Below are 141,198 nucleotides of genomic sequence, written 5' to 3' on the forward strand. Positions count from 1 at the left end.
TGTTTATAAGGATGTTGGAGGTACTCGCCACTTGATTCCCATCAGGTTCTTTTAGTATGATGTCCACACTTTCATCAATATGGTGGATGATAGTAATGTTCTGGGAAGTGTCAAGAAGGTCATAGGGAGGGCTGGAGTGATAGTACAGCAGATAAGGTGCTTGTCTTGCTTGCAGCTATCCTGGATTTGATCCCCAAAACCCCATATAGACCCTGATAAGAGTGATCTCTGAGTGTAAAGCCAGGAGTAATCACTGAGTACCGGTGTGACCCAATAACAAAACAGAAAAAAATATCACAAGGACATTGGACAGAGCAAAGAACAGAAAATACACCCATCCCTGGGGTACCATAGAAGATATGTACTGCTAGCTGTGTTGTGTGAAGGCAAGTGGCTTTCATTCTACTTTTTGAGGGGGAGTCAAATAATGTACTCTCCAGACCAAGGATCACACAGGAAGGACCACAGGATAGTGTGGTCTACTTATCCAAAGAGGCACATCTAGATGTACAGACATATCTGGATCAAACACCTGGTAAGGTTTCCAGTAAGCAGCCCCCTACCATATATCAGGATCCGTCTTTTTTTTTCTAGACCCTATTGTTGAATTAAAAGAGCCTATGATGCGCCAACTACCCTCTTACTCTTAAGTCTTGATACTGGAGTTAATTTCTTCAACTACTTCAGCAATACTGCTGATTTACTATCTTGGTTGAGTGCCTCCATGTTTTCCACCGAGTGGGTCCCAGTCTTTAGGTTCTTCTGGTTGTCAAAGCTATACATATGTATATCGGGGATCCAGGGAAATGAGTGGGTCCCCAGATCCATTAGAACATTGGTCTAGGATTCCATTTATTGCTTGGTTTCAGTAAGTCTCCTCTCGAACAAGAAACTCAGGACAGCATTCAGTTTTCTAATACTAATACAAGCTCAGATCCTGCGTCAACACTTCAAGAAAATGGTAAGTAGTTCCCTTCTGACACAGTTTCCTTACAAATGGCTTTAGGTACTCTTGGGTAGAACTGGAACATAATTTCATCATAATTTTATTTTTAATTGTTCTTTGCTTTGGGGGGCCACATTCAGAAGTGCTTGGGCTTATTCTTGGCTCTATCCACCTTCTGGTGGGTCTCAGGGGACACTATGGGATGCTAGAGGTTGAACTTACGTTTGGTCACATGCAAAGCAAACACTCTATGGGCAATATTATCTCTCCAGGTCCGAGTAACATAATTTTCATATGTGATTCTGGTGGCTCTATAAGGTCTTCCAAAAGCATACCAGATTTCCCTTCATGCTAATCTCTGGATTTGGGAAATAAATCAGATTTAGAATTGGGTATGAAACTTTGTTGTGTGATAGCTAATAGGTTTACCTTCTGTTTCTGTGCTTTATATTTTTAAGTTATTTTTGCATTGACTCCTCATATAAAATATTTTTCTCTGTCCTGAAGACACAACGGCCTGTAACTCATCATACATCTCTTCAGATATGACATGCCAGACATTACCTGACCTCCCTTCCCATACTAATAATGATTGTTTCCACCTCGTCTGTGGCATTCTAGTACCTCATCATCTTCACTGAAACTCAGGGAATCCAGTTCCATAGTGGTATTCCAAGCCATAAAAATCAATGAACAGAGGAGATCCTCCTATGAAGACTTCAAAATTTGCAATATCCCTGTTAGCTTTTGTCTTGGTGAAGGCATTTCACCTATGGAATTTGGCTCACCCAAGGAATAAAGCAGTGTGCTAAGTTTTCTAGGATCACCCAGTAATTCTTCCATACAGCTTTCCAAACATTGAGTCCTTCCTCAACACTATACCCCCAAAATTGCAGCATCTCTGGCTCATTTGTCATAAGCTATTGCCATATTCAAGTTCAAAGTACCCTTTCCACAGAGTATTAGGATCAATTTCTAATGTCCTACAACATTGAATCCCTGGTGCAAGGGCATACTACCATATCAGAAAATTCTTCCAAGTCATACCCCCTGGGTTAGTCTCTCTACCTTTTCTTGAGCATCCATGGTCTTTACTTCCAGAAGCAAAATCTCACTTCCAGACTCAGAATCTATTGAGATATCTATCCAGTGATCATCCTGCTTCTGTGTGAAGTCCTTCTCTTCTTTGGCAGAAAGAAACAGGATGCCCACTTGGAAGATGATTCTGGAGATTGCAATCATTCAAGATTCAAGCACTTTGTACCCAGGTACCCCCAGCCCTGGTCTCAGTCACCCACTGTTTTCCTATCAAGACCTTGTCATAGAAAACTCTCGAGTCTGTCATCAATCTTCTTGCAGTTACCTGGTCTTCCAACTTGATGTTGGTCCTAATTTTCATCATAACCCGTCCCACTACTGCACGAGATATGGGATTCCTTTAAATGTTTAGATAGAGTCTCTCTAGCTTCCACGAGGTATTCTGAATTGATGGTTGTCTGACTCAAGTCTGTAATTTTCTTTATTGCAAGTTTCTCAGTATGAAAAATCAGACGCTCTCCAATTCTTATGATTACCACGGGCACCGTGTTGTTCTGGTACTCCAATTGCCACACGCCACATGCTTCTCAGGTGTGTGTGTGTATGTGAGTGACAGTAATGGTGCCGCTACTGCTTGTCAGGGATCAATCACCTCTTTCTCCCTGGAATTGGGGTGCTTATTATCATTGGACTAGTAAGAGCTCCAGCTCACACCCTATCCTCTAGATTTCGAAGACCTTTCCTGATGCCAACTCTCTAGTCCCCAGAAAAGCAGAGCAAGAGACAAAAGTCTACATACAAGTATCTTTACTGGTAAATATGACCCAGAGACAAGGAGGGGGAGATTGAGGGGAGGAACTGAGAAATAAGGAAGGAGAAGGAACCCAAGTGAGGAGAAACTGTTTAACGATGGGACTGGCTGCTTGATGCCATAGAGTAGCTCCAGAAGACTGGGTAGGGCACAGAAGCATGACGTAGAGAGATAGGAGAGCAGGGAAGCTGCTTGCCTTGCACACAGTCAACCCAGGTTCGATCATTGCTACCACATATGCTCCTCTAAGTACCTCTGTAGTGATCCTCAATTGCAGAGTCAGGAGTAAGCACTGAAAACAGCTGGGTGTGGTGCCTACCCACCCCCCCAAAAAAGAGTTACCTGCACGAACTGTATTGAGCCACACACAGCAAAAGCTATATTTGGTCTTGATCAACATGTGTTTGAACTGGACAGATTTTCTAGACAATGTGGACGTACAGTCTCCATATGTATAGCACCTTAAATAAATGCATTTTCTTTTCCTTGTGATTTCTGCAATAACATTTCTCTTCTCTAGTTGACTTAACTTACAAAAAGGAATAACAAGTATGGAATACACAAAACATACAAAACGTGGTAATAAACTCGTTAGGAAGCCTCCTGATTAATAATAGCAAGGTGGTAGTAACTGTGTTTTGGGAGAATCAAAGCAGATCTTCAGCTTCACAGTGGAGAAGGAGGCACAGTGACCAATGACCCTATCCTTTTCAAGAGACAACTGCAGTTCCTTCAGGGGTGGCAAGAATAAAAGACGTGAAGACTGCTCCCATTTTTCTTGTTTGGTGTTTGGTTTTGTTGTTTGGTTTGGTTTGGTTTTTTTGACAACACATGGTGATGCTCAGGGCTTACTCCTGACTCAGGGATCACTCCTATCAGGCTCAGGGGTCATGTAGGGTGCCAGGGATCAACCCTGGTTCTGTCACAGACAAGGCAAGTGCCCGACCTGCTGCACTATTGCTCTGTCCCAGGTTTTTGGTTTTAGGTTTGGGTGTCATACTCTGCAGGGCTTACTTTTGGTTCTGTGCTCAGGAATTACTCCTGGTAGGATTTGAGGGACCCTATGAGGGACCCGAGACCAAATCTGGGTCTGCAGCAAGGCAAGTACCTTACCCTCTGTACTATTTCTCATTTAGCAGCTCTTTCTTCCAAGAGTCTAGTGGTGCTGGAATTGTGTGCTCAGAAATGCTTGGGAGAGAGAGGCCTACTTAGCACTCCTCATGCTGGTGGCTGGAGGCCAGGCTTGGAAAAGAGGCTGGAGCATCACAAGAGCCTGGTGATGGGTGGGCCTAGGCCAGGTGGCCACCAGTCCACTGATCCAGAGACTTCTGAATTCCTCCTCCTTGAGCACAGAGTCCACAAGTGCCCAAGCTGAGGGACAGGGGACCACAAGGAAGATACTGGAATCCAGAGCAAGGTACGAAAGAAGGGGAGTCCATGGGGAGCAGAAGAGAGGGGGGATCTGAGCAGGGCCAGGAAGGGCATTCCACCTTGAGTCCCATCTACCCCATCTGGAACTGTGGCGTTAGCGGAAGGAGGTTTCTGGAGAGTTCTTTGGGAGCCAGTGAGTAGGAGCTGTGGCAGCGGGAAACAGCATGGGTTGCCACGCTGGAAGCTTTCAGCAATGGCTTTCGATTTGCTCCATCGCACAGTCCCAGGGAACCACAACTGAAAATCAATCCTCGCTAATAAATGGCCGGGCAATGTTACCCTGGCAAAATAGCCCTTTCATTAGCAGGAACAGGGGCGGAGTGGGGCGTGCGAGGACTTGGTGTGGAGTTGCGCAGTGGACAGCTTGGGCTGGGAGGTAAAGCTCAGCTCACGGTCAGGGGGAGAGTCCCGAGGCCGCCAGCCCACAGCGGCATCAGGACTGTGGCAGCTCCTCGCGGCGTCTGAGCCCACAAAGGAGTTTTAAGTTGGCTCTTCAGAAAGCAGGCACCCACCTGTGGCTGGGACTTCACACCCAGGGTCAGGGGGCACTATGGCTAACCTCTTTTCCCTGCCACCGCCACCCCGAGAGATCATAGATCCGTCCCGGCCGGGCCGCTGCCACCAGTGTGTGTGGACTCCATTCTTCAAACCGTTTGCTCTGCGCCCGACGCCACGCCACGCCACGCCACGCCACACCGGCGCACAGAGACGAGATGGGAATTTGGCTCCACAAAAGGCTCTGATTTGGCCCCCTCTGAATCTCCCTTCTCTGAACAGCAAAGACGTTCAGCCCACTCTCCTCCTCCTGGCAGAAGCCCAGTACCGTCATTTCCCACCTAGTGCCACCTTGGAAACGTTTTGGGCAGCCTCCCAAGGGCAAAACACAGCTGTGGGCCTGAGACCTCTAATGGTCGGGGAGGGGTTGGGGGGCACAGAGCGGTGCAGAGGTGCCTGGCAAAGGGGTTCTCAGGTGGCAAAAGATCTTCTGGCCTCGCTTGCCTCCAAGCTCATAAGAGCTCAAGGCTCACTGTGAAGAGGTCTTGGGTGACTTATTCAGTGTCCCTCCTCAGGGCTATCCCTGTTGGCACACTCACATGACCACTCTGAGGTCGCAGCTTCCAGTTCCAGTGTCAGACAGGACCGGTTGTTCACTTCCCTGCTAGATCGTGGGTGGAGAACTGACTGCGCAGCCCGGAGGCAGCACCTGGTCACCTCTCCCGTGTCCCCTGGAGCAGGCCTGAACCAGGAGCCCCATGCCCTGCCTCCGCAGCCAGAGATCTTAGCACTGCCACCTCCCCAAATCTGGCATGACTGGATTGGGGGGGGGAGCAACAGTGCGCTGTGGGTGGGTTCCTGGGCACTCTTAGGGACTAGAGAGGTGGCATCTGGCCAGGTCCTGCCGCTGGGCTCAGAGGCAGGCTTTGCCCAAGCAAAGACCACAGCAGTGGTGCTGGTGACCAAAGCTGACGTGCCTCTAGCCAAATTGTAGCTCCCATCAGACACGAACACCCTGAATCCTCTATCCCTCCCCACCCCACCAACCCCCGCTCCACACACACTATCTGTGTAGATGAGGCTGGCAACCCGGTTAGCACCATTTTCTTTTTTTTTAATTTTTATTAGTGAAACACCAAAGGTACAGTTGTAGACTTACAAATTTTTGTGCTTGGGTTTCAGTTATACAATGATCGAATACCCATCCCTCCACCAGTGCCCATTCTCCACCACCACTGATCCCAGTATCGCTCCCAAGCACCATTTTCTTTTTAAAAAAATTTATTGAAGCACTGTGAGATACACTTACAAAGCCTTCATGTTTGAGTTTCAGTCAGACAATGATCAAACACTCATCTCTCCGCCAATGCACATTTTCCACCACCAATGTCCCCAATATCCCACCCCCATCCTATCCCTCCCCCTGCCTCTATGGCAGACAATTTTGCCCATACTCTCTACTTTTGGGCATTATGGTTTGCAGTACAGATACTGAGATAGCCCCATTTTCTAGATGAGAAAATAGAGACCCGGAGAGGGCGAGTAGGGAAGTAGTCAGGCCTGCCTGGGAGTCAGGCCAATGACGATCTCCTGAGTTTAGCAAGGGCCTGAGTCATCACTGCAGAGTCACTTCTTGCAGATTGCTCTGTCAGGTATCTGTGTGTCACACCTGTCAGCCTCCAGGACAATAACTCGTCTCAAATGATGGCTGTGAGGTGCTTTGTCCATGGCCCAGGCCCACACTCTGCCTGCAGTCAGAGAGAGGGAAAGCTTTACATGCAGTTGTCTGGGGACTCCAGGCACACAGGCTCTGCAGCCACCTGTTCTGGGAAGACACAGCTAGAGCTGGGCTGCCCAGGCCTGTGGGGTGGCCTGGGAGCTGCAGTTACAAGTGGGGGGAACAAAGATGGTAGGAGTGAGTCGAGGAGGAGGAGCCCGCAAAGGCACAGAACCCAGATCTGCAGCTTCAGGGAAGGGCCGCGGTGGTCAGGAACATGGGGAACAGTGTGCACACGTCACAGAGGTGCGAAAGAACAAGGTGTTCGGGAACAGCTAGGGGGTCACTGTGTCTGCCACGTGAGCTTCCTCTGGAGAACAAACCTGGAGAACAGAGGATTATCTCAGGCCTTGGAAACAAATGGAACTGACCCTGTTATGGCTCACGCTTTTCTGGGACCCAGGATCCCAAGATCATGAATGGGGGTGTCTATCTTCCCCCTAACCCACTGTATTACTTAGGGTGTAGGAGATAAAAAAAAAAAACAGAACCTTTATAGATGGATAGACCAAGAGGAAGATAAATTCAGAGACACATAGAAAGAAAGTGAAGAAAAGATAAGAGAAAGAGGAAAGGAAGGAAAGAAGGAAGGAAGGGAGGGAGGAAGGGAGGGAGGGAGGGAGGGAGAGGAAAGGAGGGAAGGAGGGAAGCAAGGAAGCAAGGAAGAAGGGAAGGAAGGAAGGAAGGAAGGAAGGAAGGAAGGAAGGAGGGAGGGAGGGAGGGAGGGAGGGAGGGAGGGAAGGAGGGAAGGAGGGAAGGAGGGAAGGAAGGAGGGATGGGGGAGGGAAGGAAGGACGGAGGGAAGGAGGAAGGAAATAAGGTAGGAAGGAAGGAAGGAAGGAAGGAAGGAAGGAAGGAAGGAAGGAAGGGAAGGGAAGGGAAGGGAAGGGAAGATGGAGGGATGGAAGGAAGGAAGGAGGAAAGAAGGGAAGGAATGAGGGAGGGAGGGAGGGAGGGAGGGTGGGAGGGAAGGAGAAAAGAAGGAAGGAAAGAAGGAAGGAAGGAAGGAAGGAAGGAAGGGAGGGAAGGAGGGAGGGAGGAAGGAAGGAAGGGAAGAAGGAGGGAAGGAGGGAAGGAGGAAAGAAGGGAAGGGAGGGAGAGAGGGAGGGAGGGAGGGAAGAAAGGAGAGATGGAGGGAGGGAAAGAAGGAGGGAGGGAAGGAAAGAAGGAAAGAAGGAAGGAAGGAAGGAAGGAAGGGAGGAAGGGAGGGAGGGAGGGAGGGAGGGAGAAAGGAAGGAAGGAAGGAAGGAAGGAAGGAAGGAAGGAAGGGAGGGAGGGAGGGAGAAAGGGAGGGAGGGAGGATGGGAGGAAGGAAGGAAGGAAGGAAGGAAGGAAGGGAGGGAGGGAGGGAGGAAGGAAGGGAGGGAGGGAGGGAGGGAGGAAGGAAGGAAGGAAGGAAGGAAGGAAGGAAGGAAGGAAGGGAGGGAGGGAGGGAGGGAGAGAGGGAGGAGGGAGGAGGGAGGAGGGAGGAGGGAGGGACGGAGGGAGAAAGGAAGGCAGGCAGGCCAAACAAATTTGGGAATGTCTGAGATATGGACCGATGATCAGTAGGTGAATGGTGGGCAAAAAGGTAGGTAGGTAAATGCTAGAGAGATGACCCATACATAGACCACTGCGGGTGGATCAATGGAGATCTGAGTTCATTAGAGGAGTTGGCTCACACGGTCTGATGCCAAGAGGTCCCACTGTCAGCAGTCTGCATGCTGAAGAGCCAGCAAAGCCAGTAGGATCATTCAGACCAAGCCCAGTGACTTCAGAATCAGGGAAGTGCTGGTGTACAGAAGTTCCAGAGTCTGAAGGGTTATAAGCCAAGACACTGATGAGGCAACCCCACTCAAGGGGAGCAGGAGAATGGGCCTGGTTTCCTGCCTCCTATCCTGGCACTGCTTGTGTCCCCCACGCCAGGTGAACCTCCTTACTCAGTCTATGATTCAAATGTCATCTCTCCTACAAAATCCCAATGGATGTCCCAGAGATAAGGGTGACCTAACTCTCTGGACCCCCACTCCCGTCAAGTAGACACACAGAACTAACCATCACACCCAGAACTATATAGTTGGAAGCAGCAAACCTCTTCTCCACTTCACAGGGCCACGAGAGTCAACTTATTCTACTCTGGGGAGGCTCACCCATCTCTGCCTTGGATGACATGTGGGTTAGATTTTGTAGGAAGGGATGGTGTTGGAATGGATTACTACTTTGGGGGATGTTGGGTTGAACTAAAGGGACTGGCCATGGTGCAGTTCTGTGCTTTCATCTCCCTTCAGGGGACTTGGTTGGGGCACCCCAAGAGGACGAGGAAAGATGGGGGGATTTGAAAGTAGAGATTTTTCCCGAGGGCAGCAGGGAGCCATGGAAATATTCATATAGGAGGAAAACGAGGTGAGATCTGGATTCTCGAATTTCCTCTAGTGCCTGTAGAGGAAGATGCATTTGGATGGGACACGGTGGCAGATGAAGAGACTATTTGGGCCATGTTGCTGGCACCTTGCCAAAATGGATGGCTGCCTACTGTAAAAAGAATAGTAATAGTAGTTGTCAGTTAACTTATTTATACAACAGCCAACGCGAACTGATCATTTACACCATGCTGGATTCTTTATAAAGATATCTATGTCTTTATAAAGAATATATATATATATATATATATATAATATAGGGGGCAGTCCTGGCAGTGCTTATGTGCCACCATAGCTATACCCAGTATTTGTTTGTGGCTGGGGAATATGATCCAAGACTCTGTGACCCACAGCCCCGGGCCCCTGGATCATTATACTGAACACTCCAGCAGCCCAACAGGGGCACCCGTTCTGTGCACGCTTCGCATGCTAGGAAACTCAGTAAGCAGCGGGCCTGGATTTGCCCCCTCGCCTGGTTCTGACACATACCTTCGTGCAGCGACCCGTAGGGAGGCATTAGACAACCTGTAACAGGCAGCACATCGTAGCCCAGTTCTGCGGTCTGCAAATGCGGCAGACCTTTCTCCTGAGCTGGTGCCAGATGGAGAGCCAGTGACATTCAAGTGTTACCTCTCTCCTGGCTTATGATCTATGTGTTCATTGGATGCTAGCCAGGCTGTTGAGTTCCAAACATTCAAAGTTTGGTTGTGCCACCAAAGAGCTGTGTGATCTGAGACAAGTTGCTGGACCTCTCTGGGTCCCGCCTGAGTGAACTGAGACGTGCCTTCTTTTTTTTTAGTTTTTTTTTTATTAGTGAAACACCATGAGGTACAGTTATAGACTTAAAAATTTTTGTGCTTGGGTTTCAGCACAAAATTCAGCCGTTATACAATGATCAAGTACCCATCCCTCCACCAGCGCCCGTCCTCCACCACCACGGGTCCCAGCATCCCTCCCACCTCCCATCCCCCCATCCCACCCTGCCTCTGTGGCAGGGCATTCCCTTTTGTTCTCTCTCTCCTTTTGGGTCCTGTGGCTTGCAAGAGGCATTGAGTGGCAGTCATGTTTGGTCTATAGTCTACTTTCAGCATGCTTCTCCCATCCTGGGAGGATCCTCCCAACACCCTTTATTTGGTGCTCCCTTCTCTATCCGAGCTTCCTTTTCCCCTAGCACGAGACATGCCTTCTTTTGAGGCTTCTCTGAGCTCAGGCATGTGCGGCGTGGGGCCTGGCACACAGTAGGTGTGGCCTGAGCTTTAGCTGCTTTGATTGTGAATATGAGGGTGATTTTTTCTTTGGGGTGGGGGAAGGGGGAGGGCCACAGGAACATAGAGGTACTCAGGGCTTATTCCTGGCTCTGTGCTCAGGGATCAAGTCTGGAGGTACTCAGGGCTAGGAAGCTCTGGATGTAGCTGGGGTCAGCGATGTGCAAGGCAAGTGCCCTGATCACCATACTAGCTCTCTTGCCGACAGTGTGATTTTCTAACCCAGAAAGGGGAGCGTATCGTCTGAGTTTCTCAGGACGCTTGTCTGAATGTGGGCTGATTCCCTGGTGTTAGGTCATATTAACCTTCTAAACGGCACTAGTGCCGGAGCAGCCATAGCTGGCTGGTTGCTAGGACAGCCACGGGCCGTGGTTTTTCTGTTGTCGGTTTTTTAATCACAAAATTGCAAATGGTCTGAAGGGTCTTAGAACAGTGGATGGTGCCTCTTCCCATGTGGGGCCTGAGTCGTGCCTGTGCTGTTGGAAAAAATGTCTTTGCATGAAGAGTAATAATTAGCAAGCCATCTGCATACTTTTTTCTATATAAAAGCTTTGACGATGTCTTTCAGTTGTATGGATGGCACAAGAGGGAAAGTGGCAGCCATCTGGATTTACGTTAATTTCTTAAATTATTTATCTATCTCTGTTTAAACAACCATTGCCCCCCTTATCTCTGCTTTCGTGCCATTACCTATGGCATCTGGAAAGTGGCCTAGATGGGAAGCAAGGAACTGAGATGGGAGGGGGGAATTGACTTGGAGCCACAGTTTTCTGGTTTCATGGTGAAATCGATGCCAGCCATTCTACAGCACCTTAATTAACTGCTCGCTTGCTAATGAGGGCTTTTTTCTTAAAGGTCCCTATTTTTCACATCAGCGAAGTCGCCAGGAAATTACAATCAATATTTTAACAATTTCCCATTTGTTTCCATTGTGAGTCTTAAATATGCTCACCACCATGGGAGAAAATGAAACCAGCTGAAGAACACGGTGAAGGGAAATAATTCAACCTGTTTCCCAGCAACTCTTGAACCCCTGCCACACAGGGAAATGCCACGTGTTCTCACTAGGTGCCCCATCCGGCTCCTTATATGATACAGATTTGCTTTTCTGCAGGACACGCCAAAGAACTCAGCAGCTACCTGACTGTTTGGTTTGGGAGCCACACACACCCGGCCATGCTCAGGGTTCTGCATGCAGGAATTACTTGCAGCCGTGCTCGGGGGAACCTATGGGAGCTGGGTATCGAACCCTAGTGGGTTGCGTACAAGGCAAATGCCCTCCCACTGTACTGTTTCTCCGGCCCCTCAGCATCTGCCTTTCCTTCAGCTTCCTGTGATTTTCAGCGCCCACCTCTCACCTTTGGGGGTGCGCAGAACAATCCTTACAGATGATAACATCTTGGATGGAGGACCAGAGGCGTGTCACACAGAGCCGAGTGGGACTGCTCTGACTCCAGTGCCACCAGGCAGGCCAGAAAGGTACCGCACTGACCGTCATCTTACTGATGCCTCCTGGGAGGCTCAGGGCTGCTGCCTGGAGGGAGGTGGGGGTGCAGGCACCCCCCTGGCTCTACTGCTTTCAGTGCACAGGTCCACATGCGCGTCCACGGCTCTGGCCTGACCTGTATCCGGTTCCCTTGGGCTGTGACCTTCAGCCAGCAGTAGGCAGGAAACCCAGCTCAGGATGCTCCAAGAGGAGTCCAAATCCTCCGGGAACCCAGGGGCTCAGACTCGCCCACAAAGTGTGATGCCTGGCTGTGGGGGGTGGGGAGGGGGACAACTTTCTGCCGGCTCTGCGCAGTGGGAGAACACGAAGATGAGAGACCCAACGTGGAGCCCGACCACGTTCAGCATGGCCTTCCCGCTGAGTCTGGATTCTGCCGTCTAGAGGACTCCGAGAACCCCTTCTCCAAGTCCAGGCAAGCAACAGGGAAAGGGGGCCACAGAGACTCGCAGAGTAGGGGCGCACTGTATGTGAAGGGATGCTCATCAGGCTGCCTAGAGCATGGGGCTTGGGAGACCAGCCCCAAGGCTGGTGGGGTTTGGTCCGAGGGCTGATATTCCAGGCAGGGGAAGCGCATGAGCCTTGGTGGGGAGCCGGGAAGACCAGAAAGGTTTGGAGTCTGATCCACAGCCCTGCCTGGCAGCGGCCCAAGGGCCAGGGTGACTGGCAGAACGAGGAAATGAATCTGGAAAAGGAGGTTTGGGAGTTTGAGCCACAGCAATAGGGAACCATGGAAATCTTTGGAGCCAGGGGCTAAGAAGGCATGCAATCACTGGACGTGTTTCTCCTTTGCAGCCAGCAGGCCAGTGCTCCGGGGCCCGCAGGCACATTGCACACACAGTTCCCGGGCTGCCAAGTTTCACCCCCATGGTGACCACATGGACCTTGGGAACTGTGCATGGATCCAGGGATGATGGAAGGATGCTGCTCTTCGACGCAAAGGCACTCAGGGCTCACACACGTCCTGGCATGGGTTCCCAGGAGCCCCACAGCCCAGTCCCACCCATTCCTGGCAGGATTTCAGCCATGGGGTAGGAGATTCCCACGAGCAGTGCGGACCAGCCTCCGGTCCCTGTGGGTTTCTTTTCCTCACCAGGACTTGTCTTGCTAAGCACTAGTGGCAGACAAAAGCAGCACCCCTGGAGGTCCAACGGCTTCCACCTCTGCCTCCCCTTAGCCTCTCTGAGCTTCCAGTGCCCTTATCCGGAAAATGGGCTCAGCCTTGCCCTCCCTTCCATGGGACACGGGGGTCTGCAGGCAAAGCACTCAGGACAGAGAGATTCTTCTTGCCCAAGACTTGACTCCGACTTGGGAGTGACCCACGTCTCGGCGACGATCCACTCCGAGGCAAGAAAACTCCCACATCGCCTTGATCTCTCATCTCTTCTCGCCCTTTCTCCACCAGCCTTGCAGGACCGGAGCTGACCAGCACCTAGAGCCTCTTCTGTGAACAAAGAACCATTTGCATTAGATAAATCATTATTGAATCAAACAACACAGTTCCAAAGTTGTTCATGACTGGGTTTCAGTCATACACGGTTCCAACACCAGCCGCCACCACCAATGTTCCCAGTTTCTGTCCTGTCCCTCCCTGGCCCGCCCCCAGAGCCTGTCTCTATGGCAGACACTAGTCTTGTCTCTTCTTTTCCTTCCAGGCACTGAGGTTTGCAAGGCTGTTACTGAAAGGGTACCCTGCCTATCACTTCCCCTTCTTCTCCTTTCACTGTATGCCGTCCCCTACTGTGCCCATTGGGGACATGGAGTTCTTTTGTTGTTGTTGTTTGTTTTAGTCTTTGAGCCACAACCAGCCGTGCTCAGGATTTACTCCTGGCTGGCAGGCTGGGGGAACCCTATGGAATGCCAGGGATTGAACCCTCGTTGGCCACGTGCAAGGCAGGCCCCCTACGGGCTGTACCTTTGTTCTGGCCTGCCACAGTGCTCTTGACAAAGCTCTCTGCCAGACCCCAAGCCATGCTCACCTTTGTCCAGGTCTCAGGAACCTCCTTCAGATGTAATGGCAGCTCTGGGCTCCCTCCCCACGTGGACCCAGCCATCTCTAGAAGGTAAACCAAGGCTCATGGATAACCTGCAGATGCTCTGTGCAAAGCACAGGCAGGCATCCCATCATTGCGTCCCTCTGCGGATGTTCACCTATGAAGGCTGGCTAGTGTGGAGGGGAGGGCAAAGCGAAAACAAAGTAGAGAGGGGATACGAGGTGGCTGAGAGGGATGAGGGACTCTGGAAAGTGACCCTGGGTGGCCAGGTGACATTTGTGTTCCCAAGTCTTCCCAAACAAATGAGTGGATAAACGGTGGTAAATGTGCACAATATACAGTGGAATACTACCTAGCTATATAAAAGAGAAAAATCATGTAATTTTCCCCTGCACGGAGGGAGTTAAGAGAGCAGCATGGCGAGTGAAGTCAGCCAAAAAGAGAGAGAAAGAGAGAGAGGGCTATCCCCGCCGAGTGGGACTTGAAAACCCACATAGAAAAACAATAAATGGTCAAAAGCAACAGACTCCGAACTGCTCTACAGAATTTCGCTTACCAGGGCAGGGAGACTTTGGAAGTGGGATGGGCATGGGGAGGGGGAACTGAGAGGGGCCCCAGAGACAATGGTGAAGGAAAACGGGGCACTGTGGTCAAGCGGTCAAGCGTCTGGGGTCTGAATATTGCATATCTAAAATCCTACCGCTGTGAGAATGGTCAGATTGCTAATCAAGGTTGCTAAAATAAAATTGAAAAATAAATGGGGGAGGGAGGAGTGGAAGAAAAGGAGAGAGAGAGAGAGAGAGAGAGAGAGAGAGAGAGAGAGAGAGCTGGTGGGTCTCTGGGAAAGTACCATGGGGGGGGAGGCTTTGCACAGGGTCTGAGAACCAGTGAGCCTGGAATGCAGGGGGTCAGATCAGAGCCTCCCGGGAGGGTGAGGTGGAAGTTTCTGGAAGAAGTGTTTTCCAGGTGATCCAGAGCTCAGTTCTGTCTGGGCTCAGTTCTATTCTGGCGGGGCAGCGGGACACTGGGATGGGGGCTGGGAAAGGCACCCTCCCCCTACACACACACACACACACACACACACACACACTGCAATAGCGGGGGGGGGGACTAGAGGGGAGCGGGGGTGTCTGGGAACCTCATCTTCCACCCCCGTGACCATGACCACGCACTTGGAGAGAACCGTTCAGAAAACACTGGGAGAGGCTCAAGGAACAGGGCGTCCCCGGACGGGCTTCGTTGAATCCTATTCCTTCCCGTGACAGTCGGTTCTCTCCGTGGAGTTGGGGGGAGCGGCGCTCACGCACCCCCACCCGCTCGCCCCCACTCCACCCCCCCCCCCCGTCTTGTACGAGCCAGAGCCGGGTCAGGCACCCAGCGCCGCCCGCTTCGTCGGGAAGAAGGTAAGAACTGTCCCCCGTGCGAGCCCCTGTGGCGGCTGCCAGCCGTTTCGCGAGCGCCCAGGTGGAATCCTTCCCTTACTGTCGCCACCGCGTGCACGGCCGTGCCCCCCGGCCGGGCAGGAAGCCACCACTTGCGCCTGCGGTGGGGCCCGCCGCTAGGGAACCTGGGGGACCCGCCGGGTGGCTAGCGCGCGGCTCTGCGTCACCTACGCAGCCCACGAAAGGACCCGCCGATTCCCCGCCGGGGCCCGCGCGCTGTTCGCGGGCAGGGCGCGTGGGCGTGGAGGGAAGGAGGGGCCGGGTGGGCGGCGAACCCACCCCTTTCTGGCTGGCCCCGCGCCGGGCCAAGTGCCACCAGATGTGCGGGTGACAGGTCGCTCCTCGGAGGTGCGGGAAGGAGCCGGGGGAGGGGGGGCGGGGAGGGGGGGGGAGCGACAGAGCCGACTCTCGGGCGGTGGCGGGCGAGGCTGCTGTCGGATCGGACGCAGCCTCCGCGCACCGAGCTCCGCCGCGGCCACCGCCTCCCGGTACCTCCAGGTTAAGGAAGCGGGCTCCGACGGGCGGGAATCCTTCCGCCGGCGCCCACCGCTAGGGGTGGGGGGAGGGGAGCCGCCGGCCGCGGCGCCAGGTCAGAGGGCAGACGGCGCGCTCAGCGGGGCTCCCAGGAACCCAGGTTCCTGCTGAAGCCGCAGGTGTCTGCCCCAGGATTACCCCGGACAGAGACCGCCAGAGCCGCCCCGTTTGGGTAAGGCTTCGGAGGCCGGGGGGAACGGGGGGGGACGGGGACCGGGGCCGGTGCTGAGGAGGGCCGGGAGGGTTAACCGGAGTCGCGGGGGTGTGGGGGGGGCGCCTTGGCCGGCAGCCAAGGCCACCCGGCCAACCGCACCGCCAGGGGCCGCAGGCCCTCGGGAAGGGGAGTGGGAGGGGCGGGCGTGGGGGGAGGGGAAGCTAGACGAGAGGGGGCGGGGCCTTGCTGCTGCCGCCACCTGGGCGCACGACTCCGACGGTTGTTACATCAGGTCGCGTGTCTGTCCTGGGCAGAGCCAGTCTGCGAGCAGACGCCTCTGCAGCGGGACAGGCGCTCCCCTCCCCCCTCGCCGCGCCCCGAAGGTGAGCACCGTGGCGGGGAGGGTGGGAAACCCGCGCGCTCTTGGGTGGGCTCCGGAGCGAAGCCGGGAGGGGGGCGTGTTGCCGGGGCGCGGAGGCGCGGAGGCTCGGGAGCTCGGCACCCCGCTTTCGAGTCCCGTAACGGTTGGCCGGGCGCTCCCTGGCTCTCGCCTTCGCATCCCTGCGCTGGCGGACCCCCGCCCTCGCCCCAACCCGCTTCTCTCTGTGGCGCAGACGCTCCGTCGTTTGCACGAGGTGAGTGCGGGTGGCGCCGGCCTCCGGCCTCCCCACCCCGAGCGTCGGTGTCTGGCGTTGCGCACTCGCCGGGTCACCCTTGCTGAGTGCTGGTCCTCCTGCTCTCCGTGGCTCCGGGGTGCGCTCCTGCCCAGACGCGGGAAGTCTACCTGCGCGTGGGGCTTGCCCGAGCGCCGCGGAACCCCCCTCCCCCCCCCAACGGCCCGGACCGAGCTCCGTCTGCGGCCCTCGGCCGAGTTCCAGCCACTCGAGACCCCCGGAGGGGGGTGGGCACTGACGCGGTTGTCGCCTGTTCCCGCAGCGCACCGTCTAAGCGAGCCACCTGCCGCGGAGGACGCCGACCGTCTGGGACCGGGCGCCCGAACGACCGAGGTAAGTGCACCCGCGTCTCCGGCCGCCTCGCCGCCCCTTCCCGGGACTCCCCGCCCCCCCCCCCACTCGAGCCCACCGACGAAGCGAGGCGACCCCTCGGCAGCCCACCCACGGCCGCGTTCCCTCCGCGACCGGGCGAGGAACGGCGTGCTAAGGCCCCCGAGGGCGGCGGCCCCGTTTCGGCGAGCCCGGCGGCGGCGACGCCACTCGGCGTTTCGGGGGGCCGCGGGCCGGCGGGGTCGCGGGCCGGGCGGCGCGGCTTCCCCTTTAAGGCTGCAGCCGCTCGTCGCCGTGAGTGTGAGGGTGTGTGAGTGTGCGGCGTGCGTGTCTCCTCCTCCCCGAGTGACACAGCAGTGAGAAATGCCTATCAGTAACTTAAACCCCCGAAACTCCACCTTCCGGGCGCGCGGCGCGGAGCCGGTGGTGGGAATGGAGCGAGCAGATTGAGGCCGCCACTGCAGCGCCGCCGCCGGCATGAACTTGGCCGCGAGCTGAAGCGCCCGGCGGCGGGGCGGGCGGGGGGGGGGGCGCCCCGCAGGGGCACCGGCCACTCGCCAGGGGGGTGATCTGCGAGCCGGGCCGGGTCACTCGGCGGGCGCCCGAGGCCAGGCTGCCCGCTCCCGCTGCCGCCCGCCCCTCGGGCACTGCCCCCGCCGCCGCCAGATCTCCGCAGCACGGTAAGGCTGAAGGCGGGCACGAGCGGCTCTGCCGGCCGGGGCGGGGTGGGGGTGCTGCTCTCGGCTCACTTGTGCTCCCCACTTGTGGCCCCCTAAGGAGAGGAGCCGAGGCCCAGGGCTGCGGAATGCCAGGGGACCCCAAAGTTTGCTCCCGGCGCCTGGCCCACCTGGCGCGGCGCGCGGCCGCCCCCCCCCCCCTTCTCTCTCTCTCTTGCTCTCTCCCTCTCTCGGACCGGCCCGGCCCGGCTGAGCGCTAGCCAGCGTCGCCTGGGACTGCGGCCTCTGCCTGCGCCCCGGCGTCCCCAGGGCGTCTGGGATCCGGCGGCGGCTGCCAGGGAGAAGGAGAGGGATGGCAGAGGGGCGCGAGCCCTGCAGGCTCCCAGGAGCTTCTCACTTCGTTCCGACGTCCCCCCCCTCCCCCGCCCCCTTGCCCGCTTGCAGCCCGGATGCCACCGGCGACGCTGCCTTCGCCTGCGGGCTCCCGGCGCTCGGACCGGTCGGCTGTGGGCGCTGGGAGCAGGATCCCGCGCTCCCCCACCCCCAAACTCACACCCCTACACCCCGACTGGGTTTGCAGCCGCCGTGCCGGAGTGTGGAGTGTGCGCGCGCCGAACCCGCCGCCTTGCGCTCCCTCCCCTGCCAAAATCCTCTGGAGAGCGGCCCTGGGCAGAGCTGGCGGCTCGAGGCCGGCCCGGCTGGGCTCCCGGCTGGCCGGAGCTCTCGCACCCCCCGCGCTCCCTGCTCCCAGGCCCGGGGCGGCGGCAGAGCCCGGCGCCGGCCGGGGCGGGCGGGAAGCCCCCCGGAGCGCCGCCAAATACTTTTCGCGGCCAGTTGGCCGGGCCGCCCGGCCCCGTCCTGGATGCGATGTGTCCGACCCGAAGCCGCGCTCGCCGTGAGCTGGCCACCCCGGCCGGGTGTTCGAGCCGTGCTGAAACGCGGAGCGAGCAGGCACCAATAGGGTTAGCCTGCCAGCCAACTGGCCTCAAGTCGCCCGAACGCGAGCAAACAGCCGCACCTCGGGCCGGGAGCAGCGCCCCGCCACGCGCCTGCAGCTGGGTGCGGCCGAGCGGGGGCACCCGGGTGGGGGTGTGCATGTGTGCCGGCGGGCCGGGGGAGTACGGGCTGGCCGCGGGACTCGGGGAGCAGGCGGTCCACTTGCTGGGAGAGGCCGGCCCTTGTTGTTCGGCCGCAGGAGGCATCCCCTCTGGGGCGCCGTCCCAAGGCGGTCATGCTGTGCCGTGTGCGGGTAGCCAACCGAGGCTGCCTCCCGGACATTGTCTCGGGCCCGGGGAACCAGAGGCGGCCACGGAACAAAGACGCAAAGTCTCCCCCCCACCTCGGGCCCCTGCAATTTGCAAAGAGTTGGCTGGGAAGAGGGCCCGGGTCTCCCGGGGGAGGCAGCCCCCCACGGGAGGGAATCGCGCCGGCCCCGACCCAGGGGGAACCGTGTTCCCCAGCGGCGGCGGCGGCGACTTGGAGGGGGGGCGACATCGCCGCGACACGGCCCCACCCGGGAGCCGGCGCCGATCGCCGCCCGCGTACCCGTGGGCCGGGCGGGGCGGACCCACGTCCGCGGGGGGCTTCGCTGCCGCCGCCGCCGCGCGGGGCTCCGGGAGGCCGCGCCGCTTCTTCCTTCACCCCACCTCTTGTCTTTCGAGATCCCCCCCTCCTTCCCACCCCCGCCGCCGCCGCCAACAATCCGCTTTATAAAAAGCCCCTTTGTTTCCCTGGAGGCTGGAGAGAGGGAAGGGGAACGGGACCAGAGGCAGGGGGCGGGGGCGGCTGCCTTCCAGGGGCTTCGAGCCGCTCAGCCGCTCGGGACAGGAGGGCAAGTGGAGGCGGTGGGGGAGGGGGGACCGCTTGGAAGGCTCGGCGGGAGCCCTGGAAGGAGCGGGGACCCCCGGGCGCCCCCGGCCGGCCGCCCCGCCTGCGGGAGATGGGCACCCGGGACAGCCAGCAGCTGGGCGGGCGCGGAGGCCGAGCGGGCTCCCGCGCGCGGGGTGGGCAGCGGCCGGGCGCGGCTGCGCTCGCGGGGCGCGGGCCTAGGGGGCGCCCTTTCCTCGGTTTCGCTTTGCAGCCCGTGTCCCCCCTCGCCACGGCTCTCACGGCGGCCGTTGCGCCCCGCGGCGGGGCTGAGGTCGCCGGGCGGCGACCCCCGCCTCTCTCGGCCACCGCGGTGGCTAGCGCCTCCGTCCTTCCCGCGCCCACCGGCCCCCCTCCCGCTGCCCCCCTCCAGACGCAGAAGGCGGCTCCGTGCCCTTCCACCGCACCCCTGCAAACATGCACACACACGCGCACACACACACGCGCGCGCGCGCGCACACGCACACAAGCTCACACGCACACGGCCTCGAAAGCGCCGGGGGCCCCTTTGTTCCGAGGCACCTGGGTGCAGCCCCGCGGGGACCACGAGAGCACCTCGGAGCAGAGCACGGACCCGCCTCTCGGACGCGATCGCGCGCCCGGCACTTTCGACGCCCGGGGCCGCGGGTGGGAGTTGACGGGACAGGGGGGCTGTCGCCGGCCCCTTGCCGGACACCTGCGCGGTCCCCAGCCCAACCGGGAGAACCCGGGCTCGCCCCGAGGAAAGCCAAACGCCGGCGGTGCGGTGCAAGTCACCTGTCGATCGGGCCCCCCTGCCCCACCCCCCGGGGGCCGCTTTCCGGCCGGTAAAGTTTGTTGGGAAAGGGGCTACTTTGGCAGGGAAAAAAAATTGACAAATAAGGAGAAGTGGGCGGGTCCCAAACTCGGCCCAAGCCGGGCGGTCGGGAGCGCAGATTCCTCCCCGGCCCCGGCCGCCTCCGCCCCCTCTTCTCATCCACTCCCTTGGCGACATTTTATTTGTGTCTTTTGGAATATCTTCACCCTGCTCCATCCCCCTCTCATCTCTCGGGGTCACTCGTAAGTGCGGGTCGAACGTTAGCTCTCTGGTCTTCGGAAAATAGAAGGCGAAGCGTTAACTACCGCTCACCCCCCCCCCCCCGCCCCGCCCCACACGCATCCCAAGTGCATCTAAAACCACAAAAAAGTACTCAAAGGGTAAACCACGGGCTCTACCTTCTCCTCCCCCCTTTTGTGCTTCCCTTCTGGAGCAAGATCATTGGAAAATAAAGCTGCTGATGTGCGAGATGGAACATATGGTGCCTCCATAAGAGAGAAGCTGAAATGGCCTTGAACCTGCCGGACAGACCAGCTGTTTGCTGCCAGCCGGAGCAGCTAATCAGCTTCTTCCCCTTAAAGTAACAGCCCTCTTTTCTCCTGATGACCGCTTTGCATATTAAACAGGATGTTCTCCAGAGGACAAAGTGATGCGCTCCCCTATTGCTTTGTGTTTTGGTGATTCTCCAGGCTGCCTTTGGCACCTCTGCGCGCCTGGGTCCAGTGTGTGAGTGGCTTTCCGTCAACTCGGAGGTCAGAATGTGCTCCAAGTGGAACTTGGGAAGGAGGAGACAGGAAAAGGGAAAGAAAGAGAGGGACTGAGAAATTCCCAGTGCTTGGAAGGAAATCTCTTGTTTTGTTTCTATTGACTTGAAAAACTAGCCATCCTTTCCCCCACCTCCCACACCCCCCCATACACACCCCTGTAAAATATCACAAAGAGCTACTGCTCTTCCTTTTAAGATCGCCTCAAAATCCATCCTCTTCTCTCTGGGACCATTTGCAGTTTTCCTCCAGTACATTGTGTTTGGAGTGGGGGGGGGACAGTTTGGCGTTGGAAGAAGGCTCGAGGAGATACAAGGAAATTCCATGTTAGGAAATCATTACCAAAGGGTGATTTCGTCTGTTTTCCTGCCACTGACGCTGACAGTGACACAGATGTGTGGGTTGCAAGAGGAACGTCATTGAAATTTTAAACTCAACCAGGAAGTAGCCTGTTGCTTTGGGGTGTGTGTGTGGTGGGGGGGGGGGCTTCATTTTCACTGCATCTCCAGGGAGATTTCCTCTGGTCCAGGGGTTTGCTCAGGACTGGGTTTTTTTTTTCTAAGTGTGGCTGATGTGTTTACTCTCATTTTCTCTCTATTAAGTTAATCATCCAGAAGTTTCAAATGCACCTGTCAGTAGATCATCTCTAAGAAATTCAACTGCAGTGTAGGCAATGGAAATTGTAGGGAGTGGTCAGTCCTCTGAGAATAGTTTAACTACTCGCTTTCTTCTTAAAGGGACTTTCTTGCAGAGCAAACTTTTGTTGCAAAAAAAAATCTGTTGTTCTTATTTTTTTTTTTTGTCTGCAGTGGTGCATTGGAGAAATAATTAGCTGAGAAACTGGGAAAGCAGTGTTCTAGAAAACACTCCCCACTGATTAGCAGAGTGAGGCGTGGGGAGTGTACCCTCCCTCCTTGCTCCTCCCCCACGCCATTGCTTGGGTAGTAGAGGCTGGAGGACCACCCAGAGGGTGCCCCTCCTGTGAAGCACCCCAGTCCAGTGACCTCGGGGCCTGTTGAAAATAGGTCTTCTAAGCATCGGTGGGTTTATAGAGCAAGTCCAAAACACTCTGAAATTCGATTGGCGGATTGCCAGAGGATGCCTCTACTAGAGAGATTTGCTGCTTTGCAGTTATTTATTTTGCAAAGGTTTCAAGGACCCAAAAGGCCTTCCGCCTGCATTTGTGCCCCCTTGAGTATGAGCTCTGAAGTCGCTATCGAACCTTTTCTTTTCTTCGAGTCCAGTGGGTGGTTTTTTAAAAATCCCATTTCCAACTTTGAGGACACGGCAGCCAGGCAGGACTCTGCCACTGTCCTCCTTGATGTTCATATTGATTTTTTTAAACGAATGGGTGGGGGGGCACTATGAAGAAGGACCTTTTATCCTCTGAGCTCTTTGGCAATTATCTTGCTGCCATAAATGTTGATACACATATAATGGATGTAACTAGAAAATCTCCTTATCCAAGCAGAAACGGCTGAGTGTTTGTGGGATCAGATAGAATGCTGAGTGTAAATAGACTAACCCAGATGTGACTGCAGAGGGGACCGATTCCCATCACGCTCCTCACGAGACCACTGAGGCACCACCAGCAGAGAGGCATCTCGGAGCTCAATGGAAGCTCAATGGAAGGGCTCGGATTGTTTTAAGCCTTTGGCCCTTCAGCCAAGCAAGGATGTTATGAGGAGGAGGAGGAGAGCATAAACCTGCAGGCACCAACCCACTGATTTTTTTTTCTTGGGGGAATGACGAGTGCTGGACTTTGAAACCAAGACTGCCTATGGGCGACTGAGCTCTGCTCCTGGGCTTGATTGTAAAGGTGTAGGTCATTGTTTGTCATTGGGCTGCAGATGTGTCACAGGAGGAAGGGGCCCCTCAGAGCAGTCGGGAGGCTTGTCCTGGGTTCCCTGGAGATGCAGGAGAACTTTATTTACTCTTTACTCGTATTTGCACAGTCCCTTGGTCCTGCTTCCAAATGAGCAGCTCGGGGCTGCAGTTTTGGCCAAGGGAGAGGTTCACTGTCCCTTGCTTGCTTCTCAGAGTTCCCAGAGCTACCTCGATTTCCTTCAGGCCTCCACCCTCTCCTAAAAGCCACACTCTTTTTTTTTCTTAAATTTTTATTAGCGAAAAACCATGAGGTGCAGTTGTAGACTTACAAATTTTTGTGCTTGGGTTTCAGTTATAGAATGATCGAGTACCCATCCCTCCACCAGTGCCCATTCTCCACCACCATGGATCCCAGTATCCCTCCCACCCCCATCCCCCCCCCATCCACTCTGCCTCTGTGGCAGGCCATTCCTTTTGTTCTCTCTCTCCTTTTGGGTGCTGTGGTTTGCAAAAGAGGCATTGAGTGGCAATCATGTTCAGTCTATAGTCTACTTTCAGCATGCATCTCCCATCCTGGGAGGATCCTCCCAATACCCTTTATTTGGTGCTCCCTTCTCTATCTGAGCTGCCTTTTCCCCTAGCTAGTACGGCTGGCCTCCAAGCCATGGAGTAAACCTCCTGGTACTTATATCTCGACTATTCTTGGGTGTTAGTCTCCTATTTTGTTATAAAAGTCGCACTCTTAATAAGTCTCAAGCCAATCAGATCTCTCACAACGCACCTCCCCCCTCCAAAGTTCCAGAGCAAGGCAGGATTGGGGGCTCCCTGGAGTACAGTTTTAGACGTGACCTTGGTGGAAAGACCGTTACAAAGCCTGCGAGGACTTTGCTTGCTCAAAGGGGTCCCTCTGAGCCTCCCTGGAACCTACCTCCAATAGGCCTGTAGACCTCTGGGAAGGGGCCAGGCCCTTTGAGCTAAGCTCACCGATGGCGTCCAGCCAGAAGGGTGCAGTGGTGAGCCCTCAGCCCTTTCTTGGGTGAAGGGGCACTTGGGATCTTCGAAAGTAAAGCCACGTGGTTTGCAGGATGCCAAGTCCTCTGCTCGAATGTCCTGAGCCCTCACACCTGGTTCGAGCCCACAGCTGGGAGAAGTGTGTCGATCTGTCTAGCTCAGATGTGGAGGACTCAAAGCTTGGGGAGCAAAACCTTAGAGTTTTACAGGCAAGGAAAGCAGTGTCCAGAGAAGAGCCCCAGCTCTCCTGGGGCGTGGGTGGGCATAGTGAAGGGACCCCGACCGAGACAGCAGGGCCTCTTGCTCTGTCTCGGTCAGGGTCTCCGTCGGAAGGTCTCTTGGGCAACAATGCCCTGGGCACAGAGCCTTCCCTTGGGGGAGAGCCAGTCCCTGGAGAGGAAGTGCAGTGTGTGTGGGGGGACCCTTTTTTGTTGTTGTTGTTTAATTAGGACCTTTTCCTTTTTAATTCAGATCATTTTGAAAAACACTGGCAGGTTTTTTTTTTAATCTTCTGGTTGTTTTTTTGTTTGTTGGGTGGCCACACCCAGCGGTGGTGCTTAGGGCTCACTCCTGACTCTGCACTCAGGGCTCACTGCTGCTAGGCTTGGGGGAACAGAGCGGGTGCCAGGGATCCAACCCCCATCAGCTGCGTGCAAGACAGTACCCTACCCAATGCTACCCACTGTAGCATTGCTCCAGCCCTGACATTTTCTCTTCTGTACCTTGGACATTTTTTTTTATAAAACGAAAGAAATCCACAGGAGGTGCACAGAGATTTGCTGTGACCACCGGCATCTTTATATCCTCATTTCTCCGGACCACACCCATGAGGTTTTCTGTTCCCTGCTGTGAAGGACAGTGGGCTGGAGGGCAGAGGATGAGGTCAGTAGTAGATACTCAGCTTTTTTTGTTCATTTGTTTTTGGGCCTCATTCAGCGGCTTCCTGCTAGCTCTGCCCGCAGGGATCACTACTGAGGGTCTCAGGGGACCATATGCAGTGCCAGGAATCGAACCCAGGTTAGCCATGTACAAGGTAAGTGCCCTACCGGCTATCCTCCAGCCCCTAGGTACTCAGCTTTTTTAAGTCAAATGAAAACCTGTCAGTTTTCTTGTTTTGAATTCTCCGGATTTTTTATTTTTCATTCCTTTATCATCAGTTTGCAATATTAGGGAATGGCAGGGATATAGTCTTAGCTCTCTATGTGTTAATGTCCCCACTCCCATCTCCAAATACACCCCCCCTGCTGTTTGTGCCCGCCCCTTTCGTTTTCAGAGTCTAGGAGTTAATTTAGCAGTGTTTTGACAGGCCGGCTGGCTTTAGTTATTCATATTCCACACAGGAGTGAAACCATCTGATAATTGTCTTTCCCTTCTGGACTGATTTCACTGAGCATAACTTCCTCGGGTCCCATCCATTTTGTCCCAAAGGGCACAGTGTCAGAACTATTTGTTTAAAATATACTAAACCAAGTGAAACTGCAGCGAACAGGGAGCGGTGAGCAGAGAAGAAACGGGTTGAAATGGGGGCAGGGGATCAAGAGGTCCAAATTTCCAGTTAGATGAGACGGAAGTCTCCAGCCTGGGCAAGAGAGGCCATGGCAGAACATTGCCCATTGGGGGAAAGAGGCTGAGCACAGATGGGAAATGGACTTTCTCTGGTGGCCAGTTTGCACTGTGCACATACATGTCCAATCCTTGGGTTGCACACCTGAAATTAACATGGTGCGTCCATTTCCAGTGGCACTCAGCTCCCTGGGGAGTGGTCGGAGTGACCCCAGTGCCGTAGACTCTGCCTTGCTGGTGTGCATGCACCCTGCTTAGCATTGCAGTGGGTGCTGGGGGGCATACTGGGTCCCGACTGGGGGGGTCTGGGAGGAGGTGAAGATGGTGGCTGCAAGTTCATGATCAGGCTGGAGTGTGCCCCCTTTTGTTCTCAAGCTGGGGAGCTTGGCTGGCCAGTCCCTTGGAGGGGGCTTTCCTGGGTGGGCTCTGCTGGCGGCTGCGGGGTTGTTTGGGTTGGGTTCCTAATGAGATCTCGGTGTTAATATCTGCTTCTGGAAGTTCCAGCGCGGACCTCGGAATTTTAAGTGGGACAGTCGTTTTCGGTGCCGTTGCCAATGTCACATGCTTTGCGTGTCTAATTCTGAAAGACTGGCGTGCATTATGCTAGGTTTGGGGAGGAGGGCACGGCGTTTCTAAGCCGCTTGTCTGTCAAGGATTAATTTAACCTCTAATTACTACATTTTCTTCGCAGTTTGCTGCGCGAACATGTTGTAACAAAAGCTCAAAGAAGTATGCCATTTGATTTCGTCGCCACTCTCAAATTAATTTCAGGGAGAGGGAGTCAGATGTGACCCACTTGGTGTTAAAATAATGGTGCTGACATTCGCATGAAAGTGAACAACCGCCTGTTTCTCGTGTTCCCTCGGGGCAGGAGTAGAGAGCATTGTTGTGCTCCTGGCAGCCCCAGCCTCCCAGTGAGCCCTGGGACCCTGAAGGCGTGCCACGGGACTCAGCCCCACACCACACCGCCCCACGTGGCCCCACATGCTACCTGTGGAGCATGACGAACGCCCGTCCGGTCCGTGCCATTAGTAGGGTGGGTGGCGGGAAAGATTCTCCTCACCTGTGTCCAGGTGAGCCGGTGTCCAATGGGAGCAATGATGGAGCGTTGGTGAAACCCCGGCACTCATCTGCTGGGAAGCGTCCTGGCCTCCTCGCGAGTGCCTGGGCAGCCCTCCAAATCCCTGTCCTCCCCAAATGCAGTGGATTTGGGGGCCAAGGGCCCATTGCTGCGCGGGGGTAACCGGGAGACTGAGGTTACAGACCCTACACGTGGTTGGTTTCCTGCTTCCTGGAAAGAGCCAGGAGGAATGAGAGTGGCCAGCCCTTCTGCTGAGGGAATGCGCGTCCTTTGCCCTCACGTGCCCACGCACCCCGATCTCTGAGCGTCTCTGGGGGTGAGGTCAGAAGAAAGCACTCCATCCGTGTCCTGCCTTTGGGCTTGGTTCTTGACGGAACGCAGAGTGCAGGGAGTTGAGGTTCCGTTCGGCCGCTGTCCATTTCCCAGACCCTAGACCCAGAACCTAGACCTGCCCTGACCCAGGCCCGGGCACCAGCTTCTGCCCTCTCAGCCTTCCCCAGGGTGGTAAGGGCATTTTCAGGTTCCTGCTGGAAACCCGTTTAGGGGTTGAGAGGAGCGAGAGCGCATGCCCGGCGGGAGTCAGGGTGCTTAGCCCGAAGGAAGGGACCGCTGCGCTCCACTCCACAGCCCTCCACTGCCCACAGCCAACCCTGGCAAGGTAGAGGCTCCTCAGGGGAAGGCCAGGAAGGCGATCAGGGCAATCACGGATGGGCAACCTGGGGTCTGAGATGGACCAGTGCTTGCCCAAGGGCGCATAACTAGCCAGGAGCGCCTGGAGGGCACAGGTGAGTGTCTGGACAGACCCCAGGCCTCTGCTGGGCCTGTCTGCCCACCCAGCAGTGCGGCCCCTCCTTGCAGTAGTGGCTGTTCACTTCTCAAAGCGCAGGAGTCCTGTCACTGCATTAAACTGGCCAAAGGTGCCCCAGGCCCTCTAAGCCCTGGGGGCGGTATCAGGCCTGGAAAATCCTTTGTTTTTGTTTTTTTTTTTTTGGTTTTGTTGTTGTTGTTGTTTTCAGTTTGGGGCTCACTCCTGGCAGTGCCCCAGGAAGCCCGTTGACCCCTGGGGGGTTGGCCCCAGGTAGGTGGCCTCCCTCTCCTCTTCGTCTGTTGCTTCTCCCCACCCCCCTCCAGTTGGCAGCTTTGGGAAAGGGACCTTTGCTGGGAACCGGCCTGTCATCTCCTTGAGAGTGACAACAGGTGTGGTTTGCTCCAAACTGTCTTGCAAACAGCTAGAAGTGACCCTTCCCACCCTTCCTTCCTTTTGTGAACCCAGCTAGATTTGCCAGGGCCAGGTAAGTGGGGGGCACGCTGGCAGCCAGGATAGGGCACCGAGTCATCACCCACAGTGCGCCCACAGTCTGTCGCCATTAAGCTAGAGGGAAGAACTCGAATATTTCAAGTTCTTGATATCACTCCAGCTCTGTCAGTACACATCCATGGGTCTCTTGAGTCGCTTCAGGAACCGGGCAATGGAAAATCCTGATTGTACTTTTTTTTCCCCTGAAATGAGCAGAGATGAGATGTTTTGTTTTCCTTTGGTAGGCGGGACTGCGAGACTTTAAGTCGAAGGGCTGGAGAAGTTGGGATGGCAACCAAAAGAGCTGACGGTCTTTCTGTAGAGTGGAAGTGGAGAGCCCTAACAGCCCTTTAGGGGCATGTACTGCGTCTGCTGGGAGCTGAGCCGCTCTGGGATGCAGTTCTGGCCCTGGGTCCGCCACACACTCAGACTGGCCCAGAGGATGCAGCCAGGCCTCCAGCTTAGGACAGCCCCGTGGTCAGCAGAACACAGGGCTGAGCGAGTTTTGGTTTGTAGCTATCATATAGGACCTTATCAAAAAGGAATTTTGTCCCCCATCCCTGCCAACATCCAAGAGTTCTCAAACTAAAGTAAATATTTAATTTCCTTGGTCTTGTCCCAATGCCTAATTTAAAAGAAAACAGACTTTTTGTAATGATGGGGGTGGTCCTCGGAGGCTTGTTATTTGACATTCACTAGTGGGCTTTTGAGGCGCATTGACAGCAGCTCTGCTCAGAAGCCAAGCCTGAATTTTGACTTGAAATGTTTGAGAACACCAGTTACCATCGCCTGCATACTGATTCGCCTCCTTTGTCTCTGCAAGACGCATCCGTCAACTCAGAGCACTTTTTACGGATTTCCCTGTGGGTCTCCGCTCTTTGCTCTGTACGCTTTGTCCCTGGAGGTGTAGTTGATCACTTCTTCTGCGCTGTTTTCATTTAATTTTTAAATTGGCATAAATTCAGGCTCAAGAAAACATTGCGAGAACAATATAAATCACTTCTGAGTACCTTTCCCCCGGATTCCCCGAATGTTAACTCTTTATCACTTTTGAAAGAAATCTAATGCCTCTACTCTCCGCTCTGCACACATTCTTCCTCTGCCAAACTGTGTGAGAATCAATGGTGGACCAACTAGGCACAATGCTCCTTTATCCCTAAATAGTTGAATGTTTATTTTCTGAAAACGAGGTCTTCTCTAGCATAAACACAGGATATTGACCAAAAATTAGGAAGTCAGCAATTGGTACCGGTTCAACCTCCACATTTTAATCTAAAGGCGTTCTTTAGGTTTTTTGCTCAGTGTTCCCCAAATGCCCTTTCCAGAAAATGAAAATTTGGGGTCATTCAGAGCAGTTGGTCATTAATGTGTCTTACTTCTGCTTTAATCTGGAACAATTATTCAGCCAGTCTTTGGATTTCATAACATTGATATTTGTGGAGCTCTGGCCAGCTGTATTGTAGAATGTCCCTCACTTGGGGTTTGTTGATGTTTCCTCAATGAGATTCAGGTTCTGCACACTCGGCAGAAAGACCACTGGGGTGATGCCGTGTCCTCTGTTCCTGCTGTCAGGAAGCACATGATGTCAGTATGTCTCATTGCTGGTGATGTCAACCTTGATCACTTGGTTAATGTGGTGTCTGCCAAATTTTTTTCACTGCCAAGTTACTATGTTCCCTTTGTAATTAGTAAATGCCTTATGGGAATATATTTTGAAGATATGTTAATATCCTGTTACTCTGAAAACTTTCACTCACTACTTGCGCATCTATTGAGGATCCTTGCCTGAGGCAAGTTTATGATGCTGGTTGCCAAATAATGAGTTTCCAATTCCATCATCTTTTCTGTATTTATTATTTGGCTTTCTACTGGAAGGTTCCCCCTCCCTCTTCACTTATATATTTATTCGCACCATTTGAACGCATGGATTATTATTTTAATTCAGTGAGTTTTAATTCTTGGCTGTAATTATTTTGATACTCAAATTGCCCCAGGTTTGGCCAGTGGGGGCTCCTTTAATGCTGGCTCATCTGTCTTTTGGACATGTCCCTAATCATTCTCTGAGCAGGGCTTTAGTTTCTGGCACAGCAAGACGGTCCAGGTTTATCTTGCACAGTTCGGCCCTGTCCCGAAAATCAGGACATTTTTCTAAGAAGCGCTATCTTCCTTTAGTGGAGAACGGTATTTGGGGGAGAAACTGGCATTTGGAAAAGGAAGTGATAGGCTTATTCTTACAAGAGTCATTGCTATTGGACTCCCCAGCCTACAAATCCAGGAGTGACTGAACGGAGTCATCTGCATTGCTTTGCATTATTTTATTAATTCATAATATTGTGATAAACTTTCTACCTATCTATGTGTCTATACACCAGGAATTTACACTGGCTCCTCTAAATTTCCATGTGACACCAAAGTACATCCCATCTCTCCTCTCTCTGCATTTGGATCTCCTTTCTATGACAGTATGAAGTCATTCTGCTATTATCCACAGCACACAACTCATTTGTTGAATCCTAGAACACACAGAAAGCAGCTTCACAATTGCTAACCCATGACTACTCTTTGGATAGAAATCTTTTTTAACAGCAGTACAATACTTAGAATCCGTATTGTCTTGAGCCTAAGAGTATATTATCCAATGACTGTATTTAAAAAATTAGCCATGGCTACTTCTCCGCCCGCTTGTGTTCCCAGCCTGGTCATTTGAATATGGTCCGGTTCACTAGTTTCCATTTAGATTCCTTTTGGGGGTTTTTGTTTCTCCATTTTTGTTCATTTTAATTCTTTCCTTTGAGCCTGTGAAATAATAATTCCGAAAATGAGAGCTGTGCAGAGAGCAACACCTCCCATTACGTCTGTTCTTTGCATTTCATTCCATTCATCTTCTCCAAGTAACCAACCTCATTAGTTTTCTGCGTTTCTTTTTGCACAAATGAGCAGACAATTGTGTCTCTTTACTCCTTTCAGGCTTAGAGGAAGGGTCACTTACTAGAGATTCTCTTTGGGGCATTGGATTCTCATTTGCCAGTACATTCTAGCAAATCCTAGCAATCGTGGAGCACTTTCTCACTCTTTTATATAACAGCTGCATCATCTGTGGATGATCTAGCGAACTGCCCTCCTAGGTATGAACCAGGAGTTTATTGAAAGTATTTTGCAGTTGCAGTTAGTGCTGCAGGAAGCAGCTAATGCCTAAATGTCATTGTGTTAGTGCCTAAATGTCATCCTGTCATTTGAGGGTCACTTTCAGGGTTTGTTTCTGGAAGTGGAATTGCTGGGCCAAAAAGTAAACACACAGGTTGTTCGCTTGCGCTTTTCAAGTTTTCCTCCCGAAGGATACCATTTTTGCATCCATATTAGCAATGGAAAGTGTCGTTTTCCTTAAAGCCTCAGCAATAGAGCACTTGCTATGGACATCTTTTGAGATGCTTTCCAGCCTTTCCCAGTTGTGTGTGAGTGAGCTGTTCACGTCTTATCTCCCTTGTTCTATTCGGTTTGGGCCATTTTTTCTTAATATTAAGAGTGTCTATCGATAAAGGATACTAGCTTTTAAGTCTGTGATATAAGTTACATTCATTTCTCCCAGTTCGCCAGTTGTTTTCAATGCCTTTTTTTGCTTTTTTGGGTCACACCTGGCGATGCACAGGGGTTCCTCCTGGCTCTGCACTCAGGAGTTACTCTTGGAGGTGCTCAGGGGACCATATGGGATGCTGGGAATCGAACCCGGGTCAGTCGCTTGCAAGGCAAATGCCCTACCCGCTATGCTATCTCTCCAGCCCCAGCCGTTGGTTATTTTTACCAGGTAAAACATTTTTCTGCAGTGTAGCATTGTTTGCATCTCCATTTTTGAATCACATAAATATATTCCTTAAAGAAGAATTCACCCAGTTTCCTCCCTGTATTTGTATGGGTTAATATTTTACACTTAAGACTCGTAGCCCATTTGGTATTTGTCCTTTGGGATGATATAAGTATGTACTTTACTTTGCCTGTTTTCAAATGACTGCTCAAGTATCATAGTCCAATTTTTTAAAATGCCCATCTTTGTCCTAGTGATTTGAAATATCTCCTTTATCACGTATTCAATTTCCGCAAATACTTGGATCTATTTCTAGGTGTAGACTTCATTTCCATTGGGGGCGATGTGTCTTTTTCCTCCGGTACCATGCAGTGTTAAGGAGAACATTTGTATGATTTTATTATTTATTTATTTATTTATGTGTTTCTATTTTTTTGGTCTAGGGACCACACCCGCGATGCTTCGGGGCTATTCTTGGTCCTATGCTCAGGAGTGACTCCTGGTGGTGCTCACCAGAGTGGTATCAGGAATTCAAGCCAAGGTCTCTGTAGCCACAGCTGCGTACAGGCGAGCGTCTCATATCCCGTACTGTCACTCCAGCTGTATGTCTTTTAAAAACTTGAAAGATTTTTTTTATGTCATTGTGGGTTCATATATAGTTACAGGAAATGAGACAAAGTGCCTGTGCCCCTGTCACTCCCCTTCCCAGAAAGGTGAAATCTTCCATAGCGAGAGTAGAGTCTTGTAGCCAAGACACTGAAACTGAGACCATCCATGGCCTTGACTTGGAGTTGGCTGGTTTCACATGCACTTATTCTGTGTGGCTGAGCGTGCTTGTGTGTGTGTGTGTGTGTGTGTGTATTTACTTCAAAGTATTTACTTTTTTTTTTTTTTTTTGCTATTTGGGTCACACCCGGTGATGCTCAGGGGTTCCTCCTGGCTTTGCACTCCAGAATTATTCCTGGAGGTGCTCAGGGGACCATATGGGATGCTGCGAATCGAACCTGGGTCGGCCATGTGCAAGGCAAACTCCCTACCCGCTGTGTTATCACTCCAGCCCCTCAGAGTATTTACTTTCAAGCAAATACATGATTATATGTGTGTATACATACATATCCATGTGACTACTACCATGGTAAATATATATCACTACCATGAAGCAAATGTATTTACTTCAAATATTATTTATTTGAAGTAAATATACATGCATATATCCATGTGACCACTATCATGGTCCAGATGTAGAGCAATACCAACACATGGGGTAACTTCACAATGCCTTTTCATAGTCCACCTTGCTTCTACTCTGTTCCTGCTCCAAGACCTCAAATTTCAGCAACTACTCATCTTTTCTTATTTCGGGGAGGTTTAGGGATCACACCCGGTGCTGCTCAGTGGTTTCTCCTGGCTCTGCACTCAGGAATCACTCCTGGCAGTGGCTTGGGGGTCTATATGGGACGCCAGAGATGGAACCTGGGTCGGCTGCATGCAAGGCAAACATCTTACCTGCTATACTATCGCTCCAGCCCCCTCATTTTCTTATTTTATCATCATTTAAGGTATGTTATCTGCACAGACTTATTAGTCCTACCCTATGAGACCTGCTTTACCTGGTTGGGCCTTTTTACACACACACACACACACACACACACACACACACACACAGAGTATGACTCTCCATAGTTGGGCTGCAGAGACAGTACAGAGGTTAAGGCTCTTGCTTTGCTGGCTTGAACCTTGGAACCATATAGATGCCCAAATCATCACCAGGATAAAACCCTGAGGATTGCTGGACATGGCCCCCAAGCAAACAAAATCTCAGTGCAGCGTCCATCATCCTGAGAGGTGTGTGTTGATGGCTAGGTGTTGTTTTTCGTTGTATTTCTCTCATGCTTCACCACAACAATAAAAATATGTTTCTCCTTTCTCTATTTGAATTCCCATCTGTATCTTTGCTTCCATGAAGCTTGTTCATGACTTTGGCCCATTTACTAATTGAGCTGTTTGCAGTGTTTTTGTTTTTTCTACGGAGCGCTGGGAATTCTTCATGTATTTAATGTGCCGGGCACTGTCCGATAGGTAATTTGAACATCTTCTCTCCCGTCTGTAGCTTGCCTTTTCATCCTCTTACCAGGATCATTTGTCGAAAGCTTCTTTCATGGCCAATCCTTTGGTTGTCAAGTCTCTGAACTCATCAAGGACTGTGTCCTGCGGATTCTCTCCTTTCCTTTGTTCTTTTGTTTTTCAGTTTTGCAGTTGCATATTTTACATGGAAGATGTTGATCTATTTTGAGTTCCTTTCTGCAGAAGGTGTAAAGTTTGAGATTGGATTTGTTTGCTTTGCCCAGGATGTCCAATTGCTCTAACTCTCCTTCCTCTGTAAATTGGCTTTTATACCAATTGTCTACAATTAGTGAGGCTATTTGTGGGGCTCGATTCCTGCTCCATTGATCTATGTAACTGTTCTTTTGCTAGCATCACACTGTCCTGATTAATGGGACAAATAAATAGTCATACCAGGTAGAGTGATTTCTCCCATCATACTCTTGCTTTTTAAAATTGTTTTTGCACTCAGTCTTCCTTAACCCTTCCTTTTGCATTTTGTTTTGTTTTTGGGTCACATCCGGGGGTGATCAGTGTTTACTTCTGGCTCTGTGCTCAGGATTCACGACTGGTGGGGTTTGGGGTCCATATGTGGGTCGGGAATCGAACCTGGTTGGCCACATGCAGAGCAAGTACCCTTCCCTATGTACTAGTGCTCTGGTACCCCTTGACACATTTGAGAATAAGCTTTTCTATGTCTACAACAAACCTTACTGGAATTTTTGAAGGAATTCTGTTACAACTCAGAGTCTGGCACGCTACCTGTGATGTATTCGATATGCCAAACACAGTAACAACAAATCTCACAATGGAGATGTTACTGGGCCCGCTCGAGCAAATGGATGAACAACGGGAGGACCGTGACCTGTTACAACTATAGAAAATTTGAGGAGAGTTGAGGTAGGTACCATAATCGGTCTTCTAGTGAACAAATGGTATATGTCTCTTTATTTGTTTAGGTCTTTACTTTTTTCATAAGCATGTTGTCATTTGGGGATCATTTTTTGTTTGGGGGCCACACTTGGTGGTGCTCAGGGCTTACTTCTGGGTCTGCTCAGGGATCACTCTCGCAGACTGAAGAGATATGGGGGAGACAGTGGTTGAACTCCGGTTGGTCATATGCAAGGCAAGAACCCTACCCGCTGTAGTAGCCCTCTGATCCTCATTTTTGGATCTTATTTTGCGTAGATCCTAGGTAGTGCATTTTCTTTGGAGCAGTTGTAAATGGAATTGTTTTTAAAAACAACTTTATTGCTATCATTCATATTCCATTAAAATCCATTTTGAATTGTTCAATTTTGAGTGTTTGTAGTATATTTACAGTTTTGCAGCTATCCCCAATATTTTAATTACATACAATTTTAGTAAGCCCCACCGCAAACTACATACCTATTTATCCCTATGCCCCTCTTCTCTTGATCCTCAGTTTTGTGCACTCATCAGTATCTTTTTAAGCTCTGTCAATTTGTAGGTTCTGAAAAATTACTATAAATGAAATCCTAAATAGATAGCTTTTTTTTTTTGCTTTTTGGGTCACACCTGGCAATGCACAGGGGTTAATCCTGGCTCTGCACTCAGGAGTTACTCCTGGCAGTGCTCAGGGGACCATATGGAATGCGGGGAATCGAACCTGGGTCGGCCGCGTGCAAGGCAAACGCCCTACCTGCTGTACTATCTCTCCAGCCCAATAGATAGCTTTTGTGACTGATGTTTTCAAACAATATTTTCAGGTTCTAATGATGTCTATTGATGTTAAATGTATTATTTCTTCGTTCCTTTTTACTGCCAATTAATATTCCATGTATGAATATTTGCTCAAGCGGGCTCAGTAACATCTCCATTGGAGACTTTGTTGTTACTGTGTCTGGCATATCGAATACTCTCGGTAGCTTGCCGGGCTCTCCGAGAGGGGCGGAGGAATCGAACTCGGGTCGGCCATGTTGGCCGTTTGTCAGGCGAACACCCTACCGCTTTATCATTCACCGGTTGATAGAAATTTGGGTTGTAACCACTTTTGCTCTTATAAATAGTGCTGCTCTGAAAATTCATGTACATGAGTTTGTACAGACATAATATCCATTTCTTTTGTGTATATACCCATGTGAAATTTCTACCTCTATGTTTAACATTTTGAGGATTTCCAAATAGTGTTTACACAGGATTTGTACCATTTTACAATCTTACTGACAAGGTGCAAGGTTTCCAAGATCTCCGTGTCTTCAACAGCACGTAATTTTCTGTCTTTTATTTTAACTTGCACTGCGGAATAGCTCTTTATGTATTTATTGGTCACTTTCATATCTTTCTTGATGAAATGTTTATTGCAATGTCTTGCCCATTTTTCAATTGAACTGTCTTCTGATTGTTGAACCACATATATATATATATATATATATATATATATATATATATATATGCTGGAGCGATAGCACAGCAGGTAGGGCTTTTGCCTTGCATGCAACCAACATGGCCGACCTGGGTTCAATTCCTCCGCCCCTCTCGGAGAGCCCAGCAAGCTACCGAGAGTATCTGACCCGCACGGCAAAGCCTGGCAAGCTACCCGTGACGTATTGGATATGCCAAACACAGTAACAACAAAGTCTCACAATGGAGACGTTACTGGGCCCGCTCGAGCAAATCAATGAACAACGGGGGGACCGTGACCATGTGTTTCCTAATATATTCAGGATGCTGAACTCTTGTCCGGGTTTAATGTGAATTAAAATTTTGAGAGGTGTCCCAGTGATGGTTAGGGACCCAGGGACCACTGTTAGTAATGCTTCCACTCAGTCATAGAGAGTTCCTGGGACCTTGTGGTGCTCTGGGCCCTGAGAGGCACCCAGGAGTTGCTGAGTGGAGCCATGTGGGACTGAGGATCGAATTTAGTGGCCTTGTCCAGAAAAGGCATGCTCAGCACACATTTGAACTACCTCCCTGGCCCCTAGCATTTTCCTACTGTCTGGACAGTATTGGACAGTATTATTTTTAGCACAAAGTTTCAACTTTGAGGAAATCTTAAATTATCTGTTGTCGTTTTTCAGTCTACCTGTTTTTATGCCCAGTTCAAGATCACAAAGCGTTACTCCTGTTTCCTCTATGATTTTGGTGGTTTAAACTTTTCCATTTAGGTTTTTCTTACGTTTTTGAGTTCCATTTTTGTACAGAGTGGAATAGATCCAACAGCAATTTTTTTTTTGTTTCTTGGGGTCACATCTGGCACAGCTCAGGGGTTACTCCGAGCTCTGTGCTCAGGTATTACTCCTGGCGGTGCTTGGGGTGCCATGTGGGACACCGGGAATTGAACTTGGGTTGGCTGTGTGCAAGGCAAACATCCTATCCACTGTATTATCGCTCCAGCCCCTTAACACCATCCTTTTGTATGTGGTATCTGGTTGACTCAGTACCATTTGGTGAAACTACCTGTTTTCTGTCTTGGTACTTTTGTCAAAAAGCAGTTGAACACAAATGTAAGATTTAGTTCACAAATCACAAATCATCCTGTTATTCGTCGATTGCCTTGAGCAGGCCCCAGTAACGTCTCCTTCATCCTAGCCCTGAGATTATATTCAAGGCTCTTTAGGAGAATGAGACCCATCCTTGTTACTGGTATTTGGCATATTGGGTATGCCATGGGGAGTTTGCCAGACTCTGCCGTGTGGGCAGGCTACATTCGGTAGCCTGCCAGTTTGTCCAAAGTAGGAATAAGATATCATAATAAGATGACATTCGCGGCCGCGCGGTTCTGGGAGCTGGTTTTTATAGTCTCTGAGTCGTGGCCGTTGATGGGATTACACGGTGCCAGGGGGCCAGTTGGTGGGTGTGACCCCCGCCTACTGGAATTTGGAGGATCTGGGTGGAGGATGCTCGGCCCCAATCCGGAACCCGCGTGGCTTTGTCCCTCTGCCGGTACCTTCAGGTGTGCGGAGAGTGGTCTCAGCATGGTGGTGTCTGGTCCTGGAGGTCTTCGGCTGCCGGAGCCCTGGTCAGGGCGGGGAGGAAAGCTCAACCCGCTCCCCTCCAACGGGCCCCAGCGAGGACAGCCAGGCGCGGGGGCAGGAGACTGCACTCCTTAGTTCATGACTCTCATTTTTATGCCATTAGTCTATACATAGCTGTACTTTAAACCAGTTTAGAATTTTTATCATTTCAATTTGTTTCCATGTCTCGTTAACATATGAAAGTATGATTGGATTTTGTGTGTTGATGCTGCAGTCCTACTAAAGTAAAAGTAAGTAAAGGCCCTCCCGTTGTTCATCAATTTGCTCGAGTGGGCCCAGTAACGTCTCCATTGGAGATTTTGTTGTTACTGTGTTTAGCATATCGAATACATCACGGGTGGCTTGCCAGGCTCTGCCGTGTGGGCGAGAGACTCTCGGTAGCTTGCCGGGATCTCCAAGAGGGGCGGAGGAATCGAACTCGGGTCGGTCATGTTGGCTGCGTGCAAGGCAAACGCCCTACCACTGTGCTATCGCTCCTAGGGGTCTTTTTTATTATCAGTTTTCTGGGCTTTTCCATGTAGTCATGTCATCTGCAGATAGGTACAGCTGTACCTCCTTCTTCTGTAGTGTTTAAATTTCTTTCTTTCTTGCCTTAATATACTAGCTAGAACCACAATCACTTTTTTGAATTGCAGTGATGAGCAGACATCTTTGCCTTGTGTTTGACCTTAGAAGAAAAACATTTGCTCTTTCACCATTAAATATAAAGTTAGCTGTGGAATATTTTGTAGAGTTGTTTGTCAAGTCAACGAAGTTCCCTTTATGCCTCGGTTTATAACAATTTGTATTTATCCTGAAGGAGTGTTACGGAGGTTGAATAATTTATACATTAATTGATGTAATAGGGTGGGTTTTATTATCATTATAACCTATTAATATTGTGGATGTAGTGGATTAATTTCCAAAAGATGAAATAATCTGGCAGTCCTTGGATAAACCCCACTTGGTCACTGGGTATTTTTTTCTCATACTCCTGCATTTGATTTGATAATGGCTTGTTAATTTTTGACAATTTAGTTTCATCAAAGATAGTGGTTTACCATTTAATTACTTTACTATGTCTGGTTTTGGTAGCTGAGTCATAAAATGAACTGCAAAGTTTTTCTGACTTCTGTTTTCCAAAAGAGGTGGTATAAATATGGTATTAAGTCTTTAAATATCTGGTAAGGTTCTCCCATCAAATCAGCCTAGCTCTGGAGATATTTTTGAGAATTTTCGACTCCTTCCATAGCAGTAGGTGGCTTGAGTTATATATGTCATATTATGTGAGATTTCATGATTATTTAACTATTTCTCACTGGGTTTTTTTTGCATCTATATTCATGATAGGTTTAGACTCTCATTTTCTTTTTTTCTCCTTTCATACGGTTTTCATATCAGGGTATCAACCTCATAAAAGGAATCACAGAGTGTTCTCGCTTCTCATTTTCTGGAAGAGAATTGTAGAATCCGTATTAATTTTTTAATGTTTGGTAGATTTTTTTCCCCAATGAAGCCATCTGTGTCTAGAGTTAGGGGGAGATAGTGGGTTTTAAATTATTAATTCACTTTCCTTGATAGTGATAGGGCTACTCAAATAATCTATTTTTGGTAGTTTGTGCTTTGCAAGGAATTGGTTCATTTCATCTAAATTGTCAGATTTATGTGTATGAAGCTTTTCGTAATATTCCTTTATTATCCTTTTGATGTCTGCCCAGGCTGTAAGTGATATCTCCTGCTTCATTTCTGACATCAGTAATTTGTGTCTTTTCTATTTCTTTTCAGTTTTACTAGAGGTCAATTTTACTGATCTTTTCGAGGAAAAACAAAAGCAGCTTTTTGTTTCATTGATTTTTTTCTCTATTGTTTTTCTGTTTCCAATTTCACTACTTATCTTTATCATTTTTGTGTGTTTGGAGGGCCACAACTGGCGATGCTCAGGGTTTACTCCTGGCCCTGCATTCAGGTATCACTCGCAGCAGGGCTTTCGGGTCAGATGGGGTGCCAAGGGTTGAACCCCCATTCGTTGCACCCAAGGCAATTGCCCTACCCACTGTACTCTCCAACCACTGTCTTTATCATCTTTATTAATCTTTCATTTATTTGCATCTATTTCCCTGTTGTGATGACTGGGGGTCACACTTGCTTGTTTCTGTGATGCTTTTGCCCTGCCGTGGATTTTTTTTTCACTGATCAGAACCATATTGAAAGGGGGGAAGCTGACCCCCTTCACCCTCCCTCCCTTCAGGGCCCCAGCAGAGTGGTCCCAGGCTCAAGCACTCCCTTGTGTGAAGGTTGAGGTGAGCGAAGGCCAGTGGCACTTACCCTACATTGTCCTGAGTTTCATGTGTCCACACCAGAGTGGGCAGTGAGTTAAGGCTGCGCTGGCTCTGAGTTCCAACTTGACCCCTGGCCATGGGCGAAGCTTAAAGCCCTGGGTGACGTTCAACCATTGTCAGCCTGCTGTGGTCTTATTTTGCACGCCCCCCCCCCAGGTTTTTGAGATACATAATCTTAGATTCTTGATTTGGCTTAGATGCTAACTTGACCTTTCCTCTTTTCTACTGTCTGCATTTTCCCTTCTGCACAACGCTTATCTGTATTCTACACAAGCTCCTAAGTTGTGTTTTAATTTTCATTCAGTTCAGTGCATTTTAAAGTTTCCTCTGGGGTTTCCTTTTGGGCCTATGGATTATTTAGAAGTGTGATGTTTAATTTCTAAGTGTGTGAAGATTTTTCTGATTTTTTTTTTTGGTTATTGATTTCTAGTTTGGTTTCTTTGTGATTTAAGAACTTACTCCATGTGATTTCAATTGTTTTACATTTGTGGAGGTGTATTTGGGGGTTTAGGACATGCTCTATCTTGGTATAAGTTCCCCAGGCACTGAAAACTAATGCATAATCTGCAGTTACTGGGTGAAATGTTTTAGAAATGTCATCCAGATCCTGTTAGTTGATGAGATATTGTTGAGAACTTCTTCGTTGACCCTGACTCTGGTTATGTGGATTGCTGCAAATAGGGTGTTAAACTTATCAACTATAAAGTGATTTGATACGTTTCCTTTTAGCTCAGTTTTTGCTTCATGTGCTTTGAGATTCTGTCACTTGGTGTATACACATTAAAGATCATTGTGTCTTTTTTACTGAATCGATTGTTTTATGACTATTTAATGTTCATCTCCAGTAGTTTGTTTTGCTCTGAATTCCATTTTAGGATGGTAATGCAAACACTGCTACTTTTTTTTTAATTACTGTTTGCGGGATATGTCTTTTTCTATCTTTTTACTTCCAACCTAGCTATGCTGTTGTATTTGGAGTATCTTGTGGATAGAATGTAGATGAGCCATTTAGAAAATGCAATCTGCCAATCTTTGTCTTTTCATTGGTATGTTTATACCGTATAAAAGTAAGGCAACTATTTGTATGTTCCAGCTTAAGTGTGCTTTTTTTGTTTGTTTTCTGTTCTCATCTTCTGATTTGAGTCCCAGTTTTTTTCCTTCCTTTACTTTTTACATTTCAACCCATTCCGTATGGATTTCATAGGTTTATGTAAGATTCCATTTTAATTAGATTTTAATTTTTAGCATATAACAAAGTATGCATTTCTTAATGGGTCCCTCGTAACCATTAGTGATAATACACATAATTTATTTATTACCATCTATAGTGTACATTTTGTCCCTTCAAGGAAAACATAAAAATTTTACTTCCATCTTGAGATCATTATCTTCCCTACTTTTTTTTTTCTTTTTGGGTCACACCCGGCGATGCTCAGGGGTTACTCCTGGCTCATGCACTCAGGAATTGCCCCTGGCGGTGCTCAGGGGACCATATGGGGTGCTGGGAATTGAACCTGTGTCGGTCATGTTGGCTGCGTGCAAGGCAAACGCCCTACCCGCTGTGCTATTGCTCCAGCCCCAATCTTCCCTACTTTTGAACTATAATACTCTTAAGCATTTCTTCTATATACACTATGTATTAGATGAGAGGATGCTAATTTTTGTTTCATCCATCAATGTAATTTAAGAAATATGTGATAAAACCTTACTGTACTTATTATTTTGAATTTTTGGGAAAACTTTCTTTTACGAAATTACAGGTATTTCTAATGCTATCATTTCTTTTTTGCTTAGAGAAATTCCTGCGACTGTTCTTTAATTAATGGGATCATAGCAATGACATCTCTTAGTTTTCTTTCATCTAAGAATTTCTTGATATCACCTTCATTTCTGAAGGATATTTTTGTCAGATATATAATTTGGAGTTGACAGTTCTTTTCTTTCAGCACTTGAAAAAATGTTCTGTGACTTCCTTCAGTACCCAGTATAACTGAGGCAACATTCCTTGTCATTTGAATTGATACTTTTCTATAAGTAATATGTCATTATTATCTGATAGCTCTCAAGATTTTTTCTTTGTCTTTCCTTTTCGTTTTCTTTTATGAACCATACTGGCAATGTTCAGGGCTTGCCCCTGGCTCTGGTCTCAGGGATCACTCCAAGAGGAGTCGGGGGATTATGTGGGGTGCTGTGATCACATTCCAGGTCAGCTGTGTGCAAGGCTAGTGTCCTACCTATCACATTATCTCTCCAGCCCTGTGTCTTTGGCTTCCAAAAGTTTAATTATGGGGTGTCTTGCAATGGATTTATTTGGCTTTTGTCTGTTTGGTATTATCTCAATTCCTGAGTATGGAATTAGAAAAAGTACTTTAAGAAAAGAGTTTTCAAAAGATTGAAAGTAATAAGTACAGTAAGTTTTGTCACAGGTTTCTTAAATTACATTGATGATGAAACAAAAGAATCTAACATCCTCTCATCTAATACTTAGTGTGTATAGAGGAAATGGTTGGGACAATTGTAGTTCAATATCAAGATGGAAGTAAAACTTTTGTGTTTTACTTGAAGGGACAAGTATGCAATGTTGATGGCAATAAATAACTTATTACTACCATTCATGGTGTTGAGGCAAAACATTGAGAGATGCATATATTGTTAGATGAAAAGAATTGGATTAATTAAAATGGAGCCTTACTATGGTTTTGCTCAGTTTTGAAAAATTGCAGCTATTATCTTTGACTAATATTTCACTCTCATTTCTTCTTCTGGTTCTCCAATGATACAAATGTTGGATCTTCAGTTTGTTGTTGCAGAGGTTCCTGAAGGCTCCCTCCTCTTTCTTTCCTGCCTCCTCCTCCTCCTCCTCTTGAAAATTTTCAGTTCTTTTTTCTTTTTTGAGGTGAGAGTAGTCCACACCTAGTAGTGCTTAGGGCTTACTCCTAGCTCTGTGCTCAGCTATCACTCCTGGCAGGCTCGGGGGACCATATGGAGTGCCGGGGACTGAACCTAGGTGTGCTGTGAGCAAGACCAGCACCTTACCCACTGTACTGTGGATTCATCCCCTCGGTTTATTGTATGTCTGTTGTTCAGATTGGTTCTCATTGCCACACAACTGATTTTCCCATGCAGAAAGTTATATTTTTTCAACTCTATAATCAGTGCTTTTCGAGGGGGATGACCACAACTAGCCAGGCTCAGACATTGCTTCTGGCTCAGTGCTCAGAGGGGAGTTGCTCGCTGCAGTGCTCAGATGATCATGCATAACTAAAGATCAAACCTGGGGTGAAAGCATGCAAAACATTTGCTCCAAACCCTTGAGCTATGTCAGTGGTCTGTCATTTGGTTCCTTTTACAGCTTGTTTCTTTGCTGACATTTTCTATTTTGTTAATGTTTTGAGAGTATTTGCAGTTGCTTGTTGAACAGTTTTATTATGAACAGTTTTATGACTGCTTTAAAATCCTCGGGAACTGGGAGATGATAGGTGCACATCCTTCCTCTGAGAAGGAGCTAATATCCAAAATATTCCTGGGGTCACACAGCGGTTCTCAAGGGTTACTCCTGGCTCTGCACTCAGGGGTCACTCCTAGTGGTGCTTGGAGGGCCACCTCGAGTACCGGGGATCGAACCTGGCTCGGCCTCATGCAAGGCAAGTGCCCTACCCACTGTACTATCTCTCTGACCACCTAATATACAAAATATTGAAAGAACACATACAATGCAACAACAGAAGTAGACAACTTAATAAAAATATAGTTTAAAGACCAGAATAAACACTCCTAAAAACAAAACAGATGGTACACAGATCTGTTAAAGTGTTCAGCATCACTTAGTATCAGGGGACTGGACAGCACCACCACACTGAGATATTACTATTCACACCTCTAAGAGTGGCTTATATGAAAAAGACGGGAAGCAACAAGTGTTGGCAAGGAAGTGGAGGAAAAGAGAATTCTCATTCACTATTGGGAATATAAATTTGTGGAATTTCTATGGAAAATAGTATACAGAGTTATTTTTAAAGATAAAAGTGGAAGTTCGACACAGTCCGCTCCTTGACATTTATCTGAAGGATATGAAAACACTAACGCAAAAGAATAGTTCACGCCCATGTTGAAGTAGCACCACGTGCAGTAGCCAAAACATGAACTCAACCTCAATGCCCATCAACAGATGGCAGGATAAAGAGGCTGTGAGATAATGACACACACTTTATAATCATGTTGTGAGATATAACATGTATGAGTGGTTTTTACTCTCTCCTAAGGTATTTTGCATATTAGAAGACATCGGATGGTACTCATGCGAACTTTTTAAGCAGGCAGTCCTCCCGTCAGCATAGAAAATGAATGACCCAGATAGAGAAGGGAGCACCAAATAAAGGATGTTTGGAGGATCCTCCCAGGAGGGGAGATGCATGTAGAAAGTAGACTATGGACTGAACATGTTTGCCACTCAATGCCTCTTTTGCAGACCACAACACCCAAAAGGAGAGAGAGAACACAGGGGATTGCCCTGCCACAGAGGCGGGGGGGATGGGGGGATGGGGGTGGGAGGGATATTATCCATGGTGGTGGAAAATGGGCACTGGTGGAGGGATGGGTATCTGATCATTGTATAATTGAAACCAAAGCACAAAAAATTGTAAATCTACAACTTTAAAAAAAATAAAATAAAATAAAGGGAAAAAAAAAAAGAAAATGAATGACAGAGAGTTCAGCAGTTTCGATCCCCAGCATCCTATATGGTCCCCTGAGCCCACCAGGGGTGATTCCTGAGCACTACCAAGAGTGGCCCCCAAACAGCAGTCGAAAGAGCTAGAATGTGAAGGCACGTGATGATATACGTTTATTTGCTGCCTGTGTTATGTGAGCATCACCGTGGCCAAAGTAGAGAGCTGACTGCTACAGCCTTACTGCTGATGGATGGGCTGGAAGTTCAGCTCGACAGCCCTGCGGACCCTTTCCTGGGGAAATTCGTGGGGCACTGACTCGCCTGGCGTTGCTGCCTGAGCGGAGATCCAGTCAGCTTGCCTCCTTGGCTCTGCCTGGGAGAGGATGTGGAGACCTGACCCACAGAATCTCCCTGTTTCTGGTGGAGAGGTGGAATGTCAGCTCCCCGCTGGGCTGCACAGACACTGGGCCCAGTGGGAGGTCGAGCCCTGCCTCACTGTGCAAGCGTGTGCTCATAGCAGCGCATGCAGGTGAAGTGGAGTGCTGCCTGCCCCAACTGCCATGCCCTCGTGGAGCCTCTTTAATGCCAGTTGGAGGCAGAGGTGGACACTCAGCTCTGCTCAGGCCCTCGCTGGTGGGGAAATTGGGAGCCTGGGGATGAATCCACGCAGCACTGCTTCCTTGAAGTCCGGTGGCACCTTCACTTCTGGTCTGGGCTTGTATGGCCACAGCATGGGCCTGCCTTTCTGTTAGCGTTGACTGGAGGAGGGCAGGGAGGGCTGTTTTTAAAAGACTTCTGTCTCTTGGGGCTGGAGCGATAGCACAGCGGGTAGGGTGTTTGCCTTGCACGTGGCCAACCCGGGTTCGATTCCCAGCATCCCATATGGTCCCCTGAGCACCGCCAGGAGTAATTCCTGAGTGCAGAACCAGGACTAACACCCCAGTGCATTTCCGGGTGTGACCCAAAAAGCAAAAAATAATTTAATTAAAAATAGGTAAAGGTAAAGGTAAAGGCCCTCCCGTTGATCGTCGATTTGCTCGAGCGGGCCCAGTAACGTCTCCATTGGAGACTTTGTTGTTACTGTGTCTGGCATATCGAATACTCTCGGTAGCTTGCCGGGCTCTCCGAGAGGGGCGGAGGAATCGAACTCGGGTTGGCCATGTTGGCCGCGTGTAAGGCGAACGCCCTACCCGCTGTGCTATCGCTCCAGCCCTAATTAAAAATAAAAATAAATAAAAGACTTCTGTCTCGTGACCGAGATCTACGTTACTGTTGTATGTCACCAAATCTTACAGTAATATCTCTCTAGCTCTAGATATCACTGTTACTGTCCTCCTGTTCATCGATTTGCTCGAGCGGGCCAAGTAACGTCTCCATTGGAGACTTCTTGTTACTGTGTTTGGCATGTTGAATATGTCACGGGTAGCTTGCCAGGCTCTGCTGCGAGGGCGAGATACTCTCGGTAGCTTGCCTGGCTCTCCGAGAGGGGCGGAGGAATCGAACTCGGGTTGGCCATGTTGGCTGTGTGCAAGGCAAACGCCCTACCGCTGTACTATCGCTCCAGCCCAACTCTAGATATACAGAACCAATTTGGTAATTAGAAGGAGGTTGCTAACATGACAAATATAAAACATGTTGCTTGGGGGCCAGGTAGCAGGTGGGAGATGGAAGGACTTTGAGGACAGTGTTAGGAAAAAGATTAAAGAGCATTGAAAATATTATTAGCTGATCTGTGATGGCCCTCAGGGTTACTGTCAGTGAGAACTTAAAGGACAGAAAGAAAATATTATTGAAAGTTAGAGAGAAAGGGATCCTTGGAAAAATAATGTAACTGTTTTCCTTTGTGGAAGCTAGAAAACATACCTAATGAAATGCAGTGCATGATTTAACTAGGGAGATTTCTAGGCAGAAATATTGAAGTTGTCACCTGGTTCCTTCTAATTAATTTTGATCAAATGAGAGAAAAAACGGTGCTTTAAAGTTATTTTTAGTGTACATTTAGTGAAATTGAAAGGAACTGTAAATTGCCAGGTCTTGCTGAGTTAAAAAAAAATATTCATATCTTTTGGAAAAAGTCTGCTGGCATTGAGGTTACCTTTCTCAGAGACCCTTTGCCTAGAGAAGACTGTTGTGGAAGCTGTTCGGATTTTCTTTCTTGTGTCTTCGGCCTGTGCCTGTTGTTGGTTCCAGGTGGGAGACGGTCCAGCTTCCTGCCCGTGGCATGTGTCAGTCAGGAATGCTGAGGAGAGCCTTCTGCTTGTTATGCGATCCCAGGCTTTGCTTGTTTGTCTCTGCCATTCACTTTCTTTTTCAGTTTCTCCTGGGGTTACAGGACACACTGCATGCGATGTATCCTGGTCGTTGCTTGCGAGTCCGGTACTGGGTGCAGTCACGTGACTTGGGTGGGGTGCAAGGTTTGGAGTTCGAGGAGGGAGAATCTGGGGAGAACGGGACGGCTTCTTCTCGGTGGGAACCAGAAGTGCTCTATAATAGGTTTTCTTGCCTCTTGTCTGTTTATTTTTTTCCCTATGAAATTTAGTAGCAACTTGCCTAGCAGCCTTTCCCAGCTTGTTGGTATTTTTTTATGAGCATCCATTTGATATGTATAAATGAAGGTGGAGGGAATTGACATCTTTAAGAGCTGAGTCATCCTAGTCAAGTGCAAAGAGCACCTTTCCCTTTGTTCACTCTACCTCCCAGGCTTCCTCCAGGGCTTGCCCTTTCTTTCACAGTGGCTTTGTGTGGGCTGACTATGTTTTTCCCTAAGGCTGGGGCTCTCTTCCTGACATCCCCACTGTGTGTGTGAGCTGGAAGTCCAGTCCAACCTGCCACCTGAGCTCTGGACCCAGCCTTTGACCAGCGACTCCAGCTCTCGGCCTGTGCTGGACCCTTTCCCTTCTTCTCCAGTGCCCTACACTGAAGTGGAACTTGCCTGCTCCGCCTGTTACTGTCCCTCACCAGTTCAGGGGTCTTTTCGGTGGTAATTCCCTGTCGTCATGTGGACAGTCACTAGTCTAGCCACACCTCTGATGCCTAAGTTCCCTAGTCACGGTGTCTCTCCATGGTGTGCTTTCCTGGCATCTGCCTGATTCGACATTTTTAGGGACAGGAAGCTTACTCCCTTATGTGGCAATCCATTTTATTCTGGGCCTGTTATATATAGATATGTATAGATTTACATTTTACATATCACACATATATGTGTATATATATATATATCACTTCACATTCATATATAATCCCACTGAGTGATAAGTACTCACAAATAACTCCAGTTCGTCACCCCCTTTCCAAAGTCATCATCCTCCAACCCATGACCCTTGCCTTGGCTTTTTCACATCTCTGTAAAGGTCAGACTTCTTTCTCTAAAATCCAGTGCATTTTCTGGGCTTACCCTGCCTTCCTCTGCCATGTCATCTCCAAATCTTCCCAAGGGGTTGGGGAGAGTCAGAGGCGGGAGGAAAGGAATGGAGCAGTAGAAAGAGGATGGAGGGGAGGTGGGAAGGAGAGGGAAGAAGGAACAGAGGATGAAGGAGAGGAGAGGAGGAAGAGAGGGAGAGGATGAGAGGGCAAGGAGAGAGCAGAGGAAGGGGGAGGAAGAAGAGCAGGAAGAGAGGAGGAGGTGCACCGCAGGGAGCGAGACTTATGTCGCTCTCCTAAGCCCATAGCAACCGCCTCGTGGTGATCTCGTCTAGCAGTCGAGACGGAACTGGCAGCCTGCGCCTGTGCAGTAGGGAGCCCGTCAGCGATCAGCACGGTCAGGCGCGCTGCATGTCCACTCGCTGAGTAATGCCCGGCCACCATCTCTGCTTCCCTGACAGCATTGTGGCACACATCGGCTGCCATGGGGAGCTTCCAAGGCTGACGACAGCCCTGCCTTCTTATGCCCTCGCCCTGGACGCTGCTGCCGTGTAAAGGGCTGCTGCTTGCCACTCTGTATACATGCATATAGATATGTATAGATTCACATTTTACATATATATGTGTGTATGCTTGTTTGTGAGTACACACACACACATATGTATATATATATATATATATATATATATATATATATATCTTCAGTTTTGTTTCTTTCAGGATTTTCACTCTCGTAGGCCTGTTCTGTATATCCCACATGGTCTTTCCCTCCCTGAGTCCCATTCACTCACGGGGGGCCCTCTCACATGTCACTTCTGGAAAGTTCTCTTGGGAGCTTTCGGCATGAATTCTGCATTGGAATTCATCCACCGAGATATCTGAGCACCAAGGCTGATATAGAATGCTCTGTTGGAGCTCAGTACCAAGGCAGGTTCCTATCCTCACCTGCCCCCAAGCCCTTCCATTCTGGTGCCAGTGCGTTTGGAGGCAGGTCTTAGGCCTCTCACTGAGCTCAGAGCCCATGGCCCCTCAGAGGAAGTTCGCTGGACTGGATGAAAGGGTCCAGAGCATATGCTATTTGGGCCCAAGGAGGTGGTTCTGGGGTCATTGGAAATTAAGATGCAATCCCAGGGGGCAGAGGATAGGGCATCATCTATGCAGTTAGGACTTTGCTTGGGCCTTGCGGTGGTGAGTTTGAGAACATCAAGGCTCCAGAGCGTTACTGTTAAGACAGAGGAAGGCTGGCAGGCATGGAGGAATGTCTGCCCAGAGAGTGTGACGTTGCCCATAGTTCTGTATCAGAGTTACCATCAGACCCGTCTTGGAAAGAAGTCTCCGTGGCGGAGAGGCCTCTTTGGAAGGCAGTGGCCGGAGGCAACTGAGGAGGAGTTCCTGAGGAGGAGGCCGCAGCAGGAGCCCACGGGAAAGATGGTGAGAGTAAACCAGCCAGTGGAAAGAGGCAACTCTCAGATTCTCAATACCAGAATCAACAGATGGTTCCAACTGCATAGATGGGCCTGACTGGCACCCCAGTCCTGCTAAGAGGTGCCTTAGAACTGGATAGAAGCAGAGGGAGCTCCGAAGGGCTGTGGGAGGTGTTCACCTCAGAGACCTCCATGGTGATGTATGGTGAACTGTGCGCCCCTCCCATGAGAAGATAGGTTGAAGTCCTCCCTCATAATGCCGAGAACCTGCACATGTGAATTTGGGAACAAGGGTCTTTACAGATGTGGTGGAGATGAGGCCATGTTAGTGGGTCCCAGCCTAGCGTGAAGAAGGAAAGTTAAGAGACACAGGGACGGGTTGGCCGTGTGAAGATGGAAGCAATGGAATGATGTGTTTCCAACCTGTGTTGGGGCATAAGTGATCTGCTGCACAGTGGACAGATTTCAGAACCCGTTTCATTCATTCTGAAGAATATGCTACTATGATTCTGCAGCATCATCAGAGTCCAGATCATGACTAGTCAGGTGTCACTCAACACCAGGAACATATTCTAAGAAATGCATCTGGCCCTGACCCCTATCCTTGTATGAATGTCAAGAAGGTCATTTCCAGTCTGCTCTGCACCTTGGCCAGATATCTACTGGGGTCACAGTCATTACAGGGACTCCATCGTTCAGTGAGGCAGAACATCATTCCGTGACACAATGCCATACAGCCATCACCCCTTGGGTTTCCTCTGACCCCTTGATAATCCCTCCCTCTTGCTTCTTTCCACCACTCTGGCCAACCTTGATGTATTTTCTGTCAGTCCCAAGTTGTTTGCATTTTCTAGAGTTCCGTATGAATGGAATCCTATTATAAGCGCTTCCTGTAATTTGTCATAGTGACTGGCATCTAGTTCTGTTATGGTACATACCTATTGTCCAACCCTCCGTATTGCTGACTGTAGTTTACTGTATGAATTATGCCGCCATTTACTTATTCATTCACCTCTTGATATGGGCACTAGGCTGGTTTCCGGTTTGGGAAGACTATTAATACAGTCACTGCCAGCCTAAGAATACAAGTGTGTTTGTGCGCACCTCTTCTTTCATTGGCTTATAGGTTACAGACCCAGGAGAATGATTGGCTCAAAACCTCTGTGTTGAGGTTTTTGGCTTTCTTTTGTGATTTGTTTGGGGGAGGGGTTGGGTCAGATCCTGTGGTGTTCAGGGCTTACTCCTGGCTCTGTGCTCAAGAATCATCACTCCTCGTGGGGCTCCAGGGAACCTATGTGGTGCCAGGAATTCAAACTGGAGTCCGCTGTGTGCAAGGGAGCGCCTTAACCCCTGTACTATATTTCTAACCCATGTGTTGAGTTTTTACGAATTTCACAAACTTATTTTTTTTTTCAACTTAGTTGATAAGATTACATTCTCCACTGGTGTGATTTAAAAAAAAAAAAAACATAACTTTCTATGGGGTTGGTAGGGCTTTGTGGTTTCGCTATGTTCCACAGCAAATTAGTCATCAGGCTGGATCCAGAAATAACCTGTGGTCTAGTCCGGGGGCTGTATTATGAAACAAGATTGAATGTGGGGGACAGAAGCACATTGGAAATGGGGGAGTGTCTGGAAGCATCAAGCTGACCCTCCTGAATAAAGCCTGCAGAGTGTGGGTAGTTGAGGGGACAGAGGGGATGGCCCAGTGCTCAGAACCCTTCCCCTGGCAGCCTGCAACGGAAATGGAAAATCTCTGGAGACTGAATGTGCTGTTTTGCTGAACACCCAGTTCCAGGCCCTGGAACCCGTCTGTAAGGCCATGTTGCTGCCTGGCTCTGGGAGGCCACTCCAGGCCGAAATCTTGGAATAAGCCAGAAAGAAAAGGTGGTTTTGTGATACTTGGTTTCTAGTCCGAGTGATTGCTGTTTGGTACCCCGCTTCTCTCTCCTGTGACTGGACCGTCCCACACCGTCTCCAAGTCCCCTGCTGAGCAAAAGCCTTGGTTCTGGCTATTCCCCTGTGGGGCCAGAGGGTGACGGGGCCGCGAGTTTGCTGGACTCAGAGCCAGGAACAGTGGGGCTTGCTCCCCTTCCCGGGCCTCCGCTTTCCCATGGACAGGATGTGGTGTCCCCCAGTCCTCTCACTCCGAGGACGAACCGAAAGCCAGCTCGGGCCTCTCGTCCATGCACTTGTGTTGCACAAGGGAAACAGTTGTGCTCCATTTCTCTGGACTGCGGACGGAGTACTGGGTGCCAACTGTGCACCTACCCGGCCCCAGAGCCTTGGTGGACCCCCAGCACTGGGAGGGTGGTGCTGGTGGTCCTTGGCACTAGAGGGCCTGAGAAGCCACAGTCCTCGAACCCTTGCATGGAACCGCTGGCTTAGCCAGCTGAGAATCAGCAGGAGTGAACCATGAGGCCCCCTGGATAACGCTCAGGAGACCCCCCCCCTAAAATAAGCCCCCCTGCGTCTCTGAGACCTTCTCTAGGAGCATTTGATGGAAAGAGGGAGCACAGCAGGCAGGAGCCCCCAGGACCCAGAGCCCACTGTCTGCCCAGCCATCTGTTCCTTTCGGGTCTTGTCCTTGTTGGTACTGCCCACTCTGGCCTTGGCCTGCCTTGGCTTTAAAGCAGTGACCGGGGAGGAGGAAACTCGGGACTCCCTGTCCTCTCAGCTGAGTGTGTGGTGGAGGCCTTGCATCTCCTGCGAAGAGCAATGAGGCAGCCAGACTGTCCCGAGTGCTCCCTCCACAGTGCTCCCTCTGCGGCAGAGCTCAGTCCTCAGAGCTCCATGATGTGTCTGATGCGCCAACTCCCTTCTTTCGCAAGGCGGGGAGGGCACGTAGGCTCAGGAGGGAGTGTGTCTGCCCCAGCGGGAAGGTACTTGAGGGGGCATCTCCTTCGCCAGCACACAGAAGTCCCGCACGCAAGTGAGGAGGGAAACACTCCTGTCTCTTGGGTCCTGGCAGAACATGTTCTATCTACACCCCCAGGTCACCTATCCACTTAGTGGGTTACAGTCCGGGGGCCTCTGACCCCTCTGGGTCCCAAGACAATCCCTGATGCTTGGCCCAGAGGCGGTGCAGTGCCCCTTCCTGGAAGGCCCCACCGGCCAGACGGTTCCATTTCTGCATCCACGCCGTCACACTCGGGCTCTTCAATGTCTTCGTGGCTGCCATGGGCTGGGTTTGGGACCATGGCGTGAGTCAGCCCGAGGAGGGGGCAAGACAGCACCCCTTTATATGGAGCAGGTTCTGAGGGCACCCCAGAAGAGTAGCGGGCAGGAGCTGACACTGCACCGCTCTCGCAGGCTCCGCCTTCAGTGCTCCTGCCTGAAAGCTGCTTCTCCCAGGAGGGATGTGCTCATGGCCCCTGCCTTCTCCCTGGGGGAGAACACTGTGTGTCCATCAGTGATTACTAACTGTGCCAGCGCCTCCGTCCAAAGGAAACTAGACGAGCTGTTCTGAGTCCCCCTCTAGACAACCCTCCAAAGGAACACGGTACCTGCCAGCATCAGGGGAGACTGTGGAGTTTGGGGTTCTAAGGGCTGTTGTGATGGGTGGTTTCTCAGTTCCCCAAGGAAAGATCAGCACTTGGTGGGTCAGACACTCTTAGAGAGTGAGGGGAGGGAGCTCAGGGTGTCATTCATGCAAGCAAGACAGGGATCAGCACTGAATAGCTCTGAACCATGTTCCTGATACCTTCATGCAGGCACTCCCCATATCACTGCCTTCTATTGAAAGGTTGAGCCTTCTCCTAGGTAAAATGGGTTTTGAATGCATAAAGCAATGGGATCACCGAGGGTACCAATTAGATCAAAATAGTTCTGTGTATATTCCGCGAGCAAGTGGGTGAAATATTTTGATTAGTGCACTTTTCCCCCTTTCTTTCTTTTTCTTTTTTTCTTTTCCCCTCTCCCATGATTTTTTGTTAGTTTCTGAGCCACACCCAGCAGTCCTCAGGGGTTACTCCTGACTCTGTACTCAGAAATCACTCCTGACACAGTTCAGAGGACCACAAGTGTTACCCGCTGTACTATCGATTCAGGCCGATTAGTGCTTTTTTTGTTTCGTTTTGTTTTGTTTTGTTTTTGGAGGGTGGGGGTCACACCATCCGATGCTCAGAGCTTACTCCTGGCTCTGCACTCAGGCATTACTCCTGGCAGTGCTCGGGGACCTTACTGGATGCGAAGGCTTGAACCAAGGTCGGCCACGTGCAAGGCAAATGCCCTCCCCATCATGCTATGGCTCTGGCCCCGATTAGTGCTTCTTAACACATTCGATGACACCCTCAGTAGGCCCCATCACAGCCGTAATCGCAGGGTGCTTGCTCTGCAGACATCCCCGCCATGGCAGTAATGGGAAACGAAAACATCTGTGATTTCTCTTGGCAACAAAGTCACAGGTTCTGTAAATATCACAGTGGTTTGTTTCCAACATGAATAATTGAAGGAAATGGTAAATTTCAGTTAGAGTGCTGTGAGAACAGAAATGTAACCCCCTTAAGAGACCCCTGAGGGGCTGGAGCTGGAGAGGGCGTTTGACTTGCACATGGCTGACCGGGGTTGAGCCCCTGCATCCCATATGGTCCACTGAGCACCACCAGGAGTAATTCCTGAGTGCAGAGCTAGGAGTAACCCTTGAGCATTGCAAGGTGTGACCCCCCAAAAAAAATCAAGAAAAGAGCCCCTTCAGGGCAATGTTAAACCTTATTTGGTTGGCTGGAATTCCCCACCTCCCCCTTCCTTAATTTGTTGACTAAATCAGCTAGGCAATTTCCCCCTTTTTTGTTAGTTAGTTGCAAAGGCTATTCCTGGTAATGCAGGGTGAGGACTCCCAGGACCACACCTGGACTCAGGGCCTGTGGCTGTGCCTGACAGAAGTAACATGTGTGCTGGCGGCCATTTGCACAATCTAGGGCCCGGAGAGCTGCTTTCAGGGGCTGGAGCACGTGCTTTGAATGCAGGAGGCCCGGGTTGGACCTTCCCCAACATAGGGTGCCCAGAGCACCACGGCCAGCAGCCGCCAACCACTGCCCCAGGTGTGGCCCAGAATCCCAAAGAAAGAAAATTGTAATATTGAAATCAAAGGTCAACCACGGAATTAGCTCCCCCACTTCAAGCCATGTGACTTGGGGCCAGTCATTGTCTTGCCAGTGGCAGAGGCCCACCCCGATGTACTCAGGGTTTTTTCCAGGCTCGGCACTCAGGTCATTCCTGGAAGGACTTTGGGGGGGGGGGACCATACAGGCTTCCAGGGATCGAACCCAGTGCAAACACCCTCCCCTCTGGACCATCTCTCTCCACCCACTGAGCCTCCTCGACCATCAGTGCTCCCATCTGAGACACACGGTGGTCGCATGGGCCCCCAGGGTTGACTCGGGGATTCAGTGAGAGAGCGACTGTTTGTAAAACATCCTGGCACTCTGTTCGCCCTTAATAAAACCAGCTATTTTTCCTGACTTCTTATTCCCATTAATAATAATAATTATTATTAGCGGGAAAGCATCTGAGCCCAGAGGCAGCGCGTGTGTGCGTGTGTGTGTTCGTGCACGCGCACCCTGATTGCAGTATGCCTTTTTTTCTGTGGTGATTTCCCTGTGCCATCTCTGAGGACCCCGAGTGGAAGGCGGCGGCTAGGCAGACAGAGGCGGGGCTGGAGTGGAGGCCAGCTGGCTCCTAGCAGCTCCTGAAAGCCAATTGTTACATTTGCAGGAATTTGTGAGCTGCTTGCCATCATGTTGATTGCTCGCAATCAGCCACATGAGAGTATTTACAACACAGGAATCCTCATGCTGCAAGGGACCTTTTAATCAGAGTTCTTTTCCCAGCACACCAGTGGCAGGGAGGTGGGGGCGGGGCGGGGGGCGCTGCGCTGACCACAGTGATCGGGGAGGCGACCTGTGCCTTATCTGGGAGAAAAGGGACAGTTCCGTGGAGGGGGGGGAAGGAAAGGAACACAGTTCCCTGTGTTCCGAGTTCGTTTCATTTCCAGTTTATTGGTTCTTCTGTACAGTTTCAGATCAAGGAAGAACAGGTTTTTCTTGACTGATGTTCACAGTTCTCGATAATTATTTCCAAGTCAGCAATTCTGCAACAGGATCTGTTTGCAGATAAGTCGGGGTGGGGGTGGGGGTGGGGGGGATATCTCCCTCCCTCCCGCTGCAGAGCACCAAATTTGTTTGACTTCCAATCCAATCATGGGCTGCTAATTTCCACGTCATCTTTTATCGGAGAGGCGCCGGTGCCTTCTTCCCAGAGACCGTGGCAAAAGCACCCAGCAGAAAAGTGAGTTTACTGATTATGCCACCCTGTCAGCGTGACTTGAGTCCAAATGTTGGCGTCGATGGTGTTTTCAGAACTCCTAAGTGGATGTTTATGTCTGCAAATGGAAGCGCAGAGGAGCTAGACTCGCTGTCAGTGCGGGGGCGTCAGTCCTGGGGTGGTGCTTTACTCAAACATTGGCATTTGCTCGCAGGAGTTGTTTTCAAATGCTTCTCTGCTAGCTTGCCACCATCTCTGCACCGCTTGTATACGCGGGCTCCACCTGCTAGGCTGGGGGTGGCGAGGAAAGGACTGGAAACCAGGGAAGAAGATGACTCTGGAAGGGACGGGTTGCTATGGAGTCCAAGACCCCATCACTCTTGGCAGAGCCTCCGAGCCTCTTTTGTGAGGCTGCTGGGGAGGTCCCCGGAGGGAAAGTGTGTTGCTAAAGGACTTTGAGAAGCTCTCACATGGCGAAGCACCATGCAGATGCCTGCTGGGATCGTTCCCCCTCCCCCCACACAGGGGTTCAGTTTCTCTCCGATCCTGCCAGCTTTTGTGAAATGTGCACACAAGCCAATTGGTGGTCTAGAACATTCCACGACTTCACTGGCCAGGGCGTCCGCGTTTGGGGTCGTTCTTGGCAATAGCACACTTCTCCGGTTTCCCTCTTGTTAAGTCTCCGTTTGATTAGATACTATTGCTGGCTGGCTGGTTGGCAGGAGGCGCATAATTCAGCCTCCTTATCTGCACTGGATGAGGCTAGGACTGCCCAAAGACCACGAGGAGTTCGAGATGGGAGGCCGCTTGATGCCAAGCTAGGAGCAAACGTGCTCAGACTTAACATCCTAAACTATGGCGGGGCTCATCCTCTTCCGGACTGTGGGATGTTGCATGCCTTTCAGAGGAGGCCTCTGCTTCCGCCACTGAATGTTCTGACTCTCAGAAGCAAACCCAGTAGCAGGCTCAATCCCAGGTGGTTTCCGAGAGCTCCTGTCAAGAGGTACCTGCTTGCCAAGGTGTCTTCTTTCACAAAATTATTTCTTCATTGGGACACACTCAGCAGTGCTCAGGGCTTACTCTTGGCTCTGTGCTCCGGGAGCACTCCCGGCAGGCTTCGGGGGGCCAGGGATGGAGTCTGGGTCAGCCGTGCATGGAGCAAGCACCCTACTCTCTGTACTATCTGCACAGCCCCAGAGTGCCTTAGTCCGCTGTAACTTTCACAGTTAGGGACGCGGGGGGCAGGGGCATTGACATTCCATCCAGGGAAATTGGTTGAAAGCCGCGGTGTGAGCATCCCTGTTTGACCTTGAACACCACAGGAGTGAGCCAAGCCTTGGCGCTGGGTGTGTCCTTCCCCTCTTGTTTTGTAGAGTCTCATGTGCTCTGGCCCCTGATGGGAAAGGAACTTCCTGGAGGGGACAGCGTAAGGGCCTAACTTACATTGTTCGTCATCCAGACAGGACACTGGGGCCCAGAAAGGGTCAGGAACTGGCTTCTCAAACCCAGCCTCCTAGGTCCAAGGCAAGCTCTTAACTCCAGTCCCGTTGAAGGGCTGGAGCCCCTACTCGGGTCTCCTGGGGCTCCATCACTGGGGGGGGGGTGCAGCTCCCAGGGGGTAAGTCCTGCGCCTGTCCCTACCATCAGCCTAGCAGACCCATCAGGAGCCAGATTCTCCTGGACTCTGGGCTATTGAGTGCGGTCAGACTGGAGAGTGCCAGAACATTTCATTCCACCCGGCACCTAATACCACAGAGCCGAGGTCCCCACTGACAGGAACCCAGTGGGGGTAAGAAAGGCAAAATTCCTCACTAACATTGGGTGGGGGCACCCTGCCTGCGTCAGCCAGTCTTCCTGGGCTTTTTTTTTTTTTGCTTTTATGGGTCATATCCACCCAACGATGCTCAGGAGTTACTCCCGGCTCATGCACTCAGGAATTACTCCTGGCAGTGCTTGGGATCATATGGGATGCTGGAAATTGAACGTGGGTCGGCCACGTGCAAGGCAAACGCCCTACCCGCTGTACTATTGCTCTGGTCCCAGAGGGCAGGCATTTTGGGTGTGTCCGGTTGTTTTTCCAGTAAAACGCCACTGTTACAAAGTTTCAGGAGACACCTGTGTAGACTGCAGGTGCCAGGAAGTTCCATTACCCTTCCCCCATCCCATTGCTACTACTCTCCCACCCCTACCCCCACCTCCACCCCCACATCCCTCTCTCTTCCCTCCCTCTCTGATGTCATAGTTTTCACTGAATCTCAGCTGTTTTTGCCAGTTTGGTTTGCTTTAGGCATCCGTATTCCACATAGGGATGAAATCATCCAATCATTGTCTTCTCACACTCTTTACAGGCTGTTTGTTCTACGCATAATCACTTAGGTTCCTTCCATGATAACCCAACAGGCATAGGTTTATCTTTTTAATGGCAGAGTAGTATTCCTTTGAGTTTATATGCCACCGCTTCTTTATCTAATCATCTGTTGACGGGAATTTAGGTTGATTCCTGGTCAAGATGATGAAAGAGATGCACAGAAAGGACTTTCCTGGAACCACACAGCTATGCAGTTGCAGAGCTAGGATTCTAACTCAGACTGGCGGGCACCAGGGTCTGCTTTAACTGCTCAGCTGCTACAGGACCCAGAATCCGAAATCCAGACCACCTAAGTCCAAGAAAGTCCCAATACCAAACCAGGGTTCAGCTTTGGACTGTTCCTGCGCAGTCAGTGAACCACCTGCACTCTGAAAGGAACTCCAAAGCAGCCGTGTGCCACGTCGGCCTCACTGGACGTGGCAGGTGCCCCATACTCCTCCTCTGATCAAAACTGAACCCCCCAAAGCCCCACCCCGCTCTGGGTTCTTCTAGCTGTTATTTGACCGAGCAAGCTGTATGTTGACACAGTCTTGTCAGCTGCAGGGCCATTTCGGTCTTTGGCGTGCACTACACTGCTTGGATTTAGCCTCCGAAGCAGCTGCCAAAGCCATAACAGGCCACTGTGATGAGAGCGAACCGGAGGCCACGGAGCGGCCTTCTGTCTGTGTGCCTTGGATGCTGTCACCACATCCCACGCAAGCCCTGATCACCGATTGCCCTATCAACCCACCCAAAGGCCTCATGCTGCTTCGGGGCTGTCTCAGGCCCGCTCCTTCTTCCCCGTGTCCCAGGAAGCCAGCTGTCAGCAGCTGTTAGAACTCCCGGAGCAGAAACTCTGATGCTGGGTGGGTGGGAGAAGCAGTCGGGCTACTGGTGGGTCAAGATTCACTGTATTCTACTGACTGGTTTGCTTTGCAGATTGCACCATTTTCTGTCAAGTTTAGGGAATGCAGATCCTGTGCTCTAGAACCATATGAAGAGTTAAGAGTTAAGGAGATGCCCGTTCTCAAGTGGTACTCAGGTGGTGGGGCAGATTGTCACAGAAATAGTCACTTATTAGGTCAAGTTCAGCAGGAGAAAAGCAGCAACTCCGGGGCGTCTCTGGGGAGCTCACAGTGACCGACCATAATGGGGGTCTGAGACCCAGGAGTACACATCCCAAGCAACAGAGCTTGCCTGAGTGCGGGGAGTTGCGGAGCGAGCACAGGGCTAAGGCATTTGCCTTATATGCCACCGACTCCAATTCACATCCCTGGCACCACAGACCTAAGCACCGCTAGGAGTCACTCCGGAGCGCAGAGCCATGACTAACTAACCCCTGAGCACCAGTCAGTATTACCCGATCCTCCTAATTCCTCCCCCACCCCCACATCCCCCCCCAAAAACTCAACCGTTCTGAAGGTGAGAGATCAAGAATTCAATTCTGTCCACTACTTCATGACTAACTGGGGTGCACGACCCAGGCAGGTTTGTGCTAGCAGCACGCACACAGATGGCCATCACCCCCCCTTTCCCATCACTCTGCCTCTCTAGTTCCCCTGTGTAACCAACTTCCTGCCAGCTCCCACCTTCTATGGTCCTCTGGCCAGCAGGTTCCCTAGACCAGCTGTGCATCTCGGTGGTTCCAGCCTCACACAGTGGACGCCTCCTGCCTCCAATAACCTTGACTTCAAGTCTCTAGAGAGTTGACAGTTTTTCCCCACTCCTTTGCCCTATGACCGAGTTTCATTCTTTCTCATAAAGAGCCTTGTGGGTGTGCTCTGAAACGAAAGCGAAGCGTATTGCTTTCATCAAAATCAAAACAAATCTTTTAGCTCCCTAGGACCTCACAAATCTGACTTTGGCCCTTGGGGGCCTGCTCAGTGGCCAGTCCTTCTGTCTGTAGGTGCTGAGGGGTGACTAGATGACCTCATCTCGGTCTTGAAAAATCCTCCCAGGTGTCTTTTTGGTCTCCAAGTGCCCATTTCTCTTCTGTCCTTCCGGCTTCGCTGTTTCTGTGGTGTGTGATGACCAGGGGTGCACACACTCGGCTGTGGTGCCGTCGGGGGCTCTTCCTTCGCCTTGTGGATCTGTCGTGCGTTCTGATCCTTGAGTTGTGGTGCTCGTACAGACTTGGCTGCAGTGCTCTGAAGATTGCCCACTCGACTGCAGAGTTGCTGGTCCCAGGGAGAAATGCTGGTGCAGGGGTTGCAGTGATTGATCTCAGGCTTGCAGGGCAAGTGCTTTGGCCCTGGCGCCAGTCCAGAGGCATCACTCTTTTTTTTTTTTGCTTTTTGGGTCATACCCAGCAATGCACAGGGGTTATTCCTGGCTCTGCACTCAGGAATTACTCCTGGCGGCGCTCAGGGGACCATATGGGATGCTGGGAATCGAACTCAGGTCGACCGCGTGCAAGGCAAATGCCCTACCTGCTGTGCTATTGCTCCAGTCCCAAGAGGCATCACTCTTGATGTTCAGCCATCCCTGGAAGGCTGTGAGCCTAGGACAGTTCACGGTCAGCCGGGCCTGGACACTTGTGAGTTCTTTCTGGGGTGTCCCTCCCCCTGTTGCCCAGAAACCAGCAAAGAAACCTTTTCTGGTTCCCAGGAGCAAGCAAAGGTTCATTCCACCCAAGGGGAGAATTGGGATCTCGTGGGGAGGCTGTGGGATCTGATGGAGCTGGGGGGGGTTGGCAGAAAGCTGAGGGGGTTTGCCTGAGGGGGGAGGAAGAGACTACACAGAAGGAGCCGTTAGACTCGGCAGAATGCTACAGGCTTTCTCGTAAGACTGATGGGCAGTGATCGTCAAAGGCAACACCAGAGCAGGGCAACAGCTAACAAGCCCCTGAACCTTACCAGGGGCAGTTAGCAACCACACAGAACTGTGAAAGGAACCCCGAAGCCACCAGCTGGGCATGGACTTCCCGAAAAGAAATTCCAGAAACTGGGTATCTTACGTAACCCTAGTTAGCTGGCCACAGTTCCCTGGAAAATTTGGAGAAGATGCTGTTTGGAGGAATTGCTCTTAGCGAGGGCTTAGTAACGGAAACCAGTCCAAAGTGAGTCTGAAATGAAATCAGGACTGGAGGGCCCTCCCTGCCACCCCAAATCCGTGAAACGTAGCTTGCAGTGTGAGCGCTGCCTCCTTGTCTGTTAGCAAAACAGCCGCGCTCATAGGGCAGGTAGGTCAGAGAGAAGCAGGCGAGTGGGTTTGGACCTCACCAAAGCACTTGGCAGCGTTAGTTGTGAAACCCTCATTTACAGCCCAGTTCTGTGATTGTGTAACCAATTAAAGAACTGACTCCAAAGGCCGTGGATAATGGATTAATGTCCTCCCTTGGACAGCGAGGTCTCCAGGCAAATCCCGGGACCCCCTCTTGGCCCACTTCCCTTTTTCTCAATGATCTGGACGAGAAGAGAGAAGGCGCTCTGAACGGATTGGCCCTCGACCCAGCGCCAGAGGCTGAGGAATTCTCTGTAGCATGAAATTGGGAGCCAAAGAGATCTTGACGAGCTCAAGATTGTCACGGGAAATTTAACAAGGACAAATGGCAGCTCCTACATTTGGGTCCTGAACCCGTGTGCCCCCGTGTGGGATGGGGGAACAGTTGTTAGAGAAATAAAAAGAGACTGGGGGGGGGCAGGGCAGGATCTTGGCGTGGCTCGGCAGGGAGCAGCTCTGACAGCAGCGTGGCTGGAGTCTTGGGCACAGGGAGGAGGTGGCTGCCAGGGCCGCCCTGGAGTCTGCGCATAATACATGAGGGCCGAGGAGGGGCAGCCGGTGTGCCTCCGAGCAGGGACTTGAACCCAGGGCTCTTTGTGCTCATTGCAGAGTTCTGCTTTGTTCCGTTTCGTTTGGGGACCACACCTTGCAATGCTCTGTGCCCAGGAACCATTCCTGATGGGTTCAGAGGACCATATGGGATGCTGTTAATCGTACCTGGTTGGCAGCCTACCCTCTGTACTGTCCCTCGTAAACTTTCTACCCTCTATCCCTCTCCGTCTGAGCAATTTCCACGTGACCCCAGGCATAGGTTTCCATATTTTATTTGTATAGCTTTATTTGTATAAGCTAGGTATACAAGGAAAACATTTCTCGGTCATAAATCATTAAGAAATTCTATTTAAAATGGCTCTCACATTGTCAGTAGTTCTCAACCAGAGGCCATATGACCCCCTGTAAGCTCCCAAGAAAACCGAAAGGAACCACAGGTGAAAATAAAGTTAAGGGGTGGGAGGTGGACACCACATGAGGCTAGCGAGGTCTCATAGGTAAGGCAGGAGCCTCAGTCTGGAAATAATGCTCAGAAAGGGGGCATGGTTGGGAAGAGGTAGAGAACCGCTGACTTTCGTGATTCGAGTTCCAAGCTGAAGAAACAGGTTTCCGTGCAAGCCCCTGGGACGGTCCAAGCCTTGCAAGCATTTCACCCAGAGTCTTCCGAACCCACTGACAACTGCTTTTGAAAGCTGGACAATTTTTGTAACGAAATGCCGAGATCCCATCAGCCTTTGTAAATACGGAGATATACCTTTCAGTGCCCAAGATAAACTCACAGAAATAAAGGACTATCTTTTTTTTTTTTTGCTTTTTGAGTTTTGGGTCACACCTGGCAATACACAGGGATGGCTCCTGGCTTTGCACTCAGGAATTACTCCTGGCGGTGTTTGGGGGACCATATGAGATGCTGGGAACCGAACCCGGGTTGGCCACATGCAAGACGAACACCCTACCCACTGTACTATCGCTCCAGCCCCAAATTTCCTTAATAAATAGGGCCCGAGCTAAAGTTCTGGAGACTCCTTGCCACTTAAAAGGCAAAACAATACTCTCCGGATCCGGGAGAGAGTGCTCAGACGTGCTCAGAGAGTGCTCAGAGAGTACTCAAACGGCTGGTGCTCAGGCTTTGCATGTGGTGGCCCTGGATTTGCTTCCCAGCATTTCATGGTCCCCTGAGCACCACTGGGAGTGGCCCCCAAGCAAACCATAACCTTTGGGAGGCACCAGCGTTGTGTGACTGCAAGCAAGATGCTGTTTGTTTGCATCTATTCTTCATCCGTCTCTCTCGGACCGTACCTCTCTCAGATTTGGCTTTGGAGAAGCAGGAAGAGGAAGGGATGACGCCACGTAACACAGGCATCTTGATGGGATGACTGCATGGATGGCTGCATGGATGAATGAACTGAGAAGTCTTGGCACATAGGACTTCTTTGGCGTGTCTCTGACTCCCTGATCGGCCATGTACACAGCTGAGGGACGGTGATGGCTATGACCCCACTGGAGGGCCTGGTGCTCCCGTGGTCTACGATGTGTCTCCGAGACACACCTTGCAGTCTCGCTGTGCCACTAAGTTTTTTTAAAACCCTCACATACACATTCCATAAAGGCTTCTATAAGACTGGGGAAAGAAATAAATCGCCTTTAAAAGGAAAAGAAGAAGGGACCACGGGGAGCTAGCTCAAGGGGGAAAGCACACGCCTTGCACATCCAAGGCCTGGCTTCACCCCAGCACCTCATCCCCCAATCCCCACGCCACGGACCCCCAAACACTGCCACTGGGTGTAACCCCCCACGAGAATTCAAAACAAAAAGAAAGGCGCATTCGTACTTGACCCCGAATTGGAATTAAATATTTGTCCTGGGAGGATTTCGAGCTGGAAGGCCTCTTGAAGTTGTGGAGGCGGTGCTGATGGGATTTTGAGCATGTCCATCTAGGAGAAATTAATCCGGGGATCGAGTCAGACTGGGGGGAACGCAACGCGCCATGCTTCCTGGCTGGCTCAGAACGCCTCCACAGGTGAGCAGAGCTGACTGGCGGGGGCTTGGAGTTGGCTGAGGCTGAGCCTCAGGCAGGACTTTGGTGGCTTTTCTGGAAATTTCCTACTCCTGTGAGCTAACCCGCTGTGCATGCGTCCCCCACAGTTTGCAGTGCCGGCCAACAGCATTGTTGTTTTCTGAGTCAGGGAAGACAGCGCTGATGAGGAAAAGATGTCCTATTCGGCCAGTCTCAGCGTTTGGGTGGCCCGAGGGTTCGAAGCTGTGGGTCCGGGGCCTTGGCAGGTTGTCGATAAAACAGTGGCGTCGCTTCCCACTTCTGTTGCAGCCCGAAGCTGCCTCCCCTTGGCCTTGATGCCGGGACTCTCGCCTCCCAGCTGAGAGGTGGCCTGTTAATTGCTGCTGGCCTTAAGGACTGGCACGCAGGCGCTTCGCTGACCTTGCTGGTATCTCCTTCTGGGGGGTCAGTCACCTTCTCCTGCCCTTTCTGTGCAAACCACAGCCAAGGGTGCTGCAACAGGGACAGACCTTGAAGATTTGTTTTCTCCAAAGCTAGTGAGAGGAAGCCCGTCTGTTTTCTTTCTTTGGAGCAATCATATCCAGAATGTGGGCAAAGAAGCAGTCCCTTGAGCCATGAGAGGGGGGATTCCGTGCCAACAAGTTCTGAAAGTGCCTTTTCCTCCCATGTGATGAGATTTTTGCATGGAGTCTGAGTGTGACCCAGCAGTTCCTAAAGACAAGGGGAAAGTCGTTAGTCACCGGCTCTTCTCTAAGCTCTGGACCAGGGCCCTGATACTGCTTCACAGTTGTCCTGTTTCTCCCCCAACCCATCCTCTCAGGTGCTTGAATCCGTTGTTGCATGCCACACCATGCCACATCACCATGCCACACACATCCATGCCACACCATCCTTCCCACACTATCCACACCATGCCACATCATGCCACACCATCCATGCCGTTGTTGCATGCCACACCACCATGCCACACACATCCATGCCACACACATCCATGCCACACCACCAGACGCACAAGACTAAGCTGTGGGCATAGACCCCTGGGGACACATCCAGGCAGTGGTCCAGTGACAACGGCCCACATTTCTCTTCCTGCTCTGAACGGAGTGGATCCCACATGTTTGACTTTGTTGTTGTTGTTGTTGTTGTTGTTGTTTTGTGTGTGCTATGCAAAGCTTCCTTCCAGCTCTGCGCTCAGGTGTCACTCGTGGTGGAGTTCAGGGCACCATATGGGATGCCAAGAATCCAACCCAGGTCATGAAAGGCAAGTACCCTATTCTCACTGTACTCTCACTTCAGCCTCTACATCTTTGGTTTGAAAGTGGAAGCGGAACCCCCGCAAACTCCACCCAGCTTCCATTAGGAATCTGGGCCCACTGCAGATACTTCCTAAGCCGGGGGTGGACAGAGAGCCGTAGGCTCGGGATTGACTGGCAACACTCTGTTACTCGAGCACCCTGACTGCCAGAGAGAGCCGGTTGCCATGAAGCTAACTAACTGGAGGAGACTGTGGCGGTCTGTTTTGAGGTCTGAGCCACGCCGATTCTAGATGTTCTGGCTGGGGAATTCCAGGGGGTGGGATGGCACAGAGGAAAAGCAGCTGGCAAACCCCTGAAGCCCTCAGGCCCAACTCCACAGTATCGTGGGACTGTGGAGCCCAGCACGGTGAAGCCACAGTGAAGCCGACCTTTGGAACAGGCTAAGACTCCTGTGGCAACTGGCAACCTGGGAGATGCCTATGGATTTAGATGGGGAGCAGGGGTGAGGGAGGGGCGGTCCTTCTGCCATCACCTTCAGCCTACGGACTCAGGGATTATTGCTTGCAGTGTCTAACTTTAGTCCTACCCCGGGACTGCTCTCACGTCCTGGCTCAGGAGTCCGTGTCCCTGCCTTCGATGGGCAGGACTCCCGCGCCCATGGTTTCCAGGGAATCTCAGACGAAGTTCTGCCTCATGTTCTCTCTTTGTACATGAAGGGAGCTGCCTGATCTTTGCGTTTCCCTCCTGTTATGAACAACCCAGTTCTTGATTGCTGTGTCCCCTCAAACACCCCCACACTTCTGTCTAAGGGGCTTCAGGTTGAAGTCCTCATAGAACATGCGCAGGGTCCACGTGAGGGGCTTCAAGCAGCAGAATCAGTCCCAAATTGCACATGGGGAAAAACAAAGCTTGGGATCTAGGGACTTCGGTTGGGAGTGGAGCCCACGCCTTGTGTTTCTGTGTCCCTCCCACTTGGAGACCCCAGATAATGAAATGCTTCACAAACTCTGCACCCCACCCAGCTGCTGCTGCCACAGGCCATTGCACACAGAGTACCACTTTTACAAGCTCATGTTACATTCTGCAGAAATTGCTGGCTGCAAGTGTCACAAAGTCAAACAAGTTGCCTTGTTTTCCTCCTTCCTGGTGCAGCATTTTATAGTTAGTCCTGTAGCGGAAGTTCCGGGACTGCACTGGTTCTGATGACTTCGAAGGGGAGCGACCTTGTAGGAGAGAGAGAGAGAGAGAGAGAGAGAGAGAGAGAGAGAGAGTCTTCCCCATGCTCAGAGGCATGCAAAGAAGAGAATCATGGGCACTAATGCAGACATCGTTAAGAAGGACCCCTCTCCCCAGGGCCTGGAGCGTGTATCAGATGCTTTCTAGGAGGCAAGAGAGTCTGTATGACATTCCATTTCAAAAGCAACCAGTCGGGGGGGGGGGCAGAGAGACGATACAGTGGAGGATAGGGTGTTTGCCTTGCACACGGCTGACCTGGGTTTGATTCCGGGCATCCCTTATGGTCCCCCAAGCACCGCCATGAGTAATTCCTGAGTGCAGAACTGGGAGTAACCCATGAGCATCAGTGGATGTGGCCCAAAGAGCCAAAAAAAAAAAAACAGAAAAAAACAACTCCTCTGACTGAGAGAGAGGGCAGGTATAGGCTTTGATTCTTATCAACTTAGAACATGTTTCTCTTGACTTACTCCAGAAGGAACATCTGTTTTAAAAAACCCCCCATTACAGTAAGGAGTGATGTGGGATTTATGGGGGGTAGAACATTCTTTGTGTATAATTCAAATATCACACAATTAGGTCTTCGAAAGCGTGATTCTCTGTGTTTTAGAACAGTATTTCTTAACCTTTTTTTGACTGTGATTCCCTTCTTACCAGGTTTCATTACCATGTACCCCAATCTTATCTGTTGACCCTCTAGTGGGTTCTGTGACTCCCATTCATATAATTTTCACCTGTTGTTTCTTTGGGATATATTGGGGGGCCGCCTGGGGCCATATGACCCCTGTCTGAGAAACACTGTTTTTGAATAGTCACAGAGATGTTCAGCCATACTTAAGTCTAAAATACACTTAGTACCCTCCAAAGAAACCCTGTCCCCATTAGTGGTCACCCTACTTGCCCCCCTACTCTGGAAAGTCACAATTCTGTCTCTAAGGATTTGTTACTGCTGGACATCTGACATAAATGAAACCATGTACTAGATGGTTTGTGTGCCTGGTATCCTTCACTTAGCATGGATCAGTACTTCATTCTTTGTTCCAGATGTTCGATTTTGCATTGTGTAGATAGACCACACTTGGCTTGCCCGCACACCAGTTGATGACCGTTTAGGTTATTTCCACCTTTTGACCATGCTGAATAATGCTGTGCGTGAGCATCACATGCAAGATTGTATGTAGCTGTGTTTTCGTTTCCCTTAGCTGCAGACCCAGGAGTGCATTACTCCCTGAGGCTCTCTGTGTTTGACTTGCTAGGAGCCCCAGACTGTTTGCCATGGTGGCCACACTGCCACTCGCAATATAGGAGGGTTCCGATTCGTCCACATCCCTTTGGACTCTTCAAACGCCACATGCAAGGAAAAGCGACACATTATGACACAGGGCTGTGATTGCACGTATTGGAGCTCACGCCATGTGTGAATTCCTTTCAAAGGCACAGTAACACCAGCCAGCAGAGATCTAGCATTGTGGGTCAGCAAAGCTTCTTTTTTTTTTTTTTTAGTTCTTTCTCCTTTAATGCGCCACTTTTTTTTTAAATATTAGTGAATCACCGTGAGGTAGAGTTGCAGACTTACAAACTTTCGTGTTTGCGTTTCAGTCAAATAATGATCGAGTACCCATCCCTCTACCAGTGCCCATTCTCCACCACCAATGATCCCAGTATCCCTCCCACCCCCCATCCCACCCTGCTTCTGTGGCAGGGCATTCCCTTTTGTTCTCTCTCTCCTTTTGGGTGTTGTGGTTTGCAGTCGCGGTATTGAGTAGCCACTGTGTCTGGGTTAGCAAAGCTCCTGAAGCCAGCCCTCCACCCGGCTCAGGATTCTCTTTGTAGATCCTTCAGCGGGAAGCTCCAGGTCTTCTAGTGTGTGCGCTGAGCACCAGGCCAGGAAGGCTTCCGGGTTGTGCTTCTGGGACAGTGTTTCCCTGAGGGGTGCTGGATGAATCCAGCAGGGCACCTATAGCCTCAGCTGTAACGGGGCGGAAGGAGCACATCACACTGGGAACCTCTGGTCGAACGCTTGCTGCTTCCTTGGCTCATGACGTCATAAACTCACGTGGTGGGCTCCAGTGTGCCCCTCTGTAGCTCAGGCCCCACTTTCAGAACGGCACGGCCAGCCCACCCAGACCAGGAGCTGGCCCTAACTCCAGGGGACTGTGTCTCCCCTAATGACATCATTTAGAGGTTGTTTCCTATCCCTGGCACCTTCTGCAACAGCAGGGCCTGGGAGCTCTGCACAGAAAGTGGGAGGGGGGGTGAGTAGGGGGCAATGTAACCTATAAGCTCGTGTGTGCACTGAAGGCAGGCGGATGCTCCTTCGCCTTCAGCTTCCCCACTGCATTGCACGTCTTAAGTTGCTCTGCAGGCCTTGCGGAAGCACTTTTCCTTGCCAAGGGAACTGGCTTTCATGCTTGAGAACGAAGTGGGGGCATCTTCTCTCCTGCCCCAGCATCTGCCTGCCAGAGTTGGACAGTGAGTGGGGACAAGGGTGTAGTGGAGCCCCACTCGCTTTCTCGGGTCCTCTGGTTCTGATAGCTCAGGCGGTCTCTGCTTTTGCCTTTCTCTCTCCTGCCTGGTGTCCTGAGTGTTAGGGTCCTGGCGCAGTTGAAGCTCCTGGTGTTTTCATTCTTTTAAAAGTTACTCTATGTACTTTTGTGGGCTGGAGCAATAGCACAGCGGTAGGGCATTTGCCTTGCATGCAACCGGCCTAACCGATCCAGGTTCGATTCCTCCGCCCCTCTCGGAGAGCCCGGCAAGCTAGTGAAGAGTATCTCGCCCTTACGGCAAAGCCTGGCAAGCTAACCGTGACATATTCAATATGCCAAGCACAGTAACAAGTCTCACAATGGAGATGTTACTGGACCCTCTCGAGCAAATCAATGAACAACGGAAGGACAGTGCTACAGTGCTTTTTGGGTCATACCTGGCGATGCACAAGGGTTACTCCTGACTCTGCACTCAGGAATTACCCCTGGCAGTGCTCAGGGGACCATATGGCACGCTGGGAATCAAACCCGGGTTGGCCACCAGTCAGGCAAACTCTCTACCCACTGTGCTATCGCTCCAGGCCCAGTTTCTTGGTCACACCTGGCAATGCACAGGGCTTACTCCTGGCTCTGCACTCAGGAATCACCCCTGGAAGTCTCTGTATCTTCTGACTGGGTAAGGAGGAGCTTGTGGGTGTAAGCTGTCTCCTGGAGATTCTAGAGTGGCTTAAAGTGACATTTACAAGTATGTTTTAAAATAAATTTCTTTATGTTTCATTCTCAGTAAATGTTTGATTTGTATACCTGTGTTATATACCTAGATACTCAAGGTCACACAAAAATTTCTTGGGAGAAGGGGTCATGAGTGGAAAAGGTTTAAGAGACCCTGCTCTTGAGGGACAGTGAGATCTGGGGGCCAGAGCAAGAGCGCAGTGGGAAGGGCATTTGCTTTGCATGAAGCCGACCTGAATTCAATTCCCAGAAACCCATGTGGTCCCCCAAGCCAGCCAAGAGTAGTTCATGAGTGCGGAGCCAGGAGTAATCCCTGAGCGCCTCTGGAAATGACCCAAAAAAACATTGAGGAGTGAAATATGCTCAGCACTGGGGCGACAAAGTGAAGAGACCCTCCTGACTTGGGCCAACATCAGTTTCCAGGCAGTGACATAGGGCAGGCATCCACTCCGTGGGCCTCAGTCACTCTCCTCACCTGTCTGCCCTCTTTAACTAGACAACTGAGGATTGCAGACGGACAGCACCAGAAGTCTGTGGAGTCTTGAAAAACTGCAGCAATATTTGGAGGGCCTTTTTTTCCTTTAGTACTGATATGGTAGCTTATCTGATGTCATTTAGTTTTGTCTTCCAAACCCTGAAATGAAATATGGGCCTGTATCCCCCACCCCTACTCAAGATGCTAGGGCAGGGTCACTTAGTGATGGCCCCAGGAGTAACTACGGTCTCTCATGGATTGGGGTGCATTGTATAACATACACAGTTTTGTCCTCATTGTGGGTGTTACCAGACCCTAGTGTTTGAATGGGGTTGCTGCCAAGGCCTGACATGAGTCCCTGAAACATGGAAAGATGTGAGTGGAAACTTGATGAAGATCTTTACAAACATCTAAATTACTTAAGAAAAGGATGTGATTTCAGATATTCTTATCAATATGCAATATTATTTGATGTCCCCTGAATCTGGACACAGGCATCTTTTTTTTTAAGTAGCAGTCAGCTTGTCATTTTGAAATAATTGTAAAGTTACTGGTACTTGAAAAAATGATAGGTTCAGAAAATTACTCACCCCATAGTTTCATGATGACAATATTGATCTTGCAACAGGCTTTTGCATGGGCATGCGTTGCATTTATTTCTCTGGGATGAATTCCTTAGAATGCAATTTTATGAATGCAATTCCTTAGAATGGAATTTTATTCCTTAGAACAATAGTTCCATGTTTAGTTTTATGAAATAGCACCCAGTGCTTTTCCAGATTAATCACTTAATCACTTAACTTCCCGTTAGTCATCGATTTGCTCGAGCGGGCGCCAGTAACGTCTCCATTTGTCCCTGTCGCGTGCCAGTGTAGCCCAATGGCATCTGTTCGCTCTGGGAACATGAAGAACCTCAAACTGATCGTTCACGATCTTGATGAAGAAGTCTGACCATCTGGTAGGTGGGCGGCCACTCGGTCTTTTGACATCCCGTGGGATCCAGTCGGTAACAGCTCTAGTCCAGCGGTTGTCTTTAAATCTCATTACGTGACCAGCCCATCTGATTTTTGACATCTTGGCAAACGAGACAGCGTCCCTGATTCTTGATCGTCGACGGATGTCGGAACTCCGGATTCTTTCTCTCATTTGAGTGAAACGTGATATTCCAAGCATAGCTCTTTCAATTCCTCTTTGGGAGACCCGAATAGCATTCTCATCCTAATAGGATTACTGGACTGTTTTACGTGTCCACCAGTCATGTGCAAACATCCACTCAGTCTTCATCCTGATCAGCATTTGATGTCATCTTTGGAGTTTTCTCTGTCTTCTGGATGTGTGCTCTCTCCCTGTGGTTTTGATTTGCATTTCTCTAAAGGCTAATGGTAACTGAAGACCCATATATGTGCTTAGGTACTCTCTGGGAAAGTGAAATATTTGGTGCAATATTTTTTTCATGGTCTCAGCGCATATTCTAATTGGATAGTTTGTTCTCTTACTATTGGGTTGTGAGAGTCTTTATATATTATAGATACTAGTCCTTTATCAGCTCTGAGATTTGCATATCTTTTCTCCCCATCTATAGTTTTGGGTTTTTTAACCCCTATCATAGAGCACAAGATTTTTTTACTTCTGATAAGGCCTAGTTTATTGATATTTCCTTTTATGAATCTTGTTTTCAGAGGTCAAGTCTAAGAAACACCTTTATGCTTGCCCCATATTCAAGAGAGTTTCTCCTACTTTTGTGGGAGGGACTTATAGTTTTATGTCTGATGTTGAACCTGTTTTGAGTTCACTTTTATGTAAGACATAAGTTTTAGGTAGAGATTTATTTTTTCCCTATAGATGTTCAATTGCTACAGAATCATGTGTTTAAAAAAATGCTGTCGTTCCTCCACTGAATTGCTTTCACACTTCTGTCAAAAATCAGTTGGGCATATTTGTGTGGGTTTATTTTGGGGTTCTCTGTTCTGTTCCAATGATCTGTGTGTCTGTCCCTCTGCCAATACCACACAATCTTGATTAATGTAGTCATATAATAAATCTTAAAACTGGGCAGACTGATTCCTTCCATTTTATTCTTAGTCAGAATTCTTTCAGTTCTTCTAATTCTGCTGGCATTTTATATAATCTTTAGGAAAAAATTGTCTATATTTACAGAAGTATAATTTCTGATCAGATTCTGATTGAACTTGGCTAACCATAGATGGTTTGGGGGAAAGTCTTATCTTTATTATGTCAACTCTTGCAGTCTGTCAACATGGAATATCTGTCCATCTCATCTTCTTTTCAGCATACAAGTATTCTGTTCAGCATACACGTCGTCTTCAGACTTTGCTTGGGTTGCACCTAAGAAATTTTCTGTGCAATAAGAAATGGCATTGTAGTTTAAGTTCTACTGTCTATCTGTCCATTGCTAGTACTGTAGCACTGTAGCACTGCCCTCCCATTGTTCATCGATTTGATCGAGCGGGCACCAGTAACATCTCCATTGTGAGACTTGTTACTGTTTTTGGCATATCGAATACACCACAGGGAACTTGCCAGGTTCTGCCATGCGGGTAGGATACTCTAAGTAGCTTGCTGGGCTCTCCGAGAGGGATGGAAGAATCAAACCTGGGTTGGCTGCATGCAAGGCAAATGCCCTACCCACTGAGCTATCGCTCCGCCGATTGCTAGTACATATTAGTGAAATTGCTTTCAAATGTTCTATCGTAGCTCACTTTCAATTGTCTGTGTAGATAATCCTGTCAACTGAAATTACAGATGGTTTTACTTTCTGTTTTTCCCCACTTTACTTAAACACTGATTTACAAAGTTGTTCCTGATGATTTGTTACAGGCATTCACTATTCCAACACCAATCCAAACACCGCTGTCACCTTCCTTCCACCATTGTCTCCATTTCCCCTACCACCCAGTCTGCTGCCGGGTCAGACCCACAATAATCCGTTTTATATTGCTTGTTACTACTAAATGGTCAATAGAATGATCAAAAAATACTTCACTGTAGCACTGTCCTCCTATTGTTCATCAATTTACTCAAGTGGGCCCAGTAACGTCTCCATTGTGAGACTTGTTACTGTGTTAGGCAGATCGAATATGTCACGGGTTGCTTGCCAGGCTTTGCGTGTGGGCGAGATACTCTCGGTAGCTTGCTGGGCTCTCTGAGAGGGGTAAAGGAATCGAACTTGGGTCCACTAGGTCGGCGCGTGCAAGGCAAACGCCCTACCCGCTGTGCTATCGCTCCAGCCCGAAAATTTATGAAAATTGCTATGTCTCACCATGAGAACATTAAGTCCTTATCTGCGGGTTTATTAAGCTTTTGTTGCAATTGAAGCCTTCTGTGTTAACGTATTTGTTAGTGGAGATTAGTTGGCTTCCACATTTTATTCCCATCCAATCTGGTGTGCTCCTACTAGGATGTTAGTTTTGTGGAGTGTGGAGATTTCGCTCCAGAATCCAGAATATTTAGCTGGGCGATCCGGTTGGAGGCATGGCAGCAGCTGTTGGGGTGTGAGTGCGGCTGCAGGGCTTTGGTACAGTGGGAAATTGGCTGCCCCCTCCCAAGATCAGCCAGAGGTCTCAGTCAGAACAGGGCATCCGAGAACTTTTTGCAGCTAGTTTTAGTTTTACTGGTGTTTTAATAGGTATGCCTTTTATTTTATTTTCTTACACTGATAGACTGGCTAAAAAATCCTGCGCTGTTTGTAGATTGAACACATTCTGCTTGTAGACAATGTGGTGCTATTGTAGGTGTGTTATAGATGTTCTTTATGAAGTTGAGAAAGTTCCCCTCTCTCCGTGATTTTCTTGAAGTTTTGTCATGATCATGGCTATGTCATCTTGTGGAACTCATAAGAGTACAACATTATATTCAGGGCACTGTCAGGCATAAAAGATTTCCATCCCCATTTGTATTCTTGCTAACCCATTTGTGGACTCATTTCTTCCTTCCTACACTCACCCACACCTAATCCTTGGCACGAAGGATTTGTGGGCATTTGTGCCCATTTCTATTGTTTTATCATTTCCTGAAAGCTATTTAAGTGGAATCGTCCATTGTACACATTTCCATCATTGCTTTTTTTTCCAGTTGGCATAATTTTCTGTATAATCATCCAGCTCGTTGTATATATCAACAGTTCTATCCTTTTACTATTGAAGAGTATTTCAAGGCATATGTATACCAGTTTCTTTAGCCATTTATCTATTTAAGGATTTTTGGGTTATTTCCAGTAGTTGGCTACTATACACATACACTTGCAAAATCGTGATTCCTCTGTGATAAATACTCCGGAGTGTCCTTGCTAGGTCAGAGAGTAATTACATGTTTAGTTTCTTAAGAACCTGCCAAACTGTTTTCCAGAGTGGCTACAACATTTCACATCCCTATCATTATCAGTATTTAGTGTTGTCAACATTTTAAAAAATAAAGATGAAATTCACATAGCAATTCCGTGGCATTTAATACATCATAATCTACGAGTCATCATAGTCATCTAGCTCTTTAACATTTGCATCACCCCAAAACAAAACCTCATACTTATTAAGAAGTTATACCCAATTGTCCCTTCGCCCCTTCCAACAAACAACCTGCTTTGGCTCTATGGGTTTACCTATTCTGAATATTTCACATGCATGGAATTATAAGGTGCTTCGAAACAATACTGCTTTGACCATTTGTGTTTCAGCACCTATTTTTAACTCCTGGGTAAAAACCTAGGAACGAAATTGTAGGGTCACAAGCTATTTCTGCATTTAACTTTTTGAGGACCTGTCAACTGCTTTTCCGCAGCAAACATGCCATTTTTGCATTCCTGCCAGAAGTGTGTGAGACTTCCAGTTTGTCTACATTCTCAGCAGCACTATTTTCCTTCATTTTTTTATAAATTAAAAAAAAAACAGCTGGATACCAGAGATCAAATCAGGACCTCATATCTACAATGCATTTGCTCTACTGCTAAGTGGCATCCCACAACTCAGAAATAAAGCTAGCCATTCTAGTGTGGGGAGTGGGGGAAAAGGTTTTGATTTGCATTAGCCTGTATCACTGTCCTCCTGTTGTTCATCGATTTTGCTTGAGCAGGCAGCAGTAATGTCTCCATTGTGAGACTTGTTATTACTGTTTTTTGGCGTATCGAATACATCACGGGTAGTTTACCAGGCTCTGCCATGTGGGCGGGATATTCTTGGTAGCTTGCGGGGCCCTCTGAGAGGGGTGGAGGAATCAAACCCAGGTAGGCTGCGTGCAAGGCAAACGCCCTACCCACTGTGCTATCGCTCCAGCCCAATATTAGCCTAACACCTACTATATCAAGCATCTTCAATCTGTGCGTCTTGACCATAAATAAATCTTCACTGGAAAACCACTTATTGCTCGGTTTTTATTGTCGTATGTTCTTTTTATTGTTGAGTTCTAAGAATTCTTTATGCATTCTCTACACTGGGCACTTAGCTGACATTATCATTTGGAGATGTTTTCTCCCACTCTGCAGGCTGCCTGCTCACTTTCTTGATAACGATGCCCTTTGAGTCAAAAAGTTGTTAATTTTGATGAAGTCCAACTTACATTTTTTTGTTAGTGTGACCCACAGTTCTGTAATCAGACCAAAGAACCTATGATCAAATCCAATGTCGTGAAGATATTTTTTCCTTGGTTTCTTCAAAAGAGTTTTTATTGCTTTAGTTCCTATGATCATTACTCCATTTTGAATTTGTTTTTGCATGCATTGTAGCACTGTTCTCCCGTTGTTCATCGATTTGCTCGAGCGGGCCCAGTAACGTCTCCGTTGTGAGATTAGTTACTGTGTTTGGCATATCGAATACGTCACGGATAGCTTGTCAGGCTGTGCCTCTTTTTTTTGCATTTTTAAAATATATTTTTGTAGAGTCTCCTGCCCCCACGCCTGGCTGTCCTCACCGGGGCCCCTTGGAGGGGGGAGGGTTGAATTTCTCTCCCCCCTCCCTGCCCCGAGCAGAGCCCCAGCAGCTGAGGACCTCCGGAGCCAGCCACGGCCATTCTGGGACCACTCTCCACATGTCCGGACGGGCCTCATGCGTGAAAGAACTGGCAGAGGAACCCAGGCATGCGGGTCCCAGGGCTGAGGTCTCCAAGCCTACTCAGATTGGGACTGGGCCTTCTCCACCCAGACCCCCTATCTTCCAGTAGGTAGGCGTCACACCCACCAGCTACCGCCAGCGCCAGGTTGGTCCCATCAACGGCCAAGACGCAGAGACTAACCCAGCTCCCGGAAGCTGACATCTTATTATCTTGTTCTTACTTTGGAGAACCCGGCAGGCTACCGAAAGTATCCTGCCCGCATGGCAGAGTCTGGCAAACTTCCCGTGTTGTACTCAAGATGCCAAATACCAGTAAAAATGATGGGTCTCATTCTCCTAATCCTGAAAGAGCATTGAAATGGCTCTTTTAAAATCTCAGGGCTAGGAAGAAGGAGACATTACTGGTGCCTGCTCGAGGAAATCGACGAACAACAGGATGATCGTGATCATGATATTTTTGCATACGTGAAAGGTGTCGGGCTCCAATTCCATTCTTTGACATGTGGCTATCTAGTTGTTCCTTCAATTAAGTATTTTCCCCTTGGGGCCAGAGCAGTGGTACAGCAGATAGGGCTCTTTCTTGTCTTGCTTGTGGCCAATAGGGGTTCATTCCTTTGCCACCATGTACAGTCTCCTGCGCTCCACCAGGAGTGATCCCTGAGCATACCGCCTGGAGTAAGCCCTGAGCACGTCAGGGTGTGACCTCAAAATCTAACACAAATAACTTTTACCCTAAGTTAAATTTTTCTTAATTCTCTTCATTCTAACCAAACTTTACATTTTTAGGATTTACTTATTTATGTAAAATTTTAAAATGTGTCAGCACAAATTTTTTCATAATACTCATTTTAGGTTGATATACCTATAAAAAAAGAAAGATTGTTTTTGGGAAAAAATTATCAGCTTGTCATTGATTTATTATTTTGTGCAATTTCAGGAGATTTCTAAATTAAGGACTAGAGCCATAGCACAGCGGGTAGGGCATTTGCCTTGCACACGGCCGACCTGGGTTCGGTTCCTCCGTCCCTTTCGGAGAGCACCACAAACTACCTAGAGTATCCTGCCCGCACCGCAGAGCCTGGCAAGCTCCCCGTGACGTATTCGATATGCCAAACACAGTAACAACGAGTCTCACAATGGAGACATTACTGGTGCCCGCTCAAGCAAATCGATGAACAATGGGAGGACAGAGAATGCAGTGCTATCTCTATTCATGCGTATGTGTGTGGGTGTTATCACAGTTAACACTTTCACAGTGAAAAAATAACCTCCCATATGTGATTAAAAAAAACAGTAATGAGCAAGAAATTATCAGTCATAGGGACTAAAGATTTGGTCTATTGAAATGAGCTTACATAGGAGGTGTGGAAAAGGTGACTGAGAGTAGCCCTTGAGATACTGATGGATTGGAGGTCGACTTTGGTCATGGATATTCTGTCTGACTGATGAATGAAGTATGATTAACAGTACTGGGAACTCTAGTATCTCAATTAAAATGGTTTAAAATTTAAAAGTTGGGGCTGGAGTGATAGTACAGCGGGTAGGGTGTTTTCCTTGCATGCAGCTGACCCCGGTTCGATTCCCAGCATCCCATATGGTCCCTGAGCACCGCCAGGGGCAATTCCTGAGTGCAGAGCCAGGAGTAAGCCCTCTGCATCACCGGGTGTGACCCAAAAAGCAAAATCAATAAATAAATAAAATTTAAAAATTAAATAAACGAATTTCCTCCACTAAATAGTTGTGACTTTTTATTTTAAAAAAATCTTAGAGCCAGTGGTCAGAGCAATAGTACAGCAGGTAGCTCATTTGCCTTGAACACCTCTGACCCGGGTTCAGTCCCTGGCACCTGACATGGTCCCTGAGCCAGCTAGGAGTGATCTCTGAGCACAGAGTCAGAACTAAGCCCTGAGCACAGCTGGGTGTGACCCAAAAAACAAACAAGAAATTTTAGTGCCAGAAGGGATAGTACATGGGATAAGGTCCTTGCCTTGCATGCAGCCCACCCCTATTTGAACCTCATCATCACATTAAGTCTCCCAAATACCAACAGGAGTCACTCCTGAGAACAAAGTCAGGAATAGCCCCTGAGCACTCCTGGATATGACTCAAAAATCTAAAACAGAAAACAAAATCTATTGGCACTAGATTTGTAGTTTGTTTCTCGAGTTTCGACCTTATTTGATGATTTGCCTGGCTCTCATCAGGCCAGTACCATGTTGATGTGATTGCTGGAGGTTTGTAAGACATTTGAAATTGGAAAGTGAATTCTCCAACTTTGTTTTTCTTTTTCAATATTATTCTGAGGTGATCATGTGAGTGTGACTCTGTTGTCTTGTTGCAACGTGGGTTATGTGGATGGATTTTCAAATACTGAGCCAGCATTATATACCTAGATTAAACCCAATTTGATGGTGTTGATAAATTTCATACATTGCAGGGTTTATTAAGGATTTTTGTGTTTATATACCTGAAAAATATTGTGGTTTTTCTTTTCTTTTTCTTTTCTTTTTTTTGTCTTTGCTTGTCAGAATAATGCTTTGAGTTGGGAAATGTTTTCTTCCTCCGTGTTCTGAAGGAAATTACATAGAATTGGTGCTAATTCTTCTTAAAACAATTAGTATAATTATCTAATTGAAAGCAGCAAGTTCAGGAGTTTTCGTTTTCTAGAGATTTTAAATTATGCATTTAATCTATTGAATATTTATAAGACCATTACCATTTCAGAGTGGGTGAATATTGACAGTGTGTTTTTAAATTATGGTTTATTTCTTCTCATTTCATTTCATATATGTAGGGTTGTTTGTGATATTCTCAATTTCTCCTGTGCATGCCTACAAGGTCGGTAGTAATGCCTCTTTTTTAATTCACAGTATTAGCAAATTGTGTCTTTCCTTTTGGGGGGGCAATCTTTCTTAAGGGCTTGTAATATTGTTAAAAGACCGTTTTTTTCCATGTAGTTTATTTTATTTATTTATTTATTTTTGCTTTTGGGGGTCACACCCAGCGATGCACAGGGGTTACTCCTGGTTCATGCACTCAGGAATTACTCCTGCCGGTGCTCAGGGGACCATATGGGATGTTGGGGATCGAACCCGGGTCGGCCACATACAAGGCAAACGCCCTACCCTCTGTGCTACTCCAGCCCCTCCATGTAGTTTAATATATTTTTCCAGTTTTTCATGTAATTTCAGCATCTTCTGATATCTATTGTTAATATTTTTTTTCTGTTTGGCTTTAATTTAGCTTTTTTCTTGGTTGTCTAGGTGGAAATTTTAATGATTAATTTTAGATTTTTTTCATTTCTATTACAAGCATTGAAGGCTAAAAATTTCCATTTCAGCATAGCTTTACCAGTGTCCTAGACATTTTTATATATTTAATTTTAATTTAGCCTTAAGTGTTTTTGAAATTTCTATTGAGGCCTCCTACTATACTATTTAAGTGTGTTGCACACTTTTCAAGTGTTTGGAGATTTCTCTGTTGCCTTTCTATCATTGTCTCTAAGTTGAGTCCATAATAGAGAAAATAGAATATAGTATTTCAGTTCTTTAAAAATATTTATAATTTTTTTATGGTTCAGATTATGTCTGTCTTGGAAATTTTCCTTGAGGATTGATTCCTCAAAGAAGTTAAATTTGGTGTATGAAGACACAGTACAAATAAGGTCCATGTCTTGAATGTAGCCAACCCCAGTTAGAACCCTTGCATCCCTGAGCATCCCTAGGTGAAGTCCTTGAGGCCCCAAGCACTGCCAGGCAATGCCAGAGCACCCTGGTTGCAAGCAGCATTTGCTCCTCAGGCCCTTGAACCATCAGCCCAGTTGGTCAATAGTCACTGGAAGAGATTCCCAGGCCACCTGAGCATTGAGTATAAGCCCCAATATTTAAATTTTACCTGCTTTTGGTGGGGTGGTCTATAAATATTTATTCGGTCCTGATTGATAGTGTTGTTAACTTCTTTTATACCTTACACATTTTCTGTTTTGTTGTTTCATGAATTACTGAAGTCTTCACAATAAATGTCATTTTTTCCTAAGACTTTTTGAAGTTATTTTAATTTTCATTTCAGACATCCTGAAACTCTGTTCTTGTGCATGCACATTTGATAATTGCAGTCATCTTGGCGAATTGACTTTTATTATTTTTGATGTCTCTCTCTCTCTGATCTAAATTTGATTTTATTTATTTGTTCTAAATTTGAGTATATGTAATAGCACTAGAGTCATCCCGAGACTTTTAAAAATTGATGTTTATATGAAATTTTTTCTCCACCCTTTTATCTTCTAAACTCGCCACATCATTACGTCTGAAGTGAGCATCTTGCAGGCAACATGTAGCTGAGTCATGAACAATCCCCCATATTAATATTCATCATTTTAGCGGTACATTGAAACCATTTTCACAAAATATACATACTGATAAACTAGAGCTTAATTCTGTCGGTTTACTTTTGCTTTCTGTTTGTTCTCCGTTTTTGTTCTTATACTTTTTCCTGATGTCTTGTGTGTTAAGATGTTTTAGAATATTATTCAATGACTCATGCATGGCATTTTGAGCAGATTTTCCTGTGTGCTATTTTTAGTGATTGCTCTAGGTAATGCCTATGTATACATAACACATAATCATCCTGTGCTGTCAACATTTTAACAGTTTGAAGTGTAGAAGAAATAGCGTTCCTCTTTCCACTCACTGGTCCTTCATGTATAGTATAAAGTGTTGAACCTTTCTTCCTTGTGTCATTAGAACCACGTATGCAATATCAATCATTGGTGCTCCAACCATCAAACAAAATTTAGACAATTTGAGAAAAGAAAAAAATTTATTTATCCAGAATTTTGCTCTTAAGGCAGGAGGGTGGGTATTGAGCTATACCCAGAAATTATCAGGAGCTACTCCTGGCTCTGTGCTCAAAGGTGATTCCTGGCACTGTTCAGGGGAACATTTGAGATGTTGGGGATCAAACCAGGCTTGGCTTCATACAAGGCAGGTGCCTTACCCGCTGTACTATCTGTCTGGTTTCTTCACTTTTTTTTTCTCTTTCCATTGTTCTTTGTTTCCTTAATGTTGTTTGCTGTTATTTTATCATTTTATTTCTGCTTAAAGAAGTCTTTTTGGCAGATTCTTTGAATTTTTTTCCATATCTGGAGTTGACTCTCACTGGGATATACCCACTGATTCTGGACTCTAGATTGATGGATGCTGGCACTTGCAAATGATTGTGCTACCTTCTGGCTTCCATCGTTTCTGATTAAATTTAAAAAGTCATTGTCATTCAAACGATCCACTCTCTATAGGTTGTCATTTTTTCCCTTTGGTCTTGAGACTTTACTTAGTAGGATTTCTTTCTTTTAGACTGTTAGGGATTTATTTAGGTTCTTGAATTTTAGATTAATGCCTCTTGCCATATTTGGGGGCGTTTTCAGCCATTATTTCTTTGCATGTATTGTCTGACCTATTTGTTTCCTGTTTCTGAGATTCTAATAACATAAATCTTAGGTCATTTGTTACATTCCCATATGAACCTATAACACTTTTCCTTTTTCCCAGTTTATTTTCTCTGTTCAGATTGGGTAACTGCTATTCTATTTTTTTCCCTCTCTTCCCTCTGTTATCTTCTTGCTCCCATCCATTAAATTTCTTCTTATTTCAGTGATTTTAGTTTTTAGTTCCAGAATTTCCACTTGGTCCTTCTTTGTGTTTTCTTTTTCTTTGCTGAGGCTTATCATTTTCTTTTGTTTCACGCTTGATTATAATTGTTGATTGAAACATTTTAATTGCATGTTTTTAAAAATTGTCCAATGTTCTAATGTCCATGTAATCTCAGTGTCGGCATCTGTGGATTTTCTTTTTCATACCGTGAGATTTCCTGATTCTAGGTATGGAGAGATTTTTCGTTAAAATCTGGGCACTCACAAGTATTATAGTACCAGCTTTTTTGGTTTCCTTTGGTTTGTTTTATTTTTATTTTGGTTTGTTTTGGTGTTGGGGCCACACCCAGCCATGCTCAGGGGTTCCTCCTGGCTCTGCACTCAGTAATTAGTCCTGGTGGGGTTCGGGGAACATATGTGGTGCCAGGGATTGAACCTGGGTCAGCTACATGCAAGGCAAGTGCCTTACTTGCTGTATGATCTCTCCAGCCCCATAGTACTTGCTTTTATTTAAAATTCTTGTTGTAGCTGAATTTCTCTGACAATACCATAACCAGGAAAGTGGAAGGCACTATCTTATTTCTCCCTGTGGCTGTGGAAGCTTAAGTTCTCCCCTTGGTCTCCTCTGAAACCAGGGAATCTGAGGCTTCTCAGGACTCTGGGCTCTGATTGTACCAGCTTCCCACTGGGCTTCCATTGATGTGACCTAATCTGGCATGGGTGGGAACACCTGGCCCAGCTGACTGCCCCTGCCACAGGTCAGGGTGGGATTGCGGCCTCATTCCTGCCGTGGAGGGATCAGAGTCCCAACTGCCCTCTGACACCACTCTAGTGAGGAGAGGCTGAGACAAGCCATTACAACAAGCCATTATAGCCAGGTGGAGGTGGAGTGTAGGCTGGCCTGGGACTTTCCTGATGGGATAGAGTGGAACCACGACTTTTCTGTCATACTCAGCTCAATTAGAGGAGCTGGTGTATAAAATTTGTCTCTCTTGATAAGCTGCAACTTTCTGGATCCTTAGACCAAAGGCTTTGGCCAAAGGCTTTGGTAGGGAACTTTTTGCCCATACCCATTGGCATTCGTTTTGTGTCTGAGGCCCATAAGGCAAAAAGAACACCCAGGCAACTTGCCACCCGTTCATTCCTTGAGATTTAGGATCCCTGTCGATCAACCTCCCTTCCTCTTTCAGGGTCTTGTATGAGTTTTATAACTAATGTTCTGAGGTTTAAGCTGTTCTTTGGGGAAAGGGGGCAAGTACTCTATTATTCCAACAGAGATATGGATGTGAACATTCACAGCCCGATTTTCTGTTGCGGAAGGTTGTGCGGGGCGGTTGTGTGTGGGGGTGTGTGGAAAGCTCCCCTTGTATATGAAGAGCTTCACAGAGCCTTCACTATGTGTCCAGACCGTGAAAACAAGGCTCATGGGTGTGCACAGAGTGCAAACATCGCAAATCACGGGCTGCTTGCTTTTATAAGCCAGTGTACTCATATTTCGTGAGCTCCTTCCAACATCCATTGCATTGCCTCTCAGGCTGTGTACTGGGGGCTGCCACGTGCATAGCCATCATTTGGCTCCAGTAGCGCTGAAGGGGTGGAAGCTCTCTCCTGCTTTAACGAACTGGCTTGGCATAGGAGGCCAGAGAGCTTCCTAGGTCTGCCCTATGAAAGCCATGTCAGACGTAGGACCCATAGTCCCAGCCTCAGAGCCCAATGCCAAGCCAAGGCAGTCATGTCAGGCTGCCTCTGCACCCATCTGACCCAGGCCTGGCTTCTGAACCCAGCCAGCCGCTTCCCAGCCATGTCCCAGCCCCCTGGGGGAGAGAATGAGGTTGTCGTGGGGAGACAGGAAAAGGAATGTGCAGACCCAGCCCAAACGTGTCCTCAGAGTGAAAGTCTGTAATTCATGGGATTGATTGTCTCATCTTCAAATCTGAAGACAGTGTACTTTTTGTCTCCCAAAGCCTTGTGTCTAGGTCGTTTGGGAAACGCCTTGGAGAGTCAAGAAAAAAATTGCAGGTCAAACAATGGATGACTGGAAAAATCGGCTTGTAATCAAGAACATGCTTCCCAATTACTCCATGGTGGGAAATCGTCAGGAACAGAGAAAGCTCCAGGAATCGGTCAGAAAATGGGCAATGGGGGAGGGGGGGTTGAATGCTTTTCATCTGAAACTTGAATATAAGGTGTATTATTGACATGTTACTGTGAAAAACGTGGTGGTAGGGAACCAACCCAGAGTGTCAGGAATTGCCATTTGGCCGGGGAAACGTCTAGGAGATGAGCTGACCCGGCCCCCGTGTGAGTCGCTGGGAGAACAGGAAGTAGAGTCCCAGGCTCCACCTGTGTTCCCAGTCCAGTTACACCCCCCCCCCCAAAACACACACACACTTCCAACTAGAAAGAGAGGAAAGGCGAGAGGGACGAAAAGGCCTATATCCCCCACCACCCTCCCCCCCCCCCCGCCCCAACACACACACCCTTTGTAGAAACCAAGAATGTGGGAATGACAGGCGCTAGATGTATTACAGTAGCTTCCTCGTGCCACTGAGAACCGGAAGCCAGCCAGGAGGCTCTGAAAGAGATCCCCATTCAATTCTCTGGCATGCGGGCGGGGGAGGGGGTGCTTTTGAAAAATGGATTCAGAAGTGTGTGCTTCCCCCTGACACCTCGAAAACAGCATTTGTGTGTCCCAAGCGATAGTTCCCAAAGCCAGGATGATGGGATGGGCCGTGAGAGTCACCGGATGGTAGAACGTGACAGTGAAAACCTGTACCAGGGCCAGGCGACCAAGATGAGCTCAGTGAGTAGCAGTCTCAGCAAACACAATGACTGTTATCTTAGTGTATTAGACCCGCAGAGGAGTGGCCTGCTTAATCTCTGAAATTAATAGAGCAGAGAGGAAATGGCTCTTCTAGAGCCGTGGTCTGCTTCCTTCCTGTTCAGAGAGCTGGGACTCTGGGCTTTGCAGAAATGTCATTGCACAGAACTGAGGGCCCAGCCTCTCCGATCCCGGGGGCAACCTGCTTTCTCTTGATGCGAGGATTCTGATAAGTGTACAGGACTACAAGGACTGTTGTCTTGTTTCTCCCTCCCGCTCCTTCCCGATCACCAGCCGTGCGTCTGAATGTGTTATGGAGTCCTGGGGATGAACATTGAATACCCAAAGGTCCCTGTTCCCAGAGAGGGTGGGATGGGGTTAGACTTGCCAGCAACCTGTTCTCAAATTTCTGCCACTGGGCTTTGTCTGGGAGACAATCTCGAGCCTCTGTCCTAGTTACCTTTTTGATTTCTTACTTCCCTTTCATCATTAGAGGTGAAGACCCTGAAGGCAGCTCTCTGCAATGCCTCCAAGGGTTACATTGGATATCAGCTTTCTCTCCTCCTGTACATCCTTGTGGAGGCATTTCCTGGAAGACTGGGTGACTGCAGTTGTAGGGTCCTCCTCACCTTTCCTCACTCACCAGCACTCTTTCCGGAAGTGTGACCAGCGAGTCATCCCATGGGTCTGAGTCTATGTAGACTAGAGGCACTCTGGCTCTCACAAGAGAGGTCTCCACTGCCCGGGCCATTTTCAGCTTTGGCTTCTCTCTACAGACTTGGAGCCATTTGTGAGCCCTGCCAAAAATTCCAGTCATGCACCACTTTAGATTCATGCCTTGGACTTGATCAAAATCAGCCCTTCTCCCTCCTAAAGGGTACACCTTGTTCTCTGTCCTTGGCTCTGTGAGTGCTCTGCTTCCCAAACAGCAAGCTTTCCTGAACACTAGGGTACCCCCTACCGCAATCGATGGGGTCCTCCCACCCTGCAAACTGGCCTTGGGCTTTGCTCTCTTGGCATTGCGACTCCCCCTCTGACACAGTGGGGGCAACCTCCTTTGCCAACTCCAGTTCCAGGAGATGCTGTAAGCTGGAGGCACCTCTCTGGAGGCCCTGTTCACCCACATCCTGCCTGCCGCCTTACCGTGGGGGTATTTTCAGAATTTTAGCCTTCCTAGTTACCTCATCCTTTGCCCAGTCCACCAACCCAAAACATCTGTCAAGCCTCTGTACCTAGACATGGTGTCGTCTCGGTCCCCAAATGCTCTGAGAGACCCCCGGGACTCCCCTGTGGAGCTCAGTAAGCCCCCTGCAAGGAAATGGCATCAGATGTCATCCTTGTTCTTGTGTAGGGCTCTGCCCTCCCTAAGGACAAAGGTCTATCAAGAGTAATAATGGCACTGGAGAGATAATACAGTGGGTGGGGCACTTGGCACCTGCCTTACATGCGACTGACCTAGGTCCCATCCCCAACACCACATAATGTCTCCCAAACCCTGGCAGGAGGGAACCCTGAGCTCTGGGATCGTTCCCCAAACAACAGTACAGTGAATAGCAACAGCTGCTCATCATAGAGCACCGATTCGGTACCAGGCCCTTTGCTAATGGTCATTTCCTCGGGATCCTAGGGGAGGGGCTGGGATTAGCTCCTGACCCCCAGGGGTCACCCCAATGAAGTGGAGACTCAGAGAAAGCAAACAACCTGACCAAAGACACAGTGCTAAGTGGTGCGGCGCTGCCCCCTTTGGGTGCTCCTCACTCTGCCCTCTAGCTGCCTGAGGGCGCAAGTGCCTTTCACGCGTGTCCTGAGCTCAGCAGCGGGTCTCTACTGCCCCTCTCTCCCTTCCACCTCCACCCCTACACTCCGCTGTTTTTTTTTTCCCACTTTGGACCTCAGTGCCTGGGGTAAGGCATCGTCTCTGCACATATTCCTGGACAGGAAGTGTGCCCTGACCTTTAACACGAAGTTCCCTCCATGCTCCCCATCCTCACTGGTGGGTGGGTTGATTCCTGGTGTGAGGATCTCGCGATGGGCATCCCGTCGAAAATGCATGGAATTGGCATGTGGTGTGCTTGTCCCCTGTCCTGGGTCCCAACCCAGATCCTACCAGGAGCTGCAGAGCTCTGAGGCTGCAGGGGTTTCACACACGCAGGGGAGCACTTGGGACCAGAGCTCTTCAGGCTCCGTGGCCCAGTTTACTTCCAAGCTCTCTGGAGGAGGAAGCTGGTGGTTGTGAACCCTGGTGAGTGCAGCAAATGGAGAATTGGATCTGGGCCCAGTCGGGGTGGTGCTGAGTATAATAGGCTCTGCCCCCATATGTACCTCACCTACGGTTCCCAGGTTCACTCCGGAGCATGAGCTGTGACCCCAGAGTTGTCACGAACTTGGTGAGGCCCGGAGGTCAGAGGATGTGAGTGTCACCCCACAGGGCCTATCTCTGCCTGGCTCCCTACCACGTTCCTGAGGGTCTTCCTGGCACCTGGTGCTAGACATCCCGGGTTACCTCCACTTCACCATCGAGCAGCACATTCACCCCAGGTTTTCCCATCCTGGTCTCCATGTCGGGCCTGCTCTGCAGCCAGAAGAACAAAAGAGGGGGTCTCGCAAGAAGTCCTTTGTAGCCATGAGGTCATCCGCTTCCGCCCTCTGACCAGTGAGTGGCTGAGACTGAGAGGGGCTCGGGCTTTCCCAGAGTTGCGGTCTGTGGGTTGGAAATTGAGAGCTCAAACCCAGGCCTGCCTTCCTGAGCACCATCAGGGGCCCAGCTTAGGAATTATCACAGCTTTCCACCCTGGGGGCTCAGGGAGCAGTGCTCAGAACCGGGTCCCAGATTGCCTGCAGGCTATGTCAGCGCTGACCCAGGGACAGGGAAGAGGGGCTCCTGAGGACATTCTACTCAGCATCACGCCCAGCCTAGCCTGAGAGTCAGGTTGGGATAGCCCCAGGCTCTGAGCTGAGCTGTCATGGCAAATTGATGGGGGGCAGGGGTGGCAAGATACAGGACCAGGAGCTCTGGGAACCTCCCACTTCAGGCCTACCCAGGAGAGGGGGACCCTGTGCAGAACCCCAGGGAACGACTTCCCAGGCAGGCAGCTGGGCCCGACACTCACTGAGACCTTGCATGAGTCGCCAGAACTCATGGCCCCACCGGGAAATGGCTCTTCGTGATGCCGGGAGGACAGTGACCCCAGGCGCAAGGACTATCCCAGCCACCAAGGGCCCTTTTTGGGATGCCGAGCATCTGCAGGGGCTCTGAGGTTTCCTCCCTGAGAAGGACCAGGGGATGCACGTGTCCTTGAAGCTACACGGGACCCCTGGAGGTGGGAGGGGGGCTCAGCGCCAACAGCTTCCCCGCTTCCCCACGAGCGGGATTGATGGGAAGGCTGTGCGCATTCTGGGTCAGGGCCTGCAGTGCGTCTGTGCCTTTCTATTTTGGGGATCCTCCCCATGGAGCACACAGCTGTTCTCTCCCTCCTTCTCCTGCAGTCAGGGCGCTTTCCTGTGACAGCCACCCCGTGGGGGCAGGCCGCCCGGCACAGGCCCTCCTTGTCACCGGCCCAGCAGGCTTAGACTCAGGGACCTCTGGGGGTGGGGGTGGGGGGGCGCTGTTCCAGCCAACCTGTGCCCTGAGACCCACAGGTGCAAGCAAAGTGGAGTTTCTTTGGCACTTGGTTTCTGCTGGCATCTGGGAGCTTGGCACTGAGCCGCCGAGCGCTCATGCCAGCCTGCCCGCCTACCCTCCTGCCTGGCCGCGCCCCAGGCTCTTCAGGACCCAGGGACGAGGCATCTGCATGAGAGGCCACACAGTTGGAGACGGGCCTGGGGTGGCAGGAGAGCTCGGGACGGTCATGCACAGCTGAGCCGGCAGCCTTGTGACCCCCCCACTCCCAGACTCACGCCTGACCTGTGCCGCGGGGGCTCGTGCTTCCACTGAGAATTCCCAGCTGCCCAGCTGCTGTTGGGTCGGCACTGCCCTGGGGTGCCCCATTTCTCATCTCTTGAGGGGGTTGAGCTTTCTGCAGCCACCAGGGGCGGAGTACTCAGAGCCATCCTCCTCCTCCCCCACTTCCCTTCTCTCTGGCTCTCCAGCTGCGCCCCATGGCGCATGCGTGAGCCTCGGCCCCACTTGCCTCGCCCACGGGCCCAGACCAAGGGTCACTGCTGCTCCCCATGTGCCTCTCTCTGTCTTCCCTCTAAGTATGCTCGGAGAGTCACTCACGCCCCTCCCTCACTACCTACTGGCCTCTCCCTTCCCCCATCCTGTCCCAGGGGTCTCCTCTCTGCCCCTCCACCCGTAGCTCGTCCCCCTCACCTAGTGAAAGTGCAGTAAGTCGTAGCCATTGCTGTCCATTTCACCCAGGACACCCCTTTGTTGGACAGAGGCCACGAGGCTGGTCAGCACATTCCCCCTGCCATCTGGAAAGTGCTGGAATGGGGGAGACATCCACATACGCCGGGAACCTTTGGTTCTCACAGTTAAGTCACATCCACAGAGGCCAGCAGAGCCCTGCCACCAGGCTACAGAGATGAGGAACAGGCCACCTGACCACCCAGCTGGCCACCCTGTCGCAGCTCTGGATAACGCTGCTCACACCCTAGTCCTGCTCGCTTGGGTCACTTCCTGTCTGTTTCTCGAACTGTAGTCCCTCTCCATCAGGCTGGCCCGTCTCTTTTTTGTACTCAGGCTGGGGGTCTGTGCTGGAGCCCCCTTGAAGGCCACTTTGTACAGTTCAAATCTTCCTTTCTGCTATGGTCCAGTGCCAGCCTCTCCCTGGCTCCTTTTCTAGAAGTTTCTGCGATCGAGGGGACGGCTTCAAAGATCTCAGTGTAGAGTAGTTCGCACTGCTGGCTGTCCAATTCTGTTAGCCAGAAGACAGCTAAGGAATTTCAAAACGACTTGCCCTTTCCTGTAGTTAAATCTGACATGAAATTACTTCTTTGGCAGCATTTTCACAAACAATAAAATCTCCTGTGTTTTCGCCGGGAATGCAACTTTAATTTTCTAGGTGAGAAAAGGATAATTACGCACAACTGCAAGGAGACATATCGGAGGTTTCTGTTAATGACGCATTCAGTGTGAGCCTTCCGCTGCTGCCAGGGTCAGTGGCCTTTCTTAAGAAAGGCACGAGCAGGAGGAAGTTGGCTATAGCACCGCCCACTGCCAGCACTACCTCCAGTGCGCCACCCCCATCACCTCCATGGCCTTCCACTTCCACTACCTCCACCATTACTATCTCCACCTGCCCTCAGCACCACCCCCCTCCACATCTCTCTCATCACCCCTCTAACCGCTTCCTCCATCACCTGCACCATCACTTACCACCTAACACCCCCCTCAGCACCTTCACCTCTTCCGCCTATACTTCCTCACTCTCACCACCTCTACACCATCTCACCCCAATCAACCACTGCCGCTCCTCCCACCGCCACACGCCGACCAGCATCACATCTATCAGCTCCTCCCCCCACCTTGATTCCCCCACCTCTGCCACCACTGTCATCACTACCACTACAGGCACAGGTTAGATGACACACAGCACAATGCAGTCGCAGACGCTTCCCGCACAGAGTGAGCGCGATCGATACGTGCGGATCATCATAGTGTGAATATGTAGTCCGTTGGTGTCACGGTCTGCTTTGGGGATCCGGAGCATCAGCATAGGCTGCCGATCAATATTAAATTAGGATTCATGACAGGAACCTTCGCGACTACACACCTTAGGAGAAGCGCCGTTTCAATGACGGATCTTTCCCCTCACAAAGCGATGTGCTGAGACTTTCCTCTTGAAGGCATATTCTCGTCCCACTTTTTTTTTCTGGGGGAGCTTCCAGAAGTTAGCCCTGCACACAGCTGTGCAGGAGTGCAGCCAATGAGTCAAGGCTCATCTCCCTCGAATGGCAAAACCTGCTGAGTCACCACATCCGAGGCTATCTTCAGACCACCAGGAAGGACTGTGCTGAGCCGAGAAAGGAATATTCAGCCTGCACCGTGCCTGGCCCCGGGCTAGCTTTACATTGCGAGGCTTATGGACACGACAGAATGGAGGCCAAGAGTAGCCATCACCTTGTCCACGCTCCAGAAGTACCTGGTACAACGGAGAGGGACCCGATTTTCTTTGTCAACATGGGGAGAGTCTGGGACTGTCCCGCTAGCTCATATCCCACCTCTAGTCTCGGGCTGGAGCGATAGATAGCACAGCGGATAGGACATTTGCCTTGCGCACAGCCAATCTGACCGACCCGGGTTCAATTCCTCTGCCCGTCTCAGAGACCCCAGAAAGCTACCGAGAGTATCTCGCCCACACGGCAAAGCCTGGCAAGCTCCCCGTGGCATATTTGATATGCCAAACACAGTGACAACAAGTCTCACAATGGAGACGTTACTGGGCCCGCTCGAGCAAATCGGCGAACAATGGGAAGACAGTGACAGTTCTCGGCAGCAGGGTTCAGCTGCTGGCTGCATTGGTCCATCTGCAGACAGTTCCATTTTCGAGCTGGAAGTTGACTCTGAGCAGCTGAAAGATGCTGATTCAGTGCGCATGTGACCTCCAGAAGGCCCTGCACAGACCAGGTGCCTCTGGCTCTTGGCTTCCTGTTACCAGGCAGTCTCCAGCCTGCTCTCAAGCCCAGGTCAAGCCGCTCGCTCCGGGGTGGGGAGACAGGCAGAGGCAGCATCCCCTTGGCCTAAGCTTTAAGACTCATTATTCTTGGGACCTATCTAGACCTGCTAACTAACCCTGGGCCTTGAGGCTTCCATTCTCTGTCGTAAAGAGCCCCCCAGTTGGAGAAGTGTAGGTCCCCACAAAGCAGAGCTGTGCACGGGGCTGCAGCGGAGATGGTATATAGCTATGAGGAGCTGTTTCTCTTCTGTCCGTCCCGGCTCATCACGTGGGTTGTGAGTGGAGTCAGGGGCATCCAGGAAGGCAGGACTATGCTGTGCCCTCAACCCACAGCGCTGTGAGGAACACTATTGGCAGCTGTCCTCACCTGAGCAGGCTGAAGTCTGCAGGAAGGGGAGCCGCTGGCTCTCCACACGGCTTGGGGTTTCCACATAGCTCACTCTGCCCCCATCACAGACGCCCCAACACTCGATTCTTCACAGCTCATGGATTAACTGGGACTCCTGGTTGCCCCAGCATCTGTGGGCCAGGAGCTGCATCTCCAGAATGCACTAACAGCCCTTCTCAAACCTCAATTTACCCATCAGGCCCCCTCGCTGGCTCCCCAGCCCCGCAGGGTGTCTGGCAGAACTCCTGACAGGTGTTTTCCATGGGCTGTGTCAGCCTGCAGATGAAGAGAAGGCTGAGGGGCACCTCTGAGTCCTTCCACTCTCTGGAGCACTCCTGAAAGGGGCGTTTTCTTAGGATTCCCTTGGTGGGCTGTACAAAGATGGATTCCTCTGAACCATGGGACAGTGTCACAGATGACTGAGTCCAGGATTTGGCTGCCTGAGGGTCAGCACTAAGGAGCGAGGGTGGAAAATCCCTGAGCTTACCACGGAGACTGGCATGCTTGTTGAAAAAGAGGGTGGGGGTTGTTTAAGAAATTCCTTCTTAAAAAGCCAGGGCCTGGGGCTGGAGCAATAGGATAGCACAGCGGGTAGGGCGTTTGCCTTGCACGCGGATGACCCAGGTTCAATTCCCAGCATCTCATATGGTCCCCTGAGCACCGCCAGGATTAATTCCTGAATGCAGAGCCAGGAGTAACCCCTGTGCATTGCAAATTAAAAAAAGCCAGGGTCTGTCTGTGTGTGCCCCCCCCCCCAACCAGGTTTGCCTGACAAGTGCCCCCAGGGACAGAGATGGCCCCTGGGCAGAATCGGCCTGAGCTCAGTCACCGTGGCACCTATGTACTTTCCAGACGGGGAGACTGAAGCCCAGTGCTCGCCCCACCAGGAAACCCAGGCCTGTAGATGCCCACCTTGACTGTGTCCCAGCCTTAACGAGCCCTTTTCCCTTTCAAGACCCCTTGGGCTCATTCGGGGGAAGGAGGTGAAGGTAGTCTGCCTGAGTCACACACACACACACACAGGTTCTCTTTACGGGGACAATGCCCCCCTTCCTTAAGCAATCCCCACTTCACCTCAGACTGGTCTGGGGTATTCCACACACCCCTTTGATCTGCTACACTTCTGGGTGTCCATGTAGACCCTACCCATGACAGCGCCTGGGGCTGTGTTTAGAGCAGTTCCGGCTCTGGGTCTCCCCAGCCTGTCCCTCGGGGCCTGGCAGCCTTCTTTCAGGGTGGCATGCTCTGATTCCGCTCAGAGGATGGGACCCCGGGGACTCCGGGTGCCTGAAAGCCACACACTCCCGGAGGTGCGGGGATGTTCTGAGAGCTACCAGCTCTTCCAGGCGCTGCCTCTACACTCCACAGAGAGAAGGAAGCTCGAGAAAATTGCACGCCCTCCCCCCCCAGCTGCTTCCAGTCAGCCATCAGACGGAAGGGAAGGCAGGGGGTCACAGGCGGTGTGATGGAACTCGGGATACTGCCTGGTGGCGAGCAGCTGATGGGGGCATTTGAAATGCCACCTCTCTTCCTGAGAACCAGGCAACTCTGCCGGCTGCTGGCACAGGGCTGTTGGGGCCAAGTGGGTGGCCTCTGTCCTTTCCTGTCAGTGCCCCAATCCTGGTGGCCATGCCCTTGTTTGTTAAAGAGCCAGCAGGCAGCTTGGTGACCCGGGGCTTAGCGCAGGGTGTCAGTAAAGAGTGCGTTCCCGGTTGGGCACCATCCCCAGAGGCTCTGAGGCTCACGGGGCAGACTAAGAGCCCATTGTACAGAAAATGTTGCTGAGGACCAACGAGAGGGCAGTGATTTGCCCCCGGTCACACACTGCATAGAGGAGAGAGAAGGGAGCTGAAAGGCTTAGGGTCACTCCTCTGGCGCTACCCTCCTGCTCGGCCATCAGGTGCTGCTCGGGCAAATGGCGGCGCCAAGACTTCGCCCGTCATAGGTCGAGGTTCTTGCTGCTCGGGGGCTGGGAGCAGGGATTCCTGAGACAGACTCCTGGGGGCCATTCGACTTTGAGGGCTCCCCGACCTTCCCACCTCTTCTGGCACGCCGCAGAGACACATACCCTGTTCTGCTGGCAAGACTGAAAGCCCTGTGCGGACTTGTCGAAGATCGCTTCAGTCAATGGGGACGTGTCATGAGAAAGGCCGTGCGGCCGGCCAAGCACGGCCTTCCTCCTGCAGGGGCCCTACAGCCCGGCTCTTCCTTCTTTCGCCCTTTGTCCAGAAAACTTGCTCCCCTAAACCTCGGGATGCTCAATTTATTCGAAGCCCTCTTCTCCGCCCTCCCATCTTCTCACTACTCTCTGCCGAGCCAGTTTACAGGGGAACCCCATCATCGCAGAGGCCTGCATTCCAATCTGCGTGCTGTTGCAAATGCCGAGGGAAGTTTACCGGGACGGGTCTCCCCATAAGAGACAAAGAGGGCCCGGAAGCAAATTGGCATCCGGGAGACTGAAGCAGCCACGAGCCTTTGCTACCTGCTTCCCAGCCCCTTCCAAGGCCCGCTGGAGGGACAATGACATCTCCGAACCCACCCCTCCCGGACACCTGCAGCCTCCAACACAGGATCTGAGCCCATTTTTCTGGCCTATTGTGGGTGTTAAAGCTTCCAGCTGGGCTGTCCGAAATGCAGCCAAACTCCTGTGAGGCGAGTTTTCTGTGCCTGCACCATAGCTGAGATCCTCCGGATTCCTGCTTTACGAACCTGAATGGAACTCACAAGCTCTTGATCTTTTCAAGAAATCTCTGCCTTTTGTGCCATGCCGGACTGAAAATGTCGAAAAGGAAGAATGGCTGGATGTCAATGCCCAGACAGACGCAGGAAGAATGTGGACTTCAGAGCTGAACTTGGCCCCCATCAGAAGGGTTGCCTTTGTTTTCTCGTTATTTAGGGGGTGGGGAAGCCATCACATGCTCCCAGATGCATTTTCATGAATGTTTAGAAGGTCGTGGGGATCACATTGCTGCCTTTGTCTGCCCAATTATGAAATGGGGCTCTACAGGCATTGGTGAATAGAGCGAAATTCACTTCTTTCTAAACGATGCCTGGTGACTACCCTCCTCCCCCACCAAAGGCCACACTGCTAAGGACTCAGGGAGCTGGGACACCTGGGGTCTAAGTGTCCTGGTTATTCCCTAACTGTGGGACTATAGACAAGTCAGATTCAGTTATGTTTTCTGGAAGAAGAGAAGAGGGCCAGAACAATAAAACAGAAAGGAAGGCACTTGCCTTGCTCGCAGCTGACCTGGTTTCTATCCCCGCAACCCTACATTGTCCCCTGAGCCACTAGAAGTGATCCTTGAGCACAGAGCCAAGAGTAAACCCTGAGCACTGACAGGTGTGGCCCAAACAACAATAACCCAAAAAAAAAGAAAGAAAAGGAGATTGATGTAGACTATAGAAACCATGCCAGCTTCTACTATTCACCCGCTGTTTATATTTTTTAAAATAGAAGAAAGAAGTGTCACAGGGGGTGAGTCAGATTGGGAGCGAGAGCTGGCCTAAGCTGCCTGTCACTGAGCCATAGGCTAAAGAGTGGCCTGTGTGTGGAGCGGCACTGTTGCTTCAGAGAGTTCTGGAGACTAGGTGAGGTGCCTGCCATTCCCAGTGGGATGTCAAGAGGGGGTTCCGCCTGTTATCCCCCAACTTGAGCAGTGTGACCTCATCAATAGCAGGTGCTGGCCATGGGAAACGGGAAAAAAGGTGCCAGGATGGCCCTGGGCAGCGGGCAAGCACAGCCAGTCTCAGTTGGAATTAGATGAAGGGGCCCATCAGAGACGGACACTTGAGGCTGTCTGTGGGAATCTGACACCATCAATCCCCAACCTGAAGCTGTGCGGCTTTGCAGCCCCTTGGGGTTGACTGTAGACTCCCTCCTGCGGAAGCACCGCCAAGCATCAGCAGCTCGGCCCGCCCCCTGCAACGGAGGTCCTCGGTTCGGTCCAACTGCAGTGGACGTTCCGCAGCAGCCCACACGACATCCGGGAGCCTGCTTGGTTACGGAAGAGCCAGTGGTGTGCTCTCACTGGAATGGAGTGGGCATACCAGCATGTATGCACTTGGCCACCAGGGACGTCAGCACAAGCTACAAATGGGCACAGGGCAGCCCTGGACCTCTCTCTTCAGTGAACTCCACGTTATGTGTCAGGTCCCCCCCCACCTGCTTACACCCACCTTACCTGCATTCCTGCCACCCCTGGCCCAGCCTTGCCCTCCTGCTGACCTCATGGCCATCATCCTGGGCTGCACGCGGCCATCTCAGCCTGGACAGGGAGCCTGTGGCATCTCTGTCCCTACAGACACCTCACCTGTCCTTCTCATCCACTTCTATATATACTGGATTTTTTTCTTTCGGGGTTTGTAGTGCAAGATCGCAGTGGTTTGGGAACGAATGGCTCATTCACCAGCTGACACAGAGTTGATGGAGCTGCAGGAACTGCATGAAAGAAAATTCCCAGTCTCCTGGTTCTCATTGGTCCCCTGATTCCTTCACCTGCTGTGCCCTGAGCGCAATGAGTAACAGAAGTCAGCCAGTGGTTGGGCACAGCGGGGAGGGTGCAGACTGCCGAGTGGTTGACAGTGGTTGTGGTTGCTGTGTTCCGTGGCAAGCGCTGACCCCGCCGCAGGCCTCCGGGTCCCCATCTTAAGTATCACAAGGTTAGGATCCATGATCCCGTTAGACCCACTTTGTCTATTGCCAGTTGTGAGTCCCTGGGGGTCCCAGGGCACCACAGACAGGGCCCCACAGCTTCAGCCCACAGTAGAACACGGACCTTGGATGTGCAATACCTGGATTCCATACCAACATTCCCAGACCCCTTCCAGAAAGGGCTTCCTTACACGAAAACGCCACCAGAGAAGTATCTCTGTTGGACTGTTGTCATAGAAGCCACTCCCCACCCCACTCTTCCTCTCCTTTTGTTTTAATTTTTGGGTCACACCCAGCAATGCACAAGGGTTACTCCTGGCTCTGCATTCAGGAATTACTCCTGGTGGTGCTCGGGGGACCATATGGGATGCTGGGAATCGAACTCGGGTCGGCCGCATGCAAGGCAACCCCCCCCCCCACTGCCATGCTATCGCTCCAGCCCCACTCTTCCTGTCCTTAAGGCACAAATTCCCACAGTTTCCCTTCCCCACCCCACCCTGTGTCTCCAGGTCCTTGCAGGCCTTGGGCCTTTGTGTGACTGCCTTGGAGCACCTTGTAAGCCCAGGGCGTGTAGGAAGCCCAGCATGACTGAGAGCCCCGCTTTGATCGCGGAGGCCGGCTCTGTTAGCTGGTGGGCAGCAATCCCACGTTGTAGGCTGGACCCTTTTCCCGTTGTTTTCTATCTTCCAGCCCAAGGATGCATCTGCAGAGAGGAATTTCTTCTTTAGGGAGCTTACGCTTGGAGAGGGAGGTAGGGCAGTGCATTAGAAATCATTCCTATGAAAAAACAAAAAGCAAGAGAAAAATGTGCAGGCTGGTAAGGGAACTGCCAGCCATCCCTAGGAGGGGACTACTCAGAGAGAGAGAGAGAGAGGGAGAGGGAGAGGGAGAGAGAGAGAATCTGAGAGAATGTGAGAGAGAATCTATTGAGTCACTGCTCTGCATTGTGTTCTGCCCTCAACTGTGCAGCTTCGACAGCTGCCCCAAACTCAGTGTCCTCCTTGAATAATTCCTTTAAAGGCTCAGATATGGTCCATGGTCTCAACTTCAGCCTGATGCACAGAAGCAAGACAGGGAGGCCATCCGGACACGCCGTCTATGTTACACTTGTTTTTCTTTCAAGATCACTTGGTTACTCTTGTCACACTTGTTCTTTACAAATCACACGTCCCATAGATGGGAATCCAACACCTCCCTGCTCTACCTCTGGTTAATTCTGCAACACCGCCGGTCTCTAACCAAAGGGGTCCTTCGTGGCTTCCTCAGTTTCCCCTAAGTAGGCATAGAACCTCCTTTCTGTGACTTTCTGGCATGTAGAATATACAGACAGCGTAATGACTTATTTGAAATCTAACAAGAGAGTTTAAATGAAACACAGCAACAAAGAAACAAGCATTGGCAGTTCCCAAAATAGGCTGTATTGTAGAGTTTTGACAACCAGAAGTCTTTCATCTGAGAAATCTGTTGTATCTTGGAAGTTTCATGTTCATTAGCTCTAATGCGTCTTTATACCAATCTCTCTCCCTCTTCCCCCCACACCTCTCCACCCACAGGGAGCCGCTAAGAGAAGACAGGAAGAAGAGGGCTACCACTACCCAGGCATGGCTGAAGGGGGTTACCCTAGTAAAAGCAAGAGGCCTTGCCTCGAAGATGTCACTCTCTCCATGGGGGTGCCCAGGGCGCATGCCAGCGCAGTGTGTACCGAGCTGCAGCCTCCTCCCATGCCCATGAATCCCAGCTCCGCAGCCATGGGCGTCACCAGCCATTCTCTGATGCTGGAAAACAATCCCATGAATGGCAGTGTCATGGGCTCTCCGTATGCAGTGGCGCCGCCCACCGACATGAGCCTGAAGGGGGCACCCCATCTCGTTCCTTACTGCGACAAAAGTAACAACAACAACAGCAACATGCAGGCCGCCGTGGACCAAGAGCTTCAGGAGCTGCTGGAGGAACTGACCAAGATTCAAGAACCGGGATCAGCCGAGCTCGATCTGGAGAAGATCCTGGGAAACAAGCCGGAGGAGCCGCTGCTTCTGGAGCATTCGCAGGCGAGCCTGGCGGCCCCGGCCAAGCCCACCGTTCAGATGCCACACATGGAGAGCCTGGGGCCCAGCAAAGAGTTCCCTCCGAGTTGTAGCCAGGTGCCTGGCATAGCACTGCCAATGCCATCCTCCTCCGCAGGGGTCAGCTATGGACTGCCCCCCACCAGTAAGCAGATGATGTCTCCCACGGCTTCCGGCGTGCAGGCCAAGAACCCGGCACAGGCAAGGCCCCCGGTGGCCATGCCTCAGATTCCCGTGCCGCAGTGGCATCATGCCCACCAGTTGAAGGCCCTGGCAGCCAGCAAGCAGGGCTCGGCCACCAAGCAGCAGCAGGCGCCGACCCCCAGCTGGTCCGGCCTGCCTCCCCCGGGCGTCTCGCCCCCCTACCGCCCTGTGCCGTCGCCTCACCCGCCGCCGCCGACCTTCAGCTCGCAGAGCCTCCTGGTGTCGTGCATGTCGTCAGGCACCATGCAGAGCTCCTCCGGCGCCTTGCTCCCTAGCATGCCCTACGTGCCCAACCCGGCGCTCAGCCAGCAGCAGTCGCAGTTCACCCAGCAGAGCTCCATCCTCGCGCACCTGGTGTCGTCCACCATCAAGCACCCTCAAGGCCACATGCTGACCGCGCTGCCCACCAGCACCCCGGGCCCGTCGCCGCCCTACCGCCCAGAGAAGCTGGCCAGCCCCGGCTTGCCACAGCAGTCCTTCACCCCTCAGTGCTCGCTCGTCCGGAGCCTGCCAACCAGCAGCAATGCGCTGGGGCAGCAGCAGCAGCAGCAGCAGCAGCAGCAGCAGCAGCAGCAGCAGATGGCCAATGCCATGTTCAAGCCCATGAGCACCAACGCGTCCAAAGCCCCCTTCGGCATGCTCATGCCACCAGCCATGGCCAGCACCAGCCACGGGGCCCCCGAGCCTCTGTCGTTTGGCAACACCAAGCCGCTCTCGCATTTCATGTCAGAGCCGGGGCCCTCCAAGATGCCACCCATGCCCGCGCCCTCGCGCCACGCCAGCCTGCTCCACTACCTGCAGCAGCCACCGACCATGCCGTCCTCGGCCACCGCCTCGTCCACCGCCACAGCCACGCTGCAGCTGCAGCAGCACGACCCCTCGACGTTCCTGCTGCAGCAGGTGATGCAGCAGCCGCAGCGCTACCAGCAGCGTGTCATGGGCCCCGACGCCCTGTCTACTCTACCGAGACAGGTAAGGACACCCCCGTGCCACCGGCCGTCCTCCCGCGGGGCATGCAGAGAGGTGGCTCACGCTAGTCATGCCTGGCTCTGGCCTTCCTTTCCAGAAAAGCCGACTTCCACCCCGGGCGGTGAGAGTGCCTCGTGCCAGGGGGGAAGTTGCCTGTCACGGGTGCAGGGGCTATACTCCCCTGAGTGGGGGATGGCACCCGCCAGGCACTACCAGGGGAAGGAAGCAGAGACCCCAGTCCCCAAGGTCCTGAGATGCCAAGTGGTGTGTCCCCATCTCAGCCCACTCCTCACTGGCAGGACCTGTCACAGCACATAGGGGACAAGGCCATGGCCCTGAGGCATTTCAGTCTGTGCCATGCGGAGCGAGGCCCATGGAATGTTCTGGAAATGTGCCGGCAGACTTCTGCTGAGCAGCATCAGTGCCACTCATCCCCGGGCACTGCCGAGGCACAGTCTCCAATGATGTCGTCCCGTTCAGTGTCGCCATGTTGGTGTGCAGGCACGGTGGCCAGGCCCCTCCCGGCAGTGCTTTGTGAGGAGCGGTACTTCCTACTGCCAGCTTACAGGCTGAGAAACTGAGGCTCAGAGTTGAGATGTTGCACAGAGTCACACAGTGAGCGAAGGGCAGCCTGGCAGCCTCTGGGTTTTCCCCGATGCTGGTTCTCACTGTCTTGCCTGCTCCCTGGCCAGGCTGGTTCCTACTTTGCAGGGCTTGGGGCCTTTCTCGCCGTCTGGTGTGTGTCCATGTAAACCACCTTCCGTGTGGCGTCTGAGAGGCCCACCTCTCAGTGACTGCTGGCAGGACCCTGGCAGGCAGGCAGGCAGATGGAGGCCTCTCCCAGTTGCTGGCCATGTGTCCTCTTCAGAGCGGATCTGATGACCTGGCACTGTGTCGCCTGTGATAGGACTGGGTGGCTCAGTGTGGGGGTTGCCCTTTAAAGCCCTCTTCCTTCTCACCATGGCTCCTCATGTGTTGGGCAAACTGAGCAGCACTCCTGCAGCCCGGGCACGCATGGAGACAACATCAGGCATGGGGGTACCCCAGACCTTGTCAGAGCACCAGCCAGAAGGGCCAACTCGGGTGCAGGTTTAAGAGAGACCAGGCTTGGGATCACTTGGGTCAAGTCTCCTCTCTGACCCTTTTGTAACTGGCCAGGGTGCTGCCCACTCTAGACCCCGGGGTCCCCGTGTGTCCGATGTGGAGTCTGAGGGATGGGATGAATCGAGGTCAGAATGCTGGGAGCTGGCACAAGGTAACGGCACTGATGTTGGCTGTGATGTCCAGAAAGTTCCTTGGGTGACACAGCTGTGACCTAAGAAAATGGGCCTAGGCGGCCTCTGCATCTACTTCCTCCCCAGCTCCCAAGGCCAGGTGATGATCTGGAGCAGAGGGACCTGGAGTGTTCCCTGGGCAGGGGCTAGACAGATATTTGTCCGGTGGCTGAGAGGGGCCAGCACACAGGATGGTGAGTCCCAAGGAGCTGAGCAGCAGCCCAGAGGGAGGCGAGTGTGGGCAGAGATGAGGGGGTCAGGTGAGTCCTGTCCACCAATAGTCCACTTGCCTTGAGCTCTCTCTAGCTTGTCACCAGCTCGCGTTCCCTGTCTCTTCTGTAGCCACACCAAGAACCCATGAGGAGCCAGTGGGGGAACAGCGGCACCCAGAGTAGTGCCAATGGTGAAAGAACTGGTTTGGCTCTATCCTTGTCTCCGGGGGAGGGAGGCAGTTGTAATGTGTCTGTGTTTCAAGTTCGGGAGGTTTGTTCAAATAGGGTTGAGATGGATGCCAAAGCACGCAGAATCCCATGTGGTTCCTTAAGGAGCACCTGCCTACCCCCCTTCCATTCCACCCTCCTCCCCTGAAAGCTTCTGCAGAGCACCTTGGCAGAAACCCAAGACTCCTTTGCGTTTGGCTTTCCAAGGTGGACCTACCTGCTGAGCAGAGCAGAACTTTTCCATGACTATGATTGCCAGGTCCATTAGCACAGCCAACTCAAATATGCGCATGTGTGCCGGGCACTGCTCCACCCCCCCCCACAAGGCATAGCAGCAGGATAAACCCCGAGGCATAGGCCAAAGGAAACCCTCTTGGGGCTGGAGCATAGCACAGTGCGTAGGGCGTTTGCCTTGCACGCAGGCGGCAGACCCGGGTTCGATTCCCAGCATCCCATATGGTCCTCTGAGCACTGCGAGAGTAATTCCTGAGTGCAGAACCAGGAGTAACCCCTGAGCATTGCCGGGTGTGACCCAAAAAGAAAAAAAAACAAACAGAAAACCCTCTTGTCAAAGGCAGAGGCAAGAGCTCCATTTGCTCTGCCTAGTTCTGCCAGGGCACCTTCTTCTGCTCTCAGCATTGCCCGTTAGCCTTTAAATCAAGTGATGGAGATCTTGCTGAAACACTCCCCTTCTCCAGCCCCAGTAAGGCAGTCTGTGACGTTGGCTTTGACAGTGCTTTCACTGGCTTTCCTTGATTCTGTTGCACCAGGGTTAAGGAGAGAAGCCCACTGCCCTAAGTTCTAAGAGATGTTTCTTTCGTGTGCATCTTTTGCAAACTCTGGTGGGAAGGGTTGTATTTCAGATGAGTCTGGCTGAATGCAAGCTCCGAGCTTGAGGACCCTCTGGAAGTGCTCGGGAAGGATGGAGGCAGCCTGGCCTCAGAACCCAGGCTTGCCCCGCACGTCTCTTGGCCACTAGATTCAAGAATATTTTCCCAAATGAGTATTTTAATGTTGTCTTGGCACCCGATGGCACATTCAGGCCACATTTTTCCTTCCTTTCTAAACTTACATTTTGTTTGAGAGAAAACTTTTTTTAAAAGCTACTTGGAGAACAAATATACTTCCACCCAGCAGAAAGACCTTTTGAGAGTTCGGGCTCACTCTCTGAGAGTTAACCAAGTTTTGTTTCAACTGCTCTGTATTGCCAGGAACTTAAGGCAGAATTTGGGAAATGCACACTCAGAATGGGGCGCTAATGTTACCAAGAATTTAGTTTATTTTTTGGTTGATAATCATTACTGATCTCCCATGTCCTGACTCGGCCTTTTTTTTTTTTTTTTTTTTGCAAAGAGCAGAAATTTAGGAGTCACTTGTCCGATGTTAGCCTTTGAAGCAAGCATCCCCTATTCGGCAACGCCCCACTAAACAGTGCCCCCCAAAACACTCCCTCAGAAGAAAGACCTGTGCCGGAAATGATTCTAGTCTCCTAGTAACTGACTTCAGAAAGCTTTCTGTTGTTTTTAGCAATGACATTTGGAGAGGAGAACAGGGTGCTCCAAATGAGACTTTGGTGGGCTTGAAAGTGGCATCCAGGGGGCCCCAAGGCCTCTGCCATTGCTACCCCGCCAATAAAGCTGGACATTTTAATGCTTGGGCCCAATAACATGGTGCTGCTGGGCCCAGAAGTATCAGGATCATAGGGCCACCAGCAGTTCTTGACATTTTTTTCTTAGGTTTTTATTAGTGAAACACCATGAGGTACAGTTGTAGACTTACAAATTTTTGTGCTTGGGTTTCAGTTATACAATGATCGACTACCCATCCCTCCACCAAGTTCTTGACATTTTTAAAAATCAAAAGCAAGCATCAGGGGGCTAGAGTGATAGCACAGCGGGTAGGGCATTTGCCTTGCACGTGGCTGACCCGGATTCAATCCCCAGCATCCCATATGGTCCCCTGAGCACCGCCAGGAGTGATTCCCGAGGAACCCCCATGCATCCCCAGGTGTGACCCAAAAAGCAAAAAAAAAAAAAAAAAGCAAGCATCAGGAGAGAGCTCAAAGGGACGAAGCATGTATCTGCACCCCTGGCCCGCACTGGCCCACACAGCGCTTCAGGAGTAACCCCGAGGCCTTGCTGGGTGTGTCCCCCCTCCAGCACAAAGATTAACTAACAGGGTAAAAATAACGTTGTAATTAGTTCATTGGGGACTGTTAAGTGGAAGGCATCTGGCTCCCATTTGCCGAGTGCCAAAGCAGTAATGATGATGTGCTCCATTCCATGGTGCCGCCTCGGGAATCTGCACAGACCATGTGTGTGGGACCCACACAGAGAGGGAGACCCTCTTGAGACACGCTGTGGGTTCCACACTCAGATGCGGGACCACAGGTGCCACCTGCAATGAAATGCCAGCCAAAGAGGAGGGTCTCAGCTGCAGGCCAAGACACTGACCCAAGGATTAGTATGCAATGTGGCCCTCGGGGCCCCAACCAGCACAGCACCCTAAGGCCGGGGGTGGGGCAGTGGCAGACTTGGGAAAGCAAAGGACACTGGAGTTGGCATGTTCTAGCACCTGATGAAGTTGAAAGGACAGTGCTGCTCCCCATGGAAACGCCCCACAGACACCACCCCCCTCCGTGAGTTGGTGTTTGCCTAGGGGCAAGCGAAGCATGGTATTTTCCCCTTGATCTGACCCATTTGGCCCCCACTGGCCAGCCCTGTCTGTCAGATAGATGGTCACATTGTTGGTAGAGAGGGCCCTGCCTATTTGATGCCCCACCCCCACTGCAAAACACTGAGGTGGGGGCCAGGGGTACAGCGTAGGTGGTCAAGAACTGTGCCTAGCCCTGAACCCCAGTACCAGGTGGCACTCCCCATCAGCACCACCAGAAGCAGCCTTGGGAATCCCCTGAGCGCTGCCGGGGGTGGTCCGTATGTGCAGAGCTGTACGGAGACCTGAGAGACCCCTCCAGACTTGGGTCCACTCAGAGACTCCTGAGCACCCCGAAGCTCCCTGGGATCCCATGTTCTGGCAGAGGCTTGCCTGCCGCTGTTGCCCCAGTGGGGTACCAGCTAATAGGCCCAGGTGGGATATGGGGGAAGCACATCCTCTTTTCTTCCTAATTTTGTTCCCTCTCCCAGTTCACCGGGATGCATGTTAGATTAGCAAAAGTCAGGCTGGACTGAGGCCAGCTGCCAGGACCAAGGCAGGCCTCCCCGTGTCCTGGAAATGCTGTGAGAAATGACTCCAAATCGAGCTGTGCTGGGTGGGGGGTTTGCTTTGGACTGGAAACCCGGCACGTGTACTGTGTGCCGGTCCCCTGGAGCATGTTGCCAAGTTTGAGGAAGAGGCACATGCGAGTGGGGGACCCCGGCGTTTTGGCAGGCCACAGTTTGGGTAGCACAGGAAAAGGATTGGCCAGAACCAGCTGATTCTCTTGGCCCCTGGTCTGAAGGGGGCCGTTTGTTTGTGATCCCAAATAACGACCGTTGATTTGCAAGAGCTAGAGTTTGGGAAAGGATTGGAGCCGCACCCCGTCCCAGGGGAAGGAATGGGGACAAACCCGTGACCGTTTCTCATGATTGGGCAACCCTCACAAAGGCGAGCTCCGGAAGTGGGGAAGAAACAGCGACTCACACAAGGTTTTCTAACTTCAAACCAAAATCTGGACACCCATTAGGAAGGTTCTTTTTTTTTCCATCTCAGAAAAGAACAAGTGTTAGAGAGGATGCAGAGAAATCAGAAACCGCGTGTGCTTTCGGTAGGAATGTGAAATGGTGCAGCTGCTGTGGAAAACAGTGTGGAGGTGCCTCGTCTTGAGGCATCGAATTCCCGTGTGCTCCCACATCCACTCCTAAGAATAGACTCGAAAGCAGGGTCTTGAACAGCCCTCTGGCCACCCGTGATCATAACAGCTCTATCCAAAATAGCCAACAGGTGAAAACATCCCAAATGTCCAGCAACTGGGGAAGGGATCAACAAAATGGGGTCTGTCCATCTAATGGACAATTACTTAGCCTTCAAAAGGAAGGGCTTGGTGCCAGGGATCTAGCTCCATGGTAGATCAGTGCCTTGCATGTGACTTCTCAGCATTGCACACAGTTTTCATGCAAGGCATCCCTAGCGCACGTTAGGACAGATGATTATTGAAGATTCTTTGCTTGGTGAAATCAGTGCGGCACAGACAGACTGTGTGGTGCCATCGATGCCACTACTTTGAGGGCCTTCGAATCGCCCTGTCCATTGAGACAGGGAGTGGAAATGAGGGTGTCTGGGACTGTGAGAGTGAGGATGGGCTATCTGGAGGTGCTAAGCCCAGATGAAGTTGGAGCAATGAGCAAATAGCCCAGGGAGACACCAGCAGGAGAGCAAACCTCTGTGAATGTGTGAATGGCACCGGACTGGGCTGACAAATGTTTCTCCGGTAAGAAGGGAGGAGATAGAGAATGGATGTTTAAGGCTTACACTGTGTTTCCACCAGGGACGCATGGCAGAGAAAGGTACCATGGGCATGGGCAGCTGGGCTGTCTGGACTTGAGCAAGCAGCCGTGTGGGACGGGATCCATGGACATGGCCAGTGCTTAGAAATCACCTTCCTGGCTAGTTTCCCTTCCAGGCACTTTGGAGAGATGCCCACTTGGGCAAGTGTGGGCAGGGAGGGCGGCCATTGTGCTTCTGAAGGTGGGGAAGAGACCCTGGACTTCCATGGTGCCGGGACACCTGCAGCCCTGCAGACGGAGGCTGAGTTGCCGCTCGCTGGCTCATTGGCGACAAGGGCTGGCCGAATGAATCTGGCCGTCTACGTGGGGTTCCGGATGGCTACTCCGGAAGGCCTTGGCACTGCCATGCCAAGCCGGAAGTGAGAACCCCTGAGCGGGTTCCCTAAGGTCTTGGAGAAGTCTAACTGCCTAGTTGGACTCGAAGTCCACCCCACAGTGCCTTCCGGCTCTGCCTTGGAGACCACTTTGGAATCTGAGTCTGTAGGTCTTACCCTCCCCACCCCCAGCACGTGCGCGCGCACACACACACACACACACATACACACACACACAGGTGAGCTCTGCAGGCATAGGGAAGGTCTGACTGCCAACGGGAAGTTGGATGCCAACAGACAGGCGATCAGGAGCCCATACACGAACAGCATCTTCTAGCCTTTACAGGATTAAGCTCTTGAGACTATTTTGAGGATTTTAGAGCAAATATTAATAGCAATGCACAGTCTGCAAGGCCTCTGAGGCCAAGGAACGCCTCGTCTCCGCATGGACATGTATGGATCACCGTTCCCACCCCAACCAGGCAGCATTTTTTTCTTTTTTTCTTTTTATTTTATTTTATTTTTATTTTTTAATTTTTCTTAGTGAAACACCGTGAGGTACAGTTGTAGACTTACAATTTTTTGTGCTTGGGTTTCAATTATACAATGATCAAGTACCCATCCCTGCATTTTTGAGGTCCAGTCGGACTCTTGCCCTTCTATAGCCCATAGCACATACTCGTTGACCCCCACAAAACGCCAGGCCTGCCACTGAGCAGCTTCTTCCACTAGCCTAGTCACGGCTGCAGTCCAGTGCAGTCCACGCTGGTGGTTCCCAGGGATGACAGCGGTGGGGTTCCTGCTGTAGAGGGTTCAGATATTCATGCAGTCCCCAGAGGAATGATTTCTTGCCCAGATTCAGTGAGCAGGGTTTTTTGGTGGGGTGGGGGGTGGGGGATGTTACTGGGCATAAATTTGTTGTTTGGGAAAAAACTACCAATATAATGGCTTTTGTGTCTTCAGTTCAAGGTTTTCTTTTGAACTGGGGTCACATGCAATTTCAAGAAATAACATAGAGCTCTTCGTATGTACCCTCTCCCCAGTTTCTTCCATAACTATAGTGTCATTGCATACCCTGCATACCCTGACATGAGTATGGTTGCCAGCTTAAGTTCAAGAACATTTGGATGTCTTTGAGGAAGTTTGTCTTTAATAGTAGCTGTTGCATTGACTTGTATTAATTCTGTGGAAGTGAGTTCCTTGTTGGGGAGGGGTGTTTGGATTTGATTGCTCTATTAGTTAGCTGCTTTTATTTATTTTCTTACCTTTTTCTTCTTCGGCAGAACAGGGATGTCATCCGGAGAGTGCTTCTTGACTCCCCCAGACCCCTCCAAAAAGGGCTCTGAGCTCCCCTTCTTGCTCTTTTGCGTGTTGGCATTCAAGAGGGATACAGATCAAAGGAGAAAAGTGGGCGTGCAAAGGCCTGTGCTTATGACCCTGTTCAGGTGGATTCCTGCTGACATAAAGGTCAGCAATCGAGGGTCTGCGGCAGCTGCTGCCATTCCCACCTGTCTAGTGCCCACAGCCCACCCAGGGTAACGCTGGGACCCAGACTCAGCCCATGCTAAAACTCCACAAGCTGATTCTGGGAGGATGCTCAGCTTCGGCCGCTTATAAGACGCCGCCAAGTCCCTGCTGCGAACAGGAAATCTGCTTGTGACTTACCAGCGCCTGATTGACACCCATTATAGGGTTCAGAATGCTCTGTAGGCCCCTGGCTTGGGCCAAATAACAAAAATCTTCAGATTAATGACCATGTAGCTCAGGATTCACCCCCTCCCAGCTTCGGAGCCCTCCAGAGACAGTTGAAGCCAACTGATACTCCCACTGAGTCTGCTATGTTCCCGCCTCCCCTCACCGTGAACCCCCCTCCCCCGGCACGAGGATAGCCGCACCCCCATGCCCTGCCTGAGCAAACAGTCCAGGCAAACCCACCTTCCCCCCGTCCATAAAGTTTTTTAGGGGCAACTATGTCTCTGTAACCCTACTCTGAACACCTGTCTATTCATCGCTTTATGGACGCTGATGTTCTTGCTAGCACATAGGACCGGGGAGGCAGAGCAGAAACCCTGGTGATGATTCGAGACCAGCCTCCTCCCCAGAGCGCCTCTTACAGGTTTTGACTGGTGTGTTTACAGTTACTACCTCGAAATTAGGTCTCAACTTTCTGGTATGTTTGTTCTCGGGCCTTTCAAGGGATTTAAAAATTCAGGAGCTTGATGCCAATAATTGCTTTTAAGGAGCTCCTACTGCCTTTTTTTCTATAGATGAATTCCAGTTTGGAGCATCAATTATTTTCCTCACAGAAACCCACAAAGTACATGTCCGAGTTTGCATCGGAATTGAATAGGATCCAGAAATTCTTCGCGTTGCTCAGCTGGGCTCTTGCTTCTAAAGTGCGTGTATTTTATGCGTGCATTCGACTAATGCAAAATAGAGTGTTTCTTTCTGAACAGACGCCCCTCGTCGGAGCTGAGTCCAGGGACACGCTCTTGCACCAGCACCCTGTCTACCCGGGGCAGGTTGTGTTAGACATCTCTGAAAAGGAACTGGTATCTGGCTTGGGGGACATGGTGGCATCAAGGCAGAACAGGCTCCCGTGGTCCACACTTCATCATTCGAGATGGAATGTTCTCACATGGGGCCGATTAGCAAGCTTGTTACTGAAGGCGGATGGTTGGGCACACTGCAGGGGTGCTTTGAATCAATGGCTTGACCCTGTCACCAAAAAATGTTATTGCTTTTCTAGCTGTGCCTTCTGCCTCCTCTAACATCCTGGACCTCGCTCCAGGACTGGCTCCCCCTTGTGGACGCACATGACTCCCAGCCACGCCAGGGGCTCCAGGCTTCAGCCTGCGAGTGACAGGACAGTGAGTTCTAGAAGCTGTGTGCTTCTAGAATTCCAGGGCGTGGGGGGGGGGGGGGAGGGTGAATCGCCTGATGGATCACTGCCCCGCTAGGCTGCTTCTTGGAGATTGGGCCGGGTCCTCCAACTCTAAGGCCCTAGGTATCTGGTTCTTGTCCCCAAAGCATATAAGCAACACGGGGCAAGGGAGGCTGCCTAGACGGAAATGGGGAAGCGCCAGAAGGGAGACTGGATGTTAGCTGCACCCCCATCTGTCCCTGCTCCAGCCACCTGCTTTGGCCCTCTTCATGCTCCCCCTTCCTGTGTTCCCTAAATGCTCCCCCCAGTCAGAAAACCTTGTCACCTCCCCAAAGGGATTCAGCTCCAGTCTCCAAGCTGGGATCATTTCACCTGGCCAGGATGTGACCCTTGGTGTCCCTGAAAGCTGCTGTGCATGCTCATATTGGCCAGGAAAGAGAGAGAGGGGACAGGGGAGAAAGACCATTTGGAAAGGGGCAGTGGGAGAGCAGCCCACAGTGGTCCCAGGGCTAGTACTTGCCTCCTGGGGCACTCAGCCTGCTGCCCTGTGTAGCGATGGCCCTGGAACAAAGGATGCTTCTGCCCAAATGTGCCCCAGAGAGTTGGTTCTGATGCAGAGAACCAGGATCTAACCCAGAGTCTCCGTCTTGGAGGGCTGAGGATGCTAGGGAATTTGGCTGGCAAACAGCTTTCCCAGGATGGCTTCTGGTCTTCAAGTCAGCAGGCAGCTTCAGCGCTGGGCATGGGGTGTGTGTGACGCCACCCAGACCTCCTCACGGGTATCTCCAGGGCAGCTGTGCTGTGACCGAGTCAGTCTCGAGACATGCAACACAAGAGGGGTCCTGAGGCACCCCTGCTGACTGATAGGGTTCTGCAGCTGGAAGCTGTCCCCCTGCAGGGCTGTCAAAACCACAAAAGGCACCTGGCATGGGGCTAGTGCCCAGGGTGTGGTTCATGACCCAGGCGCCTCCAGCTCATCTCTTCTCCCACTCTCTTACCAGAGACTGCCAGTGTCAGTGTCCCCTTTTCAGAACTGCACCCTGCAAAGGACTGCCCCGATCTGGACTCTGACACTGCAGGCTGTCCCGAGGTTGGGGGTCCGGTGGCGGAGGGTGGGACGTGCAGTCCCAGCTGCATTGCTTGTGGTATTGCAGCTGGGAGCAGAGGTAGAACTTCCCTGGAGCTGGCCCATGACTTTAACCGGTAGAAACAGGCTGCCCTTTTGATCTCGCCTGAGTGAGAGGTAAAGTGGCATTGGAAGCTTGGCTGGGCAGCCCTCTTGCTAGGTGTCCCGCCAGGCTGCACAGAGGAGCTGCAAGCCCTGGCTCCTTCCTACCCCATCTGCTCCCTTCCGGACTTTAGACCAGAAAAGAACGAGCTGCTGTTCAAGGCGGCACCTTCTCTACGGAGGCCTCGGCCTTCCCACCTGCCAAGCGTGGGCGGTTGGGGGCAAGTGGCGGTCCCCGTGCTGCAGAGGCAGGTTCCCAGAAACAGTCAGAGAGGGGACCAACCCCTGAGGAGTGCCTTCCTCCTCTCTTGGACACTCGAGACAGGTTCAGGACTCAGCCACCCAGAATGAGCTGTGGCAGTTGGGATGCTCTTAGCCCCTGGAGCTGGCCCCTGAGCCTGGCAGGCGGGTGTCTCACAAAACCAAATTTACTGAACTTTTAGTGGTACTTCGGCAGGGAGGGACTTTTGGTGCACGCATTAAATCTGCTGTCTGAATCCGGAAGTGTCCAAAGGAAATCCTGCCGCTCCCTTCCTCGGTTGCCCAAATGTGACAGCTACTTGGATTGGTTTCTTTGGAACCCTGGGAGCCTGTCAGCAGTGCGTACTGTCTCCAATACGGAGGCACCGGGAGAGGCTGGGAGGGGAAAGGATGCGGCTTTACTTTAACATAAAGCTGATGCTTTTGACAGCACCTATGTCTTGAAACAATTTGACTGTGGTTAAGAGGCTGGATTTTGAAGCAAGACCTAGGGTCTCTCGGAATGTGGCCACTTTCTTTTAAAATATCGGGGCTGGAACGATAGCACAGCGGGTGGGGTGTTTGCCTTGCACGCGGCCGGCCCGGGTTCGATTCCCAGCATCCCATATGGTCCCCCGAGCACTGCCAGGAGTGATTCCTGAGTGCAGAGCCAGGAGTAACCTGTGAGCATCGCCAGGTGTGACCCAAAAAGCAAAAAAAAAAAAAAAAATACGGCTTTATGATGCCCCAGGACTTGGGCTTCTCTGAACCTTATTTCTGTGGCCTATAAAATGTGAACATTAGGAGCTGGAATGACAGTAGAGAGAGTAAGGTGCCTGCCTCATACACAACCAACTCTGATTCCATCCCCAGCATCCCATAAGGTTCCCCGAGCCCACCAGGAGTAAGCACCTCTAAGTGTGACTCCAAAACAAAAGTGGATGATAATGGTATGTGTCTTTGAGGGTGGGGGATGGATTTCATTATGTAGAAACTGTACAGCTTTTGACCTGATGCCCGGCTCATTGTAGATGTTTACTACATGGTGCTGTGAGTATCGTCATCAAAAGCATATTCATGATGAGCAAATAGGACACTTCCGGCAACTATAGAACAGCTTCTGCCATCTCCCCCCCTAACCACCCTTCCCCTTTGCCCCAACCCCGATACTCGAGTTTCACCATGTTTCCACTTCCAGGCCAATTCCTACTGGCCTTGTAGGCTGAGTGACCACCCAGACTTCCTCGCTAGCAGCACTGACTACTGAGATGAAGGAGAATCAGGAGGAGGATGAGCAAGAGGAGACTCATCTTTTTTATATATAATTTTTATTAGTGAAACACCATGAGGTACAGTTGTAGACTGACAAATTTTTGTGCTTGGGTTTCAATTATACAATGATCAAATACCCATCCCTCCACCAGTGCCCATTTCCCACCACCACAGATCCCAGTATCCCTCCCACCCACTCCCATCCCCCCATCCCACCTTGCCTCTGTGGCAGGGCATTTCCTTTTGTTCTCTCTCTCCTTTTGGGTGTTGTGGAGACCCATCTTTAAGCAGGCCACTAGCTTACTTGTGGAATTAATGTCACAGGAAAATGACGGTCCTTCGTTTCTTTTCCTTTTTTAAAAATTAATTTTATTTATTTATTTATTTATTTATTTTTGCTTTTTGTGTCACACCCGGAGTTGCACAGGGGTTACTCCTGGCTCTGCACTCAGGAATCACTCCTGGTGGTGTTCAGGGATGCTGGGAATCGAACCCGGGTCGGCCGCGTGCAAGGCAAATGCCCTACCCACTGTGCTATCGCTCCAGCCCCAGTCCTTTGTTTCTTAAGTTGATTTATACATTGTTGATTTGCAGCATATTTTTTGTTCCTTAGATTATTTTTTTCTCTAGGCAAAGTAATAATTTGCCAGTTGAACCTAATCCTTTGTTTAAATTCCAAATCTTTTATCGTAATTCATATATGCGTGAATTATGAGTATTTTTGGTGGTTTGGGGGGAGGGTATTGCTTTGGGTCACATCCAGCAACGCTCGGGGCTTATTTCTGGCTCTGCACTTAGGAATTATGCCTGGTGGTGCTCAGAAGACCATATGGGATGCCAGGGATCAAATTCAAGTTAGCCACATACAAAACAAGTACCCTATCCATTGTACTATTCCTTTGGCCCCTAGAAGTGTGTATTTTTTGTTTGTTTTGGGACCATGCTGAGTGATATTCTGGGGGTCCTCCTGGCTCTGCACTCAGGAATCCCTCCTGGCAGTCTCAGGAGACCCTATGGAATGCCGTGTATAGAACCCAGGTTGGTCTGCATGCAAGACAAGTGCCCTACCCACTGTGCTATTGCTCAGGTCCAGATGTGTGGCTCCGTATTTCAAAATCCCATTTACACTTGGCTTAGCAGCATAATGACAGCGTAGAAGCCTTGTATTTTCCTGGTTTTTCCCCCCAAGGCATTGTTTCAAATTTGCAAAGTTGCCTCCTGTCACCTTCATTTGACAAGGAAGAGCTTCCATGAACTTACCCAAAGAGCCAGGCTCTTTCCAGAGTTCTCCCTTTAACCCTTTGGTCGTCCGTTCATCCCCTGGTGATTTTTACCACTTGGGGTTGGCCTCTAAAATCAGAAGGACTTTGGGTTCTCAGAGTAATTCCTGTCCCCTTTCCTGGGCACTCTTTTCTCATCTCTGCATAGTTCACTTGTTTAGTAAGGGTATGAGAAAGAAAAGGAATTCAGGATTTATTGCCAGAACTCCCAGAATAAGGCTAGAAAGCCACACTCTATCCCAGAAGCCCAAGGAATTCCAGTATACTACTGTATCCTTCCAAACGCAACCTGCCTTCCTCTGTAGGAAGGATGGGACCCGTATCCAACCTAGTCAGGAAAGCCACATGCTTCTGGCCAAATGGCTGACTCGCATTGAAGCTGAGGTGGTCATCAGCTGGACTCCTTACACTGAAGCGTTCTGGGGTCCAGTGATACTCTAGGATGGCCAGTGACCTGGGGACAGAGGAGGCTGTGGTCTGCTCCTGGTCATGTGCTGGCACTTCCACATCTAGTCACTGCTGGGCTTCAGGCAATTCCCACCTTAACACGAGCAATCCGGTCTCCACTTTCCCCGTTACATAAAGCAGGGGCAATGAGTGTGACACAGCACCAGCACACCGTGATACTCATGCAGGTGCTCACTGATGATCCTTTTCCCTGGTGAGTCTGAGCGAGCTCTGTTCTACTAATGGCCTCGATGGACCAGCGTTGTGGCGGAGGGACACGTAGAGGTGCTGAAAAGGATCAAGGTTCCATAGATCGTTGATACTTCCACTCCTCCCTCACTGAGGAGGGCCTGGGGCGAAGCAGTTTGTCATTCCACCAAGCTCATACAAGTCAAGTCAATGGAACGTCCCAAGTGTCAGCTGAGCCCCTTGTGGATGCCGGGCCCTATGTGCACACAGGAGAAAGGGGACAGGGTGGAGAGGTGACTCGGACCCAGCCCGGCTCCACAGATGCTCAGCCTTCACAGCTGGCAGGAAGGAGAGGCTGAATCCCCAAGGTGTGGGAGCCGCTTTTCGATAGCAGCAACTTCCAGAAAGAGCAATGCAGGCTAGATGTATGCAGAGCTCGGGACAGACACGTGTGTCTGCAGCAGTGCCGGGACCCTCAGAAACCAGAGCTGGTGGGGCCACAGGGCAGATTGCTCTGAAAACAGAACTGCACATGCGCTTGTATCCCTGGGACTGGGGTTGTGCCAACCTTGTCCCCATCAACTCTGGTGAACATGGTCAACCCATTATACGACCTCACCAGTTCTTTTCTCAGAGGGTATTGGTTGGTTTGTTTCTTGGAAGAAGCATATCCGACAGTGCTCAGGGCTTCCTCCTGGCTCTGCTCAGGGATCATTCCTGGTGGGGTTGGGGGACCACATGGGGTGCACAGGATGGAACACACGTCGGCTGCATACAAGGCAAGCACCCTACTCACCGAACTATAACTCTGGCCGCCTCTCAGTGGCACATTGAAACACTTCACATTTGAAAAGTTGTTTTCCTGGTTGTGAGTTAACAGTCAACACACACGCTCATAGGTATACCCACTGGCAAACTGCCTGCTGACTTGGGAACCAATCAAAGCTAGGATTGCATCTGGTTGTGCCAACTGGCTGTGTGACTTTGTGTGACTTAGTTGATCTCTGAGCCTCAGTGTCCTCATCTGTAAGAAGGATAATCCTTCCTGTCTAATTCCCGCCCCAGGGCCTTTGAATGTATTTGTATTGAAAGGACTGAGTGTGCCTAAAGAGTCAAGTACTTGGATTATTGTCAATGCCCCCTAAATCCCGTGGTGGCTTTCTTAATTCTTCTCTTCAAGAATGCATCCAAATTGCTAGTGGCCTCTGTTCTGTCTGCAATAGATGCTTAGTGCCTTTTTCAACAAATGGAATTGACTGCATCTATTTAGCTGAGCCTGGAGATGTCACTGCCCCCATCTGCTGGGGCTTGCAGCCACCAGCGATGCCTACCGGCAGAGTGAAGAGACTGTTTGGGTGGGCAGAACTTCTCGTTGATGGAGAGGCAGCCTTCCCTTGGTCCTCTGAGACATCACAGTTGCCAAGTGATGGGATGGGCACGTCAGGTTGAAAGAACTGGGTCTTCCATTTGGTCCGCTGCTCTCCCGAGCTCCTAAGACCTGATGGAGAAGGGAGGTCTCAGCCCAAAACTAGGGGCCGTGGCAGACGAGCCGCAGTGAGGGCGGTCTCAGGCTTTGAGCTGGACTGTTGGGTTTTGCCACTCACTGTTTGGTTTTGCAGATCCCACCGTATGTCTCCACATACCTACCTACCAACTGGTTCCAAGGTCGTGCTCTGTCACGGGGATGGGCTAGGAGGGTGGGGAAGGTGGGATTGGGGCTGCTCAATTGAGGTCATTGACAGTGACCCGACTCTCTGACCTTATTTTACTCCCGCTTGCAACAAGACAGCGATTGTCTCAGGCAAGGGAGCCTTAACCCGAGAGAGAGCCTCGGATGGGTATTAAGTGTCCACAACCCCCCTGAAGTTACATGTAATGTGTTGGTAGGCTGGGCTGGGCCAAATGCACTCCCGCAAGTGCTTTTTCTGTGGAGAGGGGCCATAGCTTCGAACGGATTGTCAAAGTGACCCAAGACCTGGGACCGCCCCCTCCCCACCACCACCAGCACCAAGTACTTTGGTTTGGTTGTCCCACACCCATTGGAGTACGTAACTAAGCCCAACACCCAAACCACTCGGGGCAGAGACGAGATGAATCGGATCAGGTTGTAGTCGCGCAGCTGATGGATTGTTCAATCGGTTGTTGTAGACTCATGTAGACAAAGCCTGCAAGCTTGGGGAAACCAGGCTCCCCCAGGTCAGCCTTGGGCGACAGGCCTCATCCTGCCAAGCCCTGGGGAGTGAGTCCTACCTGCCCGGCAGCTCCTTTGCCCATGATCTGGCCCGAGTCACCTCGCACAACAGCTCGCAGGCAGCGCCCTGGGGCGGCTGGGATCCGAAGGCCTGGAGGCAGCTGCCCGCGCCACTGCTGCCTACCTGCGAAGCCCTAGGTAAGTCACACACCCCAGCCTCGCTTTTTCTCATCTGTCAACGGGGCACGGCCCCTGCTCAGCCTGCCGCCTGCCTCACAGGATTGTTGGGAGGTGACAGCCCAGACAACTCTGTACACCTAGGAAGGTTTTCTAGAGCCTTCTCTACTCTCCCTGCCAGTCGGGGCCAAACCGAACGCCCAACGAGCACAGTGCTGCAGAGCGCACCCGGGGCCACCTCTGGCCCCCTCTGCGAAGCCTCCCGGCACCCCAGTTCTTTCCCTGCCTGTCCCCGCTGCCCACCTGTGAGCCCGAGGGGAGGAGGTCTGGGCGCTGCACCCCCAGACCCCCCCTCTTCCCCAGCCGCTGCCGCTCCGGCCTGCCTTCCACTGTGGACTCTGAACTTCGAGCCAGTGACCGACCCCACCCAGGACCCGCGCCCCCAGAATCGGGAAGGTGGATCCTCCTTCCCGAGGCAGAAGGGCGCCAGGCCAAGCCTTGGTGGGGATCAAGTCGCGAAATTAGTAGAAGCAGCTTGACTTGCCTGGGAGACGCCCGGGCCTGGTCCTGGGAGCGGGACTCAGGCCAGACTGTCCAGGGCGCTTGTGGGCACGGAGCAGTGGAGCAGTGTGCGCAGGCCGAGCTGCACTGATAGCGATCAGAATGGGCCGTCGGCGATTCTCGCCTTTAATGGAAATCCTCCTCCTGCTCTGAAGCAGCTGAGCGGCAGCCTCCTGCCCCACTGTGGGGCTCCCGCGAAAAACCCATGGGTGGGAGAGCGCATCTCATGCCCCATTTCTGTCTCACCTCATTCCCTCTCTCCCCTCCCAGGGTGGGCTGAGGCTGTCCCCACCCCACTCTGGGTCCATGCTGGAGATAATGCACCCTGAGTGTCGGGGGAGGGGGGTTGAAAAGCATGGGGTTGAGCCCAGAGGACCCTTTAAGATCCAAGGCGGTCACCTCCCCGCAAACCTGCCCTGCCTCTGTGGGGTCCCTTCGGTTAGGGGTGAGGAGGCCTCAGGAACCCGAGCCATCAGGACCTACTAGAACCTTCTTCCTTGTCCCCTCCCTTGTACCTCCTGCCCTTCCCCTCCCTCTCCTGCTCCATCTCCTGCCCTCTTTCCCTTACTGCCCTCCCCCTCTCCTGCCCCTCCCCACCCCTCTCCTTCCCTCCTTCATATCTCCCTCCTTCCTCCCCTTCCAGCCTCCCTAGTCCTCCCTTCCTGCACCTCCCCACCCCCTCCTGCCTTTCTTGCTCTCCCCCTCTCCTCTCCCCCTTCCCACCTCCTCTCCTCTCCTCCCTTCCCACCTCCTCTCCTCTCCTCCCTTCCCATCTCCCCTGCTCTCCTCCCTTTGCCTCTCCTCACCACTCCTCTCCGCTGTCTCCTCTCCTCTCATATTCTCTCCATTCCTCCCCTCCCCTCCCCTCCCCTCTCCTCTCCTCTCCTCTCCTTTCCTGTCCTCACCTCTCCTTACCTCTCCTCTCCTCTCCTCTCCTCTCCTTTCCTGTCCTCACCTCTCCTTACCTCTCCTCTCCTCTCCTCTCCTCTCTTCTCCTCCCTTCCCACCTCGTCTCTCCTCCTTTCCCATCTCCTCTGCTCTCCTCCCTTTGCCTCTCTGCTCCTCTCCTCTCCTCTCCTCTGCTCTCCTCCCTTCCCATCTCCTCTGCTCTCCTCTCCTCTCCTTCCTTTCCACCTCTTCTCCTTTCCTCCTTTCCCATCTCCTCTGCTCTCCTCCCTTTGCCTCTCCTGTCCTCTCCTGTCCTGTCCTCTCCTCTCCTCTCCTCTCCTCTCCTTCCCATCTCCTGCCCCCCTCCTTTTCGGCCCTCCCCTCTTTCCCACTCCTGCCCCTCCCCCTCCTACTCTGCCTTCTGTGCCTCCCTTCTCTTTCCTTTCCCCACTGGCCATCTTGCAGTTCCCCCCTCCCTGCCCCTCTTCCTTCCTCCCCTATCTTTCACCCCTGCCCTCCCCTCCCACCTTCCACCCCTGTGTGCTACAGAATCAGCTTTGGCTACTGTCCTCTTCCACCAGAATGAGTCTCTCTGGAGTCCCCTTAGGAGTTGGCCCACTGTGCTCCGAGGACCAAGGTTGAGATCTGGGAGCCCCACTGACCTTTGGCTTTCCACCCGCCCCCTTCGCCTGGTTAAAGGGCAGAGTCAGTGAGGTGACGCTTTGGGGTTCAGAGGATGCCTGCACACCTATCCTGCAGGGGACCCGTGTGGACTCAGCTATGCCCATGGAAGGCAGGCAGGCAGGCATCTGCAAGCGCTTCCCAGGTTGCCATTGGCTCCTTCCTGGCTGAGCCTCCCCGGGGGGAAGGGCTGAGAACAGGAATGCGGGCTCAGGACAGCAGCTTCCACAGCCTGGGAGAGGCAGGCCGGATCTGGGAGCACCACCTGGTACGGAAACACCGGCTCCAAGCCAGGGAGTGGCCAAGCTCACGCACAGCCGCCAGGGCTGCTGGACCGTCCCACGAGTGTCCACAGGGCCACGACTCAAGGCCCCTGTTTCCTCCTGCTCTCCGAGAGCTTTGGTCATTTCCTGTTTGCTCCGCTTTCCAACGATTCCAATTATCAGTGTCAAAAGGCAACAACTGTTTTCTTGGGTCTTATCTTTGTGGCGTTTGGATGCAGAACAAAGGCTGATCCTCCGTCTGCAAAACAAACCCGGGGAGACGGGCCCAGCGGGCGGCACACGCAGAAGGTGCAGATCACACAGAGTGCAGGCCTGGAACCTACAACAAACCCGGCCCGCAACACAGAGCATGCCCAGGAGGGACAGCCGGCCCAGAGCAGAGCAGGAGCCTTTGGGCGTGAAGTCCCACACTGGACTCATGGGCAGGGCCCCAGGAAGTCCCAGGCCCAGCCCACAGGCGGGAGGGTGCGGACCCCACTGCTGCTGCGACACCCTGGTGTCCCCTAGCCACGCAGTGTGAGGGAAGCTGGGCGTCTCGTCCCAGCCTGCCTGCCCACCCACTCCGGTCCGGTCCTTTGCGATCTTCCAGCCTCTGTCTGGCCCTGTGCCCCTCCCCCTACAGGGGGCTCCTGGAGGGCACGAGGGGACGGAGCATAGACCTGTCGTGGTGGTGGCACTGCCTGCCAGCTCTGCACTTTGGCACTTCTTAGCCACCCATTTCATTTCGGGCAATTCGTTTCAGCTGTCTGAGCATGACGAGTCACAACAGGAACAGGGTGGAAGAACCAAAACAAACAAACAAACACTGTTCTCCTGTTGTTCATTGATTTGCTTGAGCGGGCCCAGTAACGTCTCCATTTTGAGACTTGTTGTTACTGTGTTTGGCATATTGAATATACTCTCGGTAGCTTGCCGGGCTCTCCGAGAGGGGCGGAGGAATCGAACCCGGCTCGGCCGGGCAGGCTGCGTGCAAGGCAAACACCCTACCGCTGTGCTATGGCTCCAGCCCGTTTGGAAGAACCAGAAACCAAAAAACAGAGCTGCCTGGGAGTGAAGCGCGCCTCCCCCCACCCCCCCAACATACACACACACACCAACAACAACCGCTCCAGCTATGAGCTCGCTCTCTCCCCAGTTCCTCGTGGGGACCTTAGCCGTCAGCCGAGCCCCAGGCTCCCGGTGTCTGTTGGTGATGCTGTGCTCATCGCAGGGACTCAGGGAGAGGGAAGCCCCCCAACTCAAGAGCCAGTGCCTTCCCAACTCGTGTCGGGACCCTTCAGAACCCAAAAGGGAGGCAGCCACTAGCTCTGTGGGTTGGAATCTGGCGGAGGCTGGCTGGTGCCACGTGTTTGTCCTCTCTGCCTTGGCACGACCTGAGGCCGGAGCTGCTGCCAGGCCTGGGAGCCGGACACACTCCCAAGTGCCAGTCTCCACCCCACCCCCGCCCCAGTCTTCCCTGCGGAGCTCCAACACACAGGCTGAGATAGAAGGCCAAGTCCCCTGACATCTGGGTTTGGGGACAGAACTCAGGAAGTGGACTATGGGGGACATGCTTCCTTGAGGGGAGAGAGATAGCAGGGTGTCAAACAAGACCACCATCTCGCCCCTTCATGCCGGAGTCACCCCAAGTGAGCCTCGACCCTTTTCCCATGAGTACCCTGCAGAGAGTGGCACAGGCCACCCCTAAGTCAGAGGCTCTGCACTGGCCCCCGGCACCCGGATTCCCTCCACCTTGCCCCACCCATGTGCTCGGTGTCCAGGACCTCCTCCCCTCTCCTCCTGCCCTCCAGTTCTCCCCAAGCCTGCCATGCCAGGTCTTTTGTTGTCATTGCAGACATGGCCTGCCCAAGGCAGAGTAGTGCAGGACTGTCACCTCCCTCCTTCTACATGTTCTGCTTCTATTAATGCAGCCTGATGTTAATTTGCTCTTTGGTGATCACATCTCACTGCTGACACATCCTGAGTGGAAGAACATTGATATCGGCTAAATCTTTCCCTTCCGTGCTGTTGCTACTCAGCTCTGTCTCTCCCGGCCCATCTTATGCTCTTGCGGTTGATTTTTGTAACCCAGGTGCCGAATCCTACTTTTATGTATACCTGTGGAATTTTGCTCGGGAGGGCGGGGCATGCATGCAAGTGTGTGTTAGTGTGTGCACTCATGCTTTCTGCTACACCAAAGCCACGTCCTGAGTCCCCACGCAGTGGTCCCAAGGCTACTCCGTCCTGGTGCGTCTCATCTAATGAGTCCTTTCCATCTTCTGTTTAGCAAGGGAAGCAGACATCCGGTCCTATGGCAACGATCCCTGAGCAGCGGCGGGCATATACCGCCCAACAGTTGAGACAATTTCAAGGTAAGCGGGGAGGATCAGTGATCCCAAAAGGGGACGGGCGGACCAACCAGGAAACTCGGGGAGAGGAGGGTGTGGACTCAGTGTGGGTTAACGGATCCTGTGAGTTTGCGGATGCGGGGGAGACTGGGGTGCTTGTGGGTCAGTGAACGCTCGTCTCGATGGAGGCTTGAGTGGGGTCCCCTGTGAAGTCCATGCCCTAATGCCCACGAGGTGGCTTTTATGCAAGAGATGGAGTCCAGGTGAGGCCGAGCCCTTCTCCCTGGGGACAGGAAGGAGTGGCCCTGGCGAGCAGCAGCCTCATGGGCCTAGAGAAAGGGGGCTCGGGGTGTCTGTGTGCTGCCACTGCGGGCCAGTCTGCCAGTTTCCAGTCCTGGTAGCAGCTGCACCCTACCTGCCGAGGCTACACAGGTCGGGCGTGGCTGCCGTGCAGTGGGGGTGTGCATGAGTATCGGGAAGGCTGCTGTCAGGGTGAGTAAGACCTCTCGGCAGCTCCAGTACCCCATGGAGTTTCAGTGGACTGGAAAGGACTGGGAGTGAATCCAGGAGGGGCTCTTGGCTGGTGCTCGTGAACATAGAGCTACACAATCCAGGAGGGCTTCCTTGAAGAGCTGCCATACAAATGCAGAGGGGAATCTTAAGAAAATCTAGAGAGCAGTATAGTCCGGAGGGATGTCAGCGCTGGTTGTATGTGCCCTACCAATAGCTCAAGTGAAAGTCCCTTCGAGCCTGACTGCACCTTCTCTCTCTCCGTAGCCGTCCAAGAACAAGTCATCTTCAATCGTAGCCGAACCACGGCCGACCCTGCATCCAGCCAGCACGTGACACCACCCGGGCCCGGGGGCCTTTCAAACACTTTCAAGCCCGGAATGACCCAGCAGCCAGGCCTCTGCTACTCCGGCATCCCAGTGCCCTTCCTGTCACCCCCTGTGCGCTCACACACCTATCCGACCCGGGCCGCCCCCTCGGGGGCACCCCTGTCTGGCTTCTGTCTCAGCTCTCTAGGCATTCAGCATCCAAGCCCCGACCTGCTCAGAGTGTCCGCTGCCGCTGCCACCGCCACCCCCACCACCATGATTAGCAGCGCCATGTGGATGCTCCTGGCCACTGCCACCCACGAGGGCTCTCGGGTCCCCTCCCTGAGCCAGATAGTGGGCAGTAGCATCCAGCAGTGTCTCGACAGCGGGGCCGTCTTCACCCAGGCCTTCCCTGCCCTGCCCTCAACCGTGCCTCCCAGGCAGATGGCCACAGGGAACAGGCCTAGCCTGAGAGCGAATGTCCAGGCCGCAGCTAGTCCTGGCCCCGTGGCTCAGCTGAGCCCTGTTCCAGCCCCAGTGCCCGTGCCAATTGTCACCATGTCCTCTGGACAGGGCTGGGCCGGCTCCGATCCCAGGAGCCCCATCCAGGCCATTGAGCCACCCAGCTCTGTGGCTGCGGCGGCCACCTCGGCTGCTGCCTCTGCTGTTGCCGCCAGCCAGTCTCTGGAGCGGCCCGGGGCCCTGTCCCCACTCGCCCATGATGCCGCGGTGCTCCCTGATGATTGTGAGCTGCCGCTCATCTTCCAGGAGCTCATGCAAGACCCCGATGAGCCCTGGCTGTGTGACCTGAGGATGATTGATGACATCTTGGGAGAGCACACTGTCATCCCAGATACCTCAGGTCCAGAGGCCCCTGGTGCAGACCCGGGCGCTAGCAGCCAACATTGAAATCACGGTAGTGTTTGGGTGGAGAGCAAATTCACAATGGGCTCCAGCCAGCCAGATAGTTACAGCCCGCTCCTCTCCCCCACCCCGCCCCCCACACAGCGGAAGTGGCACAACCCATGCCCCTTCCTCTGTCTACCTTTAACAAAATAAGAAGTTGGTGATTTTTCAAGCCACCTGTACATAGTTGAAAATTTTGTAAATGGTTTTCCTAAACGTTAATGGCAGAAGTATTTATACTTCTTTTTGTGACTTTGTAAATAAAGCCACGGCTTTTGTTTTGGTAGAGTTGTGTTTATTACGCATTGTTTTTGTGTTGATTACACATTGTTGCCTATATCCTCAAGCTTGTGTTGTTCTGCTCCCAATACCTTCGAAGCCAGGTGGCTAAGTCGCTTCCGGTTTGTGACGCAATGAGATGTGTATGTGACCTAGAGGATACCGTGCAAACTGACAATAATTCTTGCCAAGTAGAAAACCACTTGGCCATTTATTAGCATTCTCACTGAAAATTCTATCTCGTGTGTGGTTTTTTGATGTCTTTTGCAAACCTTGCCGTCTACGCTTGCTCTTTGCTGATGAGCATTTTCCAGCAGAAGCATCGTGAATGCCCTGGGAGACTGAGGCCTCTCTGGAGATTCGGGAGAGGCGGTCCCCGGGGACGAGTGCCCGGCACTCGTCATTCACCTGCAGAGAAAGCCCGCTCTGCTGGCCACCCGCACAGGGTGGAAGGGAGGTGATAGTCAGACTTTCAGGATTTTTTTCGCTGTAAGGCTCTGTGGTTTGGGGGGAAAGTCTGTAAACATTAATAGTTGATTTGGGGTTTGTCTTTGATGCTTTCTGCAATTATCGTTCTGTATATTTGAGTGTCTGTTATTGAAAACCCACGCCCACTGTTCTGTAAACTTTTCTCGGTGTCCAGACTCCGTGTAATCACATTTTAATTGCCACCTCGTATTTCACCTCAACATTTGAAATCTGGCGTCTGTTTCCAGCCAATGCGTTTTTTTCTTTGTTCTGTAATAAACAGCCAGGAGAAAAGTGCCTCTATGTTTTTATTTTTCAAGGGAGCTTTCAGTACCTGCAAGCCCACGTCAGCTCAGCCTGCTGGTGTCTTTGGTCCTTGCCCGGGCTCCCGTTTGCATGTCTTGTGCTCTGTCCAGAGGTGGGCGGTGGAGGCAAAAATGCCACCCTAGCGATGGTGCCCCTCCATCGCCAAGAAACATGGCTTCTGCCGAGTGGGCAGGAGTCAGCAGCAGAGGCCGCTAAGGTCTAGGTGTGAGGGGCTGTCGGAGATTTCCACAGTGAATCTACATCCTTTGCGCATGCCACCGAGAAGGCGACAGGCCCCATGAATGCCCCCCTCCCCTCATGCAGGGGACACCCACACAGGGCAACTGAAAGAGAGGTGACCCTGCGGTAGGAGACACAGGAAAGCAAAGGCACTGCCTCGGAGTCCAGATGAGGAGCATCACACTCCTCCCCCAAATCCTGTTAGTCCCCAAGCTGGCTCCAGGACAAGGGTCAGCCCCAGGACCTCTGCAGAAGCTCTCAGTGTGCAGTGTGCACTGCAGTGTCCATCCCGTTTTCCCCGCCCTCCCCCCGTCCTGGACTCTGAAGCTGCCTTTGGGACACAGGCCCTGGCAGCTGTGCACAAGGCCAGCTGACTTGGGCACCCAGGTCGTGGCAAGGGCCTTCTGTCAGCCCTGGGCTCCTGCTGCCTTGCTGCCCCCTCTCTTGGGCAGCCTCGGCAGTCCAAAAGTTGCTGCCTCTGGGCTTCGTCTGGAACTTGGCTTCGGGTTGGGCCACGTGCCAAGGGGAACTTCACTCTGCTGTCCTGTGGCACGTGGGCTTGGGAGGCTGACGGACAGGGAGGCAGATAATACCGTGTGGCCCCAAATGCACGGAGGCAGGTGGGACATCTCTGCTCCAAGTGACTGTCATTCTTATCCCTCCAGCTGCCTGGGAGCGTTTGCAACCTCTTCTGGATGGGTCAACAGTTCCACCCCCTGCCCCTTCAATGGCGTCCTCGGGCCATGTACTCTGGGGCTGGCACATGCAGTTCAGGGAGGCCTCAAGTCTCAGAAAAGGCCCCCAGCCCCCAGTGTCTTAGGGGTGAGAGCGGTTCGCACCCCAAAACCCAGGCTGTGGTCCGGTCCTCCACCCCAGCGACTCCTGCTCTCCTTCGGCCTCCAGTGCCCAGACAGGCCCAGCATCCACTCAGCCTTAGGCCCCGTGCAAATGCTGAGCATGGCACACTCAGCTATCATTTCCTGTGCCCACAGGGCTGACTCACCCCCGCCCCCCCCCCCCCACACACAGGCACAGACAAACCCTCACTTTGCCTCACCGGTTCCATACAGGGGCTTCCGGTTCTGGTCCTGCCCCCTCTGCCACTGCTAAGCTTCCTCTCGCCTGTACTGCCCTGGGTCCTCCCCAGCAACCTTGAACCTACCCAACCCGGTTCAGAGGACCCCCAAGGCCACATCCCTCCAGCTCCAGCTGGAAAGCGGAGCCCCTGGCCTGCCTCCCTCCTGCTAATTCTGCCCAGGGCCACCTGGCTGGGTTCCCTGCAGAAAATGGAGAAGTAAGCTCCTCCCTGGGTCATATAACCAACCCCAACTTCTCGGTGCATTTCGGAAGCGCTGGGCTTTTGTTTCTTCCAGCAAAGGCCTGGCCCTTGACTTCTGAAAGCCACTTTCTCTAAGGCCCTTCTTCCCACCGGGTCTGTAGCCCCAGAGCTTGGAGCTCTGTTTCCTTCTGCGCCTCCCTGAGGAGAGAGCCTCCAACAGACATGAGCCTCCAACCCAGCACCAGTACCACAGTACCTAAACTGCCAGGGGAAGAGGCCAGGGGAACAAGGTGAACCTTCGCGCATGCCACCAAAGGCCTCTAGGTCCCTTGAGAAGAAGCTAGGAGCGTGTTGGGAGCTCCCCTGCAATGACAGTTCCCCTCATCTTCCTCAGGCAGTAGTCCAGCCTCTTCCTGGTTGAGTGGACCTGCTCCGGAAAGCCTCCCCACAAGGTACAGAAAAAGCCACAGTCGCTATGGGCATCTGCTGCCTCCAGACCTTATTTCACCTGCCCTCCCCTACCCCAAGGCCACAAGACCCCAGGAGGCCATGTGAGACCCCAGGCTCAGGCCCCTGGAGTCAGGTCAGGGACAAGGTCGGGGAGGCGGCTCTCTCTGTCACTTGCCTGCATCATGGGAAGTTAGAGAGCTGGCAGTGGATGGCATTGTGATAAAGCACGCCCCATTGGCTTCTCTGGTGTGCAACCATGCCGTGACCCAGTCAACCTGCTCAGGGCAGGAAGCAGGGGACAGTTGCGGAGACAGGGCTATCCACAACAGACAGGAGCCAGCTAAGCAACCCGTGGACATATTCAAGGAGATTCCTAGTCAGGGATGTTCACACTTAGGAAGCTGAGGAGTCCCACGTCTACAAACTGGAGACACAGGAAGCCGGTGCTGGACTTGTGCGATTAAGGAGACCAGAGGACTGGCGTGGAAAGACTGAAGTGGCCATCCTGCTTGGAGGGCAGGAGAGTCATGGCCCAAGCAGCAAGGCATGGACCTAGTCCATGACAGGAAACCAACCGTCACCAAGAGGCAAACGCATCAACAAGGAAATGGGGACAGGGATATGCCAAGTAGTTAGCACATGTCTCCTATGTGTAGCATCCTGGGTTCCGGCCCTGGCCCTGCAAAAAAATAATCAGTAGTAACAAGTTGCGCTAAGAGCTGTCAAAAACACACGGTAGGAAAGAGAGAGGGAGGGACTGGGGGAACTGGTGGGAAGTAGGGAGCGGTCCATGGTAGCTAAGCACTCAACAGAGACAGCTCTGCAGGTCTAAACCTGGAGCTGAGATTAAAAGGTGAGAAGGAGGGGCTGGAGAGATAGCACAGTGGGTAGGGCGTTTGCCTTGCACGCGGCTGACCCAGGTTCGATTCTCAGCACCCCATATGATCCCCTGAGCACCGCCAGGAGTAACTCCTGAGTGCAGAGCCAGGAGTAACCCCTGTGCATCGCTGGGTGTGACCCAAAAAGCAAAAAACAAACAAAAAGGTTTTAATTTGGTGTTGGGGACCACATGGAAAGAAAGAGACCAGTGGGCAGGCCCCGTAAGCAAGAGGAGGGCATCAGGAAAGCGGAAGCAGTAGGCAGGGCCAGATCACACCAGGAGGGAAGGCTGGGGTCACTGTAGATGGCGGATTTCAGAATGAATGAGACCTCTTCCTGTGCACTCTCCAGAGTCTAACCAATGACGGAGGCCAGTCACTGGTGCCCCATTCCTGAGGCTCCCCCATCCCCTGGGTACCCAAGTCTACAACTAGGGAAGTATCCTAGTGGTCCTTCTGTCATTTTCCTTATACCTTAGGGAGATGGCAGTTCTCCTCCCAGAAAACTCGGCTAAACCTGTGACTGTAGGATCTCAGCTGGATTCTTCCGTGGAAGATGATGAAATGAATTGAGGGAGGCTCCTAGTACTACTGTCTGTTAGAAAGTCCCATGAAAGGGCAGGAGAAGTAGTAAAAGAGGAAAGTATTTGCCTTGCATATAACCAAGCTTGGACCAATCCCTGATACTGCACGGCCCCTTGAGCATTGCCAGGAGTGACCCTCAAGCACAGAGCTGGGGGGATCTCCTGAGCACTGCTGGGCGTGGCCCAACTCCACCCAACACGATTTAAAAATAAAATAAGGCATTGTACTTCGAGCAACATGGCTCTGACACAGGGTCAATGGGAAAGGTGTGGGAAATAAGACCATGTGAAAAGTGGAGTTCTGGCACATTCCCCACCTTGGAGATTTGCCCATCTCGACCTGAGATGTGTGATTCCTTTCTTTTACTTTATGGCGTCTCCTTTACTTGAGACTGGCCCACAGCTTGACCTGAAATTGGTGCTCTCCACTTTTACAAAATCCTCTGCAGAAGCCAATTGTCTCTCTGAAATACTCTCTCTCTCTCTCTCTCTCTCTTTTCCTCCTGTATTATTTAAGTAAATTTCTCTAACTAAAGCTATTTTGCTTCAATAACAACAAAAACATAGGTGGCATTTGAAACCGGGGAGGGAAACGCACAACATAGTGTGGGAAAAGTCAACCGCTTGCACAATAAATCTGGCTCCCCTGCCTCATTCCAGACATCAGGATAAATTAAGATGATTCAAAGATGCAAATGGGTAAAAGAATCCCTGAGTGCATGCTATGAAAGCAAGGGTGAGGAAGTTTATAATGTCAGGGTAGATCAAGCTTCTCCAATCATGACATAAAATCCAGACGCTATAAAGAAAAAAGATGCATGAAATTGCCCAAGTGAAATAAACATTTTGACATGCAGAAAAGCACATGGCAGAAGTCAAAAGAGAAACAATTGTAGAGGGGAAAATTGGAGCATGTGACAAAGGCTGGTGCACCCGATATTGACGATAAAAATAGTGTATCCTCTATGAAGGGTAAGTACAAGAATTTCATAGCAATTTGACTCACAGGATCCCCAAACTGTAAACAATGTGAAAGTCTAACAATGAGACAGTAGAGAAACTAAGTTTAGTTTCTCTAAAATTGCATTTCAGAACTAAGTCTAGTTTCTCTAAAATTGCATTTCAGAAAAATGCAATGCATGAATAAAAATGTTCTTCCCTGGCAATGAAAAGGAGCCACTTGAACGAGGCAGCAGGTTCAAGGTGCCAGTGATCTGTTCTCCGGCTGCAGTAGAACATCCAAGTATAATTTAGAGGTGACCCTCTATTTACACAGATTCTGTGACTGTGGATTCAACAAGCTGATATCCATTATTAGGGCTGGAGCGATAGCACAGCGGTAGGGCGTTTGCCTTGCACGCAGCCAACATGGCCGACCCGAGTTTGATTCCTCCGCCCCTCTCGGAGAGCCCGGCAAGCTACCGAGAGTATCTCGCCCGCACGCCAGAGCCTGGCAAGCTCCCCGTGACGTATTCCATATGCCAAACACAGTAACAACAAAGTCTCCAATGGAGATGTTACTGGGCCTGCTCGAGCAAATCGATGATCAACGGGAGGGCCTTTACTTTACTTTAGTTGAATCTTTCAATGTGGAACTCCCCAGCCCCCAAACACATGCCTTCAAAAAAAAGCCCACTAGAGGGCTCAAGAAACAATGCTGCAGGCAGGGGGCACTTGCCTTGCATGTAGCTGGCCCTGGTTCAGTCCCCAGCAACCAATATGGTTTCCCCCACCCAGCAGAGCCAGGAGCGATCCCTGAGCAAGTCGGCATGTCACCTAGAAAACAAAACTGCTCAGTGGACTTGCACAATTCAAGGGCCAACTTACAATATGATTTCATTTATTTTAAGTGGCAAAATAAAGAAAAACAATCTGGTGAAACAAAATGGAAGTAATAGGTCCCTCAGGGCAGGTCTTGGGGTTGGCTGATCAAGGGCACCAGTGAACTTTCTGGGTAATTATGAATTCCCTCTCTTGAGAGGAACATTGCGTTCCACCAGTGTAGGTACTGCTAAAACTCAGAGAATGTTTCATTTAAGATCTGGACATCTCATTGTAAGCCAATTTACCAAAAGAGAAAAATCTGAAACAAATGTTGACTGCTAGTTAATGATCTGCTGGGGTGCAAACTGCTCAGAGCTGCTACTTTGAAGCACAAAAAGGAAAAAAATAAAAGGTTGATGGATGGACAGAGGTTTGGGTAGATCAAGTAAATAAAATAACTAGCTGATGTTAGTCAGGAAGGTGCACTGATGAGGATCCAATGTACATTTCTTCAAAGTTTTCTGCTCACTTTCATTTTTATGCTAAAATGCTGGGCAAGATGTCTTTAAGTATGCTTTTTTAAATTTTATTGAATCACGTGAGATAGTTACAAGCTTTCATGTTTGCTTTTAAAGTGCAAATCTAGTGCCCAAGCTTTTAGCTACTATCTCTTCCCACACACACCCGGAAGAAAAAGTTAATGTACTTTCTGGGTCTAGAAAAAAAGCTACAAACAGATTGTCCTGAGGCCTGTCTTTGGAGGATCCCACGATCCCTCCCTGGGAGAAGCCACCTTGTTACATTCTTTTGTCTCTCACTGGACAAAGATAAAACTTTAAGAACACAGTGTCCTGCAGATAAGTCCTCTGATCGGAGAATAGCCAGTGGAGACAACGCAGTGGCCTCCTTGATCTCCGGTCACCCTTCCCCTTGTTACCACAGAGAAAAACACCCCCGCCAAGGACCCTTCTCCACCATTTTCTGTATGCGAAATGTATGTCCACTGCATGTTCCTCAACGGCTGGGCTCACCTTTCCCCCTCATGAATATGTATAAACTGAATATATGAATATGTATGAGCTGATACTAGAATATGTATAAGCGGTAAGGCCACCCTAATTCAGCTGGGCATAAAACCTGACCCTTTCACCCGCTCTTCAAAACTCATGCCCCAGCCTATGCTAGCAGACAGTCTCCCCAGCTGAAGCTGTTTGCAAGCTTCCAGAACTCAACTTTTCTATTCCGTTCTTCCTGTCCTTTTTCCGACGAGGATCGCAATTTGATATGGAAGAAAAAGGCCAAGTATGGATTTGGGAGGGCAAGGGGCCCTGTTCAGACTTCCTCAAGCCGCCTTTCCAGAAGCCAGTGGAGAGCACAGCCAACTCATTTCATGACCTGACCAGAGTGGCCTGATCTCACCTCTCCTGACAACAGTTTTCAGAAACTGGTCCCTGAAATTATTGTTCATGGCTTTGCTTCCCTGAGTTTTCTGGATTCGCAATATTTTTGAAATTGTTCTTTTGGGATTCCTCCATTTCTATCTCCTTAGCTAGATGTATCTCCTTGGATTAACATCTATTCTTCTGTATGTACTACCTAATAAAGGAATCACTAAGATAGATTAAGAACCCAACAGAAGGAAATGAGCAACAGAAATAATAGGGAGCTAATGAAAGAAATGGAAACCAGGGCCCCTGAACCTAGCGAGGAAGATGAAAGGAGCACCAGGCAATACTCTCCAACCGACTGGCCCCAAAGGAGCCCGTGTGAAGTCCCTCTCTCCTTCAAGTTGCCAAGTTGCAGCTTATATGTATAGCACTACGCACTATCCTCCTGTTGTTCATCGATTTGCTCGAGCGGCCCAGTAACATCTCCATTGTGAGACTTGTTGTTACTGTGTTTGGCATGTCAGATACCTCAGGGGAAGCTTGCCAGGCTGTGTGGGCAAGATACTCTCGGTAGCTTGCCGGGCTCTCCGAGGGGGGCAGAGGAATCGAACTCCGGTAGGCCTGGTCGGCCACGTGCAAGGAAAACAGCCTACTCACTGTGCTATTGCTCCAGCCCCCACACAACACATATACACACAATACACAGACACCAGACTCGCATGCAACAGTCCAATGTGTGCTTGCCAGCCCGACCCAGGTAAACACACTCCCCCCAGCCCAGGTCTCCTGATGCCTCAGGAATTCTATGCCAATGTCTGCAAGAACCCCAAGTGTTGGCACCAACCGTTGGGGTGTTTGCTCACAAGGATGGCAGCAAACTCGGGGGTCCCGCAGACCCACAGCCGCCTCCCCTGGGTTTCCAAGACCCACCAGTGTCAGTACAAACGGCGGTGATTTGACGGACACGTCTTTAGTGTCTGAGCCACAGCCCCCACCCCCGTGGTGCTCAGGGAGCCACTGGGGGCCCGGGAGCAGTGCTGGGGGTCTTCCTGCAGCGCTGGGGGATCCAGGGCTGTCTGGCGGCTCTCCCGCAGGGCAGTGCCTTGGGGCTTAATTGCTTTAGGGGAAGTGAGTTATTTGAAGCCCAGGCTCCTGGTTACTTTGTAGCTTTCACCCCACTCTGTCAGTTTCCTCCGGAATCAACACCACCAGCTGCGGAGCAGGTGTCCTGGGCCCCTGCCCTGCCGGACCCCCACAATGGTCTGTGTGAGAAAAGCATCGTTGGCCAGGCTGTGGGTTAGCACCAAGCCTTGGGGGGGGGGCACCTCCCACGCTCTGGGACCCTTTCAGCCTAGTGGGACCCTCGGACCTGCTCTTCCCCCATGCAATAAACAGCAGACCATGGTCCCCGCCCATGCAGCAGCTTTAAGGGCACATTCAGGGCTACAGTGCCCAGGTGTGTTGCTTACCTGCTGTGTGTCCCTAGGCAAGAGGCTTTACTTTTCTGGGCCTCGTTTACCTCACTGAAGATCAGAGTTAATTAATAGTGGCCTCAGATGAGATGGTTGCCATCATCACCACCACCATCACCATCATCACCACCACCATCACATCATCACCACCACCATCACCATCATCACCATCATCTCCACCACCATCCACCATCATCACCACCATCATCACCACCATCACTGTCATCACCATATCACCATCACCACCATCATCACCACCATCACCATCATCACCACCACCATCATAACCATCACCATCATCACCACCACCATCACATCATCACCACCACCATCACCACCATCACTGTCATCACCATATCACCATCACCACCATCATCACCACCATCACCATCATCACCACCATCATCACCACCATCACCATCATCACCACCACCATCACCACCATCATCACCACCATCACCATCATCACCACCACCATCATCACCACCATCACCACCATCACCATCATCACCATCATCATCACCACCATCACATCATCACCACCACCATCACCACCATCACATCATCACCACCACCATCACCACCATCACCATCATCACCATCATCACCATCATCACCACCACCATCACCATCGTCACCACCACCATCCACCATCACCACCATCATCACCACCATCACTGTCATCACCATATCACCATCACCACCATCATCACCACCATCATGGTGACATCATCACCATCATCACCATCATCACCACCACCATCACCATCATCACCATCATCACCACCACCATCCACCATCACCACCATCATCACCACCATCACTGTCATCACCATATCACCATCACCACCATCATCACCATCACCATCACCATTATCACCACCATCATGGTGACATCGCCATCACCATCATCACCACCATCACCACCACCACCATCATCACCATCACCATCTCTTTTTTTTTCATAGAAAAGAGTTGTTTTTATTATGAAAGAAATAAAATGAAGTACAATTTCTTTTTTCCATAAACCATTTCTTGGGATATTCTATCATAACTTTTAGGTTTACAAAGAAATGATAAACAAGTTGAGATCAATGATCAGATTCACAAGTATATTAATTATCAAATTATTAACTTTTATAAAACAGACTTATTTTAGTAGTACCTATTAAAATTTGCAGCAAATAATATTCTATGTAATTGTAAGCAAGTTAAAAATAAATTTGCCTACATATAATTACATCATCTCTTTTTTTTTAATTGAATCACTGTGAGCTACACAGTTACAGTTGTTTGGATTTAGTCGTATAATATTCCTACACCCGTCCCTTCACCAGTGTGCATTTCCTGTCACCAGTGTCCTCAGGCAACCCCCCAACCTGCCTCTGTGGGCGAGGTTTCTCTTCTCTCTTATGTTCTGATTCCTTCTTTCTTCCTTCCAGGCACTGTGGCATGCAGCATGGGAGGGTTATCATGTGCGTCCCTTTATCTCCTTCCAGCTCCCAGTTCTTGTCCTGAGTGACTGTTGCCAGTCACTGCCGTCATAGCCATCCTCTCTCACTCCTAATCAGGAGTAGGTTTCTGGGTCTCACCAGGTGGTGCCCCGGCTGTGCTCAGGGGTCTCTCTCTCCACCCTGTGTGCTACCAGGGATCAAACTGAGACTGGCACAGGCTTTAACTCCTAGACCTTCTCTTCACCCCCGTTTTTCTTAAAAGATGCTTCTTTACTGAATTAATTTATTTTGCTCATGCAGGGTCCCAGAGCCTCACACATGCAAAACAAGTACTCTACTCCTGACCTACATCCCAGGACAATTCTTTGTTTTCCAGGAACCACTCCTGGTTCAGTGCTCGGGGGGGGCCATTCTCAGTGATTCTCAGGGATGCGTTCAATGTATCAAACTCTGGCTTTGGGGGTGGGGGCAGAGAGTGAGCGCAGCAGGGAGAACATTTGCCTTGTGTGCTGACCGGGGTCTGATCTCCCGCTCCACATACGGTTCCCTGAGCACTGCCAGGAGTGAACCCTGAGCACAGAGTTACGAGTAAGCCCTGAGCACTATTGGGTGTGGCTCCCTCAAGAATAAACTATCCCCCCTCCCAATAAAGCAAACCCTGGCTTTCTGCATGCAGAGTGGACACTTCCTGTTGAGCTAGCTCTCAGCCTCCCAAGAGAGATCTTTTTGGGGGAGGGGCTTCTTTTGTTTATTTTGGGGGCATACCTGGCTATGCTCAGGAATCACTCCTGGTGGACCCAGGAAACCTCCTGGGATGCTGGGGGTGGCGCCCAGGTTGACTACATGCAAGGCCAGTGCCCTGCCCTGGTGGGGGCTGGGGCTCTGGGGCCAGGGGTCAGCAGACCAAGCAGTTGTGTGTTCCCCGCCCCCATTGTCTCCAGCCCCAAAGAGGGTCCTTGTCTGGGGGCCACATGGGTGGTGCTCAGGGCTTACTCGTGAGTAGGTTGGGGGCCAGGCAAGTGCCCTGCCCAAGGTCGTGTCACTCCAGCCCCCTGAGGATTCTTTGGGGGGAAGGGGCTAATAAGGATCGTGTCTGTCCCTTTCCCCGGCCTTCACTGTCCCTTCATTCCCCTCTGGGACTCGTCCATCCCCACCCTTGCTCCTGGCGCTTCCCAGGGTCTGTGAAATGACAGAATCCTGGGGAACGGAAGGAGGCTGGACGCAGGAGAATCCGCAGGATCGAAACGAAGGCTGGATGTAGGTGCCTGGGAATAAACAAGTGAACAGAGAGGGGGGCTGGAGGGGTGGGCGAGGGAGGGGGCACAGGAAGCAGGGACCACGGTCTGTCACTTCTATGTGCCAAACTTTAACTTGTGCTGTGCATCAAAACCACCTGTTAAAAATTCTGCAGCCTGGTCTGTGACCTCAAAAAATATTATTTCAAGGGGCCAGAGCGATAGTACAGCAGATAGGGCTCTTGCCTTGCATGTGGCCAACCCAGGTTCAATCCCTGGCATCTCACGTGGTCCCCCAAATGAGTCCAGCAAAGTCAGGAGTAAGGCCTGAGCACTACCAGGTGTGACCCCCAAGACCCCCCAAAACAAGAAAAGAATACCATGTCAGTGGATTTGGGTTTGGCCAAGAATCCTTACTGTACCCTCCAGGACCAAGGATCAAGGTCTTGGCTTTTGACAAGATAGGAGTCTATTGCAGAGAAAACCCACCTGCACATTCAAAGATGTATATACCAAGTTGCGAATGACACCATATTGTCTTAGGTCAAAATCAGAAATGACCCAAGTATTCAAAACAGGGACTGCATACAGCCTTTCACTGGTTTTGTTAGAAAGGAGAGATGGAACTTACCATGTGTGAGAAGTCTGAATCCGCTGCACAGACAAGACCAGAATCCTTATACCAAGTTGACGGTCACATTTCGGTATGAACCCAGAGGATCTTCAAGTCATGACTCAAACTCCCTGGAGCCATCACCTGTTCCTCTCTTATTCTTCCTCCTCAGAAATGCTGCTAGAAACTGTAAGGAATGATAAAATCATGCAATGTACTGCAACGTGGATGGAACTGAAAGATATCATATTAAGAAAGTCAGAAGAAGGATAAACACAGGATATAAATATCACTTATATATGATATTTAAAGTAAATGGATGAGGAAATGCAATGGTTTAAAGGGGAGGTGCCTAGATCACCCTTGGACCCGAAACTTAGGGAGGAGAAGCAAAGAAACAGAGCTAAGGGGAAGGGAAGAGACAGATGAGAAGCAACGGGGGCAGGGGACAGGGGGTCTCAGCATTTAATAGGGGACAGGGGGACTCACCTATTTAAGGTGGTGTCAAGGAACATCACTGGGAACATCACTGTCCTCCCGTTGTTCATCGATTTGCTCAAGCGGGCCCAGTAACGTCTCCATTGGAGACTTTGTTGTTACTGTGTTTGGCATATCCAATACATCACGGGCAGCTTGCCAGGCTCTGCCGTGAAGGCGAGATACTCTCAGTAGCTTGCCAGGCTCTCCGAGAGGGGCAGAGGAATCGAACTCGTGTTGGCCCTGTTGGCTGCATGCAAGGCAAACGCCCTACTGCTGTGATATTGCTCCAGCCCAAGGAACAATCAAGTCAAGGAACAATCGAGTTAAATATTCAAACTACAGAGTCAACAACACTGAATCTGACAGACTGAAATTTTAGTAGCCAGATTTAAAAGAAGCTGTGGAGATGGCTGAAGTGGGTGGGGGAGCTTTAGGAGAGGAATCTAGAAATACTGGTGAAGGGAAGTTGACACTAGTGGCAAAAATGGGGACGGAACAATGTATGTAAAAAACTCAACAATGGATAACATTATGGTTCATGGTGCTTTGTCAAAATGAAAGTTTGGAAATGAAAGAAAGAAAGAAAGAAAGAAAGAAAGAAAGAAAGAAAGAAAGAAAGAAAGGAAGGAAGGAGGAAGGGGGGGAGAAAGGAGTGAGTGAGGAAGGAAGGAAGAATAAAAGAAAGAAAAAAGAAAAGAAAAGAAAAGAAAGAAAGAAAGAAAGAAAGAAAGAAAGAGGGAGAGAGGGAGGAAGGGAGGAAGGAAGGAAGAAAGGAAGGAAGGAAGGAAGGAAGGAAGGAAGGAAGGAAGGAAGAAGGATAAAAAAAGAAAGAGGGAGAAAGGGAAGGAGGAAGGAAGGAAGGAAGGAAGGAAGGAAGGAAGGAAGGAAGGAAAGAAGGAAGGAGGAAGGATAAAAAAGAAAGAGGGAGAAAGGGAAGGAGGAAGGAAGGAAGGAAGGAAGGAAGGAAGGAAGGAAGGAAGGAAGGAAGGAAGATAGAGAGAAGGAAGGAAAGAAAGAAAAAGCAACTCCTCTAGAGCAAATTTGCAACTTAACCCTCAGTCCTGGTACCAGTTAACCCATCGTCAGTCACCACCACCAAGACCACCCCAAGAGCAAGCCAGTGCCAAGGAGAACCGGCAGGAATAAGGAATGAGCAAGTGTCAAGAAGGCACAGAGTCATGTCAAAGAACCTGAGTAGCAGCAGACAGGACTCAGTTTCAAAGCCAGTACCCAATCCTTCCAGTGCTCATATCAGGCTCTTTCTGGGGTGCTCATGTAGGTTGAGAGGTTAACTTTCTCTCTTCTCAGAGCTGCCCTCTCCCTTCTGCCCGCTACAGAGGAAAGGTATCGAGAGAGCTTGGGTGCCTTCCTTGTCTAGAAGTGTTATATTACATGTTATTAACTGGCCATTCTTCGGCATGGTGCACCACTCCCCACATTCTAAAGTCCATGATGAGCCAAGCGCCAGTAATAAAGGCGTGAAGCAAATGATGGTTGGGGCAGAGGTGTGAGAATAATGATAACATCACATGGTGATGTTCAGGTAAAATTCCAAGGCATGGATTTCTCAGTTCCGGGTCAATAGTCTCAATTTTCAGTAGCAAATGTGTGGAAAGGACCCGAATATACAACTCGGTTTTGTTCTCCAAGGGCAGCGTGGGGACTGGGAAGAGCTTAAAGGGCTGCAGGGCAGGCTCGGTATGTGAGAAGCCTGGGCTAAATCCTCGCACCCTCCCACGCACTGCCTGGAGTGACTACTCAAAATAAAAGCAAGCCAGGTGTGTTCTAGGAGCCCCGGTCCACTGTCTCCTCCCTGCGCCCCTCCCCCCACCAACTTCATCTCCTGGCGTCTTTACCACTTCCTCCTTAGCATCTTCAGCACCACCAGCGGCATATCCCAAGCGGCGCCCCCCACCCCACCCCCCTGCTCCGGGCTGCGAACAGCTTCTCAAGTGCTAGGCAGGGAAGCGGGCTTCCAGGCGCTGAACTTCCCTGAGGCAGACATGCCGGAAGGAGCATCTGGTTCTCTGATCAAAACTGGAGTTGGTAGAAGGAGGGGGGGCGGGACTACAGGCATTCTCAACCCCTGCAGTAACCCAGGTTACCCCATAGGAGCTGGCTGGAGCGATAGCACAGCGGGTAGGGCGTTTGCCTTGCACGCAGCCAACACTGCTGATCTGAGTTCGATTCCTCCGCCCCTCTTGGAGAGCCCAGCAAGCTACCGAGAGTATCTCGCCCGCAAGGCAGAGCCTGGCAAGCTACCCGTGATGTATTCGATATGCCAAACACAGTAACAACAAAGTCTCACAATGGAGACGTTACTGGGCCTGCTCAATGAACACCGGGAGGACAGCGACAGTGACAGTGACCCCATAGGAGACAGGTGCCTGGGGCTATTGGGGTTTGGGGGGGAATCCCTGCAGCAAAGGCCAGGGGCTCCATTGCACATGTGCGTTTCTAGGTAGGTCTCTTGGGCATTTCTCACCTGGGTCTCTTGAGTGCTGTAGGGTTTATTCTGTCCCAGAGTTTGACCCATGTGTAAAAAAAGCTGGGCTGAACTCTGGGACAAAATAAATCCTCAAAGCTGAGATTGTGTATTGGAGCCTGGGTCTGCCAAATCCCTGAGTGGTAGGCAAGATATGGACAGAGCTGGGGTGCCCTTCCCTGGTGACAGTCACCAAGCCACCTCCGTAGGTCCTGCTGGTTGCCTTTGTTTGATGGGTTGGGTTGGGTTGGGTTGGGTTGGGTTGGGTTGGGTTGGGTTGGGTTGGGAGCCATACCTAGCGGTGCTCTGGGCTTAGTCCTGTCTTTGCTTTCAGAAGTCACTCCTGGCAGGGCTTGGGGGATGGACACAGCCTTGGCCTCAGCCCCTGCACCATCTCTGCAGCCTCTTTCCCCCACATTGGCCTTCCTTCCTTCTCTTCCCCTCCCCGCCGCTGTGCAGCTACAGGTGGACACAGTCCCACTGGGGAACCCAGAGCTTCACCATGGCCACTGTCGCCTGTAAATTGAGACCTTCATAAGGGTGTTGGGAGGATCCTCCCAGGATGGGAGATGTTTACTGAGAGTAGACTATAAACTGAACATGATTGCCACTCAATGCCTCTTTTGCAAACCACAGTGCCCAAAAGGAAAGAGAGAACAAAAGGGAATGCCCTGCCACAGAGGCAGGGTGGGATGGGAGGGATGGGGGGTGGGAGGGATACTGGGATCAGTGGTGGTGGAGAATGGGCACTGTTGGAGATATGGGTACTTGATCATTGTATAACTGAAACCCAAGCACAAAAATTTGTAAGTCTACAACTCTACCTCATGGTGTTTCACTAATAAAAATTTAAAAAAAAAATCCCCATGGTGAGGAGTACCCTGCAAAGGTGAGGACTTCACTGTGAATTCATAGTCTACTCTTGCTGGTTCTACCAGCTCTCTGGGACATCTAATTCCATTCCATATCCAGAATAAAATATTTAATAACAAAAAAATCGAGACCTTCTGGTCCTTGAAGAGTCCAGGCTTGGGGCACAGGGAATCCCAGGAAACGCTGCATCCCCGTGACCATTCACAGGGCATTTTGCCTTTGCAGTGAAGAAGTCCATCTCCACACTCACAGCACGGACCCCTGGAGCCTCAAAGGAGAGAACATGTGGTCCTTTGAAAGTGCCACACAGGGCCCTGGCCCGCGGCGCAGGCCTGCTGCCCAGGGCCCGCCTCCGGGAACAAAGGGCCCGGCGTTGGCACACTCACCACCCGTGCCTGTGGGCCACAGTGGGAGGGCTTGGCAAGGGTGATTCCAGCAGCCCCTCGGAGGAAGCAGGCCGAGGGCTACCAACAGACAGAGGAACACACCAAACGGGACCCCTCTGCAGAGAGTATGGTGGGGTCTGAGGGAAAGGAAAGGGGTGCTGCTTTATGACTCTTGGGGAGGAGAGTGTGGACAGCTGAGGGAAGGCAACCGTGGTGGCCGGCAGAGCACTTGACTTGCACATGTGAGGCCAGGCTTCCCTTCCTGGGACTGAGAGGAAGAGGGCTGGGGAGGTCGCCTGGATGTCTGGCGCAGTCTAATCGAATCGCTTCTCGGCCCTTCGACTAGGATCAAGGAGACTATCCGTTCCTGCCAGAACAGACGAGTCTGTAGAGCTGGAAAGTAGATTTGTGGTTGCCAGGGGCTGAGACCACGGAGTGTCGGGAGAGGACAGCTAAAGGGTACAGGGTGTTTTTGCCAGTGTCCTCAACTGGAAAGCGCCTGAAGAGACTCAAACCACCAGAGGGGGCGCTTTTAAATGAGCCGAAAGTATGTCAAGCGAAGGCAATCTCAAAAGTGTACATTTTTTGTGTTTTATTGTTGGGGGTCTTCGCAAGGAATGGATGTGAGAACTGGGGGCCATTCTTAACTAAGTCCAACAGTTCAGTGCTAGGACCCAAGAATGTACAGCTGCTTATGCTCATCCCATGGGTTTGTGAAGTGATATCTCACTGGTTTCCATGGCATCGCATCCCGTGACACATGGTCTCACGTTCTCTTTCTCTTTCTCTTTCTCTTTCTCTTTCTCTTTCTCTTTCTCTTTCTCTTTCTCTCTCTCTCTCCCTCTCTCTCTCACAATGCCTGCCACCAAGGTCTCATGCCATCTCAATGCCAAAGAGACCCCTTTTACCGATTCGTCCCAACACTTCCTTTCCCTTTACTTATCCCTGTGTTTTTTCACCAAGCCCAAAAGTTGGTTTTGCTGTTTTCACCCTTTCTTTTGCTTGAGTTACTCATATTCCACACAGGAATGAAATCTTCCTGTATTTGCCTTCCACTTCCTAAATTCTTTGTTTCACAGCATCAACTCCAGACCTATCCATTTTGTTCCAGAGGCTACAATTTCATCTTTTTCCATGCAGAGTAGCACTCCATTGAGTATCTGCACTGTTTTTTTTTATTCAGTCATGTGTACCTGGACACTTGGATACTTAACGAGATGCAACTGTTCTGCCACTCCGAATACATCACCCAAATTGTCCTTTCACAGGGCATCAAGTAGGAAATGAAAACACAGACACAAGGAAGCTTGGAGCTCAGTGGTCAGTACAAAAGTTGTTCCACCCTCAGTCTTAAACCCCCAATAGCTCCCCAGGATTGGTGAATGCGAACTCCAGGCACCTGTTTCCCCATTTCTTTTTCGGTTTGGGGGCCATACCTGGAAGTGTTCAGGGCTTATTCCTGCCTCAGTGCTCGAGAATCACTGCTGGACGGGCTTGGGGAAGGCATATGTGGTGCTGAAAATCAGTGCTGAGTCAGTCGCATGCAAGGCAAGCGCCCTACTTGCCATGCTCTTTCTTCGGTCCCTTTTGCCACTTCTATTCAGAGCCTGTTTGAGTTCCATGGGCAAGGCACGTGAGTGGCACATGGCCTCAGGCTGGAGGGACAGAGCCCCAAAGAGTGAGTGGATGGAGTACAGACCCAGGACAGCACATGTGAGCCTGTGCTTTGAGACCTTTTACCTGGGGGGGGAGGGTGGAGACCACTCCAGCAGTGCTTAAGAGACCAGTGGTGCTGGAGATCGAACCCGGGTCTCCAGCATGTGCTGCAGCCCTAGAAACCCTTCTATACCTTTGCTGGCTTCAGGCCCGAGGTACCTCACACAAATAGCCATGTTGAGTCCGACCTGGGCCTCAAGCCAGCATGTACCAATGATCAAGAGCCAGGCCCCACTGGGACCGGGAGACAGGTGTCCCCGAGGGAAGCTGGGAGCTACATGCCTGCTGTCTGCTGACAGTGGCTGTCCATCTGCAGGGCAAGAGGAGAAGGGAATTCGGAAATGAATTTCCCGGCCTCCTTTCAAAACTGTGCTCTAGCCTAGTGCCCTGGATGGCCATGTCAGTCGGTGACAGGACTCCCCATAGGCACTGCGTTTCCCAGATGTGCAGTGGGTGACGCCATTTAGGTTTTAGGGGTCCCTGCTGGGCTGCTCTCAGATTATACTTCCATCGTCCATCTGCCTAGGGAGACAGCAGCCCGTCTGCGGGGCTAAAAACACATGTTGGACCAGAGCAACAGTACAGTGGG

The 141,198-nt window shown here is 51.1% G+C and overlaps 1 protein-coding gene across 1 annotated transcript; it reads left to right on the forward strand.

Moving 5' to 3' along the window:
* The first annotated feature begins 17,336 nt into the window (after positions 1-17,336).
* On the forward strand, positions 17,337-121,599 carry MAMLD1 (mastermind like domain containing 1). The gene is made up of 6 exons (XM_056130213.1): positions 17,337-17,474; positions 83,602-83,760; positions 97,674-99,359; positions 115,575-115,815; positions 120,475-120,559; positions 121,313-121,599. The coding sequence occupies exons 2-5, from the start codon at positions 83,665-83,667 to the stop codon at positions 120,513-120,515; spliced, it is 2,064 nt and encodes a 687-aa protein (XP_055986188.1). The 5' UTR covers positions 17,337-17,474; positions 83,602-83,664; the 3' UTR covers positions 120,516-120,559; positions 121,313-121,599.
* The last annotated feature ends 19,599 nt before the right edge of the window (positions 121,600-141,198 follow it).

Source organism: Sorex fumeus, unplaced genomic scaffold, assembly GCF_029834395.1.
Source record: "Sorex fumeus unplaced genomic scaffold, SorFum_2.1 ptg000075l, whole genome shotgun sequence".
In the NCBI taxonomy this organism is placed as follows: domain Eukaryota; kingdom Metazoa; phylum Chordata; class Mammalia; order Eulipotyphla; family Soricidae; genus Sorex; species Sorex fumeus.

What these genes read in the sequence shown, in the direction of transcription:
- MAMLD1 (XM_056130213.1), top strand. Translation starts at nt 83,665, where the DNA reads ATGGATGACTGGAAAAATCGGCTTGTAATCAAGAACATGCTTCCCAAT. An exon ending in AGAGAAAGCTCCAGGAATCG is followed by an intron (nt 83,761 to 97,673) that starts GTCAGAAAATGG and finishes CTCCACCCACAG; the next exon opens with GGAGCCGCTAAGAGAAGACA. An exon ending in TGTCTACTCTACCGAGACAG is followed by an intron (nt 99,360 to 115,574) that starts GTAAGGACACCC and finishes CGGTTGTTGTAG; the next exon opens with ACTCATGTAGACAAAGCCTG.